Source organism: Raphanus sativus, chromosome 8 (genome assembly GCF_000801105.2).
Source record: "Raphanus sativus cultivar WK10039 chromosome 8, ASM80110v3, whole genome shotgun sequence".
Lineage (NCBI taxonomy): Eukaryota > Viridiplantae > Streptophyta > Magnoliopsida > Brassicales > Brassicaceae > Raphanus > Raphanus sativus.
This window is the reverse complement of record NC_079518.1, coordinates 11,790,640-11,930,007: the sequence shown is the minus strand read 5'-3', so window position 1 is coordinate 11,930,007 and position 139,368 is coordinate 11,790,640. Positions and strand designations below refer to the sequence as shown.

General features: G+C 34.8%; 16 protein-coding genes, 5 long non-coding RNA genes and 1 pseudogene across 33 annotated transcripts in view; 8 read left to right on the top strand and 14 right to left on the bottom strand.

Annotated features, from left to right (window-relative positions):
* Positions 1–4,050, top strand: part of LOC108837223 (uncharacterized) — a 4,760-nt gene extending 710 nt beyond the window's left edge. The window contains exons 1-9 of one of the 3 annotated variants that reach the window (XR_008937915.1): positions 1–1,020; positions 1,145–1,249; positions 1,324–1,860; positions 1,949–2,788; positions 2,965–3,091; positions 3,173–3,244; positions 3,412–3,518; positions 3,607–3,733; positions 3,915–4,041. The exon at positions 1–1,020 is cut by the window's left edge and continues 707 nt beyond it. This is a non-coding gene — a long non-coding RNA (uncharacterized LOC108837223). Of the gene's footprint in view, positions 1,021–1,144; positions 1,250–1,323; positions 1,861–1,948; positions 3,092–3,172; positions 3,245–3,411; positions 3,519–3,606; positions 3,734–3,914 lie in introns of all 3 variants that reach the window. The other 2 variants (XR_008937914.1, XR_008937916.1) reach the window with 2 other exon arrangements.
* A 2,611-nt stretch (positions 4,051–6,661) lies between these two features.
* On the top strand, positions 6,662–8,028 carry LOC108819423 (uncharacterized). Its single transcript, XM_018592460.2, has 4 exons — positions 6,662–6,777; positions 6,923–7,015; positions 7,226–7,414; positions 7,796–8,028. Coding segments are annotated over exons 1-4 (465 nt in total). The 5' UTR covers positions 6,662–6,776; the 3' UTR covers positions 7,978–8,028.
* Positions 8,029–9,223: 1,195 nt separating this feature from the next.
* On the bottom strand, positions 9,224–9,939 carry LOC108819424 (15.4 kDa class V heat shock protein-like). Its single transcript, XM_018592461.2, has 2 exons — positions 9,772–9,939; positions 9,224–9,684 (listed from the first exon to the last, which is right to left on the bottom strand). The coding sequence occupies exons 1-2, from the start codon at positions 9,911–9,913 to the stop codon at positions 9,416–9,418; spliced, it is 411 nt and encodes a 136-aa protein (XP_018447963.2). The 5' UTR covers positions 9,914–9,939; the 3' UTR covers positions 9,224–9,415.
* An 892-nt stretch (positions 9,940–10,831) lies between these two features.
* On the bottom strand, positions 10,832–12,494 carry LOC108830088 (uncharacterized). The gene is made up of 2 exons (XM_018603695.2): positions 12,303–12,494; positions 10,832–11,784 (listed from the first exon to the last, which is right to left on the bottom strand). The coding sequence occupies exon 2, from the start codon at positions 11,781–11,783 to the stop codon at positions 10,965–10,967; it is 819 nt and encodes a 272-aa protein (XP_018459197.1). The 5' UTR covers position 11,784; positions 12,303–12,494; the 3' UTR covers positions 10,832–10,964.
* A 10,636-nt stretch (positions 12,495–23,130) lies between these two features.
* Positions 23,131–28,252, bottom strand: LOC108830077 (protein DETOXIFICATION 39). Of its 2 annotated transcripts, none has more exons than XM_018603688.2 (8): positions 27,255–28,252; positions 24,853–25,484; positions 24,462–24,518; positions 24,124–24,362; positions 23,908–24,026; positions 23,738–23,824; positions 23,537–23,623; positions 23,131–23,439 (listed from the first exon to the last, which is right to left on the bottom strand). In XM_018603688.2, exons 1-7 carry the CDS (start codon positions 27,564–27,566, stop codon positions 23,561–23,563), a joined length of 1,509 nt encoding a protein of 502 aa, XP_018459190.2. In that variant the 5' UTR covers positions 27,567–28,252; the 3' UTR covers positions 23,131–23,439; positions 23,537–23,560. The 2 variants fall into 2 exon arrangements, with proteins under 2 accessions (XP_018459190.2, XP_056847602.1); XM_056991622.1 differs by having other exon boundaries at positions 24,853–25,480; positions 27,255–27,390.
* Positions 28,253–32,569: 4,317 nt separating this feature from the next.
* LOC108830076 (disease resistance protein TAO1) lies at positions 32,570–40,489 on the bottom strand. Its single transcript, XM_018603686.2, has 4 exons — positions 39,561–40,489; positions 35,482–36,592; positions 35,074–35,388; positions 32,570–34,984 (listed from the first exon to the last, which is right to left on the bottom strand). The coding sequence occupies exons 1-4, from the start codon at positions 40,484–40,486 to the stop codon at positions 32,753–32,755; spliced, it is 4,584 nt and encodes a 1,527-aa protein (XP_018459188.2). The 5' UTR covers positions 40,487–40,489; the 3' UTR covers positions 32,570–32,752.
* A 1,573-nt stretch (positions 40,490–42,062) lies between these two features.
* Positions 42,063–47,053, bottom strand: LOC108830093 (probable disease resistance protein RPP1). Of its 5 annotated transcripts, none has more exons than XM_056992286.1 (7): positions 46,845–47,053; positions 46,121–46,765; positions 44,782–45,889; positions 44,402–44,689; positions 42,918–44,286; positions 42,626–42,828; positions 42,063–42,538 (listed from the first exon to the last, which is right to left on the bottom strand). In XM_056992286.1, exons 2-5 carry the CDS (start codon positions 46,714–46,716, stop codon positions 43,018–43,020), a joined length of 3,261 nt encoding a protein of 1,086 aa, XP_056848266.1. In that variant the 5' UTR covers positions 46,717–46,765; positions 46,845–47,053; the 3' UTR covers positions 42,063–42,538; positions 42,626–42,828; positions 42,918–43,017. The 5 variants fall into 5 exon arrangements, with proteins under 5 accessions (XP_056848266.1, XP_056848267.1, XP_056848265.1 ...); XM_056992287.1 differs by having other exon boundaries at positions 42,626–42,814; XM_056992285.1 differs by having other exon boundaries at positions 42,626–44,286.
* Positions 47,054–50,307: 3,254 nt separating this feature from the next.
* On the bottom strand, positions 50,308–51,826 carry LOC130498555 (uncharacterized). Its single transcript, XR_008937452.1, has 4 exons — positions 51,339–51,826; positions 51,118–51,210; positions 50,938–51,043; positions 50,308–50,845 (listed from the first exon to the last, which is right to left on the bottom strand). It is a non-coding gene; the product is annotated as an uncharacterized LOC130498555 (long non-coding RNA).
* A 2,089-nt stretch (positions 51,827–53,915) lies between these two features.
* On the bottom strand, positions 53,916–55,690 carry LOC108834176 (procardosin-B-like). Its single transcript, XM_056991934.1, has 6 exons — positions 55,595–55,690; positions 55,279–55,524; positions 54,647–55,143; positions 54,451–54,570; positions 54,299–54,372; positions 53,916–54,210 (listed from the first exon to the last, which is right to left on the bottom strand). Exons 1-6 carry the CDS (start codon positions 55,656–55,658, stop codon positions 54,099–54,101), a joined length of 1,113 nt encoding a protein of 370 aa, XP_056847914.1. The 5' UTR covers positions 55,659–55,690; the 3' UTR covers positions 53,916–54,098.
* Positions 55,691–61,828: 6,138 nt separating this feature from the next.
* On the bottom strand, positions 61,829–62,835 carry LOC108830084 (uncharacterized). Of its 2 annotated transcripts, XR_008937389.1 has the most exons (3): positions 62,194–62,833; positions 62,011–62,066; positions 61,829–61,876 (listed from the first exon to the last, which is right to left on the bottom strand). It is a non-coding gene; the product is annotated as an uncharacterized LOC108830084 (long non-coding RNA). The 2 variants fall into 2 exon arrangements; XR_001946133.2 differs by lacking the exon at positions 61,829–61,876 and having other exon boundaries at positions 61,878–62,066; positions 62,194–62,835.
* A 9,855-nt stretch (positions 62,836–72,690) lies between these two features.
* LOC108821587 (probable F-box protein At4g22060) lies at positions 72,691–74,168 on the top strand. The gene has a single exon (XM_018594590.2). It carries the CDS (start codon positions 72,908–72,910, stop codon positions 74,084–74,086), a length of 1,179 nt encoding a protein of 392 aa, XP_018450092.2. The 5' UTR covers positions 72,691–72,907; the 3' UTR covers positions 74,087–74,168.
* Positions 74,169–77,049: 2,881 nt separating this feature from the next.
* LOC108830087 (probable pectate lyase 16) lies at positions 77,050–79,102 on the bottom strand. Its single transcript, XM_018603694.2, has 4 exons — positions 78,309–79,102; positions 78,101–78,204; positions 77,865–78,003; positions 77,050–77,485 (listed from the first exon to the last, which is right to left on the bottom strand). Exons 1-4 carry the CDS (start codon positions 79,026–79,028, stop codon positions 77,264–77,266), a joined length of 1,185 nt encoding a protein of 394 aa, XP_018459196.1. The 5' UTR covers positions 79,029–79,102; the 3' UTR covers positions 77,050–77,263.
* Positions 79,103–81,613: 2,511 nt separating this feature from the next.
* On the top strand, positions 81,614–84,040 carry LOC108830086 (uncharacterized). Of its 2 annotated transcripts, none has more exons than XR_008937266.1 (6): positions 81,614–82,114; positions 82,804–82,919; positions 82,998–83,085; positions 83,189–83,352; positions 83,472–83,533; positions 83,616–84,040. It is a non-coding gene; the product is annotated as an uncharacterized LOC108830086 (long non-coding RNA). The 2 variants fall into 2 exon arrangements; XR_008937265.1 differs by having other exon boundaries at positions 81,616–82,114; positions 82,807–82,919.
* Positions 84,041–84,690: 650 nt separating this feature from the next.
* Positions 84,691–87,730, bottom strand: LOC108830085 (beta-glucosidase 3-like). The gene is given in 14 exon segments (XM_018603692.2): positions 84,691–85,012; positions 85,086–85,182; positions 85,281–85,368; positions 85,496–85,521; positions 85,660–85,840; positions 85,842–85,884; positions 85,962–86,077; positions 86,176–86,431; positions 86,527–86,614; positions 86,684–86,755; positions 86,841–86,916; positions 87,036–87,085; positions 87,164–87,227; positions 87,303–87,730. Coding segments are annotated over 14 exon segments (1,527 nt in total). The 5' UTR covers positions 87,432–87,730; the 3' UTR covers positions 84,691–84,771.
* An 11,504-nt stretch (positions 87,731–99,234) lies between these two features.
* On the top strand, positions 99,235–100,687 carry LOC130498516 (uncharacterized). Of its 2 annotated transcripts, none has more exons than XR_008937408.1 (2): positions 99,235–100,268; positions 100,352–100,687. It is a non-coding gene; the product is annotated as an uncharacterized LOC130498516 (long non-coding RNA). The 2 variants fall into 2 exon arrangements; XR_008937407.1 differs by having other exon boundaries at positions 100,348–100,687.
* A 6,399-nt stretch (positions 100,688–107,086) lies between these two features.
* LOC108819983 (putative F-box protein At1g53360) lies at positions 107,087–108,375 on the top strand (annotated as a pseudogene).
* A 1,254-nt stretch (positions 108,376–109,629) lies between these two features.
* On the top strand, positions 109,630–112,599 carry LOC108837797 (uncharacterized). Its single transcript, XM_056992846.1, has 2 exons — positions 109,630–111,640; positions 111,719–112,599. Exons 1-2 carry the CDS (start codon positions 109,630–109,632, stop codon positions 112,597–112,599), a joined length of 2,892 nt encoding a protein of 963 aa, XP_056848826.1.
* An 890-nt stretch (positions 112,600–113,489) lies between these two features.
* On the bottom strand, positions 113,490–117,147 carry LOC108838055 (calcium permeable stress-gated cation channel 1). 2 transcript variants are annotated; one of them, XM_018611038.2, is made up of 8 exons: positions 117,060–117,147; positions 116,201–116,545; positions 115,935–116,093; positions 115,707–115,842; positions 115,531–115,632; positions 115,322–115,444; positions 114,821–115,242; positions 113,490–114,754 (listed from the first exon to the last, which is right to left on the bottom strand). In XM_018611038.2, exons 2-8 carry the CDS (start codon positions 116,512–116,514, stop codon positions 113,665–113,667), a joined length of 2,346 nt encoding a protein of 781 aa, XP_018466540.2. In that variant the 5' UTR covers positions 116,515–116,545; positions 117,060–117,147; the 3' UTR covers positions 113,490–113,664. The 2 variants fall into 2 exon arrangements, with proteins under 2 accessions (XP_018466540.2, XP_018466539.2); XM_018611037.2 differs by lacking the exon at positions 117,060–117,147 and adding an exon at positions 116,799–117,040.
* Positions 117,148–125,332: 8,185 nt separating this feature from the next.
* On the bottom strand, positions 125,333–125,851 carry LOC108819982 (uncharacterized). Its single transcript, XM_018592982.1, has one exon. The coding sequence runs from the start codon at positions 125,849–125,851 to the stop codon at positions 125,333–125,335; it is 519 nt and encodes a 172-aa protein (XP_018448484.1).
* Positions 125,852–127,630: 1,779 nt separating this feature from the next.
* LOC108822228 (protein STRUBBELIG-RECEPTOR FAMILY 8) lies at positions 127,631–131,436 on the top strand. Its single transcript, XM_018595260.2, has 13 exons — positions 127,631–127,961; positions 128,176–128,314; positions 128,426–128,497; positions 128,585–128,650; positions 128,743–128,814; positions 128,896–128,967; positions 129,047–129,118; positions 129,209–129,274; positions 129,349–129,414; positions 129,495–130,307; positions 130,387–130,662; positions 130,747–130,903; positions 130,988–131,436. Exons 1-13 carry the CDS (start codon positions 127,835–127,837, stop codon positions 131,138–131,140), a joined length of 2,151 nt encoding a protein of 716 aa, XP_018450762.1. The 5' UTR covers positions 127,631–127,834; the 3' UTR covers positions 131,141–131,436.
* Positions 131,437–131,523: 87 nt separating this feature from the next.
* LOC108822230 (chromatin remodeling protein EBS) lies at positions 131,524–133,735 on the bottom strand. 2 transcript variants are annotated; one of them, XM_018595263.2, is made up of 6 exons: positions 133,581–133,731; positions 133,428–133,505; positions 132,594–132,936; positions 132,447–132,515; positions 132,180–132,318; positions 131,524–131,869 (listed from the first exon to the last, which is right to left on the bottom strand). In XM_018595263.2, the coding sequence occupies exons 2-6, from the start codon at positions 133,462–133,464 to the stop codon at positions 131,843–131,845; spliced, it is 615 nt and encodes a 204-aa protein (XP_018450765.1). In that variant the 5' UTR covers positions 133,465–133,505; positions 133,581–133,731; the 3' UTR covers positions 131,524–131,842. The 2 variants fall into 2 exon arrangements, with proteins under 2 accessions (XP_018450765.1, XP_018450764.1); XM_018595262.2 differs by having other exon boundaries at positions 133,428–133,735.
* A 689-nt stretch (positions 133,736–134,424) lies between these two features.
* Positions 134,425–138,288, bottom strand: LOC108819981 (potassium channel AKT2/3-like). The gene is made up of 9 exons (XM_018592981.2): positions 137,937–138,288; positions 137,573–137,791; positions 137,171–137,329; positions 136,702–137,071; positions 136,361–136,600; positions 135,755–136,258; positions 135,603–135,678; positions 135,061–135,516; positions 134,425–134,889 (listed from the first exon to the last, which is right to left on the bottom strand). The coding sequence occupies exons 1-9, from the start codon at positions 138,164–138,166 to the stop codon at positions 134,750–134,752; spliced, it is 2,394 nt and encodes a 797-aa protein (XP_018448483.1). The 5' UTR covers positions 138,167–138,288; the 3' UTR covers positions 134,425–134,749.
* Positions 138,289–139,368: the final 1,080 nt, after the last annotated feature.

Genomic DNA, 139,368 nt, shown 5'->3' with positions numbered 1-139,368 from the left:
TTCCACCATTCATGATCGATATAAAGTAGAAAGAGTTGTGTCTGCTTGTCATTATAATATGGTCTTTTGTTTCCTGATCGTTTCACTTCTTGTCTCGCTTGCTTATTGTATCTTCTTGCTTTTGTGGTGTTCTGATGTATATTTTGTATCTTTTGTTGAAATCAGTAGAGGGTAGTTTTTTATTGTTGTTATAAAAAAAATTTAAGGTTCTCCATTGGACAAGGAGAAATTTAATTAGACTAACATAGGTTCTAAACTATTCAAATCACAAAATCAATTACTAATTTATTCATTAGAACCCCTAAGGGTCTCTAACCAATGGAGGTAGTCTTAGTCTCTTCGTCTCGATCTCTCCTCCGTTGTGTTTGAGGGTCAGTTTCTTCATGGCTTCCACCGGACAAACCTTCAATCATCGTCGTACATGGACAGCCGAGTTAAATCTCTTGTCTTAGTTCTTTTTTAGGATTTTGATTTGTCTTGAGTATCTGTTTCTGTGTCTAGAGTTCCTGTCTTGAGTCTCTTTTTCTGTTACACACAATCGATTATCTCTGCTGATATTCTCAGCTAGGGTTTCTCTCTTAGGGTGTTGAATATCTGACTTATAATATCCTCTCTGGTATTTGATTTATCTTGTTCTATGTGTAATGGTTCTTTGTATCTGGTCTTCAATATCTTGTTTATCTTGTTCTGATTTAACTTGTCTCTGGTCTTAATTATCTTGCTCTGTGTTATAGCCTTATTATAGTAGCTAGTTTATATTGGGGTTCTTGTTAATACTCTTTGTGTTACAATTTGGTTCTTTGTGTAATGGTTTATGTGTTATGAGGTGGGAGGAGGGGGAGAGGGCTTGGAGCATCTCTTCAATTTTAAGGATTTCGTTGTCAAGAAACTGAGAGATTTCTGGATAGAAGCTCTATATGCGTTTCATACTTTGGTTGAAGATGGAAGCTCTGTGTGCGTTTCAGGATTTGGAGTTAACTGCTCTCACTCAGTTAGAGAAGTTCCTCAGCTTAGTTTCAGGTACCAGTTTCGTTCTTGATTTCTAATGCCTGTCTGTGGTTTAGAAGGAACTCAGAGTTATTCAAACACCAGATTTGCTGTGTTTGTTTCTACATTTAAGTTTGTGTTTATTTTCTAATCGCAGTCTTTGATTTAGCTTTGGGGAGATTATGAAAGATGTTGAGATCTTTGGTAAAACTCTCCTCTCTGTCGTTACTCTCGTGCTGCACATCAGTCGTAGAGCTTATGTGTAAGATTTTATCTGCACAGCTAGTGTTTTTTTTTTTTTTTGAAACACATTTATATTAAAAGATCAAACTGAAGTAGGTGTAGCCATTAAGGCCAGTTCAACAGACAAGATCTGCTTTGCTAGCTTATCAGCTTCAACATTTCTCACACGAGAAATCCAATGGAAAGAAATACATTCAAAAGAAGATGCTAAAGAGAGAATGTCGACTAAGATCCCATAGAGACCGGTCAATGATGATTCCGTTTTGAGAGCCTTGATCAGTACTGCCGAGTCCGATTCGCATCTAACCCTTGAGAGACCGAGTTCCTTGCATTTTTCTAGAGCTTCTCTTAAGGCCAGAGCTTCTGCTGCTAGTGGTGAACTCACATGGTGAGCAGGAACAGAGTAAGAGGAGACCCTGTTTTGTGATTGCACTGTCCAACCAAGACCTGCAATTCTTTGCTCTTCATGCCAAGCGGCATCTGATTTGATAAGGCAGCAGTTCGGTGGCATAGTAAGCGGGGGATTCAGTGGACGAGATGCAGCTAGTGTTTTGTTCATGATTTGTTTTTGTAAAAGAAACAGAGGCTATCCTGGCCTTGTACTCATATTTTTCATTGATTTGTTCATAGGTAAATCCTCGTTGAATTTAATTCGTCTAAAGATTTTACCGCTCAGTAAATTTTTGTTCTTCCAAACTAATGAAGTTCTAAACTGCAGCTCTATGATTTCTAAACGGATCACCATCACGGACAAGATGACCAATTTAAAGCTTTGGAGAAGCTGGGTTTTCAACAAAAATTACAGTGTTTGTAGATCTTTTTGTATTTAGTTTTTACAATGTTAGCATTTAGTATTAAACAAGTTAATGTTTGTTCAATTATGTTTGAAATTAAATTAATTTTCATTTTTTCATTTTGAGAATTAATTATAATTTTAAATAAATTATATTTTAAATTCATTATTTAACTTATAATTTGGCTACAAATGGTCTGTAGCTATATAAAGCAATATAATAAGTTGTAGCTATATTGTTGATATTGGCTACAGAAACAGTTATTGCTAGTTCATTGCTAAATAGCTACAAAATGGCTGCGAATCGAGTTTAGCACCGGCTCTGAGGCCAAATAGTTAATTTGTTGCTATATGTAGCTGAGCTGATTTTAGCTACAGATTGTATGTGATAGCTACAAAATAATCGGTAGCTATTTAAGTAAATTCTTGTAGTGAGATAAAGTTGATCCCAGCTGATAATAACAAGGAGTCTCCAGATTCGTTGTCTCATACAGCTTCCACTTCAAAAGTTTTTTATGTCAAAATCTCTCTCTCTATCTTTCCTCTGACTATAAGAATTTGTTCTTCTTTATGGATTCGTTAACCCTATGTATAAGAGTATGAGTTTTAGTTTACTGCAGTATATTCTCTTGAGATGTTGATTTGGGGTTTTTGATCAGGTTTTAGGAGAGATTGTTGGATCCAATAGAAGCAAACATGATTAAGCTTGCAGCAGTAAAAAACTTAATAGAGAAGTGTGATGGCAAATGTGACAATAAGGACGATGTAAACCCTCCTGAGGCCCCCACAAGATTTCATTTATGTTAGAGCTAGAAGGGGTCATGAAACAAGTTGACACAGGCTCACTGAAAGAAAACTCATACCTTCGAGAAACATGTTTATTTTTTTGTCCATTTTTTCTGTTCAACTTTACAGTGTTGATGTTTGTATTTGGTTATCAGGCAAAAGGAAAATATATCAGCAAGAGGATGACTTTACTTCAGGATATGGTTCCTGGTTGCAACCGGATAACAGGGAAAGCGGTAATGCTTGATAAAATCATCGAATATGTTTCAGAGACAAGTCGAGGTATAAACTCTTCTTAAGATAGGATTGAAAATTGGATTTAAACTCTTCTTAAGATCTGAAACATATGGTTTGTTTTTTCAGTTCTTTTCTATGAAGCTGGCTACTATAAATCCCAGGGTGGAGTAAAACCATGATGCTGCTTTATCCACATAGGTAAAAGAAAATATGATCTTTGGAGCTGCGATAATACAATCTTGCTATTAATGTTCTGTATCAATAGTGTGTTGCATTTCTGTGTATATATGTATGTATGTATGTATGTACGTATGTATATGTGATTCAACCGGGAGAGTCATTAACGCAGTTTCTTTACGCAATAGCTTGCTCAGAGCAAAGACTTCCGTCATGATACTATTTTCTTACCAAGAACATGCCTAGATTCTCAGACGCACAATTCCCCTCGAGTGATGGATTTGTTCAAGCCAAGGTAATTAGTAGATAATGTCATAGATTCTGGAAATGTATTGAAATCTCACGTGCTCAAGTTTTCTTGTGTTTTCTGTTTTGATTTTCAGACACACAGATCCTGAAAAAAAAAAAATTTGCAAAGCATTGTTAAGATGGCTTTTGGAGATGTCCAGCAACAGAGCAACAACAACAGTTGTAAGAGAAGATTTACAGCCAAATTCTCCAATAAGAAACGTAAGAACCAATCTTCATACTAATAATATTTTTTTATGTTTTCAAGTTCTGATCTAGCATTACAGATGAAGCTTGAGCCATGTTAAGAAGGTGTTATATTATAATAACATTTCTATGTTTTATCCCTATCTCTCTTTCTATTTGGATGCATTAACGATTCTTTATTTACTCTGTTTTGCAGGTGATCCAGTGGGCAAAAAGGAGAGAATAACCTCGCACTCTTTGTTTAAAAGTTGTGTTGACCACATTGAGATAAGTCTCCATTTTGTTTTTGAAACCGAGAAGTCTCAACTTTGGATTTAAAAGTTGTGTTGACCACGTTGAGATAAGAAATTTTCCAACGACTCTCATCAAATCTTTTTACTTGCAGTAAAGGTTTAAATTCTCATATACTCATTGTCGCTAAATGTAATGATGAGAGTCGTTGGAAAATTTCTTTGAAAGACAAACCAGTAAAAAGATTTGATTGAATCCAAATCAGTAAATTATTTAGATTTTAGAAAACAAAATGTTTGACCCTCTATATATGCTTATGTTTTCACACTCATGGCAGTCACTTATTGTTGAAGCAAAATAAACTGTTAGATTATTTTCTTCAAATTTATCATATTTTTGGTAATAAAGAGAATGTTTATGGATTGTTGGATGCAAGTTGTATAAAACATATACTTTTTTCAAAAAAAAAGAAGAATAAAACACATATGCAGACTGTGTATAATATTTTCAAAAACAAACTAATAATTTGCAAACATTTAACTTCATCTTAGTTTTTAAATTCAACTATTTAAAAATATTATATTTCAATCATCAAACCTATTTTAAAAACAAGTCTAATTTGATACTTGCTTTAGTGATGATTTCATGTTTTGATCAAAAAGACTTAAACAATCTAAAAATGTTATGTCCTCATTTCAGCTACCGTATAAACAAATATGATCAAATGCATACAAGAATTAAAATGATAACGTGTTTTTGTTTAGTCTTTAAACATATTCCCTCTGTTCCAAAATAGTTGAAGTTTTAGGCTATGCACAATTATTAAGAAATTTGTTATTTATTTTAAAAAGTGTGATTGAAATATAAATTTAAAACTATTTAGCCAATTACAAAAGACACTGTTAAGTATGATTGGTTACACAGTTTTTAATAAAGTAAAAAGTAACATTGAAAGTTGAGAACATCATGTATTTTGAAACATCAAAACTTCCTAAAACTTCATCTATTGTGAAACAGAAGGAGTATTTAACAATAAATAAAAATTAATACACTTTAAAAACATGAACAAATGCCACAGTTTACTCATTTCTCATGAAGCCACGTCAGCAGGTATGTGGGTTCCACTTCTAAATTTATTTATTTTTAAACGAGTAAGTTTAAATTTGTGAACTATGTACAGTTTTAGTGGGTTTCGTGTAACTCGGCATGGTAAGCAACATATAATTGGTTTCTTTTTTTTTCTTCGTGGGTTTCGTATAGGCTTGGTAATTGTTAGGGTTATGTCTTCTTCCAGATCATTCGTCGCAGGATGCTTCATCTTCTGGCGTAACCATTGCTAACTCGATCTCTTCGAACACACATTCTCAGCCGAAGAAACGCTGTAACGCCTTCTCGAGCCTCCTATATATAGAGGTCGTCTATGGTGAGTTATCTCTGCAATCCACGTTACGAAATGACTTCCTCAGGTGCTCCAGTCGCTAAGGTCGCCGCCGCTTACTCCACTTTTGACTCTCTTTGCCTCCGAAGAGCTGCTCAGTCCGTTGTTGGTCCCCGCTTTTGGGATTCCCGGAACATCAACAATGGAAAGTTTACGGGATAACGATTCTCATCCTCGATGAATTGGTGAGGATTGTTTCGAACCTATTTCCTTGTTTTTTCTTTCTTAATATATGACGCAGCTTCTTCTTTCTTCAGATATGAAAACATTTCTCCACGTTTCTTCATTTTTGTATATGAGATTTTTTCTTAAACTATTAATGATCTTCTTTTATCTGAAAGAAAGAAGGTCGTCTAATAAAATAAACATATGGTTTGCTCGACCAAGTTTTAAACTTCAATCATAACTCAAATACATGTTTACAATCTGTTTTTATAAAATATTCAATCGACGTGGAGACACTACTATTTCTTTTTAGTTTTGTTGCAGTGTTTTTTTTTTTGTAAATTAGTATTTTGTTTCTTGGCCTTGTTTGCATCTCCAGCTATTTATAAAGGAGATCTGTTTAGTTTACATTCTTATTTGATAGCTACTTTGTGTTTCTTGATATGGATGCAGTTAAAAGAGATGTGAGCCCATCATATGGAAACCTTGTGGATGGAAGCAGGAGATTTGTCCCCAACAAAAAAGTAAACATATCTAAGGTTAAAGCTAATAACGTTTATGGAACTCAATCTACCTGATGGAAAGAGAGTTCTCCAAACTTGCACGATCAGACTAGCGATGGTTGTTTCTTCCAAGAACTCCGGCTGAACTTTGTGTCGGCATCCTCAACAAGTTTCTATTGCATCATATCATGAGCCAGTTCAGTCTTCAATTTGTGAGTATGCACCATTTTGGTGTTGTTGCCGATTGGTCATGTACTACTTTCAAATCTTTTGGTACGATTGGCTTGGTCTTTTATGTTAACTCTTGGTTAGAATTGTGTAATGGTTTAGGCTTGGCTTTGTAAGCTTGTTTAGTGGTAGAATTAGGTGGTTCTAAGAGGCGGTTCATTTTCAAGTCTTGAGATGATCTCGGCTCATGTATTCACTCATTGGTAAATGAAAGTTGATGATGAGAAAAAAAAAACATTCTGTAGTATTAAAGATTCCAACTTAAATTCACATGGAACCTGACAAAGGAAAAAGAACATGGAAGAAAAAAGCAACGGCAGCTTACCAAAAAAAAAAGAAAAAGCAACGGCTGGTGAGAGAAGAGTCGTATTTCAAAAGTTGACGAAAACGAGTCGTATTTAAAACATGAGTTAGCGTATCAATTAAATTGGTATTCCTCTTTGTCCAACCTTACGCCACTGCGAAGAACGATCAATTAGAACCAAAACTAGCAAGTGGGTTTGCTCGAAACTTTTTCTATGTTTCATCGTTTCTTTTCGCCCATCGGTTTCGATTCAGTTTTTTTATATATTTTGTGATGAAATTAAATCAGATTATTTTACCTAACTTTCCCCGTTTTTTTTTCTTGGAATTTCGTAGTGTATCCAAGCGTTAAAGCAAAAGACAAAACTGTTAACTGCAAGGAAAGTGGTTCTTCTCTGAACTCGGTTTATCTCCAATCTCGTGCCTCTGGTGATTTCTTTCTGCCTTTTTTCTCCTCTAAGTTTAACTTTCTATAAGTTTTAGAGCTAGATGATTAGGGTTGACTAGGTTATCTACTTTAATGTTTAGGAACATTGACTTGGTAAATTATATTTGATAGATTTACTGATTAGGTTTACTGATTCGGTTGTTTCATTACTAGAAATTGCTAATCCAATCTATTACTTTTCATCTTCACAGAGAATAAGAAAGAAGAAGATTTGCATATAATTGTGGCAAAGATTCCTAAGATATACATACCAAGTGTCCTCATGCCGGAAGGAGAATCCAAGGACATGAAAAAGCAGATCAGGGGAGCTGAAATCGAACGGATTCAAAAACACAAAATTAGTTCTGTGTTACGCCCACGCGCTGTTGTATCAAGTCCTGGTATGTAATGTAGATATTTTCATTAGGAGATCTAGATATCATGATAAATTTGGAAAATAAATCTAAATAGTATAATAGTTTTTATCCATTTATTCATTAGGCAATAGGCTTATTTACAAAAATAATAATTAATTAAACTTGATTAACAAGTTATTTGCATATATGTACATTGTAGTTTTACCATATGGAAAATTGCTTACTTTCATAGATAATTACAAAAAAAATATACTCGAGGGATCTCTTGTGTCCAAAAAAGAACAAAAAAACTCAAGGGATCTCCTAATAATTCTTTGAGTATGTCTACATTGATATAGTTTTACTATACACATGGACTCAGTATAGGGAAAACATTGACTTTTGCTTTGGAATTTTCTTCTTTAGATAATGACGCATTGATTGGAAGCATAAACAAAAGCGAAGAGAGTAAAGCTAAGAAGAGTTTAAAGAGTAACGGTCATGTCTCAAACAGAGTTTCACAGCGTAAGAATATTGATATCAATGTGACGGTTTCTAATCGCACAGTCGCTACGAAATCGGGAACCCGTTTGAAGGATCACAAATGATTAACTTGTTTATTGATGATCTTATAATTTCTTTCATGGTTTCATAAATAATGGCCTCATAAATTAAACTACATATTTGGAAAATGAATAGTATACCACTTTGCACGCTAGTTTTGATCTTCATCATTTCAAGACATTTTCATTTCACATTTTTGAAATTTTATTCTGCAATGTATGACAAAAGACATTGGCTGATTGTTCAATATAAAATTTTATTTTTTCGTTATTTGCCTCCAAATTCAGTGTTCAATTCTGTCTTACACTACTCGATCATCCTCTTATTAACCTTCTCTGTTTCTGGACTGTGCATTTGGTTTTTAACACATTAATAGGGATTAGCTGCTTCTTAGACCCAACTCCGTCTTAGATCTATTTTTGGGTGTGTTGACTAGATTTTAATTCCAAGCTTATTTATGTAATAAAAAGTGAAGTTTTAGCTGCAAAATATTCTTAATCTCTCTCTATCTGATGGTTTGCTATATGATTTTCAATTATAGTATTGGTTCCTGAACAAGTATATGTACTGGTATCAGTTTCCATTTCCAAAAACTTGGTGCAACTAGTTTAATTTTAAGTTCAACAAGTTGCACCAAGAACTAGATATCACATCTCCTATGAGAAACTTTACCTATTATTGCGACTCAAATGCGGTATTTACACTCTTTTGTTTATTCCGGTAACTCTCTAGTCTCCAAGCTGATCAATGATCAGTCTTTGTGTTGTAGATGGGCATTGTCCATGGTCAATCCTAAAATTTTGGGGCTTATAAATAATATAGTATTAAATTATGTATTTGGTTTTCAGTAGTTTGGAAGCAGTATAGTTTATGTGTACTATCTCTTAAAAATTGGATGTTTCAAACTAGTATTTGATTCGGCTGTTGCAATAACCAGCCGTGAAGCAAGCAGTCTGTCAGTCACTTTGTATTCACTGTTAAGTAAGCCTCACAAATAGGTAAAAGAATGAATGAAATGGAGGTCGGATTTGGTCCCATTCTTTTCCCTAACTAACTCCATAAAACAAGCTTTGCCACTGTTATGCTGTTTGACTGTTCACCAACATGATATTAGGCCTCAAACATTTCAAAAGTAATTATGTGTTTGTGTTTACATAACCAATAAACTCGATATTGAAGGGATCAAACCACTATCATGTTTTCAGATCTAGCAAACTCGTTTAGATCTAATTAGAAAGCTTCACTAAATGTAAATGAGAGTGTGGATACAAGTACTGAAATAGTAAATCAAAGGGAAATATAGACCGAGTCTAATAACATTAAACCAATATGTGTTTTCTATAACATGTAACCATATAAGACACTTAGGATTTGTATTGATATATAAAAATGCACATAACGGTTAAGAGGCAATAAAAAGATTAAACTAGTTGAAAAACAGACTTTGAAAAGCAAAGATCAAAAGGAAAAAGAAAGCTTGTTTTAAGCAGCTCTTGCAAGAACATGAAGACTTTCGGGAACATCAGAAGGATCAATGAAGAAACTTCTCCTTCGCAAAACCCTCTTTGGTACAATCAGAGTCAACACACCGTTTTCATAAGTAGCTGATATTCCGATCATATCTATCGAATCAGGTAACCGGAACTTCCTCTTCAAACTCCTAACCGGCGATCTTATCTCTGTTGTTTCCGTTCGTATGACTAAGTATATTGAATCCTCGATCTCAACTTTTATATGTTCCTTCCTCAAACCTGATTAAAAAAAAGAAAAACACAACACATGTGCAAAAAAGATAAATATGCAAAGTTTGTAATGAATATACTATAGGTGGTTATTACCAGGAAGATCAACAGAGAAAGTGTGAGAATCTGGAGACTGAGACCAGCGGATACGATTCTCTTGAGGAGTTTGGTTGCCACTTAGAGATTGAGAAGACTGAACACACTCCCATTGTGTCGGCTGAATTGTCTGAAAATCCATTTACTTTTCTTGGATTGGTTAGTTTGAAGTATAGTTCCTATTTATACTAAATCGACACCACTTGAACTAGTTGAGCAACTTGTTGTCTACCTTGAAAAGTCGATGATAAATAAAACAAAATTAAATAAAAAACAATGAAAAAATTATATTATTAGAAAGAGAAAAAGCAATAGTTTGTCGACTGAACTGAAGTGTTAGTTTTTTTAATATATTCTTCAAAAAGAAATAATTGCTAAAAATGCTTGTACTATGAAGTTTTGATGGGGTGCATTTGATTGGATAATAAAAGTATTAGAGTCACTGACCACTAACTAATAATAATACCATGGTTTCTTGAAAATAATTTTTTTTCTTTTAGTATTAGTTTAGTGGTTAGTAGTACTTGTCAATAATAATAAAATAATTATTTCGCATTCATATATTTCTAGCCACTCATTTGGTTCAACCTCGCAAGTTGCAGCTAGACTAGATATTGAGTATATCTTTACCAAATTCAAAATTTTCAAAGACGAGAGGGAACAGAAGAAAGATACTGCAGGACCCATCGAAGTGTTGCACGAAACTTCTGTGGGGTTAACTGGTTTATCAAATCTTTTTAAAAATGATTAAGAAGTTATAGAACAGTAGACATGTGCGTCGTTTGGAAAAGAGGTCTAAACTTGTGATACATGATTTTAGCCTCTAATCAAATTTGTCGTTAAACAAATTTGTCGTTAGCATAGAAACATTTGTCATGTAAACTTTGTTTTAAAAGGATATCGTTTTAGGTCTAGAACATCATACCTTCGTTTCTTCAAAATCGTCTTGTTTAATTTACATGTACTTCCATCAATATTAATTTTCTTATGCTTCATCCAATGTTTTTTCTTGTAGCTCTATTCAGATAAAATTAAATTTCTAGAAGAAGGCAAAGTAAACAGAAACAGATGTTTTTATAACAAGAAGAAAAAAGTTTTACAACAAACACTGAAGTCTGATAATACAAAGTACTGAAACAAAAGAGAGAAGGAATGTATTGAAGAGTCTGAAATATAAAAGAGAGAGTTTTAAACTAATAGTCGACCTTTTCTTTTCCTTTAAACAAGTTCGCTATGAAGCCATTCCTGGACACAGAGCTTTTAGGATCTATCTCCATTGCGGTGCTGTTTTTGTTGTCGTCTCCCCTCAATATTGTCTTGTTCCCAAGTCCAAGCTGAAGCTCTGGCGGTACTTCCTCTACCGGATGAAACGGTTCCTCCGCCGTAAGATCAAACCCACGAGCCTCACCAGGAGATCTATGTTGCTCGTTGGTCTCTTTCCGTGCCATGACAAGACTATGTTGAGCAGTCACTGTGGTCGTCTCTGGAGTTTGAAAAAACTCCACCAAACAAGTAGCAGCTTCTCTTTCTTCCGTAACTTCCTTGGGGTCTTCTCCATTTATTCCATGTGGCAGTAAAAACAATGCTCGTGCACATTCAGACATCTCCGAGTCAGCGACAGCATCTTTCACTGTCTGATCATTAGGAGATTGATCACGATCATCTGTCTGATTCTTGATCTCTTCTCTTACGATCATTTTGACATGAGGAGCCACGTCGTTTTCTGGAGTCACAGGAACGACTTTCCCACGTGCGAACACAAGACCTCTCAGTCTCTTGTCACTGTCTTTCACCTTCACATTAATCATGAACCCGGCTTCGAAAGATCCTTCGACCACACCAGACACAGTCTTACCAACCAGATTAACGACCTCCTTTGGAGTCGTCCCTCGAGAACTTTCTGGCTGGGTCATGGATGCATCCTTACGTGGACGGCCTCTCTTTCGCTTCGCCGCGAGATGATTAGCAACAGGAGGAGGTGAGCTTGTGGAGGATACGATGAACGGATTCATTCTAAAGAGGAAAACAAATACAAGAACATGAGATTAATAAATATCAAATCTACATTACATAAAAATAAAAAAGATGTACGTTACATATTTCATCAAAAAAAAAAAAATCTACAAAACTTTGAACAAAAATAAATGAATCTACTAACATTCTAGGGTTTTATACAGATTCAATCTAGTTTTACAAGTAATTTCAACGGAACTATGAAACACGTTCACTACCAAACGAGAACATAGTAGAAATCCTAAGGATCAAGAGAAGAACAATGAACTCTTTCGACTCAGAATATCAACCTCTGTATGAACTGAATATTATATTATTTGTTAGAACAGATAAGTATATCAGAATATTATTTCCAAGTAAATAATGAAAACAAATCAAAATAAATTTATTCAATGATAAATCTGAATCTAAAATTCAGAAAGTTGATTCAGATTATGAATAAAGTATAAATCAAAATGCTACACGAAATTAGTTATTTTGGAATTTGAGTAGAGAAACGATAAGTGTTTTATGATTACCTCTGGACCAAGCGACGTGAACCAAACGTAGTAGTGGTTCGAAAGGTTGGAGAATTATATGTTTTCTCAAAATAAGATAACAAATGAAAGCATTTGAGTGTATTTTGATATTCTTCTTTGGCTACCTCCTCCCTTTGCTTCTTCCTCTTCTCTTTAAAGTTTTTCTTCTCTTGCGGTTTCTGTGGCGTTTGGTTTCGTACCTTCTCCTTCCGATTTATAAGCAACTTAATGTGGGCTTTTATTGGGCCTTTTTGTACTTTTATATTTTGTTTATTTATTTATTTTCAAACAGAAAAAAATCCCACTTTAATTTCATTGGTTCCGCAAATCTTTTTCATAGATGCAAAAAAAATTCATCTTAACTATTAACGGAATTTTTTTTGACGTCAAAGGCTAACTATTAACAGATTGAAAAATATATATGCAGAAACAATATAATGCCAAAAATATGGAGCGACTAGAAATATCAATTCAACTACTTTTAAGATTGTACTAAAGAAAATGCTATTTTATTACTTTCAAAATATTACTCCTTTATCATTTAGTTGGATAACTGACAACAAAATAATTAATTCTTTTTCATTCTCATCATAAAGCACCATTTATGTTTTTCTTAGTTTTGATTTTATATTTTACCACAAAAACATAATTTTCACTATTTTATAAAATATATTATAAGTTAACAATTGATTCTATTAAAAATTTTGAAATCCAACCAATAACAATGGAATTTCAAAATATTCAAAGTTCATGAGAATTCACTTACCAATAACCCCCTTGGAGTCTGTAATTGTTGACAAAAATAAATATTACAAGTTTAGATTTTAGGCACATATTGACTAGATATAAAATTAAAATTTCTGATTAATATAGCACTATAAATCATTTAGCTTATTATAAAACGTATTTTATTTATTCTGGATGTATCTAATTGTCGTTTAATCAAAAAAAAAATATTTTAGAAAAACATATATTTTTAAAAAAATAACTAATTATAGTTTACTCAAAAAATTGACTAGATATCATTCAAATCTAAGCAGCATTTTAGTTTTAGAATATTAGTAGCTTTAATTTAGTACTTCAACCATCTCATTATAAATGTTGTTCAAATTTTTTCACAAATTTAAAATTGAAAATACACATAATTTAACTAAATTTATTTTGTTTTTCATTTTTCTATGTAATTTACTTATTCACTAATTTTATATCTAGAAATTGATATAAGTGATGGTGTTAACTACTATTACATAAACAAAGTTTTTCTTATTAAGTTTTCAAAACTCTATTAAAATAAAAATCGAAAACGATCATATCAAAATTTTACATTTTCTTTTACAAAAAGAGCGTACGTTAGAAACTGACATCAGTTACGGGTTGTAACGATTCGAACGCAACACAAAAAAAAAACTACTTTTAAGAATAAAGACAAATGAGGATTTTTGACGACGCTTAACCAAAGGGCATATAGTGTCTTTGATCAACGTATCAAAACCTGATTTGAGTTTGAACATCGAACGGTGGAAAATGGCTCTTGACATAATCGTCAAAGACTAGTCAAATAATATACTGACGCATAATTGATACTCTATTTAACCAGGTTTCCTTAGATGTAACTGAATGGGTTCAGTGTACTGAAATAAGCTATGGAGAGAATGATTCCTTATCAGGATTATCTATTACAAATCGAAGGAGTACTAAATAGAGGAGATCCCACCTCTTGGCTGGATCAAATGCAACTATGACGTCTCACGCAGTTTTACTAAACTCAGGTATGGGATGGATAATCAGGAGTAGCAATGGAATTTTTCTACACAGCGGTTATGGAAAATTTGAAGGACGACAGACGATTTTGGAGGCTTAAGCGAATGCATTGTTATGGGCAATGCAAATGTCATGGCCTCATGGGCTCTGGGATATAGGAATCTTATATTTGAGGGTGATAATGCACTACTGACATCAATTATAGATAAAGAAGGAAGGAAACCTGAGACTTTGTACGCAGCTAACAACTATTATGGAATGGGGGAAGCATTTCGAGAGGATTAAATTTCTACATTGCAAACGTGACTCAAACTCATGTGAAGATACATTAGCTAAATTTGCAATTACTAGCCCACAAGATTGGGGTGCATATGAATTGTGTCCTCCAGAATATTGTAACAATTGATAATAATTAATAAAGTAATTTAGCCGAAAAAGACTCATACAACAAATAGGGCTTAGCATTTTATCTATTCATTTTAATTCGATTTATTATACGTTTTGATTTAATTCAAAATATTCAAATATATATTAACCTTTTGTAGCAAAAAAATATATTTAAAACTACTATGTTTTGAATCATAAATATTAAAAAAATATGAGAAATTGTCAAAAATACCATTTCCATAGTACCACTTTTCATGTTTACACTAACCACTTTTACCACTACTTTTAATGAAGGATCTACATTTAAAGGTTTAGGATTTAGGGTTTAGATTTGATGTTTTAGGGTTTAAGGTATATAGTTTAGGGTTTAGAGTTTAAGATTTAGGGTTTAGAGTTAAGGATTTAGGGTTTATAGTTTAGACTTTAGGGTTTAGGGTTTAGGATATTGAATTTAGGGTATATAGTTTAGGGTTTAGGGTTTAGAGTTGAAGATTTTGGGTTTAGGGTTTAGAATTGGAGGTTTAGGAATTAGAATTTGGGATTAGAATTTTGAAAAACATATAAAAACAAAGATATAAGAGTCTTTACCATTTTAATAAATAAGGTATTATTGAAAATGTGTGTTTAGTGGTGGTAAAGATGAATAATGGTATCTTGAAAGTGGTATTTTTGAAAATTCCCCAAAAAATATTGAGTTCGATATCCGGTCCGCTCCGAATCTTTTATAAATCTATGTTTATATAGTTATTAGTTTCACGTATAATTTTTATTAATTTTTATTTATAGAAAACTTATAAATCTATTAAATTATAAAAGGAATATAAAATCTTTTATATTTTTTTTTTGAAACACAAAAATACAATTATATAAAATCTTTTATAAAAACTACAATTTTCTAAATTTGTATGTCTCATAAAAATAATTATTTTAAAAATTTTATAGAACATATAATTTCACTAATTTTTACTTTTTATTTTAATGAGAATTCTAATTTTACCTCGATTTGATATCATTTTCAAATTTACTTCTAAATGATAATCATTTCCATAAATACCTTCAAATTATTATGAAAAAGATAAATTAACTCTCCTAAATTATTTATAAATGTAAAAACTATTTATACAAGTTTATAGATCCAATCCCACTCTCTAGATACTAAATATTAAACAATAATCACTAAACCCTGAACCCAAATATTGTGGTATTTTTGATTGAGAGTACTTTTAAATTGTGATACTTAACTTAGTTAGTGTATTACAAAATTTTCTCTTTATTTATATTTTGTAAAAGATGTTTTCTGAAGATAAGTATAATTTTTTTTCTAGATTTAATTATATTGAATAATAGTGGATGAGATTTTCGTATAATATTTGTAAATATCTATAATTTTTTTGATATCAGAAAATTAGACATCCATATTTTTGAAACAAAATAAATCAGAAAATTAAATATTTTTAAATACGAACCAAATAAATACTAAAAATTTTAGTAAGATGAACACCGTGCCCACCTATACAACAAATAGAGCAAAACCCCACACTAGTGAAATGAAGAATCTATAAACCGTCTATCAAAGGAAAACGTACTAGAAGAAAAGCGCGACTGTCGCGATGGCGATGGCGGCGGCGATTAGGGTTTCAAACCAAATCTCTCGTATCCAGATCTAGTCCGAGCCTTCTCTACAATCAGCGACTAGTTTCAAGCGTCGGTGCATCCAGTCTGCTATAACCCTTGCAATCAAATTCCTTAATGCAATACTCTCAATGGGGGATTAAAGCAAGTCCATCGTTCCAGTGGTAATCTAAAGGGTCTCCCTTTTGGGCAGATCTCCAAGTTTCTACAGTTCATTAAGTCTTTGTGACTTCTTAGGTATCTCGTCAGTAATCAGGTGTTAAAACCTTCGGTAGACGGTATCATGAATCGTAGCCGTAAGAGAAAGGACCCCTCGCTACTCGATGAACTCAAAGAGCTAGAGCTCCTAGAGGAGGGAGCGACAGTGGATATTCCAGATCTGGAGATTGAAGACCTTATAGAGGAGAACTCTCTGAGTGTCATTGTACGGTGTCTCAATCCCTATGTTCACAAGGTTGGGGGGCTTGTGTTGGCTTTACCGGCGATATGGGGCTTGGAGGAGCGTGTAAGGGGCCGCGGTGTTGGCGATAATAGAGCTCAGTTCATCTTCAGAACCGAAGGCGACCTCAAACACGTGCTTACCAAAGGCCCTTGGTTCGTGAATGGTTGGATGGTCTCTTTGGATCAATGGAGCCCCAACCCACCTCCAGAGTTCTTGCAAAGAATCCCATTCTGGATTAGGGTTAGGGGTCTCCCACTTCATATGTTGAAGAAGGAGATAGTGGAGACCCTTCTTGGTCCATTGGGTAGAGTGGAAAAAGTGGAACTCCACGCCAAAAATTCAAACTCAATGGAGTATGTGAGAGCGCTTGTACACATCAACACCGAGGAACCTCTCCAGTTTCGTTTGACAGCCCGCTTCAGATCAGGCGTTACCATCCCGACGGAGCTAGAGTACGAAAAGCTGCTGAAAGTCTGCTTCACTTGTAAACGACTATCACATGATCAAGGAAGGTGCCCTATGCAAATCTCTACAACTCAAATAGAGGAGAAGGAGAAAAAGGAGAGAAGCAAAGGTACTACCCTAAAAAAGAAGCTGCAGGAAAAAGAGTTTAAAGCCAGAGAGGCGTTGCAGCACAGATCAGCACGGGGTGTGGTCATCAGAAACCAGTCTCTCGTAGACAGACAAAGAGGAGATAATAGCAAAGCTCAGACTCGCAGCAAAGAAGACAAGAGAAAAGGCAAGAGGATTGTATCAACTCCCCAAATGGAATGGAAGCAGAAAGGCGAAAGAGGGGCTTCAGGTGTGTCAAAGAGCACAGAGGAATCAACTGCAAACCCAGAAAGCCACGAGGGGAAAAGCACATCAGTGTTTAACCGATTAGGGAGTCAGGAAGGCCCTCTCGGCTCTGATGGCAGTGGAGAGCGTAGCTTTGGTACAGGAGGGGAGGAGGACCTGAGGACTCGACTTAGCGGAGGCTCAAGGGAGGAGAAACGGGAAAGCAAATCGAGCAAAGGTAGTCGAAGCCCACCAAATGTCTTTGAAAGGTTGGGAGGCACCGCACTCCCATACCCCGACGAGAACAGAACAGAAGGCTCTCTCTCAATAAAGAGAAGGAGGCAAGGAAGTAGTGAAGGGAGGAAGACAAAGAAGCCTAGAATCGGGTCGCAAGAGAAGAAACAAGAATCTCCTTCCGTTTTTCTCAGACTTGGAGGCTCAAACTTGGGCTCAGAAGGCTCCGGTAGTGCGGGAGTAGATCATTCTGCAATGATTGCAGTGAAAACACCAGTTCATTCTGCCCGTGTAGCAGCACATTTCCCAGACCATTCTGTCCGTAGGATAGTATTGGCGAGTGGATCAAACTTGAAAGAAGGGTTGATGGGTAATCCCAACCCTTCGAGGTCAATATGAGGATACTCAGTTGGAACTGTCAGGGGTTGGGGAATACCCCTACAGTTCGACATCTACAGGGGATACATGGTCAGTATCTCCCTGAGATAATATTCCTCAGTGAGACCAAAAGTAACAGAAGATACATGGAATCTATAATGGCGAGGCTGGGACTGAAAGATTTGCAAGTAGTAGACGCCCAAGGGAAGAGTGGCGGCCTCGCAGTAATGTGGAGTCATTCTTGCTCAGTCAGAGTTTTACAAGCTAACAACAGAGTCATCGATCTGAGCGTGGAATGGCAGGGTCAGTCTTTCTATCTGACCTGTGTGTACGGGGACCCGGTTAAAGAGAAGAGAAGAGAGGTCTGGGAGAAGCTTGAGCGAATTGGAGCCGAAAGGAAAGGTGCTTGGATGTTAACAGGCGACTTCAATGAAGTGCTCAACCAGTCAGAGAAGGAAGGAGGTGCAGAGAGATCCGACAGAGAGGGCCAAGAGTTTAAGCAGATGTTACTTAACTGGGGCCTTTGGGATGTAAGGTTTATGGGGAACTCTTTATCATGGGCGGGTAGAAGATCAAACGGTCTAGTTCAATGTCGTCTAGACCGAACTGTAGCAAATCAAGAATGGCTCTCTGTATTTCCTCAGGCTACGGCCTTTTATTTGAATAGAGTTTGCTCAGATCACAGCCCAATCCTTACTTCCTTGGATGGTTTTCAAAAAAGGAATAAGTTTTGCTTCAGGTATGATCAGAGATGTGTGAGAAGGGAAGGTTTCGTCGATGCAGTGAATCAAAGTTGGAAGACGTATGGAAGTGGTCAAGCGAGCCTAGTAAACAAGATTGCAGGATGTCGGAAGGCTATCTCCATGTGGAAGCGCCTCGCAAAACCCAACTCTGCGTTACGCATTCAAGAACTACACTATAGGATTGATGAAGCATCAAGACAAGAGACTTATCGAACAGAGGAACTTCAACTACTAAGAAAGGAGCTGGATGAGGAGTACTATAATGAAGAAGTGTTCTGGCTGGAGAAGAGTAGGCTTAACTGGTTGCGCTCAGGAGACAAGAACACTAAGTTCTTCCATGCTGTGACGAAGAATAAAAGAGCACAATGCAGAATAAAAAGCCTTATTGACGACGAAGATAGAGTATGGTACGCAGATAAAGAGTTAGGCAGAGTTGCTGAGCTCTACTTTAAAAAGCTATTCACGTCAGAAGATGTGGGACTAGACCTGGATGAGTGGCAAGAGATACCAACGAAGATATCCATCGAACAAAATGAAGCTTTGCTCGCACCAGTCTCCAAGGAAGAGGTCAGAAAAGCCGTTTTTGACATAAATCCAAATAAGTGTCCAGGACCCGATGGGATGAATGGTCATTTCTTTCAACAATTCTGGGAAACTAGTGGAGACGATATCACTGAGATGGTGAAGAAGTTCTTCGAGACAGGGGTGCTTGAGGAAGGGCTTAATAATACCAACATCTGTCTACTCCCAAAGACGGTGACAGCCTCGCGCATGAGTGAGTATCGACCAATTAGCCTCTGTAACGTGGCATATAAAATTGTCTCGAAGCTCATGGCTAAAAGACTGAAGAAGATCCTTCCCTCGATCATCTCGGAAACTCAGGCAGCATTTGTTGAAGGGAGACTGATATCCGATAACATTCTAGTAGCCCACGAACTCCTACACGCTCTTACCTCCGACAACAAATGCTCTTCGGAGTATATTGCAATAAAAACAGACATTTCCAAAGCGTATGATAGAGTGGAGTGGGTGTTTCTGGATAGAGCAATGGAGACTTTAGGCTTCTCAGCTGCGTGGAGAGGCCTCATTATGAGCACAGTCTCATCGGTCAGGTACCAGGTTCTAATTAACGGGGAGCCGCATGGTAATATCATTCCTACACGAGGTTTGAGACAAGGGGATCCCCTGTCCCCTTATCTCTTTGTGATCTGTACAGAAATCTTAGTCCAGATGCTGAAGCTTGCAGAACAAAAAAGACGCATCTCGGGCCTTAGAGTAGCAAGGAGAGCGCCATCGGTTACACACCTACTATTTGCAGATGATAGCATGATATATTGCAAAGGAGCCGATGAGGAATTAAATCAGGTCATTTCCATCCTCCAGCAGTATAGTCTTGCGTCTGGCCAACTGATTAATTTCCAGAAATCCAGTGTGTACTTTGGCAAGAACATCCCGCAAGGCAGACGAGCGGAGATTCACCGGAGTCTGGGGATAGAGCAAACCGGGGGTGAAGGACTATATCTTGGCTTACCAGAATCCTTCGGGGGGTCAAAAGTATCTCTCCTTGGCTATCTTAAAGAAAATCTAAACAAGAAGGTTCATGGTTGGCAAACAAAATTCCTTTCTCCGGCGGGTAAAGAGGTCTTGTTGAAAGCAGTAGCCATGGCTCTACCCACGTACACTATGGCTTGCTTCCTAATCCCCAAAACAGTTTGTAAGCAAATCATGGCAATCATGTCAGACTTTTGGTGGAGAAGCAATCACAACTCCAAAGGCATGCATTGGAAGAGCTGGGAATCTTTGTGCAAACCGAAAATCTGTGGAGGGCTAGGCTTCAAGGATCTAGAGGCTTTTAACCTTGCTCTGTTGGGTAAACAGATGTGGCGCTTGATCACCAACAAGGATTCCTTGATGGCGCGAGTATTTAAAAGCAGATATTTCAAGAATTCTGATCCGTTAAGTGCCCCACTAGGCTCTCGGCCTTCATATGCTTGGAGAAGCATTCATGCAGCTCAGACACTGGTGCAACAAGGTGCTAGAGTAATCATTGGGAATGGCCAAGAGACTAATGTGTGGCAGGAACGGTGGCTGGGTAGTAAACCAGCAACGATGGTTCTCTCAATGAGAAATCAAGGCGTAGGAGGTAGAAGGTCCATCTCAGAGAATATGAAAGTCAGTGAGCTGATTTGCGGGAATGGTAGAGAATGGGATATCGCTCTCTTGGAGAGACTCTTTACTGATGATATCGTGGCAAAAATCAAAGAGATACTGCCTGCAGGTCGATGTAGCAATGACACTTACTCTTGGGAGTATACGAAATCAGGTCATTACACTGTGAAGTCAGCATATTGGGTCCAAATGAATGTATTAGAAGCTGAGAGAAGGAGCCAAGAGGTCACACAGCCGAGCTTGGATGCCATCTATCAACAAGTGTGGAACCTCGAGACCAGTCCAAAACTGAAGCATTTTCTATGGCGAAGCTTGAGTAATGCGCTGCCAGTAGCAGAAAATATGGCTCGTCGACATATTGCAAAGGACAACAGATGCTCTCGATGTGGTGCTGCATCTGAAAGTACTAATCATTTACTCTTCCGCTGCCCGTATGCACGTAGGATATGGGCAGAAGCATACATTCACGTCCCCCCTTCAGGTGACTGGAGTGATTCTCTCTACTACAACCTCTTCTGGGTCTTAAATTTAAAAAAAGAGTATCCAAAGGAGGAGGTATATGAGGAATTAATCCCGTGGCTCTTGTGGAGGATTTGGAAGAACCGAAATGACCTTATTTTTAGGAGCAAGGAATACTCTGTCACAGAGACGATCCAAAAGGCGTGGGAGGATGCGAAGGAATGGAAGGGTAGAGAAGAAGTGAAAAGAGTGGAGGTCAAAGCGCCAGTCCCAGCTGGCCAAGATAAGCGTTGGGTACCACCTACCTCTCCATATATGAAATGCAATACTGATTGCTCTTGGTCACAGGAGAATGGACAAGGAGGAGTTGGTTGGGTCTTACGCGATAATACTGGCCACATGCTTTGGGCTGGTGCAAGGAAGGTATCAGTAATGGGGTCTGCTCTGGAATCAGAAGCGGAGGCGCTCCGGTGGGCTGTTCAGATCATGTCCGGCTTCGGTTATTCCAAAGTGCGTTTTGAGACAGACTCTCAACTGCTGGTTAGAATGCTATATGGCGAAGAGGAGGTCTGGCCAAAACTGAAACCGATAGTCCAAGAGATCAGGCACTCATTACTGAGTTGTGAAGGGTGGGCAGTGGGGTTTTATCCTCGAAGTGGTAACAAAGTTGCGGATAGAATAGCGAAGGAGACTACTACGTTTACGTCCTTTGTCCCTAAGTTGTATTCTATAGCGCCTAGTTGGTTATATTCTAGTTTGGAGGCTGATAAACATTTTGTAGAACAATGATTTGGTTAAATGATATGATGAAGTTGAGTTAAAAAAAAAAGAATCTATAAACCGTCTCGTATGCATTATGCATATCTATAATTTCTTGCAGTCTCCTAGCGGTTTTGGCACGTGATAGGAGCGTGCCATGACCAATCTCCGATTCCTGAATAAAACAAGCTCTCAACAACAACAAAAAAACATTTCATATACAAAAGAAAAACAAAGACTTGACGTGAGATCGTGAATAAACCTGGATCACAACCGAGAAAGCAGGTGGCATTTCAAGCTTTAGAATTCCTTTCAGAAATGTATACCGAACCTGAACCAAATCATAACCAGAAACTTACTTTTTTCAATACCTGTTCATGATAAGAACACAATACATATACTTCAAACAGAATGCAAATATTTTAGGAGTTCTCTCTTTAAAAACCGAACCCAAACCAACAATCTCAAGCTGAGTACTTTTAAAGATAAAAATCACCTTTCACATCAATCTGTCATCTTCAATTTTTTTTTGAAATTGCTTCCATGCTTTATTTAACCTGTGAACTTTTTTTCTAAAATATTTTTAACCTGTGAACTCAGTTGGAATAAATATAGTATGATAAGCATGGAAGCAATTTTTCTTTTTGAAATTGTTCCATGCTTTATTTAACCTCTAAATTTTTTTTCTAAAATATTTTTAAGGATATCTCACTTTCACTTTTCTTGAATCCATTCCGAAGAAAAAACATATTGATTTTTAGAAAACAATATGTTATATTGCATTACTGATTATAAAATCAAACAACATTTGGGTACAACATCCAAATGTTGTATTTAGATGATGCATCTAGATGTTATATCAAATACAAAAACAAAAATAGTCTAAACTGTAATTGGGTTGATGAGAATGCATTTGGAAAATTACACTTTTGTCGATTTTAAGGTTTTACTGATGCAGAAAAGGTGTTTGGTTAAATGCCCAACAGATACCAAATGTAAAAATGCAAATTATTGTTAGCAATATCAATGAATAGTACATATTTCAAGAATTTTGACTTTACATTTAATTTCGTGATTTCTTAAGTAATTTTAATTTTTCTGAGCAATAATCTATCATTGCTTTGAATTGTCCAATTACATCAATAATCCAGGATAAATAATTAAATATTGTCATCAAAAGTAATACAGTTTAAAATACTGCTTAATTAGAATGAGTAATCCATCCATCCATCAGATGTCGCCACGAAAATTTTCCAAGGAAACAAAAAAAAAAGAAGAAATCTGGTGGAATAGCCTAAGTTCTAATGATAAAAAGAAGCCATCTTCTTTTCAAAAAAAACCACCTCCGAAGAGAACACTTATTTTTTTTTCTTTTTTCGCTCCACGGTTGTTATACCTGCATTTCGTAATACTAATATGTAAGTATTATATCAAAAAAAGTATTATATCGTATTATTAAATTCTATTGCTAGCTACTCTGAAATATAAATTACCTTTTCATCTAATCCATTACTCGTTTAATTTTGAAGAGGTTCCTTCTTATCGTCCCACATCTCCAATCGCTTTCTCGCTTTCTCCACCTACATTATTTGTATAACAATAATGTTGATGGTGTTAATACTCCCAATTCAAAACTAACTAAAAAAATTGATTCAAAATCAATATGATGTGACTTGATGTCATGTAACACTTACCTCTTTATCCCAATCAGTTCGATACGTCACGTAAAGCAAGATGAGAGTTTGCATGAGGGTACCTCCTATCATCCCCGTCCATATTCCCTATCATCATTTTCACTTTTTATTTATAAACAGAAATAATAAGGCATACATTATACAGAAAAAAATATTTTTAAAATACAAACCTTAGCTTGAAAGTCGAAAGTGAAGCCGAGAATGCAGCCAACAGGAATACCAACTATATAGTAACAACCAACATTCACATATGCCACGAATGCCTGCCATCCACATCCCACAGCCACTCCTGCAAACAAATACCAAACCGAAAATTATTTAGACCGGTTGGGTTAACGTAACTGGTTTTCTCCAGTTTTATTTTCAACTTAGTTGCATTTGTGTACCGGACAAGACTGGCTGGACTCCGTTGAGGATGATGGTGACGGCGAGGAAAGGGCAGAGGTCAGAAACGGCTTTGGCCACCTCAGCGTCCGACGTGAAAACGTAGCTGATGTAGTCACGTGCCGCCATGACCGCCAGGGCTTCCACGACGGAGATTATGAAGGAGACTAAGGTAGCCGTCCATGTAGAGAACAATGCCGATTTCGGATTTGCTGCTCCAAGCTCATTACTTGTCCGTACACTATCATATATAGGTTATTTTCAACTTATTGATTTCGTTTCAGGCTTTCAGCAATGACGCTTAAAATTTGAACTATGAATATAAAACATAAATACTAACCTTGCAGCCGCGTTGAAGCCTACGGAGACCATGAATGATAAAGCTGAAATTGACATACTGTAAAAAGAACAAAAAAAAGTTTAAAAAATTACTTATTTACAAATTATGTTTAGATTTAAGTTTTTTTTTTCTTTTAATTTAGATTTAAGTTTCAGCAATATTTATAATTTTTGGCTTAAATATCTACATCTACATCATTTCTAAATAAATAAAATTTCTGTAACATTATTAGGTAGTATACAATACACAACTAAAACAGATAGTATCTTTCTCCTTTGTTTTTAAATTGTTTTTGGGGATTAATATGGTCAAGAGTCTCAAGACTCAATGAACCAAAAACGATCCAAAGAATGAAAACAAATATGACAAAACCAAGAAATAATGGACATACCAGATGGAGAGGGAGTCTAGAGACAGAGCAGGATCTTTAAGTAGACCAGCGAGAAGAACAAGAATCTGGGAATACCACATTTCCAGACAGATCATAACAGCGGAACCAGCAGAGAGTTTAAAAAAACTCCAAAGACCTTGGAACGATCTCCAGCTAAGACCAGTCCATGTGTGTCTAAACCTTTGACTCTTCGTGATATACAAAGTCTGGGCCCCAACTATAACCCACCAAGAGATAGTCAAGACATAAGCGATACCCATAAGGCCTAAACCCATCACGTAAACGGTGATATACGTTAGTGAGATCTGGAGGAGAAGCGCGGCAGCTGAGATATACGCGCTGGGAGTCACCACGCTCTGAGCTTGGAGGAACTTTTGGGCCGTGAAGTTAATGGCGTAAGCGAAGATCTGAGGAATAAGTCCAGCGATGTACAAGGAACCCATGTACGATACCGTTTTGGGCTCGCCTAATAGGACTAGAATCGGGTACGAGAAGGTGTATAATAGTGTCATGGGCAAACCAACTAGAGCGAGGACTATTGTTGCTCTTTGGAGATAGATCCCAAGCATATCATAACGGTGAGCTCCACATGCTTGTCCACATAGAGTCTCTACTGCACTTCCCATACCTAACTGTGTAAAAGAAGTAAAAAGGTAAACTAGTAACATTAATCATTGTTACAATTTCTTTATATAGTACTATAATTCACGGCCTTTAATAAAAAATAAGAAAGGGTCTGAGGCCACGAGCAAATAAAAAAGCTCAGTTATACACTAAAATACAAAAAGAAAAATATACGTGTTTGACTACTATTCCTAACTACGGGATGTAGTGCTACACCCACATATGATCGAGCAAAAACATAATTTAGCTCGTTAAAGGTTATAGTCAACAACTAAAAAGTCATTGTTTGATTACAGAAAAGCGAAAATTCTTCTCCTTTTAGCAAAACAAAGAAAAACATAATCTCTTCGTACTCCAAAATAATTTGTTGTAACAAAAATATGTTTACACAGTAGTTTTTATTTAGTGAGACTTGGGGATTGTGTTACAACTGAAGCAGCTGCATAGCGGGAAGTTTCAATTCCTATTAATGTTTAGTTGTTAAGTTCAGTTCTATCGTTAGTATAAGTCTTTCTTTTTTTGTTAGTATCAGTCTAAATAATATAAACAATAGTACTCCCTCCGTTTCAAATTATATGTCGTTCTATAGGAAATTTTTTGTTTCAAAATAAGTGTCGTTTTCAGTTTTCAATGCAAAATTTATTGACAATATTCTCTTTTTTATTTTTTTATTGGTTGATACATGGTTAGGTGTATTGGTAATAATGTTTTTATTTTGGAAATATGTAAAATTAAATGTATTCTTAATCTGTGTGCATAAAGTTAGGACGAAATATAATATGAAACGGAGGGAGTACTAATTAGTGGGTTTTCTAAACCTTAACATTTGGTTACTAAGTTTCATCAAACGAAGGAGCGTTCAGCATGATGACAAAATGTAACCATCAACAACAGAAATGACGTGCACGGTTTTCCTTAATAAGAGATATTGTAATATTTTAAAATTTTTGCACGTATTAATAAAACATATTAAACCTTATTTATATATGCATAATTTTTTGTGATTATCTTTTTATTATAATTTTAAACCAATAAAAATTAAATAAATACAATTGAATTTTTTGAAGTTTGCAATTAATAAATAGAACATACATTGAAAATGTAAAAAATATATTTTTTTAAAAATAAAAATTTTCTATAGAATATGTAACTTTATAAAATAGAGGGAGTATGTTTCTACAAGACAATATCATTTCTAGATTTATTGGGAGAAGAAAATATATTGTAAATTTGTAATTTTACAAACCGTTAACCGGTAAAAGAAAACCTATAAAAAATGATAAATTTAAAGCATTGTCGCAGTCTGTAATCCTTAAGCAAGTGGTACAGAATCATTGAATGGTGACAAAGCTAATAAATGTAAGTATATTCAGTTCAGTAGATCTTTTGGAAAATGAAATACATTTAATAAAGGACCAAATTTTAACAAAATCATTATATGCTAGAAAAAGTTTATTGTTTCTCCGTTTATAAACAAAGTTATTATTTACAAGAAATATTTTTCCAAAAATATATAAACACATATTACGTTGATATTATTAAAAATATATACATTGGAAAATTAATGATAAAATATCTTAAATAAATGATTTTGATCTATATTAACACGCTAACGAGGGTAATTTAACGGTCTTTAATGTTTCACTAGTTTACCACCTCCTAAAAATGCGAGAATGTGCAAACTTTAACATTAAATAGCGAGTAAAGAAAAATCAGCTTTATAATATAATATCAACATGTCTCCGCCACTGTACTGTCTACACAAAAAGTCAACGTACCATGAGGCCATAGACGAGACTGAAGCAGCTGTTACCGATGGAAGCGGCGGCGAGTTCTTTACCACCGAGATGTCCGGCGAAGATACGTGCAGATATACTCATTCCGCTGTTGACTATATAGACAAGTATAGCTGGAAGTGCTAGCCGGAAAAGTAGTTTCATTTCGATACACGCGCCTAAGTACACCCGCCTCCGGTACGGAAGGCTACTCTCCGTTAAAACGCTCTCAAGTCCAACGTCCGATGGAGGCTTTTGGTCCACCAACGGTCGCTGGAGATCGGTTCTCTCCGTCGTCTCATTTGACGCATCCATTAGGTTTCCAACAACAAAAGAAAATAATGAATAGTTTGGTTATATAAAACTTAGGAGAAAACTTTGTGGTGGTGTGAGGATCTGTTCTGAAATGAAGATAAGAAAAATAAACACCTTTTGTGTGTATATATAGCGAGTGGACACCTAGTGTACCGGGGAAAAACTTTTTTTTTTAACAAAAAGTGTGTTAAAATAGGTGTATGTGTTCTTTTTAAAATGGACTGTGAGACTTCAAGAGAAGCACGATGAAACACCGAGGTGGGATCCAAGGAAGAAAACTAAAAAGAAAAGTGGAGATTATTTATATGGAATAGAATGCAGAAAATCGTTACAAAATTGCAAAGAAAGATTGAGCAATAGAAAGTCAAAAGGAAAGTTGAATAATTGCATAGAAAAAACGTGTATACCTCAATTGATTCTATTAATAATCAGCAAATAAGAAAATACCATAACTATTTTATTCTTTTTAATTAAAATTCTACAAATCTATACAACTGGGGAATGCAGTTTACAAAACAAAAATCTACACAACTGGGCATAAACTGTTGAATTGTAATATTTAGTTATTAAATTACTCTTACCGCAATATGTGGATCCTTGATTTTTTTTTTCGTCAATATGTGGATCCTTGATAAGTTCTTACGCAAAGCCGTCATCCCCAATTCCCCATCAGGCTACCAAGCGGACTTTGATATCAATAAAGTTGTTGGGCGTTGAAAAAATGTGATGCAACGCATCAGTATATATTACAAAAATGGTCTAGATGCTTTTGGTTATCATAATATAGTATTAAAAACATAAACGATCTGATTACCAAAATAAAACCTAAACGATCTAAAATATTTCTGATTTATATTCCTAGAATTAAAATTTGGTCTTGGGTATGAGCTTAGTACCCGGAAGCCGGAATGTACCACTTGAATTTTTTAGAATTTAGAGTACGAGCAGTTACCCTTGTATATAAAAATACAAATGGGCACGAACAATAGTACGACAGTCTTAATTCGAATAGGTGTTTTGTTCCTGTTAGACCTGAAGTATATTTCTAATCTTTTAAATCATTATTATATACTTACTCTAACTGTATTAATCTTATAATAAGCTTCGAAATGTCAACTTATGGACCACTGGTGCAGCGGTGCCTGAGATTTATTGCGGATACTCAAAATATGGATGTGCAAAACATTTGAATCTAATGTTAGAAATAACCTACCCGTTCGAGTAAATATATTCAAACACCGATTGATACCTTAAAAATCATCAAATAACCAAATGACTCGCTTCTATACATAAAAAAGTGCCCATTTTTTGTCAACAAAGTGCCCACCAACGAGCAAAAGTTATCAAATATATCCAAATGATAAATGACATTTCTTTAACACAAAATGATAAATGATTATGTGGCTGATTTAGTCACTAATAATAATTGCCAGACGTGTGGAGACGAGAAAGTGGGTTGTTATGCTTGGAATTGTTTTTTTTTCTTTTTCATTTTTGTCGACGTGTAGTTTGGTATGTTTTAGTTAGAGAGTTAACTAACTTAGAATATTGGCACGTGACTGTTTACACATCTGATATAATACTATCATATAAATAAGATAGAAAGTGACAATCGTGGTAAGTGGTACCCCCTTGTATCCTGACCACGAAAACTGCCAGGGGGAATAGTACAGATCACATTTGGAAATAATGAGATATATCGGATCCTCTAGATCTGTCTTCGTGCATAAGAATGATCCTACATTTGTTTAAAAGAAATACTGATTTACACAGAACTAAAAGCAAAAGATTTCACACCTAATGATGAAGAGGTAGTGGTTACCCAATAACAACCAATTCATATTATATGTATTAGAAAGTAATCAAGTGACTAGATTTCATATATATACTTTTAAGATCTATGCTCATGATTGATATATTCTATATTCCATCGAAAGAAATCAATAACTGAAACAAATAAATACATTTTTGACTATATCAACAAAAAAACATGGCAAAATGTAAGTTTCAACCGGTGTATATGATGGTTCGCTAAAAGCATAACACTGTCACATGGTAGCTCAAAGTCTTGTTTTTATTGATGGCTGGAATAAATTAAGTAAAGCTAAAATTTGGACGAAAATAAAAATTTCCTTAAAGTTTCTTAAGTACAGCAAAATTGGAACTGTGTCTAAATAAGATTATATAAAATGTCGACCTAATCTCCACTGATGATTCAATGGGAACATGATTGGCAAAAATATAAACAATACACCAATGAACACACACTTTATGCGTTTTTCTTCTTATTTACTTAGTTTTTCTTTTGTTCTCTAAGACTTTGACTCCAGCGTTAAGAGGGTTTCTTATAAGCGGAAGCACCGCTTTAATATTTAATATAACTTTAATAATGTTTTCTCTAAGTTTGTTTACTAATTAATGGCTGACCCATAAATTTTCTGAAGTCCACATAAAATGACCAAAATTTTGTACAATCGTAGAACTAAACTGGAGTTAAATATTAAACGATTGTATTGTGGAGAGAGTATCAGACAGACCGGACCATATAACTCGGATCATGTTTACAATAACTCGGATCGTGTTTGACATATTACAAAATATATCAACCCCCCCCCCCCCCCCAAAAAAAAAGATATATAGTTTATGGGGCTTCCAAGTTACAAAGTCTGATTTAGCATACTAGTATTAAACAAAAAAAAAATATATATATATATATATATATGTCAAAAGCCCGATTTTTTAGCTTTTTAATTTTATTTTTCTTAGTTAGTGATGAGGTTTGATACAATCAAATTTAACGTAACCAGAAAACAATACTAAACTAAGATGTTAAAGTTCTGACCGACTTTGAAGGAGCTATGATGATATGGCAGAGAGCTAGAAGCCGTGAACATTCTTAAAGCCATATGTTTGTAAGAGCAATCTACACTACAAGAAATCCAAGAAAAGAGACGCAGTATCAATTCGACAAGATTTGTGGTCCTTACTATCAAACTAAGTCCAAGTGCACATTTTTCTCCATCACGTGTAAAGACTAACAACTCAAGAAGAATTTAAATTAGCAATCAAAGAAGAAGTTACGGACAAGTTAACCTTTCGTGTTCAAATAGGCGGCCTCTAAGGTAAACAAAACAACTTTCGTGTTCTTTTTTTCATCAAAAAAGTATACACTAATGTTGTGGGTTTTTGTCCCATGTCTCTTATCTAGCCTCATAATCTTAGTTTTTTCTAAGTTAATGTTTTTTTTCACGTTTTAACAATCTAGCTTTGAATAAATGTAAATTTAATTATTAACTAGGTGTTTTGCCCGCACATGCGGGCATAAATTTCTTATAAATACTTATTAGTTTATGTCTTATTAATATAAAATCAGCATAATAAATTATTATTTATGTTTTAAATAGTTAAATCAAACATCAAAATATTTATATATGTCAAATACTTTTAATCAAAATATATACTTATTATTGTGTTAAGTTTTTTTAAAACACTCATATCTTAGAGATAGTTTAGAAAATATATTTATATTTTTATGTTGACTAATATTTAATAATAAATTGTTTTATATCTTAATTTTTCTTTTAACTTTTATAATTAAAATATTGTTTTCAGATAGGCACAAAAAAGAATATATATAGAAGAATTATCTTTTTTTATAGTTCTAAAATATTATTTTGTAATCAATTATTTAATATAGCATATAGCATATAAACTTTATATCATTAAAATAAATTAGTGAATAGTTAGAAACTAATAATAAATTAATAACCTATGTAAAACTCTAAAACCTAATAAAAATATGACAAATAAGAAAAGCTAATATAACATATAAATTTAATATTAATAAAATAAAATTCGTTTTTATTTATATAGAATATTCATCAAGGCTATTATTTAAATTAATTATTTAGTGACACAGCTCAAAACAAATAATAATCAATGATAATTTAGCTTAAACTTAATAAGAATATGACAAATAAGCAAAATTACCTAAAATCATGGAGAATATGACAACTAAGCAAATTTACTTCATAAATAATAGTATAGATTGTTATTAGCTATGAAATCCACCGTGTGATTTTTGCAACAAAACTCTTGTTCTTAACAAATAAGGAGTCTAAGAAAAGATAAATCACTTAGATTAAATTATCATATATTGTATCATTGGTGTAATCTTCCACATCATTAGTAAAGTAATGATTTTTGTTGCGCCATAAGCAAATAATCCACAAACTTTTATTGATTGCTTGTTTACAACAACTGTGAAATCAACTATGGTCGCTTCATTTTTGAGAAGATGGGAATTCATGCGATGACATAAGCACAGCTAGCTACTTTGAAACTCCTGTTTTAGCCGGTGCTTATCCATTTATGTCCAACAAAGAAAAGCAATGAACATGCTAGATGTCATAGCGAAAAAGCTGTAGTTCATTCAAACAAAAAGAGATGAGATGCTTGAGTCTACCAATCAACCAGCTCTGTATTTGTGCTAATGCAGCGAGAAAGAGAAAGAACTTGTTTTTACCTCTGGACATTCTCTACGTGTAGTACTTTAGTGAATTGCAGAGTCTGCATTTTAGGTGAGTAAAACTCAAGAATAGTAGCCTCTTCAATGCAGCTGTGAACTTTGGGGAATGTGAGTACTTGTGTGTTGTCTTCCTTATCGGATTATCAACTTTAATAATGCCAACTTTAAGTTAGTTGATAATCGTGTGTTCATAAACTTGATGTGTTGTTTTCTATAAACTGTAAACAAAGATTGCAGGGGATATTGCTGGGCGTGCCAACCATGGCCCTCTGTATCTGAGAATGTCAGGAAAATGCTCAGTAAGGATCCCAAGAAAAGAGTCTTTGCAGAGAAAATATAGACTTAGAAGTTAGAACAATATTATGAGAAGAGTTGGAGTCAGCCATGAAAGAATACTTTAAGTGGCATCTTCAATCAATTGACTTGGGATCGATTTCATTCAAGTTGAAGAAAGCCAGAATTTTTTTTGCTGTGATTAGAAAAAAAAAATGTTTCCTTGATATTTTAAGAGAAAAGAATGGAATGCATTACTATATGTTATGCAAATGCGTATTCCAAAAATAAAGTTGCGATACACTTGGACTCGAACCCAACATAACACAATGATAATCTATCTTACACGTGGACTGCAAAATGCGAAATGTTTCTTCAACTTCCATTAGCACCAGCGAGCTGAGGTTTCCAAAGGACGTAGCCCGCATTCTTTAATTTCCCGGTTTTTATTTTTGAATCTGAACTCAAAGAATAATTCGGGGGAACTCACAGCTTCTTCAAATTCGATTACGACCAGATGCTCTGAACGTGGTGGACAGAGTGGGTACCATCTATAATCAGATTCAGAGTAATCACTGACATGCCTCACTTTGTCATTGATGCAATAAGATATCTCCGAGCTCCACCAAATATCAGACTCAACGGCGGATGGCCTAGTAACCAGCAAGAGGCAAGCTTTAAATCTCAAAAATGTAGGAAAACGTGTATCCAATTCATTCAATTTCATCGACACTGAACTCCCGGTGGCTCTGTAACTGAAATATGTAGGCACTTTTTCTCCGGGAAAGACTGCCCAAAGTTCTGTCGATGTCATGAGGATAAGGTCTCTTGCTTCTTCATTCAGTTTGAAGCAGTTAACAAAGCTGAGCACAGAAAACTCTGTCTTGTAAAAAGAGCAATCTAGTCTCTCGAGTGACTCACAGTTTTTTGCATCTATGCATGCTAACGAATCTGGAAGCTGTGGGAGCGAAACCAGCTTTGTGCATCCGTTGATTACAAGTGTACGTAGACGAGACATTTCCTTGACCCATGGCGCAATTTCTTGTATTCCTGTGTTGCTCAAGTGAAGCTCCGTGATGAGGTCAAAAGCATGCTGGGATTTCCTAAGGTTTTCACTGTATAACATAGATAAACGATTAAGACGAGACCATGACCTGATTGATGGAGGAATTTCTTCAACAGCAGTTCCTTGGAGGTCTAGAACTCGAATGTTTGTGGAAATCTCAGGAAATCTCTTCAACCACGAGCAATCAGTGAGATTAAGACTATAAAGAGATTTCATGTTGATGTTCATTGGAAGAAGGGTCGTTAGCTTTGAGCAACCTCTGAGATACAAATTTTCCAGATTTGTCAAATTCCAAATAGAAGAGGGGAGCTCCACAAGGCTTAAGCATCCACTGAGATCCAACTCGTCCAGATTAGTCATTTTCCCAATAAAAGCGGGAAGCTCCACGAGGCTTGAACATTCGACGAGAGACAAGGACTTAAGATTAGTCATATTCCCAATAGAAGAGGGGATCTCCACGAGGCTTGAGCACTTACCGAGAGACAAGGACTTAAGATTAGTCATATTCTCAATAGAAGAGGGGATCTCCACGAGGCTTGAACAATTGAGGAGAAACAACCACTCAAGATTAGTCATATTCCCAATAGAAGAGGGGATCTCCACGAGGCTTGAGCACTTACTAAGACACAACCTCTTAAGATTAGTCATATTCTCAATAGAAGAGGGGATCTCCACGAGGCTTGAACAATTGAGAGACAACCACCCAAGATTAGTCATATTCCCAATAGAAGAGGGGATCTCCACGAGGCTTGAACATTCGACGAGAAACAATATCTTAAGATTAGTCAAATTCCCAATATAAGAGGGAAGCTCTACAAGATTTGAGAAACCCTTGATTTCAAGTTTCTCTAGACAAGACATTTCCTTGACACATTGATCAATTTCTTGTTTTCCAGTGTCGGTCAAGTGAAGCTCCCTGATGCGGTCAAAAACATGTCGGGATCTCCCGAGGTTTTCACAGTATGGCATACATAATCTCTCAAGACGAGACCATGACTTGATTGATGGAGGAAGTTCTTGTATAGCAGTTCCGATAATCTTTACAACTCTAATATTTGTGGAAATTTCGGGAGAGCTTTTCAACGACGAGCAGTAAGTGAGATCTAACTCATCAAGAGATTTCATGTTAATGTTGATCGGAAGGGCCTTTAGCTTTGAACAACAAAGCAAAGACAACTTTTGCAAATTATGAAGATTCCCAATAGAAGAGGGGAGCTCCACAAGGCTTAAGCATCCATTGAGATCCAACTTCTCCAGATTAGTCATTTTCCCAATAGAAGAAGGGAGTTCCACAAGGCTTGAACTTCCAAGACACAATTTGTTAAGATTAGCCATGTTACCAATAGAAGAGGGGAGCTCCACAAGGCTTAAGCATCCATTGAGGTCCAGATTCATGAGATTACTCAAATTCCCAATAGAAAAAGGAAGCTCCACAAGACTTGAACAATAACTAAGATCTAATTCTCGGAGATTTGTGGCAGTTGAAAGATTAGGAAGCTCTTCTAGATTTTTGGAATAAGACAAATCCACCCACTTGAGATTTCTAATCGTCTGTACATATATAAACAAAATTCATCATTAAAGAAAATGATGCTTAGCTAAGCCTAAAGCATATTATTTAGAAATATATTTGTACTTACTTTATTTCCTTCCCACAGTTTCTGAAGGTTGCTATGACTCATTTTTATTTCCACCAGGAACTCCGGATTAAAATTAGAAGGCAGACATGTCATCGGAAAATATTGCCAGTGCAGTACTCTAACTTCTCGAGGTAGGCAATTCAGACTTTCTAGTATGTATGAACTACTTGCTCGTAAGTATAGACTGTCGGGAATATAACTACGAAGTCTTAAGAACTGGACATTGGACATTCTTTCAAAGGCTCCTTCATTTATCTTCAACTCGTCCCCCGGCTTATAATTTAGAGAATTTATGCCTATAACACTTCGAATACCCTGAAAAAGAACCCACAGATACATAAGCAAACATGATTTGTTTATCAAAAATTTTAGGGAGATATGCTGAGAACAACAAATGTGAAAACTTACTAGTGTATCATCACGTAGTACTTGGCGTACATCTCCATCATCAACCAAAAATTGACGCTGCCCAGGTTCGTTCGGGGATTGTTTACGAACAATTTCCATACCCAAACGTGCTAGCAAATTATGCATCCATATATATCCTTTTGAGTTGACAGATAAGAGAGATTTCTCAGCTAAAACCCGAAGATGACTTTTAACTGCAAAAAACTTCTCTGCAAGATGCTCTTCTACTTTCTCCATCAGTTCACCGTTGAAAAAGCAGGCTATATGAAGAAATAAAGCTTGTTCTTCATCGCATAAGACATCATAACTGAATTTTAAAGTATTTTCTATGTCTCCATTAAGTCTAGTTCTTAACCTTGGTAAATCATTATCCCACTCCTCCTTGGACAATCCTTTGAAATAAGATCCCATAACACTTAGTCCCAAAGGGAGTTTACCAGCAAGATATGTAACTTCCCGAGCAAGGCCCTCAAAACCATCATATGGGGATTTTTGACCAAAAGCATTTAGGCAGAAAATTTCAAGAGCTTCATCATCATGTGGAAAACCCACCTCGTAAATGTGGTCGATCCGATGTGCATTCAGAATTCTTTTATCTTGCGTTGTAACAATAATCCGACTTCCACTGCCAAACCACGTAAGTTCTTTCGCCAAGGCATCTAGTTGCGCAGAGTGGTCAACGTCATCGAGAACAACTAACACTTTCTTATCTTTTAGCCGGTCTTGTGCAACTCCTAAATGATGGATAGTGATATCCTTCTGATTGAGTATTAGAGACAAGAACTTATTCTGTAATTGCAGTTGTGCGCTGTATCTATCGAAACAAGGTCTTGGATACTCTCTTTTGATATTCTCCATATAGACGCTAAGTTGGAAGTCACCAGAGTGTTGGCTAAATAGAAATCTTGCGATGGTGCTCTTACCAATTCCAGATGGACCCCAAATCCCTATCATCCTCACTTCATCGGAGTCCAAGCGTAAGAGCAGTTCCATACTTTCCATGTGAGCTCGCATCCCAACTAAGCTGTCGAAATCACTTGATGGAACAGAACTAATCAGCTTGTTTGAAACATCAGTGGCTATTTCCTCAATCATGGCCGCTTCATTATTCCTAAACAGAGGAAATATAAAGACAGTCGCTCAATACATGAAACATTCACATACGTTAATTGTTTTTGGCTGGATATATATACTTTGTTTAACTCTCTTTTTAATACACACTGCATGTTCCAAATTTTTAAAGATGCATTGAAAAAAATCTCAAGAATGTCACATTTGATGTTTTATACACCTACGCTCAAATGTAAGCAACTCTGTTTGAACGCGCACTCCAATAGGTTTCCACAAGTACCCTAACAGATCTAAAATTTAGAGTGGTATAAATTTCCATAAATTGTGGAATTTTTGGAACTAATACTTTTAGGACATCCATACTTTTATATGTTATGGTTGAGGTATTTTATATTTATAGATATTATATGGGAGAATTGGATAAAAGAGACATTTTGAACTTTTGTTTGTCCAACTAAGATTTTTCATACTTTTGGCAATTTTGGACATGTTTTACCCCTAGTTAATGGAAAAAATAGTAAACATAATTTTAAAAATATAAAAAAATATGAAAACTATTGATAACATATATATGACATCTTATATGTTTAAATTTATTTTTTAAAAAATTGGGATTCATATATTATTTTCTTCTAACCTATGTTAGAATACACATTCCGACAGACTACTTTAGGCAGACATCGAAATCTAAGTTTTATACATTGATATATCTAGGGTATATACCGTAAACTAAACTTTCTTATACCTTATACCTGACCTAGATTTAGTTACATCTCAATCTAGCAAGATGTCTTCAGTGTACCTGCAGCTATATGACGATATATACCTTTAACTCTATGATGTACTTTAGGTAGAGTTTATGTAATAGTGTCCTCTGCCTATTACCGAATATGACGCCTAAAGAAGAATATGCTTTCCATGTGTTGTACTGTGTTCTGTATTAAGTAGAGCACGTATTCTACTTATATCCGAAAAATATGGAAACTTCCGTTTTCGGTTATAGAAGTTTCCTAAATCTAACCTAAAAAATCTCAGAGAATATTTGCTTGAAATCCCACGATTTTCTTCTCCTCCTACGATCCCCTTCTCTATCCCCTAAACCCGGGGACTAAGCGGGTATACAACGTTTTGTAATTTTTAATTATAGTTATACGTATATATATTAGCACATGTGATTTGTAAAAAAAAAGATGCAGTAGTCCAGTGGCGCTTGCTGCATGTGTTGTTGTAATAGGTGTTGGGTTCGATTCTCGTATGCTGCAACATTTTTTGTTTAAATGAAGATTAGTACTGTCATTTCCAATTCCTCTTACATATATAGATATGCTATGAATCATTGAATAGTTTTTAATTTAATTTATTTTTTTTATTATCAACTGGTTAAGATGAATAACAAGGATTCTTGACTTAAGAATGCGACTCACCATGGTCTTCTTAACATGTTCCTAATTATGGATTTGTCATGCAATCTAACACTATTGCATGAGATATTGAACAAAGTGTGACGAATGAAGATAGGAGACTGTATTCGTTTTGCAAAGATAGTCGGAGGTTTCTTTTTAGCAAATATTGATTAAGCCTTATAGATAGTAAATGAAAATGAATTAAGAATGAGAACTTTTAAAAGGTTTAGAAGCTGTGTCTTTGATTATATTAACACCAACATTTTAGAATTTTTGCAACATGATAGAAACAGTTCAGCTAAGATAATAAAAAGTAGAAAAACACTTGCAAGTTATGCAAAGAAACATTGAAACTCAGACGAGAATGACAACTTCAACTTCCTGTTGTTCCACAACAAGACTAAGTAATGATTAAAGACTAAACAAAAAGGTCAAATCCAGTCAAGAGGGTTCTTGTATATCATAAACAAACTACTCAAAAAATTTCCTGTAAGTTTTCAGTTCCCCAATCCTTGTTTGACCATTTGAATGTTGATAACTACAGAAACATAAATTTCATAAGTACAAAGTGTCTCCACCTCTCTGTCCATAACTTGCAATTTTAATATGTTAAAAACTGGCAGTAGAACTGATTGATCTGCCACTGCAAAGCGACATCAGCTATCTCCCTTTTAGCAATTTCAAAAACCACACATATAAAAATACTGTTATCAAGGCCACACATCTTCCACGCCCTTGTGTGGCCCTGGCCAATGCCAGTGTCAGAGAATAATGGTCCTTTCTGGAAACAATCGTCAGAAAATTAATCTTCTTAATCACAAAGAACTTAAGGAAACAAAGATACATTCACACTTTTGAATGATACCTTTTCGAAAGATGAAAACAAAACTGTTAGAAACTAACTCACTGAAGATAGACATAACAGAGAAAAAAACATGCGAAGGAAGAAGAAGACCAACTGACGAAGAACAAATCTCCGATTACCTGATCCATGTCTGAGAACGAGGAGGAGGAGGAGGAAGAAAACAAATTTAGAGACGAAAAATTTGATGATTTTCTACATAAGAAAAAGGATTATCCTTGAAGACCACCAACAAAGAGGAAGAACAGAAGAGATTGAAGAGGAATAAGAACAGAAGAGTTCGGATTCTCCTTGAAGACCACCAACGAAGAGGAAGAACAGAAGAGATCGAAGCTCTGCTCAGTTCACTGTCAAAATCGCCAATGGAGGCACCATGGCGGAGAAGAGAGGAAGATGTTGAAATTAGGGTATGGACATCCTTTTTCCCCCTTTTGTCTTTTTTTATTATTATTTTTTTTTTTAATATTTTCAATTAAGTTAAACCAATTCTTTTTATTTTTAATATTTATAAAATTATAAATCAATAACGAAAATCTACAATTATAATCTTAATTTAAATTAATTAGTAAATTAAGGGTATTTTAGTATTTAAAGAAAAACAAAATCCTATTTCCCCAAAAAAGGTTCAAAAAATCCTAGAAACACAAACCGTAGATGAATGTGTCTCTTATTTGTAATTCTCCCTATTATATTTTGATATCTTGGAAAGATAAAAAGAGCAAGTAAAAATTAGGCGGACGAACCAGGTGCTTGAATCGTAACCAGCAACTGTGGCCACCTTCACCAAAGCATGTCTCCATTTGTCAGTATCCTGCTTACTTTTACCCTCGCAAGTTTTTTCGAAAACCTTGCCAAAATATCCCCTCAGCTTCTTTACATCAGAAGGATCTACTTTATAGAAAACAGGGATCACGGTTTGGCCTAACTCTTCTTTGCACTTCATAATCTCCACCAACTCGTCAAGGCACCACTTTGAAAAAGCGTAGTTCTTCGAGAGCAAGATGATGGCGATCTTAGATCCTCTAATGGCCCTTTTGAGTTCGGGACCGATAGATTCTCCTCTGTTGATGTTATTGTCGATGAATGGTTTGATTCCTTTTCTTTTGAACTCTTTTTGAATATGACTTAGAAAGCCTACGCGGACATCTTCCCCGCGAAAGCTTGGAAAAACATCGTGTGCGCAGTTATGAGACGAAGAAGATGGAACTGATGGAAGAGACAAAGAGGACGGATGTGATAAAGGAGACAACGAAGATGGAAGTGATGAAGGAGACACCGAAGATTGAGGTGATGAAGGAGACAACGAAGATTGAGGTGATGATGGCAGTCGAATCTTCTTTCTCGCTGGATTCGAGAGCTCATCTCCTTTCCTCTTCTTTCTCTTTTCTGTCTTCCTTCTCTGTTTCTTCATTTCTTTCAAAAACGATTGAAATCTCATTTTCAAAAAGCTTTTTCTTTTTTTCTTTTTACTGAAGTTGATAAAAAGGAAAGTCAGATCTTGGTTTTCTTGATGGAATCTGAACTTTTTTAGAAAACACGAAGAAGGGTAAAGGAAATGATAAAAAAGGAAGAAGCAATCTGTGTGGTGGAGAGAGGGACCAAAAATATTTCTACATAAAATATGTAAAGCAATAATGAACCAAAGAGAAGACTTGTGAAAATTTTGCATGTGTAATCGCGTAAATGTCATGAAACGTTGACTCGGCCGACTGACAAAGACTTTTGTGGAAAAATATGTCGCCGACGAAAAATAATGTGCATAAAAAGTTTAATGTAAAAAGCCCCCACCATTTCGTCATGGCCTATACTATTCTAAGAAGGAAAATGCAAGGAAGAGCAGCAGCAATTTCAAGGAAGCAGTGTTCAAAATCCAATGTCTTTACCGTACATCAGAACTGATGAGTTCACACTTGAAATTTGACAGCAAAGAGATCATTCAATCTTCTATGGAAGCTTTATGTACAGGGAGAATCGCATAAAAAAGTTTAGAAGTGTCGATTATTAACACTTTAAACTTTGAAAATGTTTAACTAACACTTTTAACTTTCAAACTGATATATATCATCAAAAACTTCTAAAATAAAAAATTGACCTGTTTAATATGTAAAAAAATGACGTGTCAGTTTTTTTTCCTTCAAAAAAAATTATTTAATTAGTAAAATAAACAAAAACGAAATTCAAAAAATAAATAAAAAATCAAAAATTTATTAAAATTAATAAAAACAAAAAATATAATAAAATTAAATACAAAATTTCAGAAAATTAAATAAATATTTAAAATAATAAAATTAAAAAATAACTAAAATTTAATAATAAACAAGATTAAATTAAAATGCAGAAGAACTAAACAAAAATTAATAGAATTTAGAACATTCAAAACTGAGGAACTCTCAGCCTCTTTGCTAATAAGGTCTCTTGATTCTTGATTCGGTTTGACAGAATTAGAAAGGTTAATGAGAAAAAACTCAAAACTGAGGAAAGAGAAATCTTAGGTCACGAATAGGTCTAGGTCAATTTGGTATAACCTACACTTGCAAGGGGAAACACGTATACACCTGCAAATCGACTCTCAACAGGATGCTAACGAGAGAACAAGACAGAGACGACGTGAAGAAAGAGATTCATAAAATGTAGCATTTGTCTGGACAACAAAACGTGGTCGAGATCTTTAATTATAAATGATCTTGCGATGGAATTGTGTGGTGGGAGTGAATTGTCTTATAGGATTATAGCTTAGGGGGCATTACTCAGAAGAGATCAGCTGCTGGTGTTATTAGATCGGTTCTGAATGTTTGCAGATTTGGCATTTCATGGGTGTGATGCATCATGGTCTCAAGCCATGAAGATTTCTTGCTCACTAGTACTCAAAGCTACTGACTATAGACTGTCTGTGTTCATCAAAGACTGTGAGAATGCAATATAACATATGTACGCATTATACTTATTCCACTTTTTGAGGTACACTATCTAATCTTGTCCCTGCAGACCTAACCGTTGGCCAGTTTGTGTACGTTGTCCGCAAAAAAAAAAATCAAGCTTGGAAGTGAGAAAAAGCAGTCTTTGTCAAGAATACATTGCCTCCAACTGGTAAACTCTCAACACCATATAAGATTCAGTTTTAACTAAACTTGGTCTCAGTGGTCTCTTTTTTCTTTATTAACAGCTGCATTGATGTCTGGAATCTATGAAGAACACAAAGATACAGCGGAGAGAACACTTTTGGTTCTTTCGATGACTTAAGTACATAAGATAAAGAGAACACTTGTTGTCTCTTGATTTTAACTCTGCTTTGATGTTTTGAATCTTTGCCTTTTGAGTGTACATTTTTGGATGTTCTTATTGTAGTGAGAAGTTTGGCAGAAACTAACAGCACAAAGGCACACACTATTTTCACCACAACTATACAAAAGCTAAAAAAGCTTCAGCAGAGAATCTCATGATCTTCATCTGTTTCTAGCATTCTGAAACGACGCCAATTCATCACGAAGCTTCCATTGCTTGCAAAAAGGGACACCAATATAGTGATCCAAGCGCGTAAATAAACCCTTTAACGCAGGCCTCAGAGGACTCACTTTCCGGATAGGCAACACTCTTGGTGACTATCTTGATAGAAAGAGAACAAGCCCTTATTCCTTAACCAAAGCTTGGATCTCTCAACAGCATTCAGAAAGATCTTCCAGTTAAATGAGCATACTCAATAAGAGAAACCTATCCTGCTCCACTGAAAAAAAAAAGAAACAGATTCTCAATTATGGTAGTGTTAGTTGATAATCAATCATAGGCCTCTATATCTGAGAATGCTAAAGACCTTGTCACGAAAAATACTCAGTAAGGATCCCAAGAATATAATCTCTGCAGCACAATTTCTTTGGTAAAGCTTTACAATCCCCAAAACATTGTAATTCATTTACAAGTTACTTGCAAACCCTTTAACAGTCTTGTACTTATCATTGTGGCTCTTCTTTGAACATCCTTGGATCAGAGGCGGGGAACAACCCTTTATTGATAATGCTGTGTTAAGAAGAGGAACTTAAACAAATTCTGAGCAATTTAACAGTTTTACAAGTCTAACAGAAGAGGAAATTTAAACAATCTCTTACTTGGAACTCAAAACCGGGCTTGCTTTAAAACTCTCTGAAGCTGTTAGTTTAGATACTGACCGGATCGAGATGAGCACTTATTCAAAGAAGCTGATACAATTTACTCAAACCCAATGCGAATTGTTTCTTCATCTTCCATCAACATTGAAAGAGCCAAGCTTTCAGGAGGACGTAGCCCGCATTCCTTAATCTCCCAGTTTTTATATCTGAAACTGAACTCAAAGACTAATTCGGGAGAACTCACAGTTTCTTCAAATTCGATTACGACCAGATGCTCTGATTGTGGAGACAGCTTCCCCCAAATTTGGCAGAATCTAACAGCATAAAGCTTAACCTCGACACCACTCAGTTTGTCCTTGATGCAATAAGATATATACGGATCCCTCCAAGCAGCAGCGTCAACATCGGAAGGCTTAGTAACCAGCAAGAGGCAAGCTTTAAATCTCAAGGATGTGGGGAAACGTGTATCTAATAATCCATTCAATTTCATTGACACTGAACTCCCGGTGGCTCTGTAACTGAAATATGCAGGCACCGTTTCTCCCGGAAAGACTGCCCATCTTTTTGTCGATGCCTTGAGGATAAGGTTTCTTGCTTCTTGATTCAGTTTGAAGCAGTTAACAAAGCTGAGCTCAGTAAACTTTGTCTTGTAAAAAGAGCAATCTAGTCTCTCCAGGGATTCGCAATTTTCTGCATGTATGATTTCTAATGAATCTGGAAGCTGTGGGAGCGAAACCAGCTTCGTGCATCCATTGATTACAAGTGTCTTCAGACGAGACATTTTCTTGACCCATGAAGCAATTTCTTGTATCCCTGTGTCACTTAAGTACAGCTGCGTGAGATCCAACTTCTTGAGATGAGTCATATTCCCAAAAGAAAAGGACGGCTTTTGTAGGCTTGAACATCCCTTGAGATTCAACTTCTCAAAATTAGTCATATTTCCAATAGAGGAAGGGAGTTTCAAAAGGCTTGAGCATTCTTTGAGATGCAACTTCTTTAGATTAGTCATATTCCCAATAGAATAAGGGAGCTTCACAAGACTTGAGCATCTTTTGAGATGTAATTCCTTGAGATTAGTCATATTCCCAATAGAAGAGGGGAGCTCCACAAGGCTTGAACATTCTTTGAGATGTAACTTCTTGAGATTGGTCATGTTCCCTATAGAATAAGGGAGCTCCACAAGGTTTGACAATCCGGAGAGATCCAAATTCTCTAGACTGGTCATGCTCCCAATAGAAGAGGGGAGCTCCACAAGACTTGAGCAATAACTAAGATCCAATTTTTGAAGATTAGTGGCAGTTGAAAAATCAGGAAGCTCCTTTAGATTTTTAGAATTACACAAATCCATCCACTTGAGATTTCTAATCGCCTGTACAGAAAAACCAGTACATCATAAAAGAGGTTGATATATATCATGCAATTAATTCACTGCGTTTAAAACTGAAGTATACAAAAGTCTTAGATATAGAAATATTTTCACTTACTTTATTTCCTTCCCATAATTTTTCAAGGTTGCTATCACTCATGTTTATTTCCACCAAGAACTCCGGATTAAAATCAGAAGGTAGACATGTCAAGGGAAAGTATATCCAATATAGTAATCTAATGTCTTGAGGTAGACGGTTCAGACTTTCCAGTTTATACGAACTGGGGTAACAATGGACTCTTAAGAATTGGACATTGAACATTCTTTCAAAGGTTTCGTCACTTATCTTCCACTCCATCCCGAACTCGTAATCCGTCAAATCTATGCCTATAACGCTTTGACTACCCTATAAAGGAACAAAGAAACATAAGCAAAGATTATTTGTCACAAATTCAATTTTGTAGGGAAAGGAGGTGAAGGACTAATGTGAAAACATACTAGTGTATCACTACGTAGTACCCGGTATATATCTCTAGCTTCAACCAAAAACTGACGCTGCCCAGGGTTGTTAGGGGATTGCTTACGGACAATTTCTCTACCCAAACGTGCTAGTAAACTATGCATCTTTATGTATCCCGATTCCATCGAAATGAGAGATTTCTCAGCTAAAATACGAAGGCGAGCTTTCACACCAACAAAAGTCTCTGCAAGATACTCTTCCACTTTCACAATCCATTCATTGTTGAAAAAGCAGGCTATATGAAGAAATAAAGCTTGATCTTCATCACCTAAGGCATCATAACTGAGCCTTAAAATACTTTCTATATCTCCATCAAGTCTAATTCTTAACCTTGGTAGTTCCTCTTCCCACTCCTTCTTGGGCATTCCTTTAAAGTAAGATCCCATAATCCTTAGTCCCAAAGGGAGTTTACCAGCAAGGTTCGTAACTTCCATAGAAAGGTTCTCAAAACCATCATATGGATACTTTTGACCAAAAGTATACATGCAAAAGATTTGAAGAGCCTCGTTGTATGGTGGAAAATCCACCTTGTAAATATGCTTAATCGCATGTGCATCTAAAAGTTCTTTATTTTGTGTTGTGACAATAATTCGACTTCCAGGGCCAAACCACCGAGTTTCTTCCACCATTGCATCTAGTTGCGCTAAGTGGTCAACATCGTCAAGAACAATAAACACTTTCTTATTTTTTAACCTCTCTTTTGCAACTCCCAAATGACGAATAGTGACATCCTCCTGGTTGATTATTTGAGACAGAAACTCTTTTTGTAATTGCATTTTCGTGCTATATACATCGAAAAAAGGTCTTGGATAGCGACTTTTGATATTTTCCATGAAGACACTAAACTGGAACTCATGAGAGTTCTGGCTAAACAGAACTCTGGCGATGGTGCTTTTACCAATTCCGGATGGACCCCAAATCCCTATCATCTTCACTTCATTAGAGTTTAGACCGAGGAATGGTTCCATCTTTTCCATATGAGCTCTCATCCCAACTAAATTGTCGAAATCACTTGATGGCACAGAATTTATAAGCGCTTTTGAAACACTTGTGACTATTTCTTCAATCATGACCGCTTCATTATCCCTAAAAAAATGAAATATGAATAGATGCCGTTGTCAGATAGTCATGAAAAATCCATATACTGTATGTGCATTCAAGTTATATGATTTTCTAAAAATGCCACACTCGACATATTTTTTCAAAAACACCATCAAGTAAAAAAATACCACAGATTTTGATCATTTCAGAATTTTTTAGTATTTTTCTATGTTAATTGTATATATTTGGAACAGTAGAAGCAAGAAAAGGACAAACCAGTTGCTTGAATGGTAACCAGCGATTGTGGACACTTCGTCCAAAGCTTCTTTCCATCTCCCAATATCCTCTTTACTTTTACCCACACAATTTTCTTTGAAAACTTTTCCAAAATATCCGGTCAGCTTCTTTACATGAGAAGGATCTACTTTATAGAAAACGGGGATCACGGTTTCTTTGCACTTCATAATCTCCACCAACTCGTCAAGACACCACTTTGAAGAAGCGTAATTCTTCGAGAGCAAGATGATCGCGATCTTAGATTCTCTAATGGCCCGTATAAGCTCGGGGCCGATGGATTTTCCTCTGTTGATCTCATTGTCGATGAATGGTGTGATTCCCTTTCTTCTAAACTCCTTTTGAATGTGACTGAGAAAGTCTCTGCGGATATCTTCTCCGCGAAAGCTCGGAAAGACATCGTGCGTCCAGTTATGAGATGAAGAAGCTGGATGAACTGATGAAGAAGATGGAGGTGAAGAAGGAGGCTGCAAAGAAGAATCAATTTCTTTGTTTTCTTGATTGAATCTGAATTTTCGAAAAATCACTAAGAAACCTATTGCAGCAGCAAGAACGGTAAGAAAAAGAGAAAACTCCATTTGTGTGAGAAACCTCTCCCTTGGTAATTTTCCCTTCGATGGGAAAGATCTGGATCAATAACCATCGAATATCAGCTTAAAAATATAAATTAAGACCAATTTAATATGGTTAGAGAGCGAAACACTACCTCAAAGTGAAAGAGAGCTCGAGAATCTGCGTAGCACAAAACTGATTATACAGCAACAATCGGCTTCAGATCGCGTGACTCCTAAAAAAATTCGACACGGAAGTGCAGAAATAAGGGCGGCTAAGGAGACGATGTGTTTGTTGCTCAAAGAAACAAAAAAAAAGGATACGATGCGAAATATGAAAACAAATTTCTTCTTTATTTGTCAAACAAAAATGTTTAATAAATTAGGAGATTATAGTAAACTAAGGCAAGTAGGTGAAGTTTTCCTGTTTCTAGGAATACATTAATGTCATGGATCATTTCATGCTCACGTCTCAAAATAAACATGTTTAAGATAGATATTGGTAATCCAAAATATAAAAATAATTTATTAAATAATATTTTTCAACTACCTATTAAATAATGTTAAAAACACATTATAAAAATGAAGTAAACATTTTAACTTATAAAATAAAATATTTAAATATAGACAATACTGTCCTTTTAAAATATTTTTAAGGGTACCTACACATATCATAAGATCTAATGCTTGCTGAAGTTTGCAACAACAAAATATTTTTTAAAATTTTCAGAGTAACATTTTGTATAGATATTGATCATCCATACTTATTAAAAACTACTAAAAATCATAAAAAATTAAAAACACATGATATAAACTTCATGTAGAAACACATATGTTTTAACAATAAATACGTAAAAAGGCAAAAATCCCGGCTTAAAATCTAGTGGTAAGTTTAATTTAAGATACTAATATACTTTCTCACAAAATCTATAATTTCAACCATTGAAAACAACTTGCCAAATATGTTTGTGGTAGTTATTGAAAATTTACATAAATATTGATTTAATGTATCACGCTAAAATATGGTTTCTAGATAATTAATGCTAATTATTTTAACTTTCCAAACAATCTGAAAACCTGCTAATTATTTATGATTATAAGAATATCAATGATATCATATTTTAATTGTTTGATTTGGGCTTCTATGCTTTTATATGCGTACCAAATATTTCTAGTTAGTTAATTATTTTATATTGGAAAAAACATAAATACCAAATATATTTTGACTACGATATGAAAACATATTTTTTAATAAATATTTTTTTAATAAATTTAGGATGAAACATTTGATTCAAGTTTCCAAAATTTTTGAAAAAATTATATATAAATAAGCCCCAAATTTATATTAAAAAAAATCAGTCCTAAATTTATAAAATCCTTCTTAAACCGTTTATAACCTCCGAAATCTTAGGACCTTGCCTAGTACATAAATAAAATGAACATTTGGCCATCATCATCATCTAAACAAGTTATGGCACTTTAGTTCTAACACCCATCATCCCGCATTCTCCTAACTTCCCTTTGTGATCGTAGACTTGGACCTCAAAGACAAGCTCGCTGTAAAGATACTTGTTAAAAAGTGGAGAAGAGATTACCTACTTGAAGGTTATGAGGATGGAGTTCCTTGGCAAAACATATGAAATTAACTAAAAATTAGTTTAAAATAATAATTAGAGCAATTCTTTCAAAAAACCCATTTTAAGTTTTTGTTCCAAAAATAGTTTTCAAAGATTAAAATGACCAAAATAATTTTTTTTTGTTTTAAAATTTTTATAATTTATTTTTTTATTTTAATAAAAAAATTGAACAAATTCTTAAAACCACACCCCTTAACGATAGGATTGTAGATCAAGCCTGAGAACTTCTTGCTCTCTAGTAAAGATGAGATGAGAATGGTATACAATATACAACTCTTCTGGTTATAAGATATATGTAAATGCTATGTTTTAGATTTCTTAACATTATAACCAATGTTTATTTTCAGGTGTGATCCATATATAACTTGAGAGTGTTATTTCATTCACTGATAGATAGTGGTAATCTTCAAAACAGAGGCTTTGCAAGTTGGGAATGTGAGTAATTGTGTACACCTTGTAATGTTTTTTTTCCTAATCTTACTATCAGTTTAGTTAGTTGATAACTGTGTGTTCATAAGCTTTATGTGTTCTTGAATAAAATGAAAAAAAAATGCAGGGGAAGTTTACAGAGATATCTGGAGTGCAGAGATTATTCTATACATTTTGCTTTGGGGTGTTCCTCCCATATTTGCAAAGAACTGAAAACCAGGGTGGCTAAACACGGCTCTAGACTCTCTGAAGCTGAAGTTAACCAACTCATGGAAGTTATTACTATAGATACAGACTAGATTGAGATGAGAACTTGTTCAAAGACAAGAGCTGGTAAGTTCGCTTTGGTGGAGCAGAGAAACTATAGACTGAGAAGTTAAGAACAGTATATTCTGAGACACTGATATGGACTTGGCTTAGATCGGTTTATAAACAGTGTATGAGTTGGAATAAGCCATGAAAGAGTATGGATGAGGAGATGAAGCTATCATCAAAGAATCTATAATGGAAGTAGATAGAGATAATTACAAGTTATGTTTCCCTCTCCATATACAAATTCTGTTGGTATATGGTGGTTATGTTTTTTGTTGTCGTTTCAGTCATTTCGAATTTACTGGTATAGCTTCTTCTCTAAAAAGAAATCTGTTAAAACTTTTGTGTTCATAGGCAGAACTGAATTCGAAAGGAGTGGGGGCATTGTCTCAAAATTTGCATGTTTTCATGCTCTTTTCTGATTCTCACCACGTATCTGACAGTCTGTGATTCAGTGTAAAGCAACTAAGTAGTAGACAGAAGAAGCTGAAGTGGTCAAATATTTACAACTGCAATTGGGATCAGTCATGGTGAAAGGTATTAGGTTATACGACCGTACAATGGAGGCTGTTTGTATATAAAAGAAATGCAGTATTGACTATATCGGAGAAAACCATAGTTAGTTCGGTTTGGATCGGTTTCGGTTCGGTTTGAACTCAGTTCGGTTTGAATTTGGTTTGGTTTTAAAACACAAACGCATGGTCATAAAATCATCGTGTCGACGATTATAAAAAACTAAATTATGTTGACTAAATTCAATATAAAACCGAAAAAAATTTTTAGAAACACAAAACATTTATAAGAACACAATCAAATCAAAGTTAACTATAATAAATAGAAAATTAAAAAAACATCATTAATAATACCTCTACAAAATAAACTATGTAAACTAAATATGATGTAAAACTGAAACAAAAACTTTAACAAATTATAAACATCAAACAAAAATTAACTAAAGTAAATAGAAAACTAAAAAAAAATCTTTAATAAAATTAACAATAACTTTAGTCTTAGCATTTTAGTATATTGTATATTGCTAATATGCACATTGGTTATGGGTTCGGTTTAGTTTGGTTCGGTTCAATGTGGTTCGGTTCAGATCGGGTTCGGTTGGTTCGGGTTGGGAAAATCTTAAACCTAACTGTTTGATAATAGACTTTGGTTCGGTTCGAATCGGTTTCGGTTCGGTTGGTTCGGTTCGATCGGTTCGGTTTAGTTTTTTTGCCCACCCCTAGTGATTATGGAAAAGGCTGGCCAGAGTGATCTTCCTGGCATTGACAAGAAGAAATAAATAAAATTCACTCACTTTTGTCTCTCTTTGTAATATAGTTATCATGAATATTTTGACGAACAGCGGGTAAGCAATTCCGAACAACTCCCTTCTCTCTCATGCTGCCCTGGTTAACCGCTCTCGTGCAACGGCTCGCATCATATAGAAACATACCCCACAGCGTGAAGCGACTTCACAGGAACATCCCATAATCCCACTTCACTAAACTACCAGCTCCACCATCTAACCCTTCAAACACTGGATCAACTTGAACAACAGGGATCACGGATCTTGTCCCAGCAGGTGATTGATCTTTTCTTTGTCCTGTGGTCCAACCCTGCAAACCCTTTAACGCAAGCCTCAGAGGTCTCACTTTTCTAATACAGAAACACTCTTGGTGACCATCTTGATAGAAAGAGAACAAACCCTTGTTCCTAACCAAAGCTTGAATTCTCAACAGCATCAGGAAACGTGTACTCAATATAACTCAGAAACATATCCTGCTCCACTGAAAAAAAAAAGAAAAACATATTCTCAATTATGGTAGCTTTAATTAGTTGATAATCAATCGTGTGTTCATATGCTTGATGTGAAGCTTACAGGGATATAGCTGGACCTGCCAACCATGGTCCTCTATATCTGAGAACGCAAAAAGACCTTGTTATGAGATGAAAAATGCTCAGTAAGGATCCCAAGAAAAGAGTCTCTGCAGCACAATCTCTTGTTAAAGCTTTACAAACCCCAAAAACATTGTAATAAATTTACTAGTTACTTGCAAACCTTTTAACAGTCTTGTACTGATCATAGTGACTCTTCTTTGAACATCCTTGGATCAGAGGCGAAGAAGAGCGGGACAACCCTATAATGATAATGCTGTGTTAAGAAGAGGAAATTAAAGGTCTTAAAACAATCAAAATTTAAGAAGAGGAAATTAAACAAATTCTGAGCAATGTAGAAAGAAGCTTACGAAGCTAGTTCCAGCTGTTCGTTTAGATACTGACCTGATGGAGATGAGCACTTATTCAAAGCCGATACATTTTACTCAAACCCAATGCGAAATGTTTCTTCATCTTCAATTAACATGAGAGAGGCAAGCTTTCTGGAGGACGTATCCCGCATTCCTTAATCTCCCCGTCTTTGTCGATGAATCCGAACTCAAAGACTAATTCAGGGGAAGTCGCAGTTACTTCAATTTCGAATACGACCAGATGCTCTGATTGTGGAGACAGTCTCCCCCAAAAATAAAAACATCCCGAGTTAACCTTGACACCACTCAGTTTGTTATTGATGCAATAAGATATATTCGAGCTGCACCAAGCAGAAGCCTCAACGTCGGAAGACTTAGTAACCAGCAAGAGGCAAGCTTTAAATTTCAAAGATGTGGGAAAACGTGTATCTAATAATCCATTCAATTTCATTGACATGGAACTCCCGGTGGCTCTGTAACTGAAACATGCAGGCACTGTTTCTCCGGGAAAGACTGCCCATCCTTTTGTCGATGGCTTGAGGATAAGGTCTCTTGCTTCTTGATTCAGTTTGAAGCAGTTAACAAAGATGAGCTCAGTAGACGTTTTCTTGTAAAAAGAGCAATCTAATCTCTCGAGTGATTCACAGTTTTCTGCATCTATTATTTCTAATGAATCTGGAAGCTGTGGGAGCGAAACCAGCTTCGTGCATCCTTTGATTCTAAGTCTCTGTAGACGAGACATTCCTTTGACCCATGGCGCAATTTCTTGTATTCCTGTGTTGCTCAAGTGAAGCGACGTGATGCGGTCAAAAGCATGTTGGGATTTCCCGAGGTTTTCACTGTATGACATAGATAAACTATCGAGACGAGACCATGACCTGATTGATGGAGGAATTTCTTCAACTGCAGTTCCTTTGAGGTTTAGAAAGCTAATGTTTGTGGAAATCTCAGGAAAGCTTTTCAATGAGGAACAACCATTGAGATGAAGCGTCTCAAGAGATTTCATGTTGATGTTCACTGGAAGTGCCATTAGCTTAGAGCAACCTGTGAGATCTAGCTATGTTGATGTTGATCGGAAGAGCCTTTAGCTTTGAGCAACCTTGCATATTCAACTCATGAAAATTATGCAGATTCCCAATAGAAGAGGGGAGCTCCACAAGGTTTGAGCATTCTAAGAGATACAATCTCTCGAGATTGGTCATATTTCCAATAGAAGAGGTGAGCTCCACAAGGCTTACACATTACAAATCTCTAAGAAGTGAGCTCCACAAGGCTTACACATTACACTTGAAGAGGGGAGCTCCACAAGGTTTGAGCATTCTAAGAGATACAATCTCTCGAGATTGTTTGACTTGTACACATTACAAATTATATCGATTGAATTACAAAAGTGCAAATTAATAGTACTTCCCTTATTTTTCTCTTACCACAATTCATTTATATTATTTGTAATATGATAAAAAAAGTACACGCAACTACGCAAGTTAACCCATGATAAATGTAAAACATATTTATGATAACCCAGTGTAAAATAGACCTATGTTTGGATGAAACTAGCTTTTCACACATGATGAACCCACTAAGGTGTGGATAACTATTGTAAATCCCATTTTAAGAATACAAATTCGTTGACAGTATACAAAACTACACAGAATATATATAAAAACTACTTTATATATATATATAGATAACTACAAATATGAAAATAACAACTAAAGGTAATAATCATAACATGAGGGTCTTACGTTGTTCAGAAATGTCAAATGTTTAGCTTTACTCAAATACTAGATCTTGACCCGCGCTTTGGAAGCGCGGAATATTTTACGATGAAAAAATTCACTAATAACTTAACAAATATTTTGTTAACTTTTAAAGAGTGTGTATTTAAAATATTTTTGCATTTAAATCAGTGTTTTTAAATTCAATCCGATTGTGATTATACCGGTTAATCCGGAGATCTAACAATTCAATTTAGTTTTTTAAAATATTCATATTAAAAAGTTACTAAAACCCGAGACTAACCGATTGAACTGATGGATGACCGATATGTAATCTAATTTGATTGAAATTGTAATAGTTTCATAATTTGTAATCTTATAATCCAACTTTAAAGTTTATTATTTTGTAATTTATGAAATTATGACGTTTCTACAAAATTTTAAAAAGAAAATGATGGATATAAAATAACTAAGATTAACTATTGTATTGTTTGGAAACATTGATAGTAGTATATAAAATATATTGTTTGGAAACATTGATAGTAGTATAAAGAAATAAGTATATTGTTTGGAAACATAGATAGTAGTATAAAGAAAGGAACATTAGTGATTTAATGTAAGTTTAACTATAAAGTATAAATGTGTATTTAATTTAAAAACTTAAAAAATAAATGTTAGGTCCAACAAAATGTTTCTGTTTTAATAAGATAGATGAATTTACTTTGTATTGGGTTAATGTGTATTTATTCTGAGTAAGTTTTTGTCTAAAATTTCACTAACTACTTTTTTCCTTTTTCACTAATTACTTGTGTGATGGAGATCAGGATATATATTCAAAAAATAAATACGATATTCAAGGTTTACAGAAATTTCAGTTTAATTTTAGCCGGATTGAACTTTGATCGTAACTGCCACGTAGCATAATAACAATAAGCATGCAAGAAAAGAAAAAAAAAGTAATCACTTGCCCAGGTCGGGTCTTTTAATCAAAAATATATTTACTCTCTGATAGCTTATACAATTCACTCATCTATTGATTCATGAACAAAAAAACTATGGAGAGATTCCAGTCATTATTAATACATTTGTTTTTTGAAAACGGACTTGGCAAACCCGACTTTCACACTTGACGGATTCTGGTAGTCAAAAACAGTGTGAAAGGCACGCATGAATGGCTGACCCAATATCCTACAGTCAAATCACAAGCAGCGGGAAGGATTTGTATTATTTGAAATAAAAAGGGTAAAAAATGATTCTTTAGGAAAACGCAACTTACCAGTAACTGTTTCCACCATCAACGAAAGTTGTCGTGCACACGTCTTCTCTTCCAATTTTTTCTTGACGAATGTACTAAATAACAAAAGAGAAAATAAGTTACAAAAAAAGAACTTAATTAATGGAAGAGTGGAAATTGTTCGCTCGACTTACGTCACTGGGTTTGAGAGGGAAAAGTTTTCCTGCGATTGTAAAGGTAACCACTGGAAGCTTGGACATGCCCATACAGCCTCTAGGTGCAAGGATCCCCTCATTGATTTTTGCGATCAGCTCCTTAACATTAAAATAAACTTAATTAGAAAATGATAGATAATCTAAAAAAATGGTAATTAATTAAAGACATTATTACCGTTGGACCAAGGATATTTGACGTTCCCGAGTCAACAATAGCTTTGCACCCGGTTGAGCAGATTTTGGTGTCTTTTTTACCCACCAAAATGTTGTACATACTTAATAGGTTTTTGTTCCCTTCAACAGGAACATAAGTATGTGTCCCGGTGAAGCGCCTTGTGTTGATACCTCCAAACGTTATCTCCCCACCGCCATCGCCACCTTTCTTTGCAGAGTCGGAGTACCTTCCAAGCCAAATTGAAAATACTTTGGTTTTAACCTTCCCTTGCTTTATCATCGTGTTCCAAACGGGACTACTGATCCCTTCTGTCGGAGAGATTAGGCGGAGTCCCAATATACCATCGAACCGGGCCTTCAAAATCTGATCATCACTCGGAGCTTTAGTAGCCTCTACGAAGGATTGTCCGGTGAGAGCAATCCCACCAATCTCCACTGTGTCACTGCTTACAAAACCCTTGAGAGATCCTGTGAAGTAACCGATATCTACCATTTTTCCTGTTGCACACGTATGAAATATTTTCAGATTTTGAGATCCAGGCACAACAAAAAAATTCACACCAATGTTTTCTATAATAATTATTAAGATAATTGACATACATTTTGCAAAAAAAAAAAATACCAATTACATACCGTTGCCTCTTTTATACGTACTCGACGCACTTGAGTTGTATTTAGGGTGAGGGAATCGACCCGCAGGCCAATTATTTGACGGAATCCAGAGGTCAGCACTTCCAGTATCAAAAAAGACCTTGAACTTTTGCCCAGGACTACCGATTTGAATCTCTCCGTAGTATGCATTATCGTACGAGTTATGTAACATCACACTACTGGTTGATGTAGTATCCATCGTTAAATTGATCCTCACAATTGCTTGAACTAAAAGAAAAGAAAGAAATTAATATATTGTTAAGCATATAGATATATAATTAGTTTCAAATTTAAATACCTGCTAGCGCATGGAACACAAGGGAAAGGAAAAGAAACTTCAAGCTACCCATCCCTTCTCTCATTTTTTTTTCTTAAATTCTAATTTGATTATCACTCTCTGTCTGTGAAACTTAAGACTCTGGCTATCCCTTGTATTTATAGTAATAGAGCTGGTGGGAGATGAGGGAGGATAGATGGGACATGGGAGATGAGAGAGGGCTCGGCCTCGGACTAACATTTAATATTGCTTCCTCTTTCTTCCATATTTTTTTCCTTCAAATATACACCGTCAACCATTCTATATTTATGATTGCACTAACTATATATATTTTCATAAAATATGAACTTGTATATAAATATATAATATGGTAGTTTTTTATGTGTGCACGTGATTGATTAATATGTGTATATTTTATCGCTGAATCATAGTTTTCTTCTTCTTCTGTTTTATTTCGGTAAGGGGTGGGGGGGGGGGGGGGGGGGGGGGGTTAAATACTCTGTTTAGTGAGTCGAAGATACAAATATATTAAATCAAAAAGAAAAAGTGAGAAACAAAAGAAAAAAAAGAAGTGAATTGAATGAAAATTACCAACCTATTGTTGAGTTTTCTTAATATTGAGAATCATTATAGGTGGCATGTTTATTTAAAGACAAATAGGAAAAAGAATTGAAACAGTTTGAAGCAACATTAATAAACAGTATAGCTGTAAGAATTTCCTTATTTACATGCTTAGAGCATACACATCGCAGGGTTTTAGCACAACTCTTAGGCGGTGGGGCCCAGGTGGATCCCACATTTTTTTAAAAAACTTCACCTCTCTCCTCTTACCTAAGAGGCAACTCTTATCATATTGGCGGACCCCACCTCTCTTCTCTTCACTGCGATTGGCTAAGGTTTTTTTTTTTCTTTTTTTTAATTTTTAAATCTGATAAAAAACGAAAAAAATATATTTAAGAATCCTTTTTAAGGCATTTGCGATGTGGATGCTCTTATATATGCCATTGTGCCATATATTTATTGACATGCCAACTGTACTAACAAAGTTAGTACTCTGTTTAGTGAGTCGAAGATACAAATATATTAAATCAAAAAGAAAAGTGAGAAACAAAAGAAAAATAGAAGAAGTGAATTGAATGAAAATTACCAACCTATTGTTGAGTTTTCTTAATATTGAGAATCATTATAGGTGGCATGTTTATTTAAAGACAAATAGGAAAAAGAATTGAAACAGTTTGAAGCAACATTAATAAACAGTATAGCTGTAAGAATTTCCTTATTTACATGCTTAGAGCATACACATCGCAGAGTTTTAGCACAACTCTTAGGCGGTGGGGCCCAGGTGGATCCCACATTTTTTTTTAAAACTTCACCTCTCTCCTCTTACCTAAGAGGCAACTCTTATCATATTGGCGGACCCCACGTCTCTTCTCTTCACTGCGATTGGCTAAGGTTTTTTTTTTTTTTCTTTTTTTAATTTTTAAATCTGATAAAAAACGGAAAAAATATATTTAAGAATCCTTTTTAAGGCATTTGCGATGTGGATGCTCTTATATATGCCATTGTGCCATATATTTATTGACATGCCAACTGTACTAACAAAGTTCTATTTATTTAATGTTAACACGAACATAAGTTTCGATCCTTTTTGTATCGTTTATTCTCTCAAACAAATGTGATTAAATCCTCAAAGAATGATAGATGATGTAAAACAATAATACAAAATATTTTACTAGGGGTATCTATACTATTAAAGCAAAATACCTAATAGGTTTTTGCCCTTGGATTTTGAAGTTAATTACATGCCATTGCCATTGCCTTTTTCCTTTTTTTAAAAAAATAAATGTCGACAGTTATTATCTACCAATCAGAACTCCTCAGTTTTTAAAGCCTATTTAATGTCCGTATACATCAATTCGCAGCCAATAATTTAGGCCCGATTCAGAGTAAAGCCCGTGCGTTTTTAAAGCAATCAGAAAAAATGTTCAGCCCATCAGAATCATCTTCATAATAAAACTCTAAACACACCTTATTCCATAACACAATAATTAAAAACTATTAAAACACTTATTGACATGTTCAAAGGCTTATTTTCCAACAACCTATATGTTATTTCAAATATTTGCTTATCAAAATGCAATATATACTTATGGACAGACAATATTGACATAGTATTGACAGTTTAATCAAGCCAAAATATTTGAATCAAATTTTAACCAAATGTACTACAGTATATTCCCCATTTTTTCAATCTATACTATTAAAGCAGGATTATATTGGTTTTTCTTACTAAAAATATCATTTTCTTTACTAACATTATATATTTCATTAAGGACAATCAAATAATATTAATAACACATATATATTGGGTCATTTTTTTGGATTCAACCTACTGCCCACATTATCTCTCTTGGGCCATTTGGGATTAATAAATCATATCCAATTCTTATTTTTTTCTCCAAGTTCAAATAATTTATTTTTAACCATTCTTAATATTTTGTGTAGTAAAAAAAATTAATCACTTAATTATTATGTTTTTTCTTTTTTCTAATATAATTTAAGCATTCATAAAAAAATTTGAATTTTTTCATTGAAAAATATAAATCTTTATTAAAAATATATAATTTTTTATTAAAAAAATTAACCACATAATAAAATTAATTTATCAGAGTTATACCAACTTAATTCATTAAAAATAAAGTTTAATTTTCTAAACATAATAATCATTAGACCTGGACGTTCGGGTACACATTCGGGTACGGATCGGTTCTTTCGGGTATCAGGTTTTTCGGGTTTTGAAATTAAACCCCATTCGGGTATTATAAAATTTTGGGTCGGGTTCGAGTCGGATCTTTCCGGGTCCGGGTGGGTTCGGTTCTCATGCATAAGAACCTGAAAAATAACCAAATAACCAAAATATCTAAAACGGGTTTGGTTATTTGTACTCCAAATAACTAAAGTATCTGATTCGGTTAAAATTTTTGTATCCAAATTACTCAAAAGTAACCAAAAATAACCATTCTATACAGTTTTTTTGGTAAACTTTTATCCAAACTATCATATTTTATCCAAAAATACTCAAAAGTACCGAAAATAACTACTATAGTTAACTTAAAATATAAAATTAAAATATTTAAATAATTGTAAATATAATTATAACATATATTTTTCTATATATATTCACATTTCGGATATCTTCAGGTACTCATTCAGTTCTCGGTTCGGGTCGGATTCGGGACCTGTTCTCCAGATATAGCAATTTAGAACTCATTCGGATATTTACCCCAGGTCTGATCGGGTTCGGGACCTTGATTTTCGGATCGGTTTGGGGTTGGTTCTTCGGGTCCGGATATTGTGCTCAGACCTAAAATGAAATACGATAAAGAAAGATAAAAAGTTTAAATCTTTTATAAAAAACAAATATATGAAAAAATGACATTTACTAAATATTTGTCAATTTAAAAAAATAAAAGAAAATAAATCCGCGCTTTGAAAGCGCGGGTCAAAATCTAGTATATGTATTATATTATATACATATAATATTATATGTGTGTTGTGTCTGTATTTAATATTTTATTTCTTCTAAATCTGTTTAAGAAGAAACTATATATAGATTAGCCAAAACGAACCTGGTGGGGGGTGGGGGGTTAAATACTCTGTTTAGTGAGTCGAAGATACAAATATATTAAATCAAAAAGAAGAAGTGAGAAACAAAAGAAAAATAGAAGAAGTGAATTGAATGAAAATTACCAACCTATTGTTGAGTTTTCTTAATATTGAGAATCATTATAGGTGGCATGTTTATTTAAAGACAAATAGGAAAAATAATTGAAACAGTTTGAAGCAACATTAATAAACAGTATAGCTGTAAGAATTTCCTTATTTACACGCTTATATATGCCATTGTGCCATATATTTATTGACATGTCAACTGTACTAACAAAGTTCTATTTATTTAATGTTAACACGAACCAAAGTGTGGATCCTTTTTTGTATCGTTTATTCTCTCAAACAAATGTGAATAAATCCTCAAAGAATGATAGATGATGTAAAACAATAATACAAAATATTTTACTAGGGGTATATATGTATTATATTATATACATTTAATATTATATGTGTGTTGTGTCTGTATTTAATATTTTTTTTTCTTCTAAATCTATTTAAGAAGAAACTATATATAGATTAGCCAAAACGAACCTGGTCCAGTTGGTTGTGGGAATATTTGATATTTTAATAATATAATTACATCAGTGACATACAAAAAAAATATAATTACATAATATCTGTTTTATGGGGCATGTATATTTCTTGTAAAATAAAAATGAATTTCTTATAACAGCTTGAATTTAATATAGATATAAAACCGAGCTCATATTTTTTTTTTTTCCGTCTATTAAAATTTATTAAGGTCAAGGCCTAAGAATGGACTCAGCCCAAACTAAAAAACAGACAAAAGGCCAAGACGGTCCGATTACAAACTGATCAAAGCCCGACATAAAGGACAAGAGAAACATGGGCCAAACCCAAACTAAAACCCAAACGGTACGACCTATAGCCACGCGTCTGAAGCCTGCGCGTGACCACCCACGTGTCCCACTCCGATCTTCGCGCTGGACACGCGTCTTCTTTGCATTAAACCGGGGTCCAAACGCCGGAGAAAGCTTCTGGTCGCCGCACCTTCGTCTTCGCACCAAACCAAATCGGAGAAACTCCGTCTCCGCCATCTTTGTCGATGAAACCCACCTCCAACGACTGTATTGAAGGTATGGAGCTTTATCGGTGACTGAACTTCCGGAAAAAACCGCCGCAAACGATACAGCGCTTCACCGGACTGCTACCACGGCATGCGTCTGCAACGCATCCGTCTCCGTCACCACCACTGTAAAAACAAAACCTTAAACCGGCCGCCATCACCAGAATAGAGTCGACGGCGCCAGAGTCAAAGCCGGACAGCTTCAAACGGATAGAACACCACCGGAGTCAAAACGGGATAAACCCGAACCGATACGATAGTAAACAGACGGAAAAGGAAAAACTGGAGCCGGACCGACGGTGCCTGTGGAAGCCCATCCGTCGGCCGGATTCGATAACCACGGCGAGTGCATTCTTTTCTTGAGAGAGGTTAGAGAGAAAACTAGAGAGAGACACATTTTTAATGCAAAGAAGACGCGTGTCCAGCGCGAAAATCGGAGTGGGACACGTGGGTGGTCACGCGCAGGCTTCAGACGCGTGGCTATAGGTCGCACCGTTTGGGTTTTAGTTTGGGCTTGGCCCATGTTTCTCTTGCCCTTTATGTCGGGCTTTAATCGAGCCGTCTTGGCCTTTTGTCTGTTTTTTAGTTTGGGCTGGGTCCATTCTTGGACCTTCATAATAAATTTTAATAGGCTGAAAAAAAAAAAAGGTTATATACACCGACTGCGTTGCCTTCTCGATAATATCATAGATTATTTTATGTGGCATATTTATTATAAAAGCAAATAAGGAAAAGTTCGTAAAGCTTGAATACAACAAAAATAAAAAGTAGAGCTCAGAATTTCCCATTCACTATATAATTATGGAGTATAGGATAGTCCTCTGGCAATACGTAACACTAAAATTGTCATCTTTCTCATAGAAAACTAAAAACAAAACATACACTACAAACCACTGCTCTCTTGACTTAGTTAAAGAGCTTATGATGCATGTATAGTTAACAGCGGAGTAATGAACTCTGAAACAAATCAAAACACTATGGCTTTCAAGAAATCTGTAAGATAAAAGTTTCCAAATTTTATTTTTATTTTCTAAACACATGAACTAAAATGTTTTATGATGCATGTATAGTTAACAGCGGAGTAATGAACTCTGAAACAAATCAAAACACTATGGCTTTCAAGAAATCTGTAAGATAAAAGTTTCCAAATTTTATTTTTATTTTCTAAACACATGAACTAAAAGTTTGATCCAATTAAAGTAAACGAAATTTCGTAGACCGTAACATTTTTTTGTATCACATTTTTTCACTCTTCTCTCAAATAATATGAATTGCTAACTGTCATCATACAAAATTTCAAATATAATATATGTATATAAATTATATTAATATAGTTTTTTAATGAGCGATTTGCATGATAAATAGTTACTAACTATGAAATTTGCACAAATGGAAAATATGAAAAGCCATGCTCAGGCCCAAGTCATATAAGAGTAGAAGACGCATGTAACCCTATCTGCTTAATTATATGATCTCTTTGGCTTTCGTTGGAGAAACTGTTGGTCACATCTCTCTCACATCTCTACTTTTCTTTATTCTCAAGAATCCTTAAACCAAAGTAAACTAAATTAAAGAAAGTATAAATATTAAAATCAGAAGAAAACATTAAACCAACGTAAACTAAATTAAAGGAAGTATAAATATAAAAATCACATTCAGTTTAGTTAACATCTTCACTGACATGTATCTTGTATTTCCTCTCAGTTCCCTTGTCAAATCTTCACTCCAAAGTCTTTCCTGATAATCAAAATCAAAAGAAAACATTAAACCAAACTAAAACAGACACGGCTACTCACCAGTCACCATCATCAAATCTCCTTTACGGATACACTATCCCAATCCAGACATTGAGAAGAAAACTTACATGTGTAGCATCATGTTCTTTATCAGATACATCAAGATGAGGTGCCTGTTCTTGTAGTTCACAGTCTAGCAGCTTCTCTCTCTCTCTCACACTGCATCTTGACGCTCTGATCTCACTCGGGTCTCTTCTTCTTATTCTTCAGTGTGATCCCTCTTTGTCTCAGCAGTCCCCTTAAAACGCTTCACCTCTTCATGTTTCTGTTTCTCCCTCACATTGATATCTAATGCCCTATTGGAGTAATGCTTAATAGAAGCTTTGAAGTCCTTGTACGCAGTATTATCCAGCTCTTTCTCCTTCAAAGCTCTCTGCTTCCTCTCCCTCTTCTCCTGTTTCTCATACTCTGATTCCAGTTCTGTTTCTTCTCTACCTCAGCTCTTTCACAACCATCTCATCATCCAAGGAGCCTAAGTTTTATCATCCTCCTGAGTCATAAACTGAACATAGCACAAAATGTGAAGAGCTGTTTCTGATCTCTGACGGTGAATTTTTATGAACATCAAAAACATACACAACAATCAGCAAAAGCTGGATAATGACCCGGTGAAAAATCTGTAGCAGAAAACAATAATAAACTGGATTCATGACGAAACCGAGCCTCGATGACGGCGGTACACTTGCTCCAGACTTCAGGTTGGAGAGGAAACTTACATCTATTTATACTCAACACACACCGCCTCCCAAATCCATAAAACAGTCTGTTTCACTCATGAGAAGAAGCGTAAACTGGTGTTTTCGTTTACAGACGTAAACTACAGAAGCAAGGAAGAATACATGTGTGAGGTGATCTTACTTACTTGGAAGTAATGGCAGAATTGAGTAAAGTCCCATCCTCCCTTTTCGACTGAAATCAAGCGAGTAGGCTTTGTCAATCTGAGAACAATACCATAAAAATAAAATTGTTAACCCTGCAAATTAAATCAAATCATCTACCAAAGATTTCGAAAAAAAAATTTGATAATCAATACATCAACAAATTGACACAAAATCAAAATCAAATCATCACCCATACACGAAAGCTTCTGAAATAAACCTTCTCCGACAAACAAAAAGCTTTAGAATTAATATTTTGATTATTTAAAACAAATAACAATCTAAATCTAAATCTAACTCGATTGCCATTAGATAGCCACCGCGTTTCATGTTTCTAGCTCCCAAAACATGAGAAATTTATGAGAGATGAGTTAGCCATAATAATGAAAAGAAATTTATCTTGGAAGATTAGTGAGATGGAGGCTGACCTTTTTATAGGTTGAGTTCCACCACCTGAAAGGTAGATAAGAGCGTTGAATGACGAATCGTGGTTGTGTGGGTTCACTGAGTGATAGAAGGATACTAGTGATTTTCCGGCGCGTTCGTATGTTATAATTTTGCATAAATTTATAAATTATTATATGATCTTAACAAATAAAATATGTCAAATATAAAAATAAAAATATATTAAAAATGATATTTTCTGATCATTTTTTATAGTGGTTAATGACCGTAGTGCATTACTTTGTCTGAAGTTGTTTAGTTCAAAGTGTAATAGCATAAGTGGTTGTTACTAATCGATTTAATAAAAATAGAATAAAAAGCCGGTAGTCATAACAAAATTAATTTAGTTGGAATTTAAACATAAAACAAAGTTGATGTTTTATATAGAGAACATACTTATATTATTAATTATTAAAATAACTATATATGAGCTATAAAACTTTTACTAATATATTTAGTTCAAATAATAGAAAGATGGAATACGTTTCAAATTTTATAAATTTTATAAAAAAATAAGGGTGAAGTGTCAATTTTTGGTAAAATAATTAGTGAGTATCTAATATATATTTTTAAAATTACCATATTGACTTTCAAAATATAGAGGTGTGAGTTGTATGTGTTACTTTGGTTTCAAGGTCTCTCAAAAAGATATATCTTAAATATATAAAATTATTTTCAATATTAGTTTTGTTATAATGAAAGATTTTGTGTGTGTTCATAACGAAATTCTTGTTTGTCCATCCTTATTTAGAATATCAACGAATCTTAATATGAATCTAAGTATGTTTTTTATCTAAAAAGGTTCCTAAACTCCTCTATTTAATAGACAACTTCTATTTTAACCAGAATGGAACAACTTCACCAAATTTTCCTAGTAAAAAGTCTATTTGTTTATTAGTAAATGAGATATTAGCATCTATAACGATCATGAGAAAGACAATTTCTAACTATCTGTGACATTCGGGCTTGCTGACTTCTTGCATAGTAATGGTTTTAACAATAAATGGTTAATGTGGTGCAAATGATTAATGGTGAGGGTGGTGTGTGATTTGCATCAATTTTAAATAACTTTAGCAACCAGGCAACGTTTTTAAATTTCTCTCAGATTGGAAGTAATGATTCTTTTCTTTTAGTTAAGTTTTAAGAGTATATTAATTATGTTCACGGTTTTTAAAATGTAAACACGGATAGCATACATCAGGCCGGGTTACCCGTTCGGGTTCGGTTAATAACACTTCGGGTTCAGATATTTTTTATACCACCCTACAAAACCCGTTCGTGTATTTTTACATTTCGGGTCGGATAACGGGTCGGGTTTTTCGGTTCGGGTTCGGTTCGGATTTCGGGTTACGGATTTTATGCCCAGGCCTACATCAGGGAAGTTATTGGTTTCTTTGCACAATGTAACATGGGAAGATACCATAGAGTTTATGTGTTAATACCAATAGACCAAATGTTAGTCTTTTGGACTTGAATCGCCATCTATACTAATAAAGTTGAGTTTTTTATACCCAGACTTTGAACCGGACGATTTACCGGGTTTTTCGATCATTGGGTCAACCGTGGATGAACCGCGGTTTAGTAAATGGATTAGTTTTATTATATAATAATATATTAGCTATGAAAATAAATATATAAAAACTAAAGTTAATATTTTAAATATTTTCAAACATAAAGTAATAGTTTGGATATGTATCTATTTTATGTTTAATTTTTTTTTGAAAATACTTAACTTTAGTTTCCATTTTTGTATTTTTATTTGACATTCAAAATATTAAGAAATAGTTTAAAGTATTTTAAAAAAATATGTAACATAAGAGTTACGAAATCTAAAATAAATCAAGACATAGAATTCATAATAAATTAAACTTCCAATCCAAAAGTAAAACATCATTGTAATAAATTGTCAATAATAAAAATAGAGTAACACCTAATCATAATTAACACTAAAACACATTAAATAAAGTTAAGAAAATATTTTAATTATTAAAAAGAAAATGCCACATGGCATTTTTCCCCAAGGAGATAAAAAACTCAACTTTATTAGTATAGATTAATGGCCGTGGAGCACTTTATCCCGTAACGAATCGGGGGAGATGAACGGCAGACAAAACGACAGAAACGAAGATGACACTTATTAGATTCCAGAACCTCCATTGTAATTTGGTCTATTCCAAGCTCGAGAATACGAAGAACCATAGAAATCACAAATTTCGGCTAAGCTTCTGTTATTGTTCCGGCCCAAATAATATAGTTCCAAACCCACAAATTCAACACGCTTGAAAGCCCATTATAAATACAAACAGAAAACAACAAACCTTTTTAGTTTTGGAACTTGGCAACAAAACACATTGATTAAAACCCACGAACCCACCTTTAAATGAAATGCGGCTTGACTGTGTGTTTAGACACGTGGCGACTCCTGGTATTCTCATTTTCTGACATGGCTCACTATCTGTACCTGATGGAATGTTAATCGATAACCTCAACTTTTCCTCAATCCCATCAGCTTCATCTAAGCCATAAGTTGATGATCCCTATCTCACACCTCAGCCCACCCCTAGACTTTCGCTAAAGCGATCCCGTTCTTCTCCAACTCTCTCTCTCCACTAATTTCTTCCAATCCCAATCCTTTTTTGCTCCCTCCTCTCCACCCAATCCCCACCTCAGACCTTTTGTTGCCTCTCCCTCCTCTACCTTCTCTTCCTCCACCCTCCTCAAAAAATCCCTTCACCACAAAAAACCCCTTCTCCATCCTAGCCCTAGCCATTGAACCACAAAAATCCCCAACCAAACAGCTAAATATTACTTTTTTTTTCTCTCGGGAATCCGCTTCTTCTAGTGGTGACCCTCCCCTTTTGTCTCAATGAGTGTAAAACTCTTTTTTTGGAACGTCCGTGGCCTAAATGACCCGGATAAGCATCGGTCTTTTGCTGCTTGGCTTCTAACCCATAAGCCACTTTTTGGAGCTCTACTTGAAACTCATATAAAGGAAACTTCTTTGCCCTCCCTCATGTCCAAACTTTGCAATGGCTGGAACTATAACTAGAATCATGCTGCTCATGAAGATGGCAGGATCATCTTGTTCTGGAAAATCCCTCTTAGTGTCCAAGTTATCAGACAAACCCGTCAAACTAAAACCACTGTCATTTCCCTTCCGGCTCAACAGCCAATATACTACACTACAGTGTATGCCTCTAATCTCAGTGCTGAAAGGAATGACCTCAGGGCAGAGCTGCTACATCTTCACGGTGCTCTGAATTTGGAAAACACCAACTGGATGATTGGGGGCGATTTTAATCAAATAATGTACCCAACGGAACACTCTTCGGCGGCAGTAGTAGTACCTGATAACCAAATGTACAACTTCCAGGACTGCTTGCTGCAAGCTGTCTTGTTTGATTTGCGTTACAATGGTCCTTCTCATTCCTGGACAAATAAGCAGCCGTCAGATCCGATTGGAAAGAAATTAGATCGTCTCTTAGTAAACTACAACATCATCTCAGCTTATCCTCATGCCTACTCCCTCTTCCTACCTAACAGCTTTTCTGATCACTGTCCTTGCCTAGTAGACCTAGCCTTTACCCTACCCACTGTTGGAACCAAACCCTATAAAATTCCAAAATTACCTAACCAAACACCCTAACTTTCTGAGGATTGTTCATGATGCATGGGTTCAGGCCGGAAGCGCTTGCATAACACTTTCACAGCTCTGTTGGAAACTCGAACTCATAAAGGGAGAACAAAAAAAATTAAACAGAGAGAATTTTTCAAATATACAAGAGAGAGTGAGTGATACTTACCGTATGTTGCAACTTGCGCAGGTTAAGGCTTTGGATGATCCAACTCCGCAAATGTTCCAAGAGGAGAGAGACCTCCATGAGCGGTGGACTTTCCTACGACACATAGAGGAGAGCTACTTTAGACAAAAATCAAGGGTGAATTGGCTAGCTGAAGGAAACTTCAACACAACCTTCTTTCACCGGATGTGTCAAGTCAGGGCAAGCTACAATGCAATCCGATCACTGATGTCTACTGCTGGTATAATGGTTACAAACCCGATAGAAATAAGCGAGCTGGCAATGGGACACTTCAGATTAATTCTTGGACCTCGAAACTACTCTGCCCCGTTGTTGTACTAGCCACCCAACTGGTTTGCTGAATTAGTAGGCTTCGAATGTACCCTGCAACAGAGGCAAAAAATGATGTCAGTCCCATCACCGGAGGATATAAAAAAGCTATTTTTCAGATTAAATCCGAATAAGGCCCCGGGACCTGATGGACTAACTTCTGGATTCTTCAAAGGAGCTTGGGAAATTCTAGGAGAAGAAGTGTCAGCATCAATCACACAGTTCTTTTCAACTGCTTTCTTACCAGCTGCAGCAAACTCAACTATACTATCACTGGTCCCAAAGTACCCTGGAGCAACATTGATAACTGACTTCCGGCCAATCTCCTGCCTAAACAAAACTTATAAAGTGATTTCCAGGCTGCTGGTTGCGCGACTAAAGCCCATTCTTCAAGATGTCATCCTCCCTTGCCAAACAGCTTTTGTCAAAGATCGCCTGTTTGTGGAGAACACGGTGTTAGCAAGCGAACTGGTTCATGGATATCATAAGAACAAAGGGCCAAAAAGAATTACCATAAAAGTGGACATCGCGAAAGCTTTTGACACACTTTCTTGAGAAATTTTTTTTTCCTGCTTAGAGAGTATGTAGATTCTTTCCCACTTTATCTCTCTCTTGAGGGCCTGCATATGTACAACGAGTTTTATGGTCGGCTACAATGGGACTGTTAATGGCTACTTTAAAGGAAGTAGGGGGTTAAGGCAGGGTGATCCACTATCCCCCAATCTGTTTGTTATTGCCATGAACTGTCTATCCTACATGCTCAAACGTGCTGCAACTCAAGAAGGTCTAAGCTATCATCCTAACTGCAAAAAGATAAAATTTACCCACCTATATTTTGTGGATGATCTTCTCATCTTCATTGATGGATCACTCAAATCGGTACAGCATGTCCTCTCTTTCCTCCATGAATTTGAGCTGCGGCCAGGACTCAAAGTTAGTATGCAAAAGACAAGTTTAACGCCTCAGGTCTATCGGAAGCAGAGAAAGAAACGATTCAAGCCTCAACTGGAATGGTTTGTGGAGTTCTACTTGTTCGGTATCTTGGAGTTCCTCTTAATTCTAGGAAGCTCAATCTGGTAAGCTGCAAACCCCTCCTACATCAGATCAAGAAAAGGCTCTCCTCTTGGTCGCTAAAGTCTCTCTCCTTTGCTGGTCGTTTGCTTCTCATCAAGATAGTCATCTCAGGGATAACAACATTCTGGTGCTCTGCATTCATTTTGCCAAAAGCCTGCATTAAAAGAATAAACTCGCTTTGTAGTGTTTTTCTTTGGAAGGGAGATATTGAAAGCACCAATACAGCAAGAGTGGCGTGGGAGAAATGTGTACTTACTAAAAAGCAGGGAGGCTTGGGAATCAAGGATCTCCAAACTTGGAATCTGGCTTGCTGCATCAGGCTCATATGGTTGCTTTTCTTTAAAGCTGGCTCTGTGTGGGTTGCCTGGTTTACAGAGAAAGTCCTCAAGGGATCCATTCACAACTACTGGACCACGAAACCAAACCCTTCCAACTCCTAGTTAGCAAATAAGCTCCTGAAGCTAAAGCAGGTCGTTTTTCCCTTGATTAAGCTACGCTTGGAAGATGGTATGACAGCTCGTTTCTGGTATGATAACTGGTCTCCCTTTGGAAGCTTGGCAATGGAGCTCAACAACACAGTGTCAAGACTAGGCATCCCGGACAAAGCTACGGTTGCGTCTCTATTCATACGAGGAGTATGGCGCATCCCACCTGCAAGATCAGAGCCACAATTACTACTTCATGCTTACTTAACAACAGTTACTCTCACATCAAATCTTGACTATTATGAGTGAGAGATTGCAGGTTCAGTGAGCTTGAAATACTCTACAGGTCAGACATACTCATACCTGAGAGGCAACAGGGAGGAAGTAGCTTGGGCTTCATCGGTTTGGTTCTCCTACGGTATCCCTAGACAGCAGTTCCATACTTGGCTGATGGTATTTGATAGGTGTCCAACAAGGGATATGCTTCTGTCGTGGGGCCTTCAGGTCTCCCCCCTCTGTCTTCTCTATTACTCAGACCATGAATCTAGGGATCACATCTACTTCAACTGCTCCTTCACTTTTGCTTTGTGGGAACTGACCTCGAGGAGATGCTCATTTAGGCCGCTTAATGATTGGAGTCAAACACTACTGCAGATGCAAGCTTTACCGACTCAGAAATCTCAGAGACCACTCCGATTACTCACGCTACTAGCCTGGTAAGCCAACCTCTACTGGATTTGGAATGAGAGAAATGCAAGGTTACATACAAACTCCTTCCGATCAACTGATGGCCTCTTCACAATCATTGATCGGCAGATACGGAGTCGGATTCAGGGCTTCAGATCATCAAATCCTAAACTCTCGTCTGCTATGATGCAATCCTAGTTTCGACATGCATGATCACTTTCTTTCGGTTCTATTTCGCCTTCGCCTCTGCTTTGCGTCTTTTTCCTCAAGAGACCATTGCTCTTACCAATCCTCAACTGGGCTTCCTGATGCTGGACTCTTCATGGGCTGCAAAACTAGAAGTTTCTATAATATGAGTTTTAAACTATGGGTTATGTATTAAATTGGCTGATGGGCCTGTAAACCTTTTTATTTCTTTTGTTTTAATATATGAAAGCCAGTTTCAAAAAAAAAAAATTTTAATGAAGGATTTGTACGTATCAAATCAATGGTTATGATATTTGTTTAATAATTGTCATATTGTCCTTGAATGATTTTTCTTTTCTTTTTTTCTTTTCTTACATAGTATGTTTTCTCCTTCAATTTTTAACTGCTTTCAATTTCTGTAAAAACAATTATTTAATTTTGTAGTTTACATAATAAAAACAGAAACAAAATTCTACACATAAGATGTTTTAGAACTTTCAAAACAAACATATATTTTATAAATTTTATATAATATTCCATAATCATGATTTTAAATATATACTATTTTACACATATATATAAGATAATCAGATTTTATTTCAAAAATGCACACAATATCCTTTTTACAATGTATTGTAGTTATAAATTAATTGTTCTATACTATATATTTAACAAAATAGTATAGTAAAATATCAGCCGTTGTATTAATTGACTCTCATGCGTGGAGATGAGAACATTGTCTAATTGTATAACAAATTGATACAAATATTCATGCATCACTATATTCTTTTTTTTTCTTTTTTTTTACTATATTCTTAATAAAAGGAGTTCTTGTGAATATTAAGTAAAATAACCTATTTTGCGACCATCAGTCTTATTTATTTAAATATTTTACTTATTCTCACATGATGCATATCTTAATTTATTTTATAACAACATAATAAACCAGTAGTCTAAAACAGAGATGAATCTAACACCTGTCAATTGGAATCGTGAGTTGGACTATATGGTCTATGTTTAGACACAATCTATAGTCCATGATGTTCAGATAAGTATCTATTAAATTAAAATATATCTAGAAGATGTTATGAAATAAAATAAATCTCTCTAGAATTTATTAAATATCCTTACGAAGTAATAAATCTAATAATACTGATTATTCAAAAATTCATGTAATTTACATACTAAAATTTCAACTGCAGTATTATTAGATAATTTTACAATTTAACAATTGATTAGATTATAATACTTCTTCCATTTCATAAAAAAAAAAATTGTTTTGATATATTTTATGGAGACTTTTTGCGCAACTATTTTATGGAAACTAAAAATTGTAAAATATATTAATATGTTATAGATTGTACAACTAATTAAATAAAAAATAATCTAAAAATGTACAAGTCATTCAAAAATTAAAAACTGATTTAATATTTAATTTTACATTGAAAATGTTGAATAACAATATTTATAAAACAGGGAGAGTAATAGTAATGTAGTAGATTCTAAAAAGTAAATATGGTTAACCTCAAAAAGACAAAATGTACACTTGTTTTGTATATTTGAAAAGTCAACATGGACCATATCTATCATTAAATTTGTTTAGATATTATCTATTTATAGTTAAAATAAACGAAATTTCAGTTATAATGATTTTTTTTAAAGTGCAGTGCATAAACCAGTAGTCTAAAACGGAGATGAATCTAACACCTGTCAATTGGAATCGTGAGTTGGATTATATGGTCTATGTTTAGACACAATCTATAGTCCATGATCTTCAGATAAGTATCTATTAAATTAAAATATATCTAGAAGATGTTTTTTTTTTTGTCAACAATCTAGAAGATGTTATGAAATAAAATAAATCTCTCTAGAAGTTATTAAATATCCTTACGAAGTAATAAATATAATAATACTGATTATTCAAAAATTCATGTAATTTACATACTAAAATTTCAACTGCAGTATTATTAGATAATTTTACAATTTAACCATTGATTAGATTATAATACTTCTTCCATTTCATAAAAATATTGTTTTGATATATTTTATAGACTCTTCTTTACGCAACTATATTATGGAGACTAAAAATTGTAAAATATATTAATATGTTTATAGATTGTACAACTAATTAAGTAAAAATAATCTAAAAATGTACCAGTCATTCAAAACTTAAAAACTGATTTAATATTTAATTTTACATTGAAAATGTTGAATAACAATACTTGTAAAACAGGGAGAGTATTAGTAATGTAGTAGATTCTAAAAAATAAATATGGTTAACCTCAAAAAGACGAAATGTACATGTCTTGTATATTTGAAAAGTCAACATGGACCATATCTATCATTAAATTTGTTTAGATATTATCTATTTATAGTTAAAATAAACAAAATTTCAGTTATAATGATTTTTTTTGGTCAAATCAGTTATAATGAAATATGATGTGTTTATTTTTCTTAGAAAGTTATATATAATTACTATATGTATATATCTTATGTGCTTTAGTCTTTAGTTTTTCTTCCAACTATCAAGTTATGATTTTGGTTTTTTTTTTAACAAAAATTATGATTTGGGTGTTTATGAAAATTTGTTTATTTTATTAATACATATACAACGTAAAAGAATATCTCTTTTTGTCACGAAAAAGAATATCCCTTTTTACTTCTTTTTTTTAACATAATATATATCCAATTTATGTTTTTCATAAATGCTATTAATTAGATAAAGAAAGAGTTGACTACTGTCAGATATATGTCTTTTCTATTGGACTATGCTTATACGCTTTGGGTTATTTAAATGAGTGTTCTCATGTTATGGACATACATCCATTTTGTGTTCTCTTGTTTCTAATGTCTTCGGTAATAATATGATGAGAATGAGGGACGGTTTCCTTTTGATCAACTTTCTTTGATCAATTTTTCTGACTAAGTGTACGCTCGCTGCCGACAACTCTCTGTTAGATGGATTCTCTTTCACCACCCTCCGATGTTCCAAGGTGGTCCAAGCTTCCTTCAGATCTCCTACACGTGGTGTTTGAACGTCTTAGCTTTGCAGATTTTCAACGAGCTAAATGTGTGTGTCCATCTTGGCAATCTGCATCCACAGAATCATCGCCAAACAATCAGATCCCCTGGATGATTCTATTTCCAGAAAAAGGTAAAGATTATTGTCTCTTGTTTAATCCAGAGGAAAACAATAAAAAATATCGAATTCAAGATCTTGGCGTCAACTTTGCAAATAGCCATTGTTTGGCTATTTGTGGAAGTTGGCTCTTTATGCGGGATCCTAGATATAATCTTTATATTATGAATATATTCACCCGTGAGAGGATCGATCTGCCTACTGTGGAGTCACAAGTTGGCATGATAAAGATCGAACGAACCACGGATGATATGTTCCTAGTAACACCTAAGGAAGGTATTGGTTACGGATATATTCAAGAAGACTTGCGCATTGACTTTCCTTTCTTCTGGATTGACAAGAAAACCAAAGATTATTTTGTTACTTGTTATCTTGAAGGCCGAATTACGGTTTATGCTGAGAATGGAGATAACTTTTGGAAACAAGCGGACCTTAAGATCATGGGTGACATGGTATACAAAGATTATAAGCTTTACTTGTATGATTATAACCGTGATGTCACAGTCTATGATTTTTCTGGAGATAGTCCACGAAAAGTCTTTGAAACGCAAGTTAATTATGATCTGCTTTGCACAAAGGGAATACCACGTCGTGTTTACCCAGGTGATGTGTGGGATATCAAGGATACACGTCTTGTAGTCACAGTAAAAGGAGAATTCCTGAGAGTAAAGAGCATAGTAAAGAGTGATGGTGATGTCTGGTCCTTCCGCATCTACAAGATGGACTCATCGCAAAGCGAGTGGGAGAAGATTACATCTTTGGGGGACGAGGCAATACTTCTGGATCAACAGACCACCGTGCTTGCAAACGCCGTCGAAGGAATTAAAAGAAATTCTATATATTTCAGTGGTATTCATCATGACCATGTATATCACCGTGTTTGGAGTGAAAAAGATATCTTGAACTATAGTCTCGACACACACAAGACTGAAAGACCCCCTCCAAGTTTTTTTTCTAACATTCAATCATCTGATGCTCGATGGTTTGTACCAAATTGATTTATCTGAACTCTGTTGTATCTTTTCAGTGCTTTAAATGACTTGTGTCTCTTTTATTTTGCAAGTGTGAAAATATATCGTATGATCTTTGTGTTTGAATTTGGAATAATATGAAATTTAGATCACATCATGAAACTCGCAAGTGCTTCGTTCCTTGTAACAGAGCAAATGTCTTATGCCAATCCAGGTTTGTTCCATGGAGTTCTCAAAATATATATCCATATTGTATATATAAATATTAGTATCTGGTTATGAATATCTTAGAATTACGAAAAATCCAATCCAACATACTTTACACGAGGATATTTTAGATTGAATTTCTTGTATCTATCCCACAATAAAAATATACTACAAAAACAATAAAATGGCAATAGAAAAAATGGTAGAAAGTTCTCATTTTGAGATCACCTTAGATTATCCTTAAGAACGTCAAGTGACACAAATGTCATTTTAGATTGAATCTTCTTAAATGTGTTTAAACAAATTATAAAATTACACTATCTTAAAATAGTAGTTCTTGTTTTTATGCTAGAGCATCATTAACCCAAGTGGTTAGGGAAGGGCACTTAACAAAAAATGAATATAATAGCGGCTGGGTTCCATAAAAAATTTAAGCACCATTGCCTCTACAGCCTATTTAAGCGTCGATTTGCCATGTTTGCGGGTTTCACTGACATATGACAGCCAACAATTGGTTCGTTTCTTAATTTCTTTTTAATCAGAAAAAAAGTTTAAGCACCCCATTATGGAGTGTTAGGGTTAATGATGTTCGTAGATACTCATGAGTTTCTTACGAATATGCATGCTCTTAGAGCAAACCTCAAAGGTAAGTTTCTTATGTAGAAGTTCTTAACTAAAAAGTATTATTATTTAATTATTAATTTAATTATCTAATTAAATTAATTATTTTTGATAAAGTGAACCAATTATAAATAGACAAATGGTGTTCTAAGTTTTTAAGGGTATTTAATACTATCATTTTTTAAGATACTTTCACTTTTTTCTCCTAATTTTCTTAATTTTTTTTTAATTTTATTGCTAAGAAACTCTTTGAGTATTAGTGGTTAGAGGTGTTCTTAAGTCCCCGCATAATTTAAAATTTCAGAGGTTTCTTATTATAATAAATTTTAATCATTAACTACTTAAACTCTCTCATAATAGAGTTCCAAGATACAGTTCAGTCCTCATTTTAGTTATAATACATTTTTAACTAATTTTATTATGTTTTGGTTAGTGTTTTTATTAATTAGTTTTAAAAGATACTTTTAATATTTGCTTTTATACCGACATTTTCTTTTTTAATTGTTTTGTTTTTAAAATTTTATGAATATTTGAAGTTTATATAAATAGAACTTATGCAAAACATTTCACCTTTAAATCTTGTTTATACTTTTTAATATATATATATATATATATATAAACTAAAATATCAAAATTATTATTTAATTTTTTTTTTTTGCATTAGGCCTTTAAAAGAATTCGCATGGCACTGTTTCCAGAGCATGATATATTGATATCATTTCTTAGATCAAACGCAGGGGCTAGTTCTTCGAGAATATGAGCATAGAGAGACTGAAGTGAAACTTTACAACTTCTCCAAAATCCGATACATCATCCAGCTTGATTCACAGCATCACATACTTTTGATTAGCGAGTTACTCCAAGATATGTTATACCGGTGGCTCTGGTGATATCTAGGCCTGGCACTTGGATACCGGATCAGGTTCGATCAGATCAAGTATTATGGATTTAGGATCTTTTGGGTATGGAGAAATGGGAACCGATCGGTAATTAAGAATTTTGGATCGGATTCGTTTTGATACTTGTCGGATCTGGATATTTTTGGATATATCTGAATGAACCGAAAAAATCCGGATTTGGTTCGGATTGACATATTCTATCCGATCATACCCGAAAATATCAACATCTTATCTGAAATCACTGTAAACCCGAATCACTTATACGAATATAAGTAAGACAAATACAAAAAAATTAAAACCAAATAAAACAAAGTTCAAACGAACTCCAGACAAACAAGAACTCCAGCATTCTAAAAATCCACCATTCAAAAGAAGTAAAAAAAACGTAAAGTAGAGGTAAAAGTTTGTAATGAAACTAAAAAAATTGCAGAAAACAAGAGTTGTAAAAGATGATTAGGAAACATCAAAAACATCGTGTATCAAAAAGAAAAGGAGAAAACAGTTGAGGCTAGGTTTACATAATTACATAAGTATATTGGGTATAGTCGGATACTTGTTCGAATACCGGGTAACACTTGATCCGATCCGGTACCCGAAGGTTAAACGAAAACATATCCAGTCAGGTATTTCTCTATATTTGAATCTGATCCAAAACCCGATTTTTTGGATCAATACCAATTCGCATTTTCAAATCCCGAAAATATGCCCATGCCTAGTGATATCAATAAGGCAACCATGTTTTAGCGAGTCATCAAACCAGAAGTAGGTAGATGTGTTTGACCTCAATCCAAAGAATTCTATATGCAACATCACAGAGCTTAAACATCTTTCTCTAAATTCAAGAAACTTTCTTATTATTTTTTTACATCCCAAAAAGAACTCACACCGCACTATATATTAAGTGATCTATTTTTGTGTTACAAAAAGGTGACCATTTTATTTTAATATTTTCATAATCAAATTTAAAAATATTTTATTTATTTATTTATTTTTGTTGGTCTAAAATTTATTTTTAAAAATATTTATTGATATACATGTAATCATATATATATAAGAATCTAAAATAAGATAATCTATTTACATTGATTTAAATTATATTTTATTACGAAATATGCTAACTAATCGTTTTAATCTGTTAAACAATGATTTAAATTCGTTTTTAATTTGTATACCGCTTTGACCCATTTTACAGTAATTTAAAGTTTCGAAGTATTTTACATATTGCTGTTTTTAAAGTTTCAAAGAATTTTACATATCGGTGGATTAAAAAGAAACAGATCTTGACGTATTTCATCATTCATAATCATTAACAACGTACACATCTAATGAAGGACTACCAAAACATATAGTTATTCGATTAAAACTAAGTAAATAAAGAAAAGTAACGTGATCTACCAGAAATTAGATACATCTCGTGAAAAGTGTATGTATACACATGTAACGCTCTCTTTTGGCTTTCACATTCACCTCTTCGATACTAATAACAAGGGAGATTGCGGTTGCAGTTTAGAGGGCCAGCGTCTGCGGTTAGAGAAGGAACCATGTTCCCTGGAGCCACTGTGAATCGCTGAGCGGAACTGTATGGCAACTCAACGCTGCCGTAGCCGGAAGGTACGAAGTAAGCTCCGTTCTTGAAAACGTCCTTCGAAGTTCTCCATCTCCAATTGTTCCACCCTCCTTTCACTTCTCTCTTTGTCACCTGTTTATTAAATGTATAAATGCTTACCCTTTTATTTTCATGCACTAATTAATCATATGTATGTTTAGTCAGTCGTGTACATGTCCGATCAGAACTGGTCCTAGACATAGGCAATTGGAACATTGGTCTATGGCTTTCAATATTTAAAAGTTAATTCACATAAACATTAATCTTAAATTTTAATAAAAAAAACATTAATATTTTACTAAATTGTCTATATCTTCTAAAATTTTCAGTCATAAGCTACCTAGCCTACATTCGCACTTTCATATAAAAATAGGGGTAAGTTATTTTCCTGGTCAAATAGTAATGAGATCAGATTTGGCTCCTAATTTATATTTGCATGTGTATATCAAGCTAGGAGGATACAATAAAGTACCTCTTTACTGTTAGATTTATCAGAAGCAATGAAATAGTTTCCCTCACTGAAAATGGTTGGATCGGCGCTACCACCAATTGCATACATTATCCATTTATCGTATCTATTGTTTGCCACATGAGCGTAACCTCGTCTTACCCTACACACCAGAGTTTTTCGTACATGGTTATATGTCTAGCTCTGCATTAAAATTAATTATATATATATATATGAAGTAATTAAAAAAAACTACTTGCCTTGGCATTCTCTCCACAAGTCCTGGTCCAAAATGATTGAATGCCACGGTCACTTTCATGTTCACATCTTGCACGAAGTTATCGTTGTGTCCGAGCAACATCACCTATAAATGAATAACGACCAGTATCATCAAAAAGTGATTAGTTGCTGGAGATATTCAATTGTCTATATAAGTTCTTAATGAATAGAAATTTTAAATGAACTAACTTTAACATGCTGAGTAAAATAGTTATTGGAAATGGTGATTCCCGTGGAAGCATGTATCACATCGATCAGGCCGTCCGTACAACTCGCTAGATAACAATGGTCGATCCAAATATGAGACGAACCGGAAATAGCGATCGCATCACCGTCCGATCCCTTTCGATGACCGACATGCGTTGTGCTACTCCTCACCATTCCATACTTCGCCGGTTTGCAGTCGTGGATGCTGATCCCATGCACGATTACGTTCGTCACTTGTTGTATCGTAATGCATGGTCCGTAAGCAATTTCCACTTTTGCGCCTCTGCCATCTATAGTCTTATAACTATTGACCATGAGCTCATTCTCTAAGGTTATGACCATATCCTTAGCGAAAGTGATCCACAGCGGCTTGTCTTGGATCACACCGTATCGAAGAGAACCCGGTTTAGGATTCGCTGCATTGTCGTTAGGGTTTGTGACAACATATAAATTACCTTTCTTGCCACCCAAGGCAGATGAACCGAACCCAACAGCGCAATCGGCTAAATCTTTGCGGTTAGCGGACCAGTCAGATTTATGCCGCCAACACGAGTCCACTGGATTCATGATGTTCTGAGGTTTCTCCGGCAGGTAGTTGGCGACCGATGGGTTATACCCGTAGTAGCCGTTGCTAACGGCACGAACCAAGGACTGACATAAGAATAGTGTCACGAAGAGACAAATATTGGAGAGAAGAGTCATGGTATGTTACGTGGTTTTGGAATTGAGAAGGGAGATTAAGAAAGGATCAGAAAAGATTGACAAGTACTACTTAAGAGAGTGTTAGATTCTGTCGGAAAGATTAGAAGGTGTGGGAAACACGATCTTGTCCTAAAATCGGCCTAAAGATCAAAGTTGTATTGGTAAGACTTTGGTCTTGTTGCACAAGATCACACCTGCGTGCTTCCCCACGAACATTTCTCTGGCCGACTTGCTTGGATGGAAAAATCTAATCTAATCTATTAAAACTGAAGTACAAATTAGAATTAACCTTTAGTTTTTTTAAATAATTACAAGTCTATGCCACTAGATTTTTTATCATTTAATTATATTTCTAAACTATCCAAATTTAGTTTCCTTATTTAAACTGAGTTATTTTAACAGATTTTTCGTCTAATGTATCAAAATTATTTAAACTAAGATTATGGAATCTTACCAAATATCTAAACTGATATTTTTAAACGTGACTATAAAAATATTTAAACTGATATTTTTTAAACGTGATTGAAAGAATCTTTTTTAACCAAATATTCTAAGAATAGACTTCCATATTCTCATTGTTCACTAAATCACTTTCCAATATATTAAGCAAAAATTACATGTTAAATATTCGGTAAATATTAATTTTTTTTCCTAAATTAAATTTGATTTAAATACACTTCATTCACTTTTCCATTAAATCAATGTCAAAAATATATATTTTTATCAGCTTAAAAAGTACTTTTTTATTGGACAAACAATTAATGGAAATTATAATATCAACTCTTCATTAAAAAATCTGAACGAGAAAGTATCACCAAATTTGAACCAAAACTGGATAAATATCCAAGCAGATTTATATTATTCAAATTTATATGTTATATTATTTTATATGTTATATTATTTTTATTATTAGATTTAGGAAAATTTAAAGTATATATAAATTTTTAAAATTCAAAAACAATTTAAACGGGTTATCCAAACCTATAAAGATCCGAATCAAACCGGGATTAAAATTTATAAACAACCGAATACAGCTGGAATCTTTAAACTCAAAAAACTCAAATCTGAATAGATTTTAATCCAATTCGAGTGAGTATCCAAATATCAACCTCTAGCTTAGTCAATGTAAAACGATCAAATATAATAAGATACATCATTTCGTATAAATAAAAAAATTAAAATAGAAAATTAATATCCGTGCGGGCGCACGGATCAAGATCTAGTTTATAATTATATTTGCTCGACTAACTATGTTACAATGATTAGTATAATGTTTATTTGGTCAGGTGTTTTCCAAAGTACGTGTACCAATCAATAATAAATCAATATATCAATTATATATATAACATATATTTACTTTAATTAAAATAATATAGTTTTCACTTAATTAATTAATTAATTAATTACTGCAGCTCTTTCCAAATATTTTTTTAGTGGTATAGATGAAAACTACACAAAGTTTGTGCTATCTTAATACTCCTTCGTTTCACTTTTAACTCATTTGTACACACATATTAAAAATATAATTAATTTTGTATATTTTCTAAGAAAATATATTATTATTTATATACCTAATTACATTTCAACCAAAATAAAAATAGATCGGAGAATGTAAAAAAAATTATAATATATAAATTTAATAAATTTTGCATTGAAACTTTAAAACGACACTTATTTTGAAAAAAAAAATTACTTTATGACAACTAAAATAAAACGAAAAAGTAGTTAATACTAGTTCTGAATCTTGAATTTATAGTACTATTCGTGATTGTTAATCTCTAAGTTTTTAATAAATGGTGTTTTAAAGAAGATTTTGTTCTAAATTAGATGAAGTTTTTGAATTTCAGTATAAAATTTATTAACTTTACACGTTCTGCAACTCTATATATTCTACAAATTATTTTTCTAGTGGTGAAAATATTATTTAAAAATAGGTAATGATGTTTTAGTTTTAAAAAATGTAAAAGTATTTTTTTTTTGTAAATATGTGCGCACGAGAAGAAACAGCAATCTTACATTATTCCGCAGGTCGACAGATTGGAAGCTGTAACCCAACAAGACGTGGCGATTTGCATGTCGGATGCAGCATGGGAGGCGGCATCATCCAGAGCGGGCCTAGCTTGGATACTCAAGGGAGAAGACTCATCGGCGGTACGGAGTGGAGCGTCGATCCAACACTTCATTAATTCCCCGCTGATAGCGGAGGCTCTGTCGCTCAAGGAGGGACTGTTTATGGCGGTGAAACAGGGGATTCAACATCTCTGATGCTGTTCAGACAACTTAACGCTCATTAGAGCAATTAAAAACAAAGTTCAGAAGAAGGAATTGTTGGGGATCATCAAAGACATCCATCATCTAGCTTCTGGTTTTGTTTCTTTAGAGTTTTTTCATGTTTCGAGAGAGAACAACGAAGAGGCAGATGCGTTAGCAAAAGCCACTCTTAGAAACTCAGTTGTGTAATCGAACCTTTAGTTGGACCTGGGCCTTTTAATTAAAGTATTTCCATGACAAAAAAAAATGTGTGCACGAGTTTAAAGCGTCCAGTAAAAGAGAGAGGAAGTACTACTATATCTATTACAATAAAGAAATGTTGAATCTCTCCTGCTGACACCTAGGATTCCACCTAAGAAATTCGAGCTCTGACGTTGTGACACGTGTCCCGTGCGGATGATACTCCGCGTTTCATTTAATCCTGAATGAGATGGGCTTTGGTTGTTTGATGTGTGCTGGTCTTTTAGTTTGTGCGCGTTATCCGGCCCGGTAGAAGGATCTCGCACTAACCCTAATTCTTATGTACGCTTCGTCTCTCTCCTTCGTACGGCGACGACTCCTTGACGTCTTATCTTCCTCTCGCCATTTGAGCTTGCAAATTTCTTCAACTGATTCTTTTGGATTGATCATGATAAACTATTGCTTCGCTGATTTGTTTTTACACTCTATCTGAGGGGCATGAGAGTGTGTGCGAGAAATAGAAATGGAGAGAGGAGAGAATGAATGGTGGTGATGCAGCCGGAGCTTCGTCGTTTTAGATTGGAGATTCTCTCAGGTATTTGGTGAAGTCAGTGCTGGAGAAGAAGTTCAAGAAGGTATCCTCTCATCGATTCACTTTCCCGTATTTTTCTTTGCATCTCTATTTGTTTCTACTTAAGCTCCCCCCCAATTGATTTGAGATTAGTGTTTGATGTAGATTTATTAGGCCTCTTGAATTGCAAGGTAACTACAGTTTTAATTATTGGGTCATTGTGAAGTTTTGGTCTTTGATTGAATTTTGTGAATTTCACTGATATTTAGTGGTTTCTTTTTCTATTTTTTTTTTATTTTTTGACATGTTAGTGGTTTCTGTTTGCAAATTTATGCTCTGTGGTTACAACTAGACAATTTTTTCTTTTAAAAACCAATGATGTATGTGGAGGCAATAGGTTTACTTCATACCTTTCTGCTTTGCCATGTCACAACTGTTTATATCTTTTGGGGCTGTGGTATTTTTTAACGTGTCCGAGAGGCATGGTGATTGTGGTAGTGTTTGTAACTCTCTAAGTTGTAAAGGCACCAACTTAATCAAACTTATGGTCAACGCTTAAATTCCGTTTAGGGAATTCTCGGAATTTTGTACCATCCACTACGTAAATAATGTATTCACAATACTCTTTTGACCTACATTTTGATGATATATTTTTAGTATTCAGTTCGGTTGTATGGTGAGCTGAATGTATTGGTAGTGAAACATGGGCAAGTTTTATCCTCTCCCAGAAATCTTAACCAGTTTGTCTTTTAGCAGGTCCAGAAGAAGCACACATATGATGCTGTGAAACCGAAGATACCATAAACAGAAAGGATGAGGAAGATAGAAAGAAGACATTAAGAAATCAAAGAAATAATTTTTAATAAAAGGTAACAAACGCTTCTTTTGTTTGTTTCACAACCTAAAGGTTCAGACTGTTGCAGCATTTACCATCACATTTTATGCAGTCTATAGTGCATGGAGTTATTGAATCGTAGTCACCAGTACTCAGTTGTGGGCTTACATGGCTTATCTCAGCCGAGAATATAGGAAAAGGTAATGTGTTTTATTATTTCATTGAAGTGAATGTCTCTCAACCTTATTAGTTGCTGGATAATCATAAGCAAGAAAAACTTATATTGAGTTTGTACTTTGTAAGCTTTGTTAGACGATGCTGGTCCATCCAGAATAGTATGGAGAGTGTGATAGTATTTGAAGCTTTTAAGAACTGCAGAGCCCATATGACGTGATGATTGTGGTTCATCATTTGTATTGGTGCATCAAGAACCTCCATCTCTGATCTCTGTAACTGTTTCATATTGGGTAAGTCTTGCTATATGTTTGGTCTTTTTCCAGTTACAAGAGAATAGTTGAGTTTGCGAGTTGATTCTTTTGATGATTGCACTTAAAAGAACTTAAAGCCACTGATTATTACTGACAAGGAATTTGAGCTGGGAGGAAGATTAAGAAGTGATGCAACTCCTTATGTGAGACGCCTACCAATGTAAGTGTTATTGACTGAGTTTGCATGCGTATCAACATAGTGGCGGTTTTTAGTCATCTAATTATATTATACTTATTGGCAGCCAAAACCAACATGGAGGTTTGTGAGAGGTGGTTAAGGCATAGGCCAAGCTGGTGGTGGCAAAGGGAATAAAGGTGGCCAAGCTCTAACATGGTATTAGGAAGAACATGTAGACAACAATAGCTGAAGGATTGTTGCAGTTGTGGATTATCAGGTGAACACGCTCCTATCTTCTAGGAACAGTTGGAGCTAAAGTCTTTGTTGCTCAGATTTGTGCAGTGATCCTTTTCATAATTCAGTGGCTACATGAGAGTGTTTCTGCTGAGTTAGAATTTAGAGTCTGCAACGAATCAAGCTTCACATTCAAGACTGTGGTTAGAGTTGTTTATCATAAAAAAGAAGCAAAAACCAAGTAGAAACATGTTCCACAAGTGATTTACAAAATGTTCTTTCTATTGGTTACTAATACATGAATATGTTTTTTTATTGATATAAGATGTGATGATTATATTAAAATATCTATATCTACATAATAGAATAGAACACAGCTTCATTAATATTCGTATTTGAAAATTTGGTTAACCCTAAAACTGACGTTGAGTCCTTCACAATAAAAATCAATCAATGAAAAAAATTATAAACTGGAAAATTTCAAATATAATCAATGAAAACTCAATACTGTAAGCAAAGAGAATGTCAACGCATTGTCCTGCAACCATCAGTGCATCATTGATTGGTTTATATCAAATTTAATTTGTCCAACATGTCGAGATACATTAATATTATTATTTTCGGTTTACATGACTAATATTTAGCCAACTTCATAATAAATTTTACACATATATATGTTTACTTAATCTATAACCACAAGTTCGTTTCTTTCCTCACGAGAATCTTTAGATTCATCCACCTCCAGGAAATTACCAAAAATAATGTGATGGTACCAAAAAAAAGAATCAAAACTACCTATCAAAATAGCATATTTTATTTAGTCTTCCAATACCGTGACTGTACAAAATTTAACTAATATATATTTAAAAAAAATTATATTAAATATTTAATCTAAGTATTTATATTATTTTCAAATTATTATCCCGCCTGTAGGACGGGCCGGTTCTAGTATGTAAATATAGAAAAGCTTAAAGAGGAAAAATGTATTCGGCACAACTCTCGTTACCGAACAAGATTCATCAAAAGATGTAAATACAAATTTACTACTACGACGAAACTGAAGAAAAAGAGTTACTCTGCAATTGCATGGTAGCCTGGGAACCAAGAAAAGTGGTGTTTCCCTTAAGAAAAGAAGTGTACCAATAAGCAGAGAGTTTAGGAGATCTCTTGCGATAAGGGTCGCTAAAATTGACAGAGTACAGTCCAAAACTAAACTCGTATCCTCTCAGTAACTCGTATAAGTCCATAAATGACCATACAAAGTAGCCTCTCGTGTCTGATCCATTCCTACACTTGTAATAATGTCATTTTCATCATTGCACCGACCAGGGAAGATAATGCAATAAGAAACTCTACTTACCTAATGGACTTAAGCACAGCACCAATGTAAGAGTGTAAGTAGTTAATCCTTGGTGTATCTTTCTGTTGCAGCTGAGAATCTTGCTTCAGCGGTCTACCTATTTGAGTTGGGAAGAGAATCAAGCAGACTAAGAGAAAAAGTTAAGGGTTAAAGAGACAGACAGAGATCAGAGAATTAAGAGAGATATAGAGAGACCATTCTCAAGAATGTAGACAGGAGGATTGCCATAGCTCTGCCTGATATACTCCAAGACCCCTTCCATAGCCCATGGAGCAACAACATACTTGTCCAAACAAAACAAAACAACTAAATATGCATAGGGAGTACTCATGTCTTTGGAGACTGAATCGTCTACGGAATGTAAAATTAGGCATTTTTGCAGCTTAATGTTGTAGTCTCTAAACTCTAACCTCAAAAGCCGAAAAATTCCCAAGGTCTGCTCCTCCCAAGCAGTACAACCAAGTAGAGATGATTAGCGCGCGCGCACACACACACACAAAAAAACATAAATATTTGAGATTTAAGAACAAAGTGTTTGTTTGTGATTTAAAAGATAATAGTTTTTGATTCCAACAAGTCATAGATGCGCCCATGTCTGAGTAGAAATCCTGATGTCCTGAAAGAGAAGGTTTGAACTTAATGCTTGTGACAGAAGCCGCAAGGTAGTGAATTATTCCTATGAAGTCAGATGAGCCTTTAACTTGTTGTGATTCTTCCAAAGAGAAAACTGGTAGTCTTGATCCAACTGTTTTTTTTCATTTCATCAGGATATTCTCCAAATATAAGAGGCCCAAGCATCCTGGATTAAAAGTTTTCCTTCTCAAAACCTTGGATACAGTTTGAAAAATCTTTTGGAACCATTTGTACTGGACTCACCAGCCGAAGAAGAAATCTTTGGCTCTTTGAACTGCAATCTCACCGTCCTTGGAGCTTGTAGAAGGAGTAAACCCTATGGTAAATAAGCTAAATCCTACGCAACCTCCTTGCATATCCTACACGTTATATACTTATACATAAAATGTTTTCTCCTTTGTTAACAAGTTTGCATTCAAGAGAGGGTATGTAAAGCATATATATACATGTTATATACCTTATACTTTTGCGAATACAGTCTTGAAGCAGAGGCGTGTGCAAGAAGCAAGTTATGGCCTACGATATATGGTTCAGTGGAAGAGTTCCCTAATGAGCAGTTTCTTCCCGGTGATGAGGAGCAACGACCAGGCGGTGTAACACCATCGTTATAACCTCCAATAGTGAATATATTAGCCTCGTTGATCGTGATCCAGAATTTGACGTGATTCCCAAACTCTCTGAAGCAAACATCTGCATAAGCAGTAAAGTCTTCGCTGCAATGACGAGACAGCATCAACTTCTTGTTATCCACTAGCTAAAAATATGTAAAGAAACTAAGCAAATGCCAGTTTTTTGTTAACCTACGTACATGATTCTGCTGTTGATCCATCCTCCATATTCATCCTCAAGAGACTGAGGATGATCGTAGTGGAACAATGTAACATGTGGTTCAATTCCTGTAGTAAGTTTAGTTAGTAGGAACTAAAATAAACTCAACTGAAGACAGGTCTCTCTCTCTCTCTCACCATATGTTACAAGTTCTTGGATGAAGTTCTTGTAGAACTGAAGACCCTTTGGGTTAACAGGACCTCTTCCATCTAAATGAGGTAAGAGCTCATCAACTTCATTCATCCTTCAAGTGAAAAAAGGGCATAAACACAATACATGGTTAGGAAGACTTACTCGGTATAAGCCTAGACCAAGAGATTGAGAATCTGAAAGCGTCTAAGCCAGTTTCCACCATCAGCTGCACATCTTCCTTTATAGGCAAAAGTAAAATCTTATGAGATGTTAAAAAGCCAATCTAAGATTAGCAAAAGGTTGTGGTTATCTAAGAGTTTGTTTCGGTAACGAATGATATCTACAAAATAAAAGAACCTTGTACTTGTGATACCCATCACAAGCTATGTCTCCATTATCTAAGTTATCTGCCAAGTTTATAAAAAAAAATTTAATTTTCTTGACGATCCAAACATTAAAAGAAAAATGAAAGTGACAAAGCTCACGAGAGTGAAGGAAAGTATCCCAGACGCTAGGCTTTTTGCCATCTTCACTAGCAGCTCCTTCCCACTTTCAGAAACCAACAAACATTTCATTTAAAATATTAGAGTAGAAATGGAAAAAGCTGAGGATCGAAACCGGAACCTGATAAGCAGAAGTGGCGGATCCGAAAGAGAAACCCTTGGGGAAATCATTCCTGCTGTATACATCACTGCATCTCCCAGACAAAACGAGAACCAGAAATATGCTAATCAGTGACAAAACCCCTTCCATTTCATTACCTCTCTTTCTATCTCTCTCTGTTCGCTTAATGACTGTTTTTGTGTGACAAGAAATAAAACACTTGTTGTCTGTAACAGTTACAGTAGTCAGCGTGGACTAAGAAGAGAGAAACACATGACAAGTGTTACTATTTTGAGTAACCCACGCCGTGTAGTCTAAATTCAGTAGAACAAAACAACGTTATGGTTTTCGGTAGAAGATGAGATCCCTTTTTATTCATTACAGAAGAGCAGTTGTTTTTGCAATTGCTTGATGCCCTGGGAACCAAGAAAGGTGGTTTGGGCCTTGTAAAAGTTCCATAAGCAGAGAGTTTTGAATTAGGATGCGATGAGGATCTCTAAAACTCACATAGTACAATTTTTTTTTTTTGTTAAAGGACGTAGTACAGTTTACTATAGAAAAATTCAAGATTTATGACGTCATAGTCTTATCGCCTTTCTCATTCGATCCACCTCAGAACGGTTTACAACATTAATTATTGCAAATATTAATTAATTATAGTGATGTATAGAAAAACATTAGCAATTAAAAATACATCTACATAAATGTTCGTCGACAATGTCGTCACACTCGCAACTTATCGGCTTATCACCTCCTTGTTTAAGAAAACTTTGTATGCACGTTTTGTTTCCATCCCTCCCGCAACCTCCACCGCCGAATATCTGTTTCCGTGGGCACTGGGCCATCGGCCTTACCCCCTCCACTTCTGTTAAAATTACGTGAAAAACATGTATTGTAATTTGTAAAACTATTATTTAAAACTAATTAATTGGCAACAAAGAAACCTTTCCGGTTAGACAAATAATTTGATGAAAGCAAAAAGCTGGCTTATTACCTTGGATGTGACTAGGACTTAGAAAGAGGAACATGAAAACACAAGAAACCAAAAACAAAGTAGATTTCATGGTTCTTTAAAACTTTACTTTTGTTCTAGTCTGGGGGTATTGATAAGATGTGTGTTTATATGATATATTCAACAGATTTAATTGGTAGGAAATATATATAGTCGGGAAGTAAATTTCACACAGAGACCCAATTGAATGGTAAAATATTATGTTCCCTAAAAATAAGGATTTTTATAACGTTGTTAAGAAAAAAGGATTTTTATAACATTCTTGCCTTTTTGTGATGGATTTGTTAAGAGAGATAATTAATGAGTATCTCGAGAAAATAAAACATTTATGATATTCAACAGATTTATTTGGTAGGAAATATATATAGTCTAAAAAAAAATTAGTCTATATTTGAGAAGTGATTTTTCCGCATGTCATTTTCACAATCAATTTCACAAAAAAATGATGATATGGTTACTAAAATTGATGACATGGCTTATAATTAAATATGACATGGACAATAACATTTATTGCTGATATATATTTTTGGTAAACTTTATAAAATATGTCAATAATTCATACATTACATTTAATGCTGATTTATATTTTTGGTAAACTTTTTAAAATATGGTAATAACTCATAAATCATCCCTAAAATAAATATATTCAAATATGAATTATAAATTTCGAAATTTAATTTAATTTTACTTTTATAATTATAAAATTTTTATTACTAAAATTTTCAAACTTTTTTACATCTTTTAAAAAAGTAAATAAATTTTAATCGTAATATCATTAGTTTCTTTTAGATATCTAAAATTTTTAAAAATATTGTTTAGTTTTAATCTCTATAATATTATTTGAGAAGTTAGTTTCCTATGTGTCGCGCTCACGTTAATTCTTATGATGGTTAATTATAATAGTATCCTTAATGAATCAAATATATCTATTTGTCACTATTAAAAAGAAAAAATTTCCTTTTTTTTTTGTTTTCTTCTCTAAATAATCTATATAATGAAAAAAATTTGTAAATTTTAAAAACGAAAAATATCTTTTATATATAATGCGATTCATTAAAAGAAAACTTAACAAAATAATTTTGATTTTAGAGTAACTAAATAATTATCCCTTTAAAAGATAATCTTAAACAACATAATATATATTTTAATATAATTATTTTATTTTAATTAATCTATTTCTCAAATTTATTACAAAAAAATTAAGTAACATAACACAAGATATTTTAATGAATAAAAATGCATCTTTTATTTTCTAATTAAGTATCCTTTTATATTTTTCCAAATCAAATATATAATAAAGAAAGTATTTAGAAAATTTATAATGAAAACATTTTTATATGTGATGTGATTTCATAAAAAAAAAAAAGAAAGTTCAGAAAAATAATCTTGACTTTATAAGTTTATAAGTTATTTTTATGCAACTTCGTACCGATCATGACTTTACTTTCTAATTTTGTTTTTGCAAATTAACATATACCAAATTATAAAAGATAGTAACATACTTACATATCTATGATGAAGAACCAAAGGAATACAATTAATTCAATTTGGTTGAGTTAAACTAGAAATAATATATTTTAGTTTGAAGGAATATATGTAACACAATATATCCACAAAATGAGTATTGGACTAATCTAATTTTTAATACAAAATCAAACACTTAACTAAATATAATGTATTATCGTTCATATTAATATTTTTATAAATATAAACTATAGAACAATGTAACATACTATTAACTAATATGAGATCTCAATTAATATTATGAATATATATTAACCAACTATTGCAACTAAGTTCTTTTCTATAATTTATATATATGCATGAGGTTTCATAATACTATCGTTGTTATATTAATATCAGTAACTTTGAATCAATTAAAACTTTAATTTATTTTTACTATTTAATTCTAAAAAATTATATTAAATCATAATATTTCTAAAATATATTTACAAATCTAAGGCAATATCAAATTAAATGTAAACAACAAAATTAATCAATATTTTAATCTATAGAATAAACAAATTACGGTTGAATCAGAAAATTAGATATTATCTTATATATCCAAAATTATACCTATGATTAAAATAAAATAATATTATTTGAAAAATAGCATACTGATTACAATATAAATTACATAGTAATTTAAAAATAAAAAATTATAGTAAACTTTTTGATATATTCATTTTATAAATATTTTATATCCATGTATGTGCACGGGAAAATCACCTAGTATATATATAGTCGGAAGTAAATTTCACACAGAGACCCAATTGAATGGTAAACAATATGTTCCCTAAAATAAGGATTTTTATAACATTTTTACCTTTTTGTGATGGATTTGTTAAGAGAGATAATTAATGAGTATCTCGAGAAAATAAAACTTTAAGAGTATTAAGCACTACTTGGTGTCTTGGGTATGTCACTTGCGTAAAGTAATTAAGAAATTACAATGGAAATATTCACACAAATCAGTATTAAAACAAAAAAAATTTGAGATACATTTGATTTGATTTGATATTTGCGAGTCTGTCATTCATATAGTATTTATGACTAACAACATTAATTGTTGACTAAAAACAACATTAATTATATATAAATATATTTATAATACTATCTAAAATTACCCATGAATGGGTTATACTCCTTATGTTACATAATAATTGTCATTTTAATTTGTGTAAAAAATGTCAAAATGATATTTATTCAAAAATTGATGAAGTATTTAGTTTATGTGAAGTACATGATTAAAAATTTATTAATGTGAGATTTCCAACACATTCTTCATTATAGTCTTCTTCATTATAATTTTTTTCAAAAAATTATGAACTTGCATTCCGAGATATATATTCACGCTAAATTAAATATGTTACTAGATTAAAATAAAATTTTAAAGAAAATGAATTTCAAATTAAAACTAAAGTTTTGTATTTTAAACATCGTAAAACTGAAATAAACTAATTTATCCAATCTATATATAATCACTACAAGAAAACGCGTCTATAATAACGACGCGTTACGAGAAAATTATTTCCTCGTAAATTTACATGGTGTTTATGACGACGTTACGAGTAAGTAAATATTTGTCGTAAATTCGTTGTAAAGTTACAACGAAACAGTTTCGTCGTAAACCCAATGTAATTTTACAAGGCTTTTACGTGGAAAACCCAATTCCTCGTAAACTCATTGTAAATATACAAGCCATTTACGACGAATCATGTAACCGTTACTTTTGGTGAAAACGTGCATATAGTGTGGTTTAAAGTAACTAACCTCGTTATAAAATCATTGTAAATTTACGTGTGCTTTACGTAGAAAGCCCAATTCGTCGTAAACTCATTGTAAATATACAAGCCATTTACGACGAATCATGTAACCGTTATTTTTGGTGAAAACGTGCATATAATGGGGTTCAAAATAAACTAACTTCGTTGTAAATTCGTTGTAAATAACATGTAAAAATGATGTAAAAGCATAGTAAAGCTTTTCGTTGTAAAATCCATGTTATACCTTCACCTACCACTTACGAAAATCGTCTATATATATGATCATTTCTCAATTCAAATAACACACAAACGAAATCAAAGAAAAAAAACTAGAAAAAAGAAAAACAAATGGCTGATGGCTTCAATATTTACGAGTTACGAAGTTGGATGTATTCGCATAAAGATGATTCCGGTAGAGTGACGGATGCATTTCTAAGCGGGCTAGAGACATTCATGCACCAGGCGGGCTGTACACCGATCACGCAGAAAAGCGGTAAGATGTTCTGCCCTTGTCGGAAATGCAAGAATTCAAAATTTGCTCGTAGTGAAACTGTATGGAAGCACTTACTAAATAGAGGATTTACACCACAATATTATATTTGGTATCAACATGGGGAGGGTTATGGTGGAAATGAAGCTAGTAGTAGTAATAATTTTGAAGATGCTGGTAATAGTGAAGAACAGAATCATTTGCATAATGAATCTAGTTATCATCAGGAGGAGCAGATGGTAGATCATGATAGGGTTCAAGACATGATTACTGATGCATTTTTAGAAACAACTACAACAATAGCTCATGAAACTGGAAATGTAGAAGAACATAATTTGGATGCAAAAAGGTTTTATGAAATGTTAGATGCTGCAAATCAACCAATCTACACTGGTTGTAAAGAAGGTCTCTCTAAATTGTCTCTAGCAGCTAGGATGATGAACATTAAAACGGATCATAATTTACCTGAGAATTGCATGGATGCTTGGGCGGAGTTGTTCAAAGAGTATTTGCCAGAAGACAACGTGTCAGCTGAATCTTATTATGAGATTCAGAAATTGGTTTATAGTCTTGGGTTGCCTTCGGAGATGATAGATGTTTGCATCGACAACTGCATGATCTACTGGAAGGATGATGAGAAGTTAGAAGAGTGTCGATTCTGCAAGAAACCACGATTCAAGCCGCAAGGACGTGGGAGGAATAGGGTACCGTACCAAAGGATGTGGTACCTACCCATTAAAGACAGGTTAAAAAGATTATACCAATCGGAGAGGACTGCTGCATGGATGAGGTGGCATGCTGAACATGTCCAGAAGGATGGCGAGGTCGCTCACCCATCAGATGCAAGGGCGTGGAAACATTTCAACAAGGTATACCCAGATTTCGCTGAAAATATTCGGAATGTCTATCTTGGGTTATGCACCGATGGATTTAGTCCATTTGGTATGTCTGGGAGACAGTATTCTTTGTGGCCAGTTATTCTTACGCCATACAACCTGCCGCCGGACATGTGTATGGTCGTTGGATGTATTTCTTCAACCACTGATATAGGAGCTAAAGGAGTTGTGGTCAGAAGGGGTAAGAACTTATGATTGTTCCACAAAAACCAATTTTACGATGCGAGCAGTTCTGCTGTGGACGATAAGTGACTTTCCTGCTTATGGAATGTTGTCTGGCTGGACAACTCATGGAAGGTTATCTTTTCCATATTGTCATGGATCTACGGATGCTTTTCAACTGAAGAATGGTAGAAAGAGTTGTTGGTTTGATTGTCATCGTCGATTTCTTCCCATTGCTCATCCCTACAGAAGAAATAAGACATTGTTTAGGAAAAACAAAGTTGTCAGAGACAGTCCTCCTCCATATCTCACAGGCCAGCAGATCGAGGAGGATATTGATTATTACGGAGCTCAGAAAACTGTGAAGAAAGGAGGAAACTGGCATGTTCCTGGTAATATGCCTGATGGGTATGGGGTATCTCACAATTGGCATAAGAAAAGTATATTTTGGGAGCTACCTTACTGGAAAGATCTTCTTTTACGCCACAACCTGGATGTGATGCATATAGAGAAGAACTTTTTTGACAACATCATGAATACAATACTGAACGTCCCAGGGAAGACAAAAGATAACAAAAAGTCAAGGATGGACTTACCCGATATTTGCTCAAGAAGTGAGTTACATATCAAGAGCAATGGAAATGTTCCTGTTCCCATCTTTCGGTTGTCATCAGAAGCGAAGTCAACTTTGTTTGACTGGGTTGCATCAGAAGTGAAGTTTCCTGATGGTTACGTTTCAAATCTGTCAAGATGTGTTGAACGAGGTCAAAAGTTCTCAGGAATGAAGAGTCATGATTGTCATGTGTTTATGCAACGACTACTTCCATTCGCTTTTGCTGAGCTCCTTCCAACAAATGTACATGAAGCACTTGCAGGTAAATATTAATTAATAATATACATATATATATATATATTATGAAATGTTACTAATTTGAGTTATATTTGCAATATACAGCGATCAGAGCTTTCTTCAGAGACCTTAGCACACGTACGTTCAAGGAAGAAGTCATCGAACAACTTCATGAGAACATCCCGATCATAGTGTGCAACCTAGAGAAGATATTTCCTCCATCATTTTTTGACGTCATGGAACATCTAGTTGTCCACCTCCCGTACGAAGCATTACTTCGCGGACCTGTTCACAATGGATGGATGTATCCATATGAGCGCTCTATGAAACATTTGAAGGGGAAAGCAAGAAATCTTGCAAAGGTGGAAGGTTCGATTGTGGCTGGAAGTTTGACAGCAGAAACATCTAACTTCACATCATACTACTTTGCTTCAACGGTTCGTACGAGGAAAAGAGTTCCTAGAAGATATGATGATGGTGGAGTACCGCAATCTTATGCAGTAGACGGTGTTCCTGACATTTTCTGCCAAATTGGACGGTTTGGTGGTAAACTGAGAGAAGTATGGTGGTCCAGTGATGAGGATAAGCATAGTGCCCACACTTATATTCTGCTCAACTGCGAGGATGTTGTGATGCGTTCTTTTGAAAGGTAAATAATATTCGTGTGTATTATACGATATGATGTTAATTAATTATATGATATGATGCATTTGTTTAATTTGCAGCTTGTTTGTATCTCAAGTTGAAGAAGCAATACCAGGAATATCCGGAACCGAGGTGGATGCAAGGAAAGATAAGCACTTTGTCAAGTGGTTAAAAGGACAGGTAATATTAACATATTAAGTAATCTTTGGTACTATTATTGATAATGTAAAATTCTAACAATGATGTATTAATTTGTAGGTTGGTTTCATGATTTGATCCAAGGTCCAGTAGCAAAGGTCACCACATCATCTATGTACTTCACACGAGGTTTCACTTTTCATACATATGAGTATGGGAGACGTCGGGCAACAAGCAACTACGGATTATGTGTGAAAGGTGAAACAGACTTTTACGGGATCTTGCAAGAGATTATTGAAGTGGAATTTCCAGGGTTGTTGAAGCTAAAATGTGTCCTCTTCAAATGCGAGTGGTTCGACCCCGTGGAGAACTGTGGTGTTCGGTTTAACAAATTTGGTGTTGTGGATATCCATTCTGGGAGAAGATATAACAAATTCAAGCCTTTCATCTTAGCCTCCCAAGCCGAACAAGTTAGCTTCCTTCCATACCCTCGCCTTCGAAGTTCTGGGATAAATTGGTTACCTGCTATCAAAATAACACCTCGTGGACGGATTGTTGCTGGAGAAGAACCACCTTTGCAAGAAGAAGATGCAATCAATGAAGTTGAGGTACCTGATCAACAAACTGATGAAATTCTTTTGATCGACCCGGATAACCGTCAATATGAAGATCTTCCCGAAGATGTGACGGATGAAGCACGTGAAGATGAGTTCGATAGAAGCGATGATGATCATTGTAGTGATGTTGATGAGAACTCAAATGATTCTTCATGATGTAAAAAAATAAGTAACAAATGTTAATTTTTATTAGAAGATCTTATTTTTATATGTGTATCAAATTCTATTTGCTATATAATATGCATTTTAAAAAAAAAATTGGAGTTTATGGTTTCAGTTGGAAAAAGAGGTTGAATGTGTAAAAGATATGATAGTATAGATATGTAAGTTTGGGGTTTAGGGATTTTGATTTTCGGGGTTTCACATATTTCGTTGTAATTTCGTTGTAAAAAAAACGCGGGCCTGGTACTTTCCTCGTAAAGTTTAGGTTCGTCGTAACTTCGTTGTAAACCATGAATCGGAGTTTAGGGATTTGATTTGTGGTTTCAAAGAGTCGTTGTAAACACGGTGTAAAGAAAAAAATGCGGGCCTGGTACTTTCGTCGTAATTCCTGAAAGCACGTGTCCATGTAAATTCGTCGTAAATTGAAATACGGGCCTGGTACATTCCTCGTAAACCAAAATAGCGGGCCTGGTAAATTCCTCGTAATTCCTGAAAGCACGTGTCCTTGTAAATTCGTCGTAAACTGAAACACGGGCCTGGTACTTTCCTCGTAAACCAAAATAGCGGGCCTGGTAAATTCCTCGTAATTCCTGAAAGCACGTGTCCTTGTAAATTCGTCGTAAACTGAAACACGGGCCTGGTACTTTCCTCGTAAACCAAAATAGCGGGCCTGGTACTTTCCTCGTAAACCCAAAACGCGGGCCTGGTATATTCCTCGTAAAATTACGAGGAATTTACAAGGAACGTGTTTTCTTTATATATGCAACACCTGAACGAGGCTTCCTCGTTCATTCCTCACGAAACTCTCTCTCTCTCTCTCTCTCTCTAAGGTAACTCCTCTCTCTCTCTCTCTAGTTAATTTTTTTTTATAATTAGTTTAGGTGGTTAGTATAGGGAATTAGTTTAGAGAATTAGTTTAGGGAATTAGTTTAGGTGGTTAGTATAGAGAAATTTTTTAAAAATAATTAATTAATGGTGTTGTGATTTTTATTTTTATTTTTTTAAAATAATGTAGATCATGGCTCCTAGGAAAAAACCACCACCGACTTATGAGGAGATGTTTTCCGGCGGCCGAGCATCTTCTGATGCCATTCCGGACTCTCAGACATCTCAGAGAGTTTGGAGTCCTCCTCCCGCACCTCACATGGCTCCACCTCCGCCACCAGCAGCTCAGATGGCTCCACCTCCTCCACCAGCAGCTCCGCAGGAGCCCATTCCAGGGCCAGAAGTTCATCCAGACTTGCGGGTGCCTCCTCATGCACCATACGCAAGATATACGGTGGAGGATTTGCTTTCCGCGCCTGGACGGGAGGGTATGGACGTTTTGGACCCCGATAGACCGCCGAGTACTTATTGGTAAGTAAATTTATAATTTAAAATTTTCAAATCATTTTTATATATTTTATTAACAAGTTGGTTCAATTTGCAGGTTTGGGGCCAACAACCGTGTTTCCCGGAGCGTTTCAAAGACGATGAAGGAATACTTAAACGGAGCTTATCCAAACTGGAGCTTGACTCCAGATCACGTCAAGACCACTTGGTTTAAACAGTTTGCGGTAATTTTTCAATTTTCTTTTTAATATTTAATTTTATTATTTTTATTAATTATTAATTATTAATGATTTCATAATTTTGTTTGTTTCAGCAAAGGTGGAATTGGTCTTTAGGAATCACCGAAATGGTGAAGAAGGAATTCGAGGCAAAGGCGAAGACTCGCCTTACCAACACGGTCTCGGATTGGAAGGATAAGTGGGAGATCTACGGCTATGACGGGAAGCCCACTGGGGTCACCAAGGATGTATGGGATGGCCTCATCGCCTTTTGGAAGCTACCCAGCTCAATCCAGAAGGCCAACTCCTGCTCTGCTTCCCGTAGGACCAAGGATAAAGACGGGAATTTGCCTATGCTTCATACCACCGGGCAAAAACCTCATGCCGGAATCTGTCTCGACGCTGTAAGTTTTAGTTGTAATATTTATTTTATTAATAAATTTGAATTTCAATATTTAATATTTTATTATTGGTTTTTGTAGTTTGAGAAGACCGGAGTCATGCCATCTTTGTCCGACCTTTTCAAGATGACTCACGCCAAACCGGACGGGACTTTTGTTGATCCTGCATCCGAGAAGCTCTTCAACACTGTGGCTGCTCGGGTCGATGAGCGGGAGACGCAACTCACCCAGCAGTCTCCGGATGGATTACCCGTCAAATTAACGACGGAAGAGGTCGACAGGATCTTCGAGGAGGTAAAATTTAAAAGCTAGTTTAAATTAATTTTATTATTTCAAAAATATTAATTATTTAATATTATTTTTTGTAGGTCGCTCCAATAAAGAAGGGCCGGACGGTGGGAATCGGTTCTGTCAACGAAGTCGCAAGGGCGACTTCGTCTTACTCTTCTAGACGGGCCCAAGAGACTTCTCAGATGCAGGCTCGATTGGATACCCAGCAGGAACGTTTAGACTCTCTCGAGAACCTGTTAGATATTATGGCGATGGAGAACCCGACCATGCAGAGAGCGTTGGCGGCCAGACGACAAGCTCTCGGGATGCAACAACGGGATCCCGATTCTACCAATCCAGTGGGAGGGGGAACGAGCGGAGAGGGACCGAGCGAGACCAACTACTTTGATGATGTATCGCTCCCGTAGATTTTCATTTTTATAATTTCGTTTTGTAAAATATTAAAACTTAAATTTTCTTTATGGAATATTTATTTTCTAAACAATTGTTTCTTTATTATTTGAAATTTTAATTTTTATAATTTCCAATTTTATTATAAATAAAAATAATGTAATAAATGAAATTAATATAATTAATATAATAAATAAAACAACGATGTAAATTCGTCGTAAAGTTTACAACGAATTTACATCGAAGAACTCGTAAATACGATGTAAACAATTACATCGAGTTTACAACGACGGAGATGTAAAGTCGTCGTAAATTTTACAACGAATTTACATCGAAATTTTACGTGTATTTTACATCGAAATATTTACAAGTCCTTTACGACGAAACTTTACGAGTTACTTACAACGAGGCTTTACGTGGAGATTACGACGAATTCTTTCCTTCTCCTTTACGACGAATTCATTAACTCGTAACCGTTACATGGCGTTTACGACGAATCTTTTTTTACGACGGACGATTAACAACGAATCGTGTTTCGAGGTAAAGTCGTCGTAATCCTCCTTTTACAACAAATTTACAACGAATTGCGCCCTGGTAAATAATATGTTTTCTTGTAGTGAATAGCAAACCCGCTTTTTGTTTTCTATGACATCATCTTTTTTTTATAGAAAAATAAAATGAAAATCTAACGGTTCAGATTGATTTGGTATTTAATCCAAGAGTTTCTATTTTTTCCAAGTGATGTCATCTTTTTTAAAGTAGAATTTAATCTATCGAAGCTTTGTGTCGGTATAGGTAGTGAAGCATTGTGTTGGTTCGTTAGAGTTGTGATTAAAGAATATGCTGATGTCATCTTTTTTTATAGGAAAAAATGTTCTAATTAAACGGCTGAGATTGTTTTAGTTTGATGATCTAAGGGATAAAAAGTTCTCATCTTTGAGTATGCTGACCTCATCAAAAACTGTCGTTGTGATCTTCCCCGAGACACAGCCCTTAAATGACGTCCCTTGTAAATTATATCTATGTTTTATGTTTTGTACAAGTTATTCATCTGTCGTATACAATTTATGTACATGTATTCACCTCCTCATCTGTTCTGATTCTTTTGTGCGTTGTGCGACCAAACCCTAATCCCAGAAAATCTTTTTTTTTATTCAGTCTTTTAATCACCAACTGAAAACAATAAATTTCTTTCTCTCTGTCTCCTGCTCCATATCAGTTCCGAGAATTGGAGGAATCAGTCACATGTTTCTTTCTTTTGCACTTTTTCTTTTCGTTTTTTTTCTTTAAAAAAGTTGGTAATCAATTTGAAATCAACATAAGCGTCTCCTGCAGTTAGCTTATTTTCTGATTCGTTTTTTTACGAACTCATATTCTATTTGCATGTCCTCTGTTTCATTCTTTCATTGTTCTCTGCAATTTCTTGTTCTTATCCTTCACTTACATTTGTGTTTTTATGTTTACAGATGGATTACGAAAGACAAAAGCTTTGTTTTTTTTTAACTGGTTTAACAAAAAAGTTTTGTTATGAATAGATGCTTACAAAAAAAATTGTTCTGAATGTTTGCTTTCGGGTTGAATCGGGTTGTTAAGTTATTTTAGGTTTAGTTTAGTTACAATCGGGTTTGTTTGGTTATAAAACCCGGTCCCGAACCGGACCCGTTTTATCTTCGGATCTTTGCGGATTGTATGACAAAAAGGTGAAAAAACCAAATCGAATACGAACCAGATATATTCCGAACCGAGACCAAACTGATATTTCATATAAAACGTTGAGAGACACCGCTGGTAGGTACCTATGACATTTCAATAGTTTAAAGTACGAAATCAGTGGATGACAGTTTCAAACAATATTTCTTCGTAATGTGCATATGCATTAACGTATAATACATGCTTCTGAGTTTTGAATGATTTAAGTTTAATACTTGTTGAGTTTGTCATCTAATTAACAAGATTTCTTTTATTTTATAAGATCTAGTGTCATCAATGTATTTCAGCACACGTCTCATTGCGAACAAAGTTTTATAGTAACTTGTTTTACTCTGCTCAATAAACAAGCACACCGCAGCGTATAAACTATTCATTCACTTGGTGTCCTCTTTGGTCTGCAGTTTCAGGTAACTAATCAGGCAATCAATTAGGGATTAATCTTTTGACATTGCATGTGTGTTGTAATAATGTAAACCTACTACGTAGCCAGATTAAGATTGGAAGGAACAAAACAAACTAATGAGCAACAGGTTTGCAAACAATATTGCAACCTCTCACCACACTCATTGTTCTTCAAGGAACTTTCAATATCAGCTATGTGTCTGTCACCGGCTAGACTGGTGTAGCACAGTAGTCGTAACGGGAATCTTATGATTTTAAGCATATGTCTGGTCTTCAAAAATACTAAATCCACCTGTTTGTAATACATGATGGAGTAGGATGATTTAATAATATTTTTGATTCCATCTATGTTGGTAGTGAACATGAAAAATTCTGTTTTTAAAATTTTAGAGTAAATAAGGTAAATACTGTTCTTTCACAGAAATTGTTTTCTGTTTTTTTTGTAAGACTGTGATCTTTGATCATGCTTCATATTTTATTGTAAAATTACATAATTTTGTATTTTGTTAAAAACTTTATGTTTTGAGCAGTTATTTATTTGAAATGACATATCTCTTGAATAGTAAGAGATATACCTTTTCATAATTTGTGTATTTTGTTAAAAAATAATTTTGAAGAGTTAGAATCTCAGGTTTGAATTGTTTTTTTTTCACCTAATGGTCCTAAAAGTTTATTTACTAATAACAGCAATCATATTAAATGTTGAAAGGTTATGTTTTTTGATAAAAAAAAACAAAAATATTTTTGTTTTAAGAATTATATTTTTTTTCTTTATAAAAATTGTTTTTTATAATTTAAAATATATTATTTAATTTTAGTGATAGACCATTATAAATTTTGTTGTTAACTATGGCCTCCCTTAATACTTAGTTGAAAATTTGTATCTCTTAAATATTTTTAACATGAAAAATTGTTAGTTGTTGTTAGTTGTAATTGAGTTTAATGAAATGGTACATGTGTTAAGTGCTGTGTCTTTTAGTTAAATAGTTTTGTTTAAGAGTTCTCAAGAGAAAATATACTAACTCTTCTTTGAAGAGATGCATGCAAGGGATGCAATGAAAAGATGCAGTTGTTCTCTTGTACTGTTTCGTTTTTTATTTAAACCCTTGTTATTGTGATGAAAAATAATAAGCTCAGTTTTTATTTTTCTATGAATAAAATGTGAACTTTTTGTTCCTTAGAGTTTTTAATGATCACAATTACATAGATTGTGATATATAATTATTTTTTCTTTCTAAGAAATTTATCTTTATTCTTTGTTTTATTTTAGAAACTTTGGTTTCATTTACAAAGATTATATTTATTAGTTTTTAGAATGAAAAATTGTGTATTTTTGTTTTTACTTCATTCATATCATTTTATTAATACTTTATCTAAATATTTGCAATTATGAAAGATTGTGTCTTTATAAATAGTTCAAAAAGTAGATAAAATATCTTAAAAGTTGTATTTAAAAAATTTAAGAATTGTGTTTAATCATTTAGTTTTAAATGCATTTTCTCATAATAAATTCATTGAGAGGAAGAACAGAAGAAGTAAAACGGCCAAAAAGAAAAATGAAAAAATAATAGAAGACGATTATGTAATTTAATATTGTTATGATATCAAAAAACAATTAAACTTCTAAATTACTAATATTTGTTGTTTACTTGCATATTATATCTTTACACACATTTGTTGTCTTCATATATTCATCCAATTATTTATTCCATAAAAGGTTATTTATTTAAAATATATTTAAGACAGATTTAAAATTAAAATACAAAAAATAAAAAATTAAAAAAATTATTCTTCACGCACGTTTACGTGCGGGGTTGTTTTCTAGTGTTTTTAAATTCAATCCAAACACAAGACCGGATTATCTCTTGGATCTGCAAGTTATTGGATCGATTTCAGGAGAACGTTTAAAGTTAATTTGAAATTAAGTAGAGTAATTTCTCTATATCACAATTCTCTTTTGGTTAGAGTAAATTTTTCAAAAATAAAAAATACAAATAAAATAGTTTATTCATTTTTATGTACGTACAATAAAATAAACAAATCATAATTTAAATTCAATATTTCTAAAATATACATCTCGGATTTCTAAGTTTTTAATCAATTCAACATGTATTAGTCACAACCATATGCTGATACATGTTTCAAGATATTGACAGAAATTAACTAAAAGTTTTCCATTATATCTAAACCGGCTTTAGGTACAAGTCGTCGGGTTCATCGGTGTAACCATATGTCCAAAACGGATATGGTTAAAATATTAAATTATATAAAAAGTGTTTTGAAAACCGGACCGGACTGGCCGGTCGAATTAGTCCGACCTTGACTTACTGAAGAAGCCGAGTCCGGTTTGGTTTAAAACCCGGATTTGAGAAAAAAATCAATAAAACCAGCTGAAAACCGGTAAAACCGGTGACCCGGATTAATTTTAAAATCCGGTTCTTGAAAATTAGCATATAATTAAGTGTTTTCAATTATTACTCGCTAAAATTTAATATTTTATAATTAATGTTCAGCTATCCCTATTTAATTATTTTTTTTTCTTAAGAAACAATGTGAAAAATATATTTTTGACTCTCATATATTATCTTTATTTCTACTATATTCATAAAAATTGAGATAATAGTTGTAAAAGTAAATAAATATGATAATTTTAACCATAAATCATTTGCTTTTTACAAATTTCAGTTTACATATTATTCACTATTCAGTTTTTACCATATATACAGTTTAATTTATGTTTGTTGTTTATTTTTAGTTAATAAAAAAGTTAGAAAATGTATTGTATATAGAAATAAAGTTTATATAGTATAAATATATAATTACATATATTTAATTTTTCATAGATAGAAAATCCGGTTCAACCGATTTAACCGGTCCAACCAGTTAACCAGCAGCTACACAGAGTCAGAATCCGGTCCGATTTTCAAAACATTGATAAAAATAAAAATAAATAATCAACACAACTAAAATATAATTACATAAATATATATTTTCTATTTATGCGTTTGCAGAAATTAAATTATGCATACTGAAAGATAAAAATATATAAAACATATATAACTTTTATGTGTACTTAATATACTACCACAATTAATTGTAAAATATTCTTACCATTTTTGATGGATTTGTCAATAAAAACAGCTATCGCGCGTTTTCTCTGGAAGCATTATTTGGAAGTATGTTAGCATTCACCTTGCCAAAGTATCCAAACTTATTATTATTAGTTTTTAATAAAATTTAATTATATTTATAAATCCTAAGAATTAAAAACTTTGTTAGATTTGAATTTTAGATTCCCAAGCATATTTAAGTATAACCTCCTTTGTTGGAATAACTAGTACAAGTGGTTTTTTTTTTGACAAATAGTACAAGTGAAATTGTGTGGTAACTGTACAACGATCCATCAAAGCTTTTCTACGTATTCTTCTACAGACTGGAGAGAGATATTTTTAGAAGAGTCAATATTCAGGGATTTGAAGAGTTTAAGCATCATGATATAATTCTTGACACCTTTCGGTGGAGAATATGAAGTTTATGTAAATGTGTTCAAAGGCTTTCATATTTTGGATTTCAACTCTTATGACATTGGGTCAAGAAAATACTCTTATGACATTCCTTTTAATGTTGTTTGGATTTCGATTTTATAATAGTTCTCGATCTAATCACATGAGCATTGAACATATTGTTTTGCTTGGCCGTGTTGTCACTCAGTTGTCAAGAGTTTTGTTGTCAGACATAACAGGCTTCTTAGATTTACTTTTTTCTCTTTGCTTAAATTCTTAGATTGACGTGTACAGGTGAAATCCTGTGGTCGTCGTACTACGAACCCCTAACCCCTTCTACGTTGCCTTGTACAATTTGGAGTCGAAACCTTTTAATAGAGTACTAGATCTTGACCCGCACGTCCGTGCGGGTGTATTTTCAAAATTATGTTACTATTTATTTTTATATTATTAAGGCTGAATAAAAATTTAAATCTGAAGAACTAAACTGATTCCGATCCGAAAGAGTAGTACCAAACTCGAACCAAAATGATTAAATATATAATTATTCAAAATTTTGATGTTTTAGAGAATCGAAACCGGATCCGATCCGAAGTGAAGTATTTCAGATACCAAAATGTATCCGAAAAAAAGATTTATATACTATATATATTAGATTTAATGTATATAAAAATATCCAGAATATATATGATATTTTTAAGTTGGTTTAAATGCTTAAAATATATAAAAATATTCAAAAATAAATATCTAAAATAGTTAGTATACTCATAACACCAAAAATACAAAATAAGTATTGATTCTCGATCCAAATATTTAAACCAAACCAATTTATATGTTAAGTTTAGGTATTCAGACATATGTTATTCAAATTTATATGTAATATATTATTTATTTATAGATTTTGAGAAATTTAAAGTATATATAATGAATTTTAAAATTTTAAAATTAATTTAAATAGATTATATGAACCCAAACCGAACCCATAAAGTTTCGAATAGAATTCAAACTGAAATTTAGAAATATCTGAATGGACTCAAATCTTTGATCCCGGAAACCCGAAACCCAAATAGATCCGAACCAAATCCGAATGGATACCCTAACGCCCACCTCTAGTCACTATTATTTATGAAGTCACTATTATATATCATATAGTCATATAATTAATAGTATTTTATATATACCATCATATAAATACTTACATATATTATATTTTTAAAATTTAATGTGAAATATAAAAACCATAACTTAAGTCGGTACATTAAATTGGGGTTTTTATTATTTTTTTGATATATATTGAAAACATTTTTTAATTATGGTTATTGTAAAATATTTTAGTAAAAATAAAATTTTGAATGTATGCATATTTTAAATCAATTTCTGATACAAATCAACTTTAAATTATTATTTTGATTTGAAATATGTATATAAAGTTTAAATTTTATTTTATGATTATATTAGACAAAAATGTTTTTAAGTAATTAGAGTAGTCCATTTTCGTATATTTTAAAGTTGACTCAAATAGATAGTTTTTCATAATATAAAGTCTTCTAATTTTTGTTAATAACATAGACCCATTATTTTTATTAGTATATTGCTATCTATGTTTCCAAACAACAATATATTTTTATAATGCTAATCATGTTTCCAAACAAACCTATTTTTTTAACTGATATCCATATTTCCAAACAAACTTGTTTTTAAATTGTTATCCATGTTTCCAAACAAATATAATTAGTACTTCAATTTTAATAATATAGAATTAGAGCTTGACGCGGACGTCTGTGGGTGTATATTTTACGTTTTTATCATTGTTTTGTATAAATGATATATATTAATAATTTTAAATGTATTACAGATCTAATATAATAAAAATAAAAATTTAAAACCTTTTTGACCGACATTAGTATCATATAAACATATCCCCTATTTATAAATAACTAAACTTATATTTATATGGAAATAATATACAATAATCTATCATTAAAAAATTTAAAATGTGAGTTTAAAAATTATATTGGATAAGTTTATTATCAATATGAGTTTATTTTCAATAAGAGATATATAACTATGAGATTGTATTTTTAAAATCATAAGAAATATATGACTATGAGATTGTATTTTTAAAAAGAAAAAAATTACAATTAACATTTAAAAAATAAAATGATTAATCAGTTTATCTCAATTTTTATCATATAAAACATTTGGATTAACATCTGTACTAAAATAAACATAAATTCTAATTTTATTGAATCGCTAGTTACTAACTGATTTATATAATAAATATGTTGAAATAGTACATGTATATACTTGTCTGTCTAAATAAATGGTTTAGATGATTCCATTATCAGTACTTGTCTGTCTAAACAAATTTGAAGTGATTAGTATCTGATATATTGGTTAATATCCATTTTTTCTGAATTGACAGGTGCAAGGAAGATCTTCATAAATATTGATCTTATGTTTGAAAGATTAGATTTATTCTCGAGCAATATTGCAATTATTAAATAAATAAGAAAACCGAATGGTTTTTACTCCAAACTGAATTTGACAAACCAACTGGTTTTGCATCGAAAAAAAATGGTTTTGCATCGAAGTATATTATGTAAGAAACCAAAAAATATTGATATATATAGTTATTTAGATTTGTGGTAAATCTCTGACCATCGTTTTAATATCTCTTTCGGTAGAAAACAGTTATAATAGTTTAGATTTGTGCTCATGTGAAATATGATTATAAGTCCAATTTATGGTTAGAGATGGTTAGAATTAGACATGTGAACTGGTTAAAATGGTTAGATAAAATACAATTAGGTCCAGTTAAAAGTAAGTTAAATTAAAAATGTCTAGCCCATTAAAAATTAGAACAAAAAAATGTGATGGACTTAAAAATACTCAAAAGATTTTTAATTTAAAGCAGTGGCAGTCAGTTGTAAATAATGAAATGAAGTGAGGGTTAATTCCCATTTGTACTTCACTTTTAATAGGATAGATATATTCAAGGACTAGAAGAGGTTAATCATCATTATACAACTCTTCACACCTTTGTAGGCTATGGGAAGAATATAAATTTTATAATTTTATGTAACTGTGTTCGATAGGCTTTCATAATTATTACCTGAGACTCTGATAAAGGTCACTACGATCGTTGTCACCTAGTATGTAACGGCCTTTTATAGCCCATTTAAGATCACTGTTACCTAGTATGTTTTGGGCCAATTTTTTTTTTGGACAACGTCTTGGGCCAAATAAATCTTGTTTTATTAGGATTCTTGTATATATAGTCAGATAAAAAGAAGTCGAAGTCTAAAGCTTTGAAGCGATCCCATCTAGGGTTTACAAAATCTGGCGCGAAAAATTTGGAGCAGCAGTTCTCGATGGGTCTAACATCAACCACGTCCAGACATGAAACGCAGTCGTCGAACTCTGTAAGAGAATACTCAGTCCCACCAATCCCTGATGATCTGCTTGTCGAAATATTCTCTCGAGTCCCAGCAAAGTCTATAGCTAGATTTCGTTGCGTATCGAAATTCTTGGTATCCATACTTCGTCGTCATGATTTCACAGAGTTGTTTTTGACCAACTCTTTGAATCGTCCACGCCTCCTATTAACCATAGAAGCTAATGGCAAGTTGTTCTTCTGTTCTTCTGCTCTTCACCTCAGCCTCATAATCCAGACGATAACTCTCCTCTTGTAGCCACCCCTTATCATCCTACGTTACCTCTCGAACCAACTTATATCTGTAAACGAACTTATACCTGTAAACCAACTTATACCTGTAAACATGTATGCGGATTGGTCTTGCTTCAGGGAGCGAAAAGAAGACAATGTCCGCTGATTTGTAATCCTGCCAAGGGAAAAGTCCAAACATTACCCAAAGTGCTTAGAAAAGATTATAAAACTCCTAAGGAAATATTCTTAGGCTATGATCCTATTTCCAAACAGTTCAAAGTGTTGTGTTTGAGTATGAACACCTCTGTACCCAATACTCATTGGATTTTGACATTGGAATCTGGAAAATGTTTGTGGAGAAGTGTCGCACCCGAATTCAATTTTAAGGAGAATGGTGAAATACAGAGTGATATATGCATAAATGGTGTTTTGTATTTCAAGGTTTGGCTCGAAGAATCTTTTGTGATAGTTTGCTTCGATGTAAGGTCTGAGAAGTTCGGTTTTATTAACAAAGATAACATGTTACCAGAGCCTCTTGGTTTTTCTGGTCCTTTGATCAAGTACAAAGGTAAATTAGGTATACATTTTTAATAATGGACAAAACCTTGTGTTGTGGGTTCTAGAAGATGCTGGAAATCATAAATGGTCCAAGCATAGCTATGTATTGTCGTATCCTTTGTGGTGCGCGATAGTCGATAGATATGGAATGTATGTATGTTGGAATGACTATTACAGATGAAGTTGTCTACTCGTGCGACTCTTGCGTTTGGTTCTACAATTTGGAGAGCAACATTATTAAAAAAGTCAATATCGAGGGACTGGAAGGGATTGAGCATCCTAGAATTATCAACACATTTGTAGACTATGTGGAGAATATGAAGTTTATATAACTGTGTTTAAAAAGGCTTTTTCCATATATTATTTATTTGTGACTATATTTGGGATGTCAATGATTTCAACTTTATAATTTTTGCTAGAAATTGAGCACTGAACAGTTGAACACATATTGTTCTTTTTTTTAATCTTCTCCATCTCTTTCACACGTTAGGTTCATTATTGTTTGGTCGGAGTACACGTTTTAGCAGTGGCATCAAAACATGGGACGAGTATTTGTTGTTGACTATTGTTGATACTTGATCAATTCCATACGTGATCCATTTAAAATTGGAGCAGAGCAAATCTTATTGGACAAACAAATTCTCAGAAGTTTTATTCGATAATATGCATCAGACCACAAGCACCAGACATAACCTGATCAGCTGAAACAAAGTAATGCTTGCAATAATACTACAGACATAAACCAAATCATACAAAATCAAAATCAGGGTTACAAATGTCGTCTCTACTGCACGAGTTTTCCCAAAACGGACTCTGCGCGGTGCTCAAAACCGGGTAAAGCCCATTCATGTGCCAATTTTGCAAATACAACAGTACAATAATCAGCTTGGACCAATGCTAGAATGAAACAATGTTGGATGATGCTGGTGATTGTTGGAGTAAGCTTGAAGTTAGCTTGAGGAGAAAGCAATCTAATCCTACCGAGTTATGGTTCATGAAAGGATTAGGAAAATATCCAAATATGTTATACCTAATGAGTTTAGGAAATTAAGTTTATATATAAGGAGATGCAAGAGTGTTGCATAACTTATGAGTTTTGTGATTGAGAGATTGAGAGCTTAAGGTTTTGAGTTATTTTCCTTAAGAGATTAATAAGAGAGTTATTCTTATTATCGAGTTCTTGTTTATTGAAACTCATCATCATACAAATCGAGATTCAATATTTGGTATCAGAGCATCAGGTTACAAAGCTATAAACGTGCGAATAAAGCTTAGTAAACCATGGGGGATATTTCGATCATATCAGCATCACGGCGAATTATAATGCTTATGGAGGAAAATTTATTCAACTTAGACTCACCGGAGCCTAACATGGATAAGGAGATGACAACAATGAAGGCTGCGGTTCAATCTAAAGGAAAGAAGAAGAAGCAGAAGAGAGTATCTGGTGATGATGATGATGCTAAGAGAGTCACGGGAAACAGAAAGCGTTTTGATGATCATGATCTGGTAAATACAGCGCGCAGACCTAAGAAGAAAAGGAAGAAAAATAAAGAGAAGATACAAAAAGAGGATCCAGAGGCGGACTTGAAGGAAGTTAAGCACTTGATCAACGGCTTTAGTTCTAACTGGAAGATGCATGAAACAAATCTATGGAGTAGCATTGAATTTGAGTTCGTTGTAAAGGTTGACATAATGACTGTGGAGACTAAGAAAAAGGATGAGATTATGAGAGATCCTTTAGCCCTTAGAGACAGTGAAGAGTATTATAAAAGGATAGAGAAAACTTGGAAGAGGGGCTACCTTCTGTATGAAGAAAAAAACGAAGAGGACAAAGAAGACAAATCCAACGAAGAAGCTTCTGACCTAGAGGAAGAAATCAGAGTTGATAAAGCCTCTGAGTGGATAGATTCTTCGGTTAAATTATTGAAACGTGACCATGCGTATCTAGCCACAGGGCAGAACAATGATGTTAAACAGAATGATCCAAAGAAGAAGAGCAGCAAGAAGGTGAAGCGGATCGTAGAAGAAGTAAATATCAATAACTCTAATGCTGTTTCAAATTTCAGAATCTCGGATCCATTGAGGGAAAAGTTTAAGGAGAAGGGTATTGAAGTTCTTTTTAGATTTCAAGCCATGACTTTTGATATGGTTCTTGATGATGCTGATATTGCTGGAAGGGTTCGTACTGGTCAGGATAAAACACTAGCGTTTGTGTTACCTATAATGGAGTTTTTTATCAATAGACCTGCAAAGAAAAAAAGGAAGCAAAAGGATACTAAGAGTGTTGAGATTATCTTCGAAGGTTATTTGAAGCAAGAGAGCCTACAAAAAGAGCTGAAGCGGGCGAGCCTGAAGTTAACTTCACAAGCCAGAGAGATTAAAGAGTTAAAACATAAGCTTTGGGAAAGATACGAGAAACTTCCTGATATGCAGTCGTACTTTCACTTCAGAGAAGGAGAGACGGATCGAACGCGTGTTGAGTTTTCAATCAAAACCAAGAAGGTTTTCATGGTGGTTTCTGAATTTGAAAACAAACCACAGCTATTGAGCCAAGCTAACGAGATCATTAAGAGACAAGCATATGATATAAATACACTTCAGAGAGCACTGATCAAGGAGAAGGAAGAAGAGATAGAATTTTATATCGTGGCAGAGTCCATTAATTGTCAAAAGGATACTTTCTCAATGTATCTCAGAGGCGAACTTGATAACATCCAGGAGGAAATGGATGCATTAAGGGATCTGCACAGATGGAAGCTCGACGACAACGGTGTCGAGAATCTCCTTAACAAGATGAAGAGGCGTGAGGTCAACGCCCAGTCAACGAGTCGTTCTGAGTCAACTCAGTTGCAGATCTTCGTGAGGATGATTTATGGAGGGAAAACAATAGTGATCTACACCAACAAGAACAACACAGTGGAGCAGCTCCACCACAGAATCGAGCCAAAGGTAAAGGTTCCAGTGAAGGAGCAGCTTGTTATCTACAAAGGAGAACGCCGCGATATCATGTACGCAGTCTCTCGAATGCTCAGGGGCGATTGGATTTGTCCTCGTAACAAGCTTTATGTGTCGTATCGGAACATCTTGGGATCTTTGCTGGACCTATTTTTGGGTATTGAGACGCAGAAAAGAGAGCTTAGCGTACATGGATGCACAAGGAACAGTATCAATGATCTTGTAAGCATCGTGAGGGACCTGAAGTATGCGAGAAGCTTTGAAACAGATACAGATGTTAAAAAACGAGATAAGATCATTGAGAAACTTTATGCTGAGATAGAAGTTTTGAAGATGGCAAAGTCTCATCCCCACGGATCTGCTGACCAGTTGTGCAACAAAGCCATAGAACTGCAGGAACAGTTAGAGGAAGCCAACATGATGAAGAGATCTGGCTCGGACTCTCTGGTTTCTTTGACGAAACAGCTAGAAGGAAGAAGTAAAAGATTGCACGCTGTGGTGTCTGAGATGACTGAACTCAAAGATAAGGCAAAGTTAATGGCGATGGCGGGGCTTAGGCAAAGCGAAGATCTTTATAAATCAGAACAACTGTTAGAGACTGCTGAAGAATTATTATCTAAGGATGAGAAAGAGGCAATAAAAATGAAGAGTGAGCTTGAAACTGTCAAAGAGGAGAAGAAACAGGGTGGTCATTATCCTAATCCTGGTGAGCTTGAAACTGTCAAAGAGGCAATAAAAATGAAGAGTGAGCTTGAAACTGTTAAAGAGGAGAAGAAACAGGGTTTAAAGAAAAATCAAATTCTTATGGAAGAGAAGAATAAAATCAGGTCGAAAGTGGAAGAGGAGAAGAGCGAGATATCTATGCAGATTTTAGCTTCAGCGTTACACCAAGCGTCGAGTGAATCACGCGTGTTGAAAGAAGAGTTGTTGAGCCTAGGTGGTCAGGATTACGAGATACAAGTAGAACATTACAAGAACAGGATTGAAGTCACGCAAGTCAGTGAGGTGAAACAAATCAAGATGAGAGAGACTGGTCTGTTTAATCACGTGAAGAAGTTTGATGAAGAAGTTTGTAAAATGAGAAGAGAAACAAACAGGTTAGGTAATTTGGTGAAAAGGGCCCATGAAGAAACTGATGGAGCATTGAAGAAAGAGTCTCTGTTGAGAGATGATCTCAAAGAAGTGGAAGATGATGTGATTTGTCTTCAGGAAGCTCTCAGAGAAGCAAGAGCTGAAAGCTTGAAATTGAATTCGAAAATGCTGGACAAAGAAACTGAGTTTAAAAGCATTCTTCATGATAATGATTTGCTTAGAGTAAAAGAGAATGATGACAAGAGCAAGAGAGCGACAGGACATATCTTTTATGTTGGTGAAAGTCTAATTAGGTGGTGTTCGAGTAAACAAGAGAATGTTGTGGTATCGTCGTGTGAAACTGAAAACATGGCAGGGATTGAAGCCATGAAACATGCTATATTGTTTCAAGAATTACATCGGCTTATACCCGAGAGTGAAAATAGAGTCGACGTCTTGATGAAAGAGTTTGGGAAATTGAAGCTCAAGAAGATGAGAGGCATTATCAAAAGTTTGTTTCGAATGGATTTCAAGCTTAAGGGGGAGATTGTTGGAGTAAGCTTGAAGTTAGCTTGAGGAGAAAGCAATCTAATCCTACCGAGTTATGGTTCATGAAAGGATTAGGAAAATATCCAAATATGTTATACCTAATGAGTTTAGGAAATTAAGTTTATATATAAGGAGATGCAAGAGTGTTGCATAACTTATGAGTTTTGTGATTGAGAGATTGAGAGCTTAAGGTTTTGAGTTATTTTCCTTAAGAGATTAATAAGAGAGTTATTCTTATTATCGAGTTCTTGTTTATTGAAACTCATCATCATACAAATCGAGATTCAATAGGTGATGAGTCAAGAGTGCTTGTGATAGAGATAATACCTTTGATGTATCAAAACCAAATCCACACCCATTTGCATCATTCGTTGTGTATCATCAATAGCTGCATAAGAAAGATATAACTTGCAATATGTAAAAGAGTTCTGTGAGGACAAATGGTGTGACTTAGTAGTGTAGGTGAACACTAACCATTTTCATCTCCCAGAATAAGACTAGATAAGCCTCTTAGAACAGAGAAGTTCGGTTTTATTAACAAAGATAACATGTTACCAGAGCCTTTTGGTTTTTCTGGTCCTTTGTTCAGCTACAAAGATAAACTAGGCATACATTTTCAGAATGGACAAAACCTTGTGTTGTGGGTTCTAGAAGATGCTAGAAATCATAAAATGATCCAAGCATAAGGTTGTTTTGGATTTCAACTTTTATGATAGTTGTTTTATTTGAAATCTTTGTTGTCAATAGTTTAGTTGTCAATATGGTACACATATTTTTTTTTGTCTTATTTTATCACTCATTTCTCAAGAAAATAGCCTAACAGCGCTGCCGGTTTCTATTGGTTAACGATTATAATCTGCATTAACAGACACTCTGAGACAATTCATCTGATGGTAAAAAAAATGGGTTTGTCCAAAGACTAGAAAGATTTGAAGGTAACTACGCAAACACAAAAGAACCCTTAAGGTCACTTCACAGCACAAATCTTAGGAAACACTGAGCTCACGTATCCTCTTATCTCTCTCTCTCTCTATGTACATATAGAAAGCACCATATATGTATATATACTTGTAGAATCATCTCTTTTTTTCTCTAGACTTGTTTACCACTAAAGGGCAAAGACGGTGGTGAAGACTCTCCACTGACTCTACTAGGAGCCGGAGTATTCCTCCTCGACTGACGCTTAGTGGGAACAATAACAGCCTCATCCTCAAACTTCCCGAGCTTATCATCACCACCATAGTCCCCATCATCATCATCATCATAATCATCTTCACCTCCTTTGAAAACCGGATGAACGTAAGCACTCTGCAAGTACCCTTTCAAGTTCAAGTTCGGCTCCCTCGCCCTCTCCAACGTATCTTTCATCTTAGCTTCCTGCAAAGGATACCTGACGAAAGCCGGCTCGTAACGGCCCTTGCAGAAGCGGTGGAACCCAATGGTAAGCACAGGCAAAGCGATGAGAAACGGTGCAGCCAGCGCAGCGTGTTTCGTCCCCAACAGACCCATCAGAAGCACCTGAGATATGATCAGCGCAGCTACAACACGTCCGTGAACGTCCGGCCAAAACGCCGCAGCGCTCTCGTATTCTTGGTTGTACACGTTGATGATCTGATGACGGTACACAATGTAGGCGAGTGCGAAGAAGACCAAGATGAAAGGAAGTAGCATCGGCGTGACAGGAGCGTAGACAAGACCGAGAAGGAAGTAAAGCTGTATCCTCGGCTCTCCGGTATTAAAACCGATGCTCCCTGGATCCATAGCCTCCTCTCTGTCTTTCTCGGTCTTGACCAAGAACGTGTTCTTGAGATGGAACATGATCAGAGGCTTCAGCATCAGAATCTCTCCAGCTACTCCCGCCCAACCGTCCACCATTACGTAAGTGATGAAGAACGTGGCCTTCATCGGTATCGCCACGCCTATGGTCTTGGGGATCTGGTTTGGTGACTGGTTGAGGAAAGCGCTGAGCTGCTCAAAGGCGGCTCCGGTGATAACGCTGGCGAGGAAGACGTTCACGAAGTTGAAGATGTAGTAACGAAACGCAGAGCGTCTCTCCAAGGATGAGATGGACGTGAAGCCTTCGAACTTGGCCATGATCATGAGTATGGATGGTAAGAAGATGAGGAAGAGCTTCAATGCTATACCAGGTAAGAAGCCTTGTATCACTGACTTCATGAAGTCACTACAAGAATCAAGACAAGTCAGTTACTAGTAATATCTCAAGAACAGAGAATGTGAAGAAACTTACTCCTCGACGATAGCTTTCAAGAACGGTGCAGCTTTGACGATCCCTTCGATGGTAGCGAGGGACTGAACGAAGGCTATTGGTATGATGAAGAAGAAGGTTAGGAAGAAGAAGGCAACGTGCATCAACAGCCTTCTCACGGTCAGAGAGACGTATGGTATAGCGAGGTTAGGCCAGTAGACATCACGAGGCTCTGGAGCCCATTCGGTTAGCCATTGGGTCGGGTTTCGGGTCTGTTGGGTTTGAGCGCAGACGGCAGCGGCCCAGCGAGTTTTGAAGGAGACGAAAGCTGCTGGCATTATGGACTTGGGATCATTCACCACTTCCTGTCTTTCTTTAGCAATCTCTTTTGATGTTTTGTCTATCTCGGCTATGTAGTGTTCTATTGCATCCACTCTTTGTCCCCAAAGCCCAAGGAAGCCAAGCTGGTTGGTGAAAGATGATTAAATATAACAGAACAAAATAAATATATGTGAAGATTTGAGATTTCATATTATCAAGTACCTTCACCATGATTCTCTCAGTGTTGTTATTTCTAGCGTATTTGAGTTGGTAATAATCAAGCCAGTTCTGCAGCTTCTTCTTCTTTTCTACCAAATCAGCGAGCTTGTTTGCATTGCATACAACCTACGTATAGTTTTCATACAACAAAGTAAGAACCGAGGAAGCTTCTTATATAGTCTCATACAGTTTCAAGCTTCTAAGGAACTAACCTGATGTGTCAAGTAATGATCAGGGTGATTGACCAGGAAGAAATGCTCCACCAGTTCACTTACAGTTTCATCAGCATCCGGAGGTACATTTCTAACAAGAACCTATCACAAATCCCAAACATATATTAGATCCGTGTCAACACTACCAAGGGAAAAGAAAAAAAAGAGAAATTTACAGTGAACTGGTCAGGCCGACGAGCTTCTGATGCAACAAACTGGAGCCTCATGTTAGCAATCGTCTCATATTCTTTCATCAACACATAACAAGTCCAGATTGTAAATGCATATGCCATCACTATATGCGTCCAAAACCTGGAAAAAAAAAACAGAAAAAAAAGTAGCTCAAAACATTACATTTCTGACAGAGAGAGAGAAATATAAAAAGACTCAAGATGGTAAAGCACCTCATTGAATACTCTGGTATATTGGAAACAGATAGTTTGTCAATATCGCTAGAAGTTACATTCCTTAGCTGCTTAGCCAACTCCAACGTGTCGTTTGTCCAGTTCACTGGCACAAGAACTGCCCAAGCGAGCACTGCTATTGGAGCAAAGATCTTAAGCCTGCACTTGATCAAATAGATAATGTTTAAAGAATCATATAACACAGTAGCTAACTAACTATGCTGCTTCTCTAGGTCAACTGGGTTTGACAAAGTTGGAATCTTTACCCCAGCCAGTAAATCCTGAGATACACAACCGAATCCAAACCGGCATGATCGATGAGCTCAGGCTCAGGCATCTTGAGAGCCTCAGGCATCCAGTTCAGGAACTTCAAGTAAGCCCTGAAGTCAAGGTTGACAAAGCGCTGGACAAAGGCGCCGCCACGAGTAGGGCTGCTTCTCAGCCCCTTGAGGTACCATTTGGAGAAGTAGACTCTGTCGTTGAAGGGCTGGAGCCTCAAGATTGCGAAGATGATGAAGAAAATGAATGCACTCAGGATGTTTATCCCAGCTGATACACCAATGTCCTGAAGTGTAGCCATCTATTTATATGTGCTTGCTTGCTCCTTTAACCTGTAGAGATACAAAGAAGCAGAGAGACTCTGTTAAAAAGGTTTAAGCTTTGATGATTATTGAAACAAGCTACAAGAAGATTGTCAAAGCTTTGACCAAAATCAAAAACCCAGAAAAGGCCAAGCCTTGGGAACAAGAGACAACTCAGAGCATGTAAAAAGTTTGCTTTTTGATGAGACCCAGAGACTTTAATTTCACGATAAAGGAGAAAAAGTTTAGAACTTTCACAAGGAAGAAGGAAACAGAGAGAAACCCTTAAGAAGAAGAGGGTTTAGATCAGTTCGAGATTCATCCAAAGCTAAGAACTTTCTTGCTCTTTTAACCTCTTCAGTGAACTAGTAACACGCAAACACACAACCAAAGACTCAGTAACCTAAGCAAAACATAAAAAGTTCCGATTTTTTTAGGATGTTGTTATTAAATTTTGTGATGATGCTTTGAGATAATGTTGGGTGTGGGAACTGATAAGAGAAGCAGTTATTATTAAGGGAGTGGGTGATGAAAGAGATCATACAGTCGCGAGGAAGAAGAAGACGACGAAGACGGAGAGAATACGGCCAGAGTTTTGTTGATGACTCTCATTGGCTTTGCCAAAAGGTTTATCAATTTATATTTATTTATTTATTTATTTATTTATCATCTTTTCTTTTTTGTTTATTTATTTTTAATTCTTAGTGCCGTTGTGAAAGGCTACTACGTTCGTTCACCTAATCCCCTAGACTATATTTGAGAAGTGATTTTGCCACATGTCTTCTCTACAATCATTCTCACAAAAATAATATGACATGGCTATTAAAATTGATGACATGTCTTATAGATTAATATGACATGGACAATTTTTGCCACATGTCTTCTCTACAATCATTCTCACAAAAATAATATGACATGGCTAATAAAATTGATGACATATCTTATTGATTAATATGACATGGACAATTATACTTAATGTTAATTTATATTTTTGGTAAACTTTTTAAAATATGGTAATAACTCATATATTACATTTATTTTTGATTTATATTTTTGGACTTTTTTAAAATATGGTAATAACTCATAAATCATCATTAAAATAAATATATTCAATTATGACATTTCAAATTTCGAAATATCATTTAAATTAAAAATATTGCAAAAATATATACATATTTTTAGAAAATTACAAAAATTAAATCATAAAATCAAACTAAATCGTAAAAGAGAAATTACCAAAAATACCATTTTCATAGTACCACTTTTCATGTTTACATTAACCACTTTTACCACCACTTTCAATGAAGGGTTTAGATTTAAGGGTTTTAGATTTAGGGTTTAGATTTGATGTTTTAGGGTTTAGGGTATATAGTTTAGAGTTTAGAGTTGAAGATTTAAGGTTTATAATTGATGATTTAAGGTTTATAATTGAGGTTTTAGGGTTTAAGGTTTAGAGTATTGAATTTAGGGTATATAGTTTAGGGTTTAGGGTTTATTGTTGAGGATTTAGGGTTTAGGGTTTAGAGTTGGAAGTTTAGGATTTAGAGTTTATAATTAGAATTTTGAAAGCATATAAAAACAAAGATATAAGAACTTTTAACCTTTTAATAAATAAGGTATTTTTGAAAATGTGTATTTAGTGGTGGTAAAGATGAATAGTAGTACCTTAAAAGTGGTATTTTTGAAAATTCCCCATCGTAAAATCATTAGTTTCTTATATATATCTACAAGTTTTATAAATATTTTTTAATTTTAATTTTTGACAATTATGAAATTTTCATCCCCTAGATTATATTTGAGAAGTGATTTTACCACATGTCTTCTACAATCATTTTCACAAAAGTAATATGGCATTGCTACTAAAATTGATGACATGTCTTATATATTAATATGACATGGAAAATTATATTTAATGTTAGTTTATATTTTTGGTAAACTTTTAAAATATGGTAATAACTCATGTATTACATTTATTGTCGATTTATATTTTTGGACTTTTTAAAAATATGGTAATAACTCATAAATCATCATTAAAATAAATATATTCAATTATGACATTTCAAATTTGAAATATCATTTAAATTAAAAATATTTCAAAAATATATACATATTTTTAGAAAATTATAAAAACTAAATCATAAAATCAAATTAATTCGTAAAATCATTAGTTTCTTATATGTATATCTACAGATTTTATAAAATTGTTTAATTTTAATTTTTGACAATTATGCAATTTTACATATTTATTTAATATTATTTAATTAAAATAATAGATAGAAAAATCTACCTAAGATTATAATTTTAAATATATACATGCACATTCTTAAATATATTTCAAAATAAACAAAATTGTTTTTATCTTAATTTTAATGTTCAGTTAAATCAAATTTATATTAAAATATTAATAAGAAAAAGAAAATTTATAATATTAATAAAAAATAAATATAATTTATGTTTACCTGTTAGAAAATATTTTAAAACTCTTTTACTGCACATAGGTGCAGGAAAACACCTAGTTACTAGTAATAAACAATTCGAAAAAGAATCAGTTTAGTAATTCTGAATCTTCCTTTGTGATTAAGCTTCAAATCAATTGTGATGTTGACGCATAAACCGACAACTTTTTCTCTGTTTTTCTTTATTTTGTTAGCCGGGGGCTGCTAATTGTGGAAAGTGGTTTTCTTTGTCTACATTATTAAAGAATCCATTTGATATTCATTCTTTAGTTTACTTCTTCCTATAGTCCTGTACTCCTGTGGCATACAACTTGTAGCTCACTCTTTCAATAATGCTACTTTACAGTTAGTGTGTATACTTTGTTCATTAATCATTACTATTTCCAACTTCTTATATTTGATACGTTTGAAAAAAATATTTCATGTTCTAAATTAGATGGTGATTTCGATTTTCAATATAAAATTATTAAATTTTATTATCCTTTGCATGATACAGATTGTTTTATCATTCAATTGTGGTTATAATAATTAGATACAAAAATAAATATTTTAAATTTATAATTATAGAACATCAAGTAATAAAAATGAGTGAGTGTAAGTTTATTTGTGTGAATAATTATTTTATTGATATGAGAACACACAATTGTTCTGGCGAATTCCGGCCGTTGATGTAGGAATTTTCTGTATTTTTAATGAGAATTTATTGAATGGTAGATATAAGCCTAACGGTTAGTCGGACAAAGACTGTAACGGATAGAAAATGTTAAGAGACTGTACTGTAGCGTTGAAGATTTGGTAAGACATGCGTTTAACGTGGGGACACACATGTTTGTAACGCGCTGAGCGTGCGAGTGGTGACTGAAACACTATTAGTGGAAACTTTATGCTGAAGATCATTCAAGAAGATGGTTGTCTTCTTTCATAGTCCACTAAACAGAATCGGTTGAATGTTGAATATTATTTGGAATTAGACTTTAACAACCTTATTCATTCATTTTGTAAATAAAATCCATGGCCTAGTAGTGGCCACGACCACATAATACGGAGCCCACTATATGCTTATAATAACCAAAGACCAATGATTCGGTAACATTTTAGAAAGTGATATCAAAAGATTTGATTAGCATTACAACTAAACTAACACTACTAGCTTTAATGTTCTAATATTTGTTAAACTATTTTCCAGACTTCACAGACTATGATGAAAATCATCTAATTTATTGGTTTAGTCCGAAATTGGTTTGAAGTTTTCCGGACATGATACATGTTGCGAAATTGAGAAAAGAAAGTTCTAAAAACGAAAAAAAATATTCTAAAAACGGTTTTGCGACCAAAGTCACCAAACACAAAACCTTTGGGCCGAAGTCCAATAAGGCCCCTTCCAGATAGCCCGTGATTGACAAGTTTTTCATATCCTTCGAACTCGGAGTATATGGTCGCACAAGATTTTTATTTGAGTTTTCGATGAACACTTGTGTTTGTGATACCTATTAGGACTTTACTTTCTTACATGAGTAGTGGCCAAATATGACTTCTTTCCAAACAAACATAATTCGTTTCTACAATACCGGAAAACAATGTATTTCACAGAATTTTCCTTTCTTGTTTATAAATTTGAAGTTGTGCATAGTTGGTTTTAAGTTAATAACCTCTTTGTGAGAAAACAAAGAAAATACAAACATAAAAAAATGTGATTCCAGGTTGAATTCACCTGGATATATTAACACTACATGTAAGTTCCAAACATAGTTTGTTAGAAGGTTTAAACGTGTAATGTGAATTTAATTTAGCTTGCTACACATATACAATCGTTTGATATGATAGGCTCAACTACTCATCATCTAACTAATTTATACATGTGAATATACAATAGTTGTTATAATTTGAAGTCTTGTTCCAAATGTAATATCATATGAAGTCCGAATGTGATTATATAGTCATCTGAAGTCTTAGTGTCAAAACAAAGCAACACTTAGTATTATTTTAATTGCTCGATTATGACAGAAATAACGTTATTTTAATACATTCACGATGAAAGAATCGAGACAAGATCACGGGATTTTCATTCCATAGAATAAAGTCTATCCTTCGAGACATTAAACGAGCAATCTTGATTCTTCCAAAGACAAAACACAAGATAAAAAAAAATATACAAAAGATAAACAAGAACTGATTCTTTTAGCTATAGTGTGTAATTAATCGTTAGGAAACTAAAAACAAAATCTATAAATGTGACAAATATAATAAAACTACACTAGAACTTCTTTTTTTGTAATAACTACACTAAAATATGAAATTCATATATGTTTTTAAAAAAAAAAAATTCATATACTTATGTGTTACTGAGTCCAACGAAAATAATATATTGGTAAGATCGTATGTTACATATTATACGACTCCACCCTTCAAATTCAAACTTCGATACAATATTTAACAAACATATAATGAAACTAAAAAGCCCTTTTAGAAAAAAAAAATATAATGAAATTATCAACAAAAATGGAAAAGTTGTTTCCATTAACTAATCATTCATGTTCGTTCCTATTCGCTGACGAGAACAGCTGGACAGGTTTATAAGCTAGCTAGTAGCCAGATTGTATCCACAATTCCACATATATGATTTCACTTTCACCTTTAAATATAAATCGGGAAAATCGCATTTTAAACCCTCAAGGTTAACAAGAAACGCACTTTAAACCTTGACGCTTAAAACCTAACACTTTAAACCATCAAACCTACAAACCTAACATATTTAACCTCTAAACTGTCCCTCGTGTTTCCGCCGTCGAAATGTTAAACGGAACAGTAAACGGAGTTTACAGACCTATTAACAGACGTTTTAATTAAAAAACGTGCTAAACATGTGCTCTATTAACTTGACGAAAATCAAAATCAAATTAGGGATCTAGAGTTCATAACTCAAACCCGATAAAAAACAAAGGAGAAACAAAGGAGACAACGAAGGGAGAGGAAGAAGACGAAATCGAATGCTCTTTCGAAATGGGGTAAGCTTTCTTTTCTCTCCATATATCGATTTTGGGTGTTTGATGATTGTTCACTGTGTTCTAATTTTTTTTTCTTTTCTCTACTCTACAGAGAAGGGTCGATGATTGATTTGAGAATCCACGTCGGTGGAACTATGGAGAAAAAGGACGGTGACTACAAGTTCATGGGAGAGTTGTTTGTAACTTCTGTGCGGTGGGAATTGTATGACATCTCTTGGGATAAATTTGTACGCTTCAGCAGAGAAGATGCAAGGATTACTGCTCCAATAAGATTTGTATGGTACAAAGATATTGCGAAGGATATGAACACAGTGGACTATGTGTTTGAAGAAAATCCTGATGATATATTTCTCTTGATATGTCTTGGCAAAGAAGCTGGTGAGATCGATATCTTCATTGAACATGATGTCTCTGATGTTAGATATTATGAAGAAGAAGAGCTTTCAGAGAGCGATGGAGAACAAGAAGTGGAAAGGCCAATAGAAGATGAGGAACCTGAGCAATCAGAGGAAGAAGGAGAAGAGAATGTGGCTCCTCAGGCTGATGAGAATGAGACTGAAGAAGGCGAAGAGAATGTGGCTCCTCAGGCTGGTACAGTTGATGAGAATCTGATTGAAGAAGGACAAAAGGAAGAAACAACTGATATTGGTGATGAAGTGGTTAAAGATGCTGGAGATGGTGATGAAGACGAAAGGTTTAGGGCAGTTTTTGAAGAAGGTTCTATGGCAAATCTTGGAAAAGAAGCTTATCAAAATTTGGAAGAAAAAGAAGCAGCTGAAAGAGAAGCAGAAGAAAGTGATGAGGAATGTGTGTTGGAAGAAGATGCCGCTTGTCCAGATACACCAATAGGATCAGAGGAGGAGTGGGAGCAATGGGATGATCCAAAAGGGAGAAGGAATGGAAAGCCAAAGTTCCATGGTGATTTGGAAAAACCGCCATACATTTGGTTATTCCAGAAGTTTAACTCAGGTTTGGAGTTCAAAGATCAACTCCTTAGATACTCCTTGAAGACACAATACGATGTGAAAATGGCTAGGTCGGAATCAAACAGAATTGCTGTTGTGGTTAGAAAAGACACAATTAAGGAGCGATAAGGAATATTAGCTTACAAGCTTCTGTCATCAAAGACACAATTAAGGAGCGATACAATATTGTGGTTCCACTTTCAAAGTGTTATAGAGGCAGGCGAATTGCCTTGGACTCCATATTGGAAGCGCAAACAACTCAGTTTGGTAAGCTGTGGGATTATGAAGGTGAGCTCAAGCGAACGCACAGTGGTATTAGAACTGATCTCTGCACTATCATGAAAAATGGTGTGGAAATGTTTGATTGTTTCTATATCTGTTTCGAGGAGTTTAGGACTACTTGGAAAAAATGTTGTAGACCGGTGATTGGGTTGGATGGATGTTTTCTGAAATGGGAGTTGACTGGTGATTTGCTTGCAGCCGTTGGGAGAGATGCAGATAACAGAATGTATCCAATTGCATGGGCAGTAGTTAGAGGTGAGAATAAAGATACTTGGGGCTGGTTTGTGAAGAAGCTGAAAGCAGATTTAGAGTTAGGAAATGGAGAGCAGCTGACTATTATATCCGATAAGCAGAAAGGGCTAGTGATTGCGATAAAGGCTGAGCTTCCTAACGCTGAACATCGTATGTGTGCGAGGCATATCTATGCTAATTGGAGAAAACAAGGTTTCTCAAGGTCAGAATACAAGAATCTCTTTTGGGGGGTGGCGTACAGCTTTACAGAAGGAGAATATGAAGAGCGAATGAAGCTGTTCGAGGACTATGATCAAACGGCTTGCGATGCTCTACTAGCAACAGAACCACGTAGATGGTGCCGTGCATTCTTCAGTGTGGAATCTCATTGTGCAGATGTTCACAACAACTTATCCGAGAGTTTCAACAGGACTATCAAGATGGCCAGGTCGAAGCCGGTGATTAATCTTCTAGAGGACATACGAAGACATGCTATGAGAAGGGTATCAAGAAGGTTTATGAAAGCTGAGAAATGTGACACGTTTGTCACACCAATTACAATGGCGATATTAGAGAAGGCTAGAGTTGCTAAGCAATATTGCTCGACACTACGCAGTAGCAAGCATGTGTACGAGGTGAATGAGTTCGAATGTGGTTATACGGTGAATTTAGCAACTCACCAATGTGCTTGTCGAAAATGGGATCTAACTGGTATACCGTGCAAGCATGCTGTATGTGTTTTGGATGATAATGAAGATGATGCAACGAGGTATGTAGCAGAATACTACTACACGAGTGTCTTGAAGACAACATACGAAGATAACATCAAACCTGTGAATGAAGAGAAGTTCTGGAAGAAGACATACAAGACTCCAATTGCCGTTCCTGAAGTTCGTAAACCACGAGGACGTCCAAAGACCAGAGACAGGAGAAAAGAACCGTTTGAAGACCTGAAAAATGCAGGAAAATCAACAAGACATGGAAGAATTCCACATTGCAGCCAATGCAAGCAAGCTGGTCACATTAAAACAAGTTGCAAGAATGAACCTGTTGCTGTAGAAGGACCAAAGAACCGACGGGGCCGACCTCGAAAGCATCCAAATGAGGTATATTATCATCTGTTTTGCTGTCTTTCTTGAAGCTATAAATTGTCTCAAAATAATGATTATGTTTCAGGACCATCCGAAACCACCACCAAAGCCAAAAGGAAGAAAGAAAACAACAGTGTTTGTAAGCAGCTCTCAGCCTGTACCTTCAACTGATAACAGAGTAGTTGATGTAAGTTCTAGTGCTCCTCAACCTTCGTCCTCAACAAATCAGGTCAAGCCACATGTGAAGAAGGCCCCTACAGGGCGACCATTGAAGATAAGGAAAACTGCTACCATTCCATATGGTGTTGGGACATTTTGGAGTCCTTACACTGATCGTCCTTTTGAAGTTTTTGGCGACCGGGTTTATGATAGGTCTAACCTTAACCTACAAGACCCTAACATCCAGCCTGCTCAAGGCGAAAGCAGCCATCCTCCAACAGAAGACTAAATTGTTTGAATTTTCGACTTGTATGCGTGTTTGATATTAGCATCTATTTCGTGTTTGGTAGACTCTATTATCGGCTATAGACTCTTGTTTTTACTCTATTATCGGCTTCAAACTCATGTTTTGAACTTCATTGTGTTAAACTTTTTCTTTGTTATCATAATCAAGAAGAATCCAATGCAATTTTTAACTTAAAAATAGTCTTACAAAACACTACAATAACATAGGAACAAAGTCTTACACATCCACTACAAGCCTTACAACACAATAACAAAAGAAAAGTCTTACACATCCATTGCATAACCAAGTCAACATATTACATCTCAGATTAAGACAACAACATCAGTACTTGGACATCACAATTATCCCTCCCAAAACGATAGCAAATCCGACCGAGGAGGCCACAAGAACATTACGAAACACATCACTCCTCTCACCTAGTATCAACACTTGTTTCTTCAAGGCTTCACACTCTTCAACTTTTTCTTTAAATTTTTCTGCAAGTTCATTCGAAATGTCCAAGTTGGAGCCTTCATGATTTGGAGTACTTACCTTGTTCCTCAAAACGGCTAGCTCCTCCTTTTGCTCTCGGATTATGTCTCTCGCTGCCAGTAAAGCCAAATGCTGCCATCCATGTGGTTTCTCCACATCAAACCAACGAAAAAAGTTGCAATTCTCATACCCATTCCCAACTCGACACCCTTTGCAACCGAAGAATCTACGCCCAGGGTTTTCACGAGTCCAAGCTCTCTCAATCTTTGCCTTGCGATCACAGTGACAAAGAACTCTATGCTCAATCGAGGAAGAAGAAATTGCACTCTGGGAACCTACACTTTGGAAATTATCGCTTTGAGACATCATCTTTCACTCCCTGGGAGAATCTCTCTTTAACTCTCTCTTTCTTTCAATTCGTCTTCCTCTCTCTCGTTTCTCCTTTGTTTTTTATCGGGTTTGAGTTATGAACCCTAGATCCCCAATTTGATTTTGATTTTCGTCAAGTTAATAGAGCACATGTTTAGCACGTTTTTTTAATTAAAACGTCTGTTAATAGGTCTGTAAACTCCGTTTACTGTTCCGTTTAACATTTCGACGGCGGAAACATGGGGGACAGTTTAGAGGTTAAATGTGTTAGGTTTGTAGGTCTGATGGTTTAAAGTGTTAGGTTTTAAACGCCAAGGTTTAAAGTGCGTCTCTTGTTAACCTTGAGGGTTTAAAATGCGATTTTCCCAATATAAATCGTTTTATCTCTATTTTTACTCATAGTGAATTAAAATATATTTTGAGAACAAAATATATCTCATAATATTTTCATAAGAGTACAAAATAATAACAGGAGAACAGACTAAAAGGTAACATAGTCTTCGTGTTTCCATGAGTGGACAATACTTTTCACTGTCTTCATTCTATTATTAGTCTTTTTCAGGAAACTATCCCACGTTTCTTTTGTCAAATATATATGTCGTTTTCATTTCTGTTGCAATTCTATCACTCTTTATCCTCTAAAAAAGTTAATTATGATCCAAGTATAGTTTGATCCTGTGATCTTTAACCTTTATGCTAAACAGTTTTTCAGTTAAACTAACAATGCTTAATTTTTTATCATGGATTTTAAGTCACCTAAATATCAATTACCAACTACCATTTAGATATGATTTATGCACACTGTCAAAAGATTGATTTCTTTCTCCGGGTCGTATAATGTCTTGATTAGTTGGTAACCGAATACGATTGGTAATGAAAACATAAATGGTATTCAAACTTAGAAAATACTGTATAATGAGAGACAGAGAGATGTACCAAACAATTGGTGACCAAACGTGTGGAATTAAGTAGTTAACGTGGTCGAACAGAAACATAAAAGTGTAGTATAAGAAAGGCGTGGGCACAACAAGTTGAGAAATTAAGAAAGAGCTTTGGAGAAAGCGAACTAAAACCTGAGAGTGAAAGGCAAATAGATTCCCATTAAGAACGCGAGTCAAATACTATATGCTAGCTTTTCTGTTCCCCCAAATTCAACTTTTTTTCATTTTTAAAACGCTTAATAGACTTAAAATTTAATTCTTCAAAAAATTCAAAGTATGTGGACAAATAAAATGAAAAGAAAATTCCAAACTCACACCGACAGAACACCAGTCAATAATCTTTTTTTTTCTTTTTTTTCCGAAACACCAGTCAATAATCAGATACTACTATCAATCAGTCAAGAATTTCAGCAATGATCATTCACTGATTTTCTTATACTGACTGTGATTGTGTCAAAAACAAGAAAACACTTATATATAATACTCCATCTATTTCAAAACAATGTATATTTAAAAAAATTTACACTTATTAAAAAAATACGTAAAATTTTGACAATAAATACATTATTTCCTATGTTTAGATATTTTCTATGATTTTAACCAATCAAAATTTAGTAAATAAAATTAATGTTTTTGAAGTTTAGAATTTTTTATTATTATATACATTAAAATGTAAAATATAGATCTTTTAGAAACAATTTTTTTTCTAAAATATGTATCATTTTGAAATAGAGGGAGTATAATAATCATTTGCCTAATGAAGTCTTAAACTAAGTTTTTATCAAATTAATGCGAATGAATCTAACCTAATTTAAAATAATAATAACTTCTCTCTCTTCATTAAACTCAACTCAGCTCGGACTCTCTCTCTCTCTCTCTCTAGTCACTACCAATACCTTTCTTTAATGGCGAGTTGGCGACGCTTTTAACTGCTGCTACTACCCCCAACACCCACTGTAACTATTCTTCCTCTTCTTCTCTGTCACACTCTTTACTTTTGCTTTCCCCTTTTTAGAAGCCTTCATGGCAATGTTTCTCTGCAATGGAATGTGATCACCACCGACACGCAATGGCTACCGGAGATAGAGCTATGTTCCTTGTTTTGCTTCTAATCTTCGCTTCTGTCTCTAAACTCTCCGTTGTTCACTGTGTTACTGATCCTTCTGATGGTAAAGTATCGGCCTTTATGATTTGTGTGCCTTTACATTTTCTTGCTTTTAGAGATCTTTTACGATTTGAGACCTGAGATTTTCTGGGTTTCTCTGTTTCTTCCTGAAAGTAGATGACTTTAGATAAAGTTGTAAGCTTTATGAGAGATCCTTGATTGGGTTTTCTGACTCCTCTGAGTTGTTTTGTTCTCTTCTCATTGGTGTATTATTGCAGTTCGAGCCCTTCAAGTTTTGTATACTTCACTGAATAGTCCTTCACAGCTAACCAATTGGAAGAATGGTGGTGGTGGTGATCCATGTGGAGAGTCATGGAAAGGGATTACTTGTGAGGGGGGCTCAGCAGTTGTCTCTATGTAAAAGAAACCACACTTTTGCTTTTTTTTCCAATTTTGACATTGATTGGTAATGATTATTGAGTGTCTTATAGTGTTTTTTTTTTTCTTTCTTTGTTGTGATTCTTATAGAGATATATCGGATTCAGGAGTCTCTGGCACTCTTGGATACTTGCTCTCAGACCTAATGTCGCTCAGAAAACTGTACTGTCCTTTTGTTTTTGTCTGTGATCTTTGTATTTTTTTGAGGATTTAATTCAGTAACTTTAGACCTCTTTCTCTTTGATACAGGGATGTTAGCGGAAACAGCATCCATGATACACTTCCATATCAATTGCCACCGAATCTCACAAGCCTGTAATGTTGTGTTTGTTTAGCTATGTTTTTTATAGTATTTAGTCTCAAGTGTTTATTTTCAGACTAACAGCTGAAAAGAAAATGCAATGCAGAAACTTGGCGAGAAACAACTTAAGTGGCAACCTTCCATACTCCATATCTGCTATGGCTTCTCTTACTTATATGTGAGTTTGACATTTTTGAACTGTGAGATTTAGCTTAACCCACCTTACTGTGTATTAAAGTTTTGAAATGTTGTTTTATAGGAATGTAAGTGGTAATTCACTTTCAATGTCGATAGGAGATATCTTTGCTGATCATAACTCACTTTCAACCTTGTAAGATCTCTTTCTTCCCCCCCTTTATCATAATGATATGTTTTAGTTTCCGTTCATCTTATTGTTTTGCTTTGTTCAGGGATCTTTCTCACAACAACTTCAGTGGCGATCTTCCGAGTTCTTTGACTACAGTGTCAAAACTTTCCGCTCTGTGAGTGCTTTTAAACTTCATTTGCTGCAATGAGAATCAAAAATGCAATAAGAGATTCATAATTATGAAAATATTCTTCACTTTTGACAGCTATGTTCAGAACAATCAGTTGACTGGTTCCATTGATGTACTCTCCGCTTTGCCTTTGACAACTCTGTAAGTTTCATTTTAGATAGACAAAAGCAATGAATGTGTTCTCGCTTGCTTACCGTATATGTCTTCTTTGGCAGAAATGTTGCAAACAATCATTTCAATGGATCCATACCTAAGGAGCTTATCTCTATTAAGAACTTAATGTAAGTTTCCATACTTTAAGAGTTTTTTTCTTCAAGTTTCAGATTAAAGAAAGCTAGTTTATTATGTCTTTGACATTCAGATATGATGGTAACTCCTTTGATAATGCTCCTGCATCTCCTCAACCAGAAAGACCTGACAAAAAAGGGAAACCTTCTGGTTCCAAGAAACCCAAAAACCGTCCTGAAGCCAAAGGGACATCTTCTGACAAGGGATTGTCTGGTGGAGTAGTCACTGGTATAGTCTTCGGTTCTCTGTTTGCTGCTGGTATTCTAGCACTTTTTCTTTACTTATGCCTTCATAAGAAGAGAAAGAAATTTGGAAGAAGCACAAAAGGAGCTTCTCAAAGAAGTCATCCACTTAGTGGAACAACCGAAGTGCAAGAGCAGAGGGTTAAAAACGGAGCATCCATTGCAGACTTGAAGTCTTCTTCACCTGCAGAGAAAGTAACGGTTGATCGGGTGATGAAAAACGGGTCTATAAGTAGAATGAGATCTCCCATCACTGCTTCACAGTACACTGTTTCCTCTCTCCAAGTAGCAACGAACAGCTTTAGCCAAGAAAACATCATCGGTGAAGGATCTCTAGGCCGTGTCTATAGAGCAGAGTTCCCCAATGGAAAGGTAATGGCGATTAAGAAGATTGATAACGCAGCGCTTTCGTTACAAGAAGAAGATAATTTCTTGGAAGCCGTTTCCAACATGGCGAGGTTGAGGCATCCAAACATTGTTCCCTTGGCTGGATACTGCACCGAGCATGGTCAACGTCTTCTGGTCTATGAGTACGTTGGACATGGGAATCTAGATGATATGCTTCACTTGAATGATGATAGAAGCATGAAGTTGACTTGGAATGCACGTGTTAAAGTGGCGCTTGGAACTGCAAAAGCTCTAGAGTATGTCACATTTTGTTATATGGTTAAAATGTGGTGAACAAAACTTTCATGTTAAACCCTGAGCTTGGTTTTTAAACAGGTACTTGCACGAAGTTTGCTTGCCTTCAATTGTACATAGGAACTTCAAGTCGGCGAATATATTGCTAGATGAAGAGCTTAACCCTCATTTATCAGACTGTGGTTTAGCTGCTTTGAATCCCAACACTGAGAGACGAGTTTCAACTCAAATGGTGGGTTCGTTTGGATACAGCGCTCCTGAGTTTGCATTGTCTGGAATCTATACTGTTAAAAGTGATGTATACACTTTTGGAGTAGTCATGCTTGAGCTCTTAACTGGTCGGAAACCTCTTGACAGGTTTCTATATTTTTCCTTTTTTTTTATCCACAAAAAGAAGCCATTGATTCAGTTTTTCCTTTGCTGTGTGTGTGTTTAATATAGCTCGAGAACGAGAGCAGAGCAATCACTAGTGAGATGGGCTACACCGCAGCTTCATGATATAGATGCTTTGTCTAAAATGGTTGATCCTTCTCTTAATGGCATGTATCCAGCTAAGTCACTGTCTCGTTTTGCGGATATCATTGCTCTTTGTATTCAGGTAACTTAATACCATCTTAAAAGAAAATGAAATTGTTTTCGTAAAGTAACCAACCATCTTCTCTTTTTTGTTGTTAATTTTTAGCCGGAACCAGAGTTCAGGCCTCCAATGTCGGAGGTGGTGCAACAGCTTGTGAGGTTGGTTCAACGAGCAAGTGTAGTCAAACGAAGATCTAGTGATGACGCTGGATTTTCTTACAGGACACCTGAACATGAGAACATGGATTTCTCATTCTGAGTAATAATCATCCAAAACTTCTTTTTGTTTTCTGTTCATTGGAAGCTAAAAAGAAGCTCCGAAACCTCAAGAGGGACGGTTTTGCGCAATACATGAAGGACTCTGAATCAAAGGATGTGACAGAGAGGTTAAGAATGCATCTTGGTTCAGAACTTCAGTCCAAAAAGTATGAAACTTTGTTTGTGAGTGAGGACAAAATTAGAGTACATAAGTTGTCTCTGTATCATGTTTGTTCATCTGTTTTATTCTTTCTTTTTGTCGAAAAAGCAATCAATCTGAGACTTTCTTTTGCGGTTGTTCTCTCTCTTTTTTTGTATGTAGAATAATTTTGAAGAAATTGTTTCAGGAAATGCTAAACATGATTAAGAAAATGGGAGGTGGAAGATAGGCATGATGTTTGTTAATGTTGAGAAGACTCGAAAGACAAAAGCGTTCTTCATGTTCGTCTGTTATTATCAGACACAAAACGACAGACCTAAAGTTAACTTAAATGCCACGGAAAAAGTCTATACAACTGACTCAGCCACCATAACCTGTCTTCATCATTTCTCTCCTTTTTCCCATTTGTCTTAGTTTTCCGGAACGCACCATACAGACACCATACATAAAATTCTAACTTAGCTAAAAATATGCACAAAAGAGAGCTTCCAAGTTTATAACTTGCCCATCCCTTGTGGCTTTCACCCCCTGAGAACCTCGCGATTATCTTTTCCTGCGCTTTGGTTCCACCTGAAGACAACAAATGTCATTATTAACATCAGCCACAAGATTTTGAGCACAAAACAGAAACAAGAAAGAAGAGTAGTTTTCCTGTAAATGCCAAACATTTCAGAAGCTAATAACTGTATCAATCAAGGAGGTTTCTATTTTCGTTAGATACTCAAAGTCTTGGAAGTAAAAGCATAAACAAAAATGGATTATTAATAACCTTAGCAGACAGATTGTTTTGCAGTTATAACTGAAGCAGCGTTAAGCAAAGATCAAATCCAGACAGAACCAAGAATCTATACATGCAATGACAAAAGAAAGACAAACGAACCTTGACATCATCAGCTGGAGATGCAGTAAACCCATTCTGTGATTTCTTGACATCGTCATCAGAACTGCATTCAGCACATGCGAAGTGGTCAAGCAGCTTTGCTTCTTCAATCGTCATGCCAACACATGCAGGATGATACCTACACGCATCACATTCCAACTCTTACCATCAGTTAACAAAAGGATACCACCAGCAAGTTCAACAACAGATCTTCTCCACTGAAACAGAAGTAGGCTAATAAAAGAGACACAAACATCAACATTTTACCAGTCTTTGCAGCCTTCACATTGCACCATGAGATCGTCTGGATTATAAGGCATCTCACATTTACAGTACCTTCAGCACCAAAATATTATAAAATTCATGGAATTTTCAGGTTATCAGTAAACATGTTTAATTACTCATCCTACTTACACAGCAACACGGTCAGGGGTAAACGCGCCAGTAGCAGCCTTGTACTCGAACCTACAATAATAATCCTCTGCTCCAACGTTCTCAAGCCTAGTGTAGCTCTTGAAGGTGTGAACAATGCATTTTCCCTCAATGGTGTGTGCGCTTTGAACATCAAAATGGTCAGACAAGAAAAGCTCTTTGGCTCCATGGAACTGTCTCCTACCACCAAGAGACTCCTCAGGGCGGTAATACCACCGACAGTGCACCTTCACATTGTTCCTAGCATCCGCTTCAATCTTCTCAACACGTGCCACGTATGGTGGCTTACCAGCATCCGACGGACGCATCAACACATAGTCTCCAGCTGCATAAAACAAACTCAAAAATTACTAAATAAATATAATCTACACAGAGAACAAAAACTTCAAGCAAATGCACTCACTCTTCTTCACTTAGTAACAAGCAAAGAGCAGAGTTGTAAGTAAATGCAAAATCTTTCCCAAATTAAAACACTCTTTGCATCAATATATCATAACAAACAAAAATATATATTCCATATTTCACAGTTAACTCGATTTTTACATTAAAAAGTTACTAAATTTACACAAAAGAAGCCCAAACCAAACGAATTCACTGATATAAAATGTCCATTTTGAAACAAGAGAGCAACCAAAGATCACATTTTGATAACACAAACACTTTCTACTAAGCAGTGAAAAACACATTCAACAGCTATACAACTAAGAAACAATGGTGAATGATGATGCCAAAGCTATCAAACAGTCCCTTCCTTCCTATGTAAACATATACTCAAAGTGTACAACTTTACAAGTGAGGATAGAAAGAGAGATGTACCTCTCACAACTTTGTTGGTGCCTTTGATGGTATACATGTCGAGCTCCTTCCTCCCTGTTTTGATCTTTGAGGGCACACCTGGTCGCGTTTTCGCCATGGAAGCTAGGGTTAGTGCTAAGCTGGAATAAAGGTGGGTTTTTTTTGTCTCTGTACCTTGCAAATGTATAGAGATTGATGGGTTGTGAAGATCTAGGGATGTGTAGATAGAAGAAGATGAAGATGAAGATGAAGAGTAAATCTGGAACCCTAGATTCTCTCTAGATGAAGAAGAAGAAGAAGAAGATGAGTCATTTTGCAATTTGAGAGCTTTAACTGTTGTCAAGGGCAATTTATTATTTTATTTTTGCTATTTTCTTTTATTTTCATTATTTTTATTACTAATTTTGGAATTGTGTTTTTTTTTCTTTGTTCGGGATTACGATAAGCATAACACATATGATTGACTCCGAATCAATTAATCGGAAAATAATTAAATTCTTTATTTTAAATTTTTTACTATATATGTATGTTATTTTCTATATTGGGTGAATCTGGACAATTTTTTTTGAATAATCTAGTAATTAAAAGTTTATAGATTACCACTAATAGCAAAATGAAGTACAGTTATTTTGACCGACTTTATATTTTCTTGATCTTTAATTAGTAAATCTTTAATTAGTGAATAACAAATTACATTTTAATTTTTTCATTGAAAATATCAAATTCATAGGGGTTCTCAGATCACCTGCATTTCACCTTGGTATGTGTTTAATCGTCGGGTCCCTGAGCCTGAGGAGACCTTTACAAAATAACCAAAGTTGGTTTGGTCTGAACCGGACGTAATAGTTCTTTTTTTTTGGTGTAATAGTTATTTGCCGGTGAGTGTGGATGTATTCTCCTCTTTTATGCAAGAGGAAAGTCAAGAAAATGTTTGTGATGATTCTCTTGCAAAGGGTAGTAGCAACAGATGCGTCATTTTTTTCTTTCATGTAGATTAAAACTTTATCTAAGTTGACAAAGAAAATGGACAAACAAATATCGTTTTCACCTAGAAATTACAATATGCATGTTTTTTTCTAATTCATTTTTTTTTTCACGCTAGATCGTGTATCTCATAATTTCTTTTTTGTAAAAGAAAATGGTTAAATCCGGGTCAATGATGACACAAGCCTAACCCCCGGGTGGAGGTATAACTCACGGATAGACCATCTCCTACGCATTCAAATGAGTCGAAAACAATAACTCATATCCGTGTGGCCGGTGGGGTTTGAACCCGGATTCGCTTTATTGGGTTTCTCAATTCCCTCAAACGACACTAGACCACCACCACCGGTTTTCATAATTTATTTTCTTTTATTTTCTGAATTATTTTGTTCCATGAAGTAAAGCTTGTCACCATCTCTAATCACTTCAATACTGTCAATCTCATCTCCATCTTCATTGGTCACCATCGTCTTACTTCCATCAAACCCAAACTTCTCTCCTGTTTTATACACACACAAATGAAACAACGTTGTAAGGAGAAAGAAATTAAACCAAATAGGGTCACTATCTCTGGTCCTGATGCTTTCATGTAGTACCACTACCACCAGACTAGAACCGCGCCAAAAAGACCAAAGCTAAACCAAAAACAATATGTAGAATGTATGCTTACCTGCAATTTTCTTGAGATCATCAAGAGAATGAGGAAGCAGTATAAGCTTCCCAGCTTCATTGCAACTTCTTGATTTCCTCTCCAATGGATGCCCTCTGAAAATACTCACTCTTTCTTCTTCTTTCACAACTCTTAACTTCTCCAACGGTCTGAACTCATGTGTGTTGACACCAACCACATCTGAACCGTTCATAGTTAAGAGATTCACCATATCCATTTGATTCTCCGCCACAGCGACCTGCAAAGCTGTGAAGCCATGATGGTCCTCTGTGTCAACACTGATCCCCTCTTTCAGAAGATCCTTCATTACTTCTACATTGTTCTGTCTCACTGCATCATATAGGAGATCTCCAGCTATTTGTGGATCAGTTGTAGCTAAGAAATGGTAAAGGATTCTGAATATGGCATAATGCTTCGATGAGATTGCTTCCCATAGAGCCGTGTTACCACTCACATCTGCAACATTTTAAAAATTAAAAAAAAATATATCTTTTAAACAGAACATATCTCTTAAGCAGAATATATAAGTATGGTGTGTTTACCTCTTATGTGTATGTTGCATCCGTGCTTTAGGAGTACTAAAACACAATCTTCATATCCTCTGGAAGCCGCTAGATGCTGAAACATTAATATAAAACGAATTAATGACTTAGATTATGATGCTGAAACAAATAGCGGTGAAGCAAAACGTTACCAGTGGAGTTTTTCCTTTGGAATCTGTAATGTCAGGGCTTAACTTGGCCTTGAGAAGCTCATCAAGAAGAGCTGCATTGCCTGTGGATACAACATTGATAAGATTTGAGGCAATGTTCGGTGGAACGTCATCGTTTTGTCCATCTTTTTGTGTCCTTAGATGATCACTCAGCTTTTTGTGATGCTGCATGAAGTTCTTGAACATTGTGACATTGTCTTGTTGTTTAATCTGCATTGTCTCAATAAGGAAAGAAGTTTTGAGCCGGAGAAGCTGTGACAGAGACTTAGTTTGAAAAGTGTAGCTCTGAGGTCTGCAACAAAGTGCACCAACTTCTCCAAATATGTCTCCACATCTTAGAGTGCCTAACACTCTATCTCTCTCATCAATCTCTGAATCTATGATCTCAACTTCTCCTGATACAATTATGTAAACATCTTCAGGCTCTTCGTTCTGCATAATGACATCCTCTCTAGGTGGAATATACTCAGCCTTCATTTTAGAAACCTAATCACCAATAAACATTTCAACACAAAAAAATAAATAAATAATGGTTAGAGAACTCATCAACGACTCACAAAACCTAATTAGTTTTGTTTGGTAACTCACCAGGAGAAGAAGTATCTCTCTTGAGACGCTTTTGAAGAGGTAAACTTTTTCAACAGATGGAAGAAAAAGATGTTGACAAATGCTTTTGTGGATTGATTTTGGGAGCTGGTCAATAACATGCTGCTGATTGGAGCTCTCTGCTTTGAACCTCAAACACATGTAAGCCAATATCTGGTCTCTCAATCTAGGAGGCAAATGGTTTCTGTTAACAAAGTTTGACGCTGCTTGAATGCTATTCCTCTGCCCACACAACAACAAAACATGACAGATAATTACTACAGTAGAAAAGGCAAAAAAAAGGATTGAATTGTTACGACTCCAGTAGAGAGGTTGAGACTCACAAACTCCATGGTACGACGAGTTCCTTCCAAGACCAGATTAGTCATGTTACCTATAAGGTAAGAAGTGAGGCCAAGATTAAATAACATGTAGAATGTAATGAATCCCATCTCAATAGTGTTGCTAGCATGGAGGTCTCCATATCCCACAGTTGTCATTGTTGTGATAGACCAATAAATGGATGCAATGTACTTGATGTAAAGACTTTTATGTCTGATACTTGGGACAGCGTCGATCCATGTCTTTCCATGTGGACACATGTCTGCTAGTAGGTAGTAAATGCATCCAGCACAATGCACTAGAAACAGTGTCACGCATAGAAGTCGAATGCAGCGAATCCAGAAGTAGCAGAACCTTATGTCCTTCTCGAGTCTGTAATGACACGAAAGTGAGAAACTCTTGTTCACTTTCTAAAAAAATGGTTTGATCAGAGACATGACATGGAGTCATAGTAGATAGAGAGAAAAGTACCTTGTGAAGAGTTGTTTGACACGTCTGAGTCTCCAAAACCTGAGCAGTCCCAAGAGACTACAAGTGAGATTCAACTTGCATGTGCCAGTGATCAAGAATCCGATTGCATTAAATGGTATAGTCGACGCAACATCCATCACGAACCACGTTGAAAGGTACCTTAAATGATATATTAAAATATCATTTAGCTAGTACTCTATGAGTAAAAAAACTAAGCGTGACTATAATACTAATTTTTTTTTTGATGTATTTTTAGAGTTTTTACACATTAAAAAATATTTTAAATGTTAACTATAAATGCATTATTTTGTGATTAATTATTCCCCACAACTTTAGCCAATCAAAATTCAACAAAACATGGATCAATTTTCTAAAAATGTATTATCAACAACATATACTAACCTCACTGCAATCTGTTTGGGCTCACGGACAAGAAGCTGTGTTCTTCTGTCTATGTAAGCAACAAAAAACGTCAAGACAATGTCAACAGCAAAGAACGAGTCTACGATGTTGTCTGTGATACAAAGAGTTCTCTTTGGCGAGGACCTTAGAAATGCGACTTCAAAGGGGTAAACCAAAGAAGAGTATGCAACCAAAAGCACCATAATTGATTCCCACCACCTGAATCAATCACATATAATCACTGATTTACTTCTATATGCTATCTTTGAAAATGAACAAGATCACATATTCAAGCATTGTCTTATGTTTGTAAGAATTTCCTTATTACAAGATCATTTACATCAGGACCAGAGCATTATAGTACCTGTGTCTTGAATCCATGGGTGAGATGATCCATCCACTAGAAATGATGCGACTCTGGTCGTAGCTTGCAACACCTAATGGAGGAAGGATAAGCTTTGACAGATTGTTCAAGCTGAGAGAAGAAGCATCATACTCTTCATCTCTCCCTTTTCCTCGATGATGTTGAAGACGCTGATGCTTCTTCATGACTGAAGATAAGTTGTAGTGAGATGGGGGATACTTGAGATCCATTATATATATATACTCCCTGAAGAACTAAAATTGCTTTTTTCAACTAAGAACATGAAAGAGAGAAGTTTTGGTGGATGTTATACTAATTATAACAATGAAGAGAGGGAAGTTGAGGTGTGTATGGTGCAAAACGTACGTGGTGGTGGTGGTCATTTTCTAAGTGAGATTGAGGAAGCTTTCGTGGGGAACACAGTTCTTATATTTGGAGGATCAGTCACAATAAAATAAGGGAAAAAAGTTTATTGGTTTATGACTTGGAAAATAAGGTATCAAGTGTGAAAGATGGTCCCACAAAAGAGATATGCAATGTACTAATGGTTGAGTATGAGAATGAATCAAAACTTGGCTCTAACAAGCCTTGAGGGTCCCGATGTATATATCACTAGCAACTTACTAATAAGATCGATTATGAGATCTGGAACTGAAGATGGAGCTCAACAATGGTGGAGAGATGAGAGAAGAAGACGAAGTTTGTTAAATGTGAAAGTTTGTTATTCAGCTCAATCTTTACACTGTACAACTGTTTCTATATATATAGATTGGTTTAAGCAAAAAGAAACCTAAACCAATGATAAATCTAATAACCGAAATAAACCAATGACTAAACCATCCTAATATACCCCCCTCAAGTCGATAACTTCACAACGGGAAGATAGAGACTTGACAAAGATAGTCGCTGCAGCATGGAGAGAAAATGACCCGGATGAAGAGGTTTAGTCAAGATATCGGCAAGCTGGTTTCCAGAAGAAACATGAAGAGTGTTGAGACGTCCAGCTTTGATTTGATCCCGAACTGTATGGCAATCAATCTCGATGTGTTTCGTTCTCTCATGAAACACCGGATTGTTGGCAAGATGCAGAGCTGATTTGTTGTCACAGAAGAGCTTCGGTACACAAGTCATAGTAACATGAAGATCTCGAAGTAACTGTTGTAACCAAATCAACTCACACGTCACAAGAGCTAAGCTTCTATATTCGGCCTCTGTACTGCTACGACTTACAACAGCCTGTTTCTTTGACTTCCAAGAGATCAGAGAAGAGCCAAGATAAACACAGAAACCAGTAACAGAGCGACGAGTATCCTTGCAAGTGGCCCAGTCAGCATCGGCAAATGCATTAAGGCAGAGCTCAACATCAGCAGCATACATCAATCCCTGGCCGGGATTGTTCTTGAGATACCGAAGGACCTTGAGAGCAGCCTGA

What these genes read in the sequence shown, in the direction of transcription:
- LOC108819423 (XM_018592460.2), top strand. An exon ending in TCTCCAATCTCGTGCCTCTG is followed by an intron (nt 7,016 to 7,225) that starts GTGATTTCTTTC and finishes TCATCTTCACAG; the next exon opens with AGAATAAGAAAGAAGAAGAT. An exon ending in CGCTGTTGTATCAAGTCCTG is followed by an intron (nt 7,415 to 7,795) that starts GTATGTAATGTA and finishes TTTCTTCTTTAG; the next exon opens with ATAATGACGCATTGATTGGA.
- LOC108819424 (XM_018592461.2), bottom strand. Translation starts at nt 9,913, where the DNA reads ATGGATTTTCAGACAATTCAGCCGACACAATGGGAGTGTGTTCAGTCT. An exon ending in TTTCTCTGTTGATCTTCCTG is followed by an intron (nt 9,685 to 9,771) that starts GTAATAACCACC and finishes TTTTTTAATCAG; the next exon opens with GTTTGAGGAAGGAACATATA.
- LOC108830088 (XM_018603695.2), bottom strand. Translation starts at nt 11,783, where the DNA reads ATGAATCCGTTCATCGTATCCTCCACAAGCTCACCTCCTCCTGTTGCT.
- LOC108830077 (XM_018603688.2), bottom strand. Translation starts at nt 27,566, where the DNA reads ATGGATGCGTCAAATGAGACGACGGAGAGAACCGATCTCCAGCGACCG. An exon ending in CTTTCGACTTTCAAGCTAAG is followed by an intron (nt 23,825 to 23,907) that starts GTTTGTATTTTA and finishes AAATGATGATAG; the next exon opens with GGAATATGGACGGGGATGAT. An exon ending in GAACTGATTGGGATAAAGAG is followed by an intron (nt 23,624 to 23,737) that starts GTAAGTGTTACA and finishes CAAATAATGTAG; the next exon opens with GTGGAGAAAGCGAGAAAGCG.
- LOC108830076 (XM_018603686.2), bottom strand. Translation starts at nt 40,486, where the DNA reads ATGCAAAATTTTCACAAGTCTTCTCTTTGGTTCATTATTGCTTTACAT. An exon ending in TACTACGTGATGATACACTA is followed by an intron (nt 35,389 to 35,481) that starts GTAAGTTTTCAC and finishes GTTCTTTTTCAG; the next exon opens with GGTATTCGAAGTGTTATAGG. An exon ending in AACTGTGGGAAGGAAATAAA is followed by an intron (nt 34,985 to 35,073) that starts GTAAGTACAAAT and finishes ATATATGTACAG; the next exon opens with ACGATTAGAAATCTCAAGTG.
- LOC108830093 (XM_018603699.2), bottom strand. Translation starts at nt 46,716, where the DNA reads ATGGAGTTTTCTCTTTTTCTTACCGTTCTTGCTGCTGCAATAGGTTTC. An exon ending in GGTTACCATTCAAGCAACTG is followed by an intron (nt 45,890 to 46,120) that starts GTTTGTCCTTTT and finishes TCATTTTTTTAG; the next exon opens with GGATAATGAAGCGGTCATGA. An exon ending in AATTATGGGAAGGAAATAAA is followed by an intron (nt 44,287 to 44,401) that starts GTAAGTGAAAAT and finishes TTTTCTGTACAG; the next exon opens with GCGATTAGAAATCTCAAGTG.
- LOC108834176 (XM_056991934.1), bottom strand. Translation starts at nt 55,658, where the DNA reads ATGAGAGAAGGGATGGGTAGCTTGAAGTTTCTTTTCCTTTCCCTTGTG. An exon ending in TGTGTTCCATGCGCTAGCAG is followed by an intron (nt 55,525 to 55,594) that starts GTATTTAAATTT and finishes CTTTTCTTTTAG; the next exon opens with TTCAAGCAATTGTGAGGATC. An exon ending in GATGGTGGAAACAGTTACTG is followed by an intron (nt 54,211 to 54,298) that starts GTAAGTTGCGTT and finishes ATTTGACTGTAG; the next exon opens with GATATTGGGTCAGCCATTCA.
- LOC108821587 (XM_018594590.2), top strand. Translation starts at nt 72,908, where the DNA reads ATGGATTCTCTTTCACCACCCTCCGATGTTCCAAGGTGGTCCAAGCTT.
- LOC108830087 (XM_018603694.2), bottom strand. Translation starts at nt 79,028, where the DNA reads ATGACTCTTCTCTCCAATATTTGTCTCTTCGTGACACTATTCTTATGT. An exon ending in CTTGTGGAGAGAATGCCAAG is followed by an intron (nt 78,004 to 78,100) that starts GCAAGTAGTTTT and finishes TCTGGTGTGTAG; the next exon opens with GGTAAGACGAGGTTACGCTC. An exon ending in ATAAATCTAACAGTAAAGAG is followed by an intron (nt 77,486 to 77,864) that starts GTACTTTATTGT and finishes TTTAATAAACAG; the next exon opens with GTGACAAAGAGAGAAGTGAA.
- LOC108837797 (XM_056992846.1), top strand. Translation starts at nt 109,630, where the DNA reads ATGCATGAAACAAATCTATGGAGTAGCATTGAATTTGAGTTCGTTGTA. An exon ending in AGAGGAGAAGAAACAGGGTG is followed by an intron (nt 111,641 to 111,718) that starts GTCATTATCCTA and finishes AAACTGTTAAAG; the next exon opens with AGGAGAAGAAACAGGGTTTA.
- LOC108838055 (XM_018611038.2), bottom strand. Translation starts at nt 116,514, where the DNA reads ATGGCTACACTTCAGGACATTGGTGTATCAGCTGGGATAAACATCCTG. An exon ending in CTCAGGATTTACTGGCTGGG is followed by an intron (nt 116,094 to 116,200) that starts GTAAAGATTCCA and finishes GATCAAGTGCAG; the next exon opens with GCTTAAGATCTTTGCTCCAA. An exon ending in ATCATTACTTGACACATCAG is followed by an intron (nt 115,445 to 115,530) that starts GTTAGTTCCTTA and finishes AACTATACGTAG; the next exon opens with GTTGTATGCAATGCAAACAA.
- LOC108819982 (XM_018592982.1), bottom strand. Translation starts at nt 125,851, where the DNA reads ATGATGTCTCAAAGCGATAATTTCCAAAGTGTAGGTTCCCAGAGTGCA.
- LOC108822228 (XM_018595260.2), top strand. Translation starts at nt 127,835, where the DNA reads ATGGAATGTGATCACCACCGACACGCAATGGCTACCGGAGATAGAGCT. An exon ending in CATAACTCACTTTCAACCTT is followed by an intron (nt 128,968 to 129,046) that starts GTAAGATCTCTT and finishes TGCTTTGTTCAG; the next exon opens with GGATCTTTCTCACAACAACT. An exon ending in GCTTTGCCTTTGACAACTCT is followed by an intron (nt 129,275 to 129,348) that starts GTAAGTTTCATT and finishes CTTCTTTGGCAG; the next exon opens with AAATGTTGCAAACAATCATT.
- LOC108822230 (XM_018595262.2), bottom strand. Translation starts at nt 133,524, where the DNA reads ATGGCGAAAACGCGACCAGGTGTGCCCTCAAAGATCAAAACAGGGAGG. An exon ending in ACCCCTGACCGTGTTGCTGT is followed by an intron (nt 132,516 to 132,593) that starts GTAAGTAGGATG and finishes TTGGTGCTGAAG; the next exon opens with GTACTGTAAATGTGAGATGC. An exon ending in TGTGAAGGCTGCAAAGACTG is followed by an intron (nt 132,319 to 132,446) that starts GTAAAATGTTGA and finishes TGATGCGTGTAG; the next exon opens with GTATCATCCTGCATGTGTTG.
- LOC108819981 (XM_018592981.2), bottom strand. Translation starts at nt 138,166, where the DNA reads ATGGATCTCAAGTATCCCCCATCTCACTACAACTTATCTTCAGTCATG. An exon ending in CCCAAACAGATTGCAGTGAG is followed by an intron (nt 137,330 to 137,572) that starts GTTAGTATATGT and finishes ATATCATTTAAG; the next exon opens with GTACCTTTCAACGTGGTTCG. An exon ending in CCAAAGGAAAAACTCCACTG is followed by an intron (nt 135,679 to 135,754) that starts GTAACGTTTTGC and finishes TTAATGTTTCAG; the next exon opens with CATCTAGCGGCTTCCAGAGG.